At 45.4% G+C, this 144,179-nt stretch overlaps 1 non-coding gene across 1 annotated transcript; it reads right to left on the reverse strand.

The window, feature by feature from the left end:
• Positions 1-19,506: 19,506 nt before the first annotated feature.
• On the reverse strand, positions 19,507-87,351 carry LOC137414402 (uncharacterized). The gene is made up of 3 exons (XR_013622085.1): positions 87,318-87,351; positions 19,982-20,047; positions 19,507-19,599 (listed from the first exon to the last, which is right to left on the reverse strand). It is a non-coding gene; the product is annotated as an uncharacterized LOC137414402 (transcript).
• Positions 87,352-144,179: the final 56,828 nt, after the last annotated feature.

The following is a 144,179-nucleotide window of genomic DNA, read 5'->3' on the forward strand; positions in this document are numbered from 1 at the left end:
ATGCATATTTTATGTAACATTACATTCATATTGTCAATAAATACCAAACATGCATAATCCCCTTTTCCTAGACCCTTTAAGCCATCTTTTGTGTTTCTAGAGTACAGAAATTTCTTGTATAGGCTTCCATCTGTCTTGTTTCCTTAACAATGCACTGTAGCATGTCTTTAACAATGTTTACAAACATGACTCCACTACATGTCTTTAATCACAGCCCTGACCCAAATAAAAGAGTAGAGAGGCTGCATGTGTGTTGACCCACATCAACTGTGTTCTTTGTGTGTGGCTGTGTTTAAATCACCTTGTGACTCCACATAAATGAGTTAATTACATACAATCTGGGCTCAGCTAGACAACATTGTGTGGTCAGCAATGAAGACGAGAGTCTGAATTACATGTATGCAAAAGACCTTGTGAACCAGTGAAGCAAATACACGGGTAAGCATGAATTAAATCTAGGGCATGATATAATTTCCATGATGTTTACCTCTACACTCAATGGTGGAAGGAGGTAATGTTTTGATCCCAGCTTGTCTGTATGTCTATTTGTCTGTTAGTCCACAAAATTCCAGACAAAGCTTGTAGTAGTGGTAGTTGTAGTGGTAGTGGTGATAACAGAAATTGTTATATAGAACTGAACTTATATTATTATTATATGCAGAAAATAACTTCATTTCTATATGCCCTGCAGTGGACAGGTTAATTGGTTTATGCACTGAAGGGGTCACCCTGGTGTGCACTGCTGTGTTCTGCCTCACTGAGTTGTTCAGGTATGATGTACTCAGCACAAGCTTACCTGATACACATGTGTGCTGGCTAAAACCACTTGTCTGGTGGGCACGACAGAGGCAGGTTGTCTAATAGCCAACCTGGTCTTACTTTTTTGGGGTTTATCTGAAATTCTTACTATAAGGCTTTAAATTAGAAATGTTTTATATAAAGTAGTATTTTGAGTGAAGTGTGTATTCCACACTGACAGTTTTGACATGTTCTGAATTTAACACGAAGGCTGTAATTAACAGAACGGGGTATGTCTGGAAAATGTACTGTCCAACCTAATAAGAGTTTAGACTGATTTATATTTAAATCTTGGCTGTGTAAATCTTGTAAGAATTTATGAATTCAAATGTTTTGTAAATATTCAATAAATTTGGGAATATTTTTTAACTAAAGAATCTCATGTGATTTTATTTCTCTTCTTGCCTCCGGTATGGGTGAAAATTTAATTCCGGCATAATCTCACAAAACTAATTCCCTAAGTGTGCCAAGCTAAATGCTCTACGATATAGAGGAATTATCCTCCTCTCCATTAGTATGGCAGAGGAAACCCCTCTATTATATGTATAACAAAATGTTAACATTATATCATTGTATCGTTGCAGATTCAGAAGACAGTTCCACCATGTCCAAGAGCTTCAGACTAGCTGATGTTGAGCGAACTTCACCATCAACATCACAGCACCTCACCACAACTGACTGGAAGTTATGCCTTATATGTCAAGAGGACAAGACGGAGACACTGACCAAACCTGACCAATCAAAGAGAAAAGACATTGGGAGTGGGTACAGTTCACTCGCAGAGAACTTGGTCAAATTCAGTGAACCTGGAGAGCTTCCAGGATCATTTCACCTGGAAAGACTCGATGATGGTCATGGCATTGAAGCTGCGATGGTTGCACACGGTGCAAAATATCATCAGACATGCAGGCTCCAGTACAACAACACCAAACTGCAGAGAGCACAAAAGAGAGCACTCAAGAAAGAATGTGAGAGCGATGAGGAACAAGCTGCATGCAAACGCACCAGGTTACATTCACGCTCATCGAGTACAGAGAAGAAGGTCCCAGAAAATTGTTTCTTCTGTGAACAACCTGCTGGGGCTGACAGTCTTCGGAAAGCTGCAACATTCCAAATGGACAAACGGGTGCGTGCCTGTGCAACCCTTCTTGGTGATACAGAACTGCTGGGCCGTCTCAGTGGTGGGGACATGATAGCGTTGGACGCCCAGTATCACCCACGGTGCTTGATAGGACTTTACAATCGCACAAGAAAGGCCCAGTCAACAGGATCACAGGACACAAAACAAGAGCGAGCAATGTCGGCAGTTGTCTTCGCTGAACTCGTCCTCTACATTGAAGAAACCAGACAAGATGAGGAGACGGCACCAGTATTCAGATTGGCTGACCTTGTCCAGCTCTATCAGTCCAGAATGGAACAGCTAGGAGTCCAGCTCGACACGAGAGTCCACTCCACACGACTGAAACAGAGACTGTTGGCTCAGTTTCCTGACATGCGGGCACACACCAAGGGGAGAGACATCCTGATGGCATTTGAAGAAGATGTCGGTGCTGCTCTTGCCAAAGCCTGTGAGCTGGACAGTGATAGTGATGCAGTCCATCTTGCCCATGCTGCACAGATTGTTCGCCGTCACATGTTTGGAGAAGCCAAGCCCTTCACAGGATTCCCTGAAGTATGTCAAGAAGAATCTGTGCCACCGTTGCTGCTTGCCCTAGTCAGTATGATCCTAGAGGGACCCAGCATCAAGGAACAGATGGCAGACACTAACCCTGCAGCAATTGCCACAGCTCAGATACTGAAGTTCAACAGCATCAAACACAAGCGAACACGTGGCACCACATCATCCACCAGTGTCAGGCACAGTGTTGCACAGGAGACCCCACTTCCAATATACATAGGGATGATGCTGCATGCTCATACACGCAAGAAGGAATTGGTCGACAGACTGTCACACCTTGGCCTGAGCATCTCCTATGATAGAGTGCTCCAGCTCTCAGCACAGATGGGCAACAGTGTCTGCCAACAGTTTCACAGAGAACGAGTGGTCTGCCCTCCGAAGATGCGTGGCAAAGTGTTTACAACTGCCGCTGTAGACAACATAGATCACAACCCCAGTGCAACAACATCAAAGGACTCCTTCCATGGTACCGCTATCTCCCTCATACAACATCCTTCTTACACTGGTGACGGAGTGGATCGGAGTATCGTCATTGTTGGAGGATCTGGGGATGCACGGTCCAAGACAGTCGCCCCCTTGCCGCACTACTACACTGATGTACCCCCTGTCACTAGCAGCATCAAGAAGTCGCCCGTCGCAGCTGCTAAAGTGGCGTCATTGACCAGAGGAGACTTCAAACAGCAGACTGATGAAGAATACCAATGGCTAGGCAATGCAAAGCAAGTCCTGGAAGACAACACTGGTACAGTGGACAATGACAACACATCTTGGGCTGCATTTCATGCCAGCCGACAGCCACCAGATGCTCGAGTCATCTGCCCCACGTCGCTGCTTCCACTCTTCCTGGAGAGTGCCCACACAGTGGCCATGATCCGGCACTCAATGGACGTCGTGAAGAATGCTGTGGAACACCTGAATCCTGGACAGACACCAGTGGTCACCGTTGATCAGCCACTGTTTGCTTTGGCCAAGCAGATACAGTGGAAGTGGCCAGAGAGCTATGGTGAAGACCAGATAGTGGTGATGTTTGGTGGCCTCCACATAGAGATGGCGGCACTGAGGACACTGGGGGACTGGCTGAAAGGGAGTGGTTGGGTGCAAGCACTTGTGCAAGCCGAGATTGCGACAGCAGGGACAGCAGACTCATTCCTGCGAGCATCCCATGTCTTGCGCACAAGAAGAGCACATCAAGTGACTGCAGCAGCACTGTACATCCTGCAACACCGTGCCTACAACCACTACTGTCTGGGGGAAACCAGGGATGCAGAGGACCTTCCGGAGTTTGAAGACTGGTGTTGCCAGAGAGGAGAAGACATCCCCCAGTTTCACTACTGGGCAACCGTGCTGGAACTAGAACTGTTGGTTCTAGTGTATGTGCGTTCTCTCAGGCAGGGATCGTTAATGATGTACCTCGATGCTCTGACAGAGCTGGTCCCCTGGTTCCATGCACTGGATCACACCCACTATGCTAGGTGGATACCAGTGCACCTGAAGGACATGGCCGAACTCACCATCAAACACCCAGATGTAGCCAGGAAATTCAGGGAAAGCCACTTCACCGTTCAGAAACACAGAGGGTGTTCTCTTCAATCCCGATTGACCAGGCACATGAGCAGAATAATGCCTGCATCAAAGGAGACGGTGGAGCAGTTGGGCTCACTGACAACCCTAGTGCCCTACGTCGCTGGATGGTTGCGGGACCAGAAGTTGCCAGGGTGATCGAAGAATTCCAGGATGGGAACCAACACTGGAGACCGCAAACAGCAGACACACGTCATCATGATCAGACGCCAAGTGTACAGGCCTCATTTGTGAAAGATGTTCGCTCTCTCGTCGGTGTCATAGAGGAGATGGGCAACCCATTCGAGGAGGAGAGTCAGGATGTAGTCAAACTGGACACAAAGGAGATCGCAGATCCTGCTGCTGTGGAGACCGTGATGAATGCCAAGAGGATTGGCCAAGAGCAGTTCGAGGCTTTCACCAGAGAGTGTCTGTTGGACAGAACAAAGGCAGTGGACGCACCCATTCCTCGTAACAAGCTGAAGGTGTTCAGCACTTCCACTCCAAGAAGCCAGAGCAAAGGTCAGCAACAGCTCGCCTCCATCAAGAATGACCGTGAACTCTTCGCACGCCTGTACATTGGCTGCCAGACGAGGGATGGAAACCTTGAGGAGTTCTTTTGTCACGAGAATCAGGCATGTCCTCCTGCATTGTCTGATGGTGGAAGCCTCTGCACTGGTACCAAGAGTGATCTCCTCACATGCTTGGAAGAAGTCTCCGACGCAAAGACAGAGACTCCTGTCACGACCTGTATTGTGCTTGATGGAGCAGCCATCGTCCAGATGCTGAAGCCGGCTGCATCAAAGACCTTTGAAGAGTATGCACAACAGATCTTCATCCCATATATGTCCACGAAGCTGCAAACAGTGTCACGCCTGGATCTGGTCTGGGATACTTACCTTGCTGATTCACTGAAAGGTAGTACACGTGCAAAGCGGGGACAAGGTGTGCGGAGACGTGTGGTGGCTGCCGCAGCCATACCAGGAAACTGGCAGAACTTCCTACGAGTGGACAGCAACAAGACCGAGCTGTTCAGGTTCCTCTCAGCAGCTCTCATGGAATGGTTTGACCAGGAGGACAAGCAACTCGTCATTACTGATGGAGAGGCAGTGCTCAGCAAGCCACTACTGCCAGATCTGACCTCACTCGCCCCATGTAACCATGAAGAGGTTGACAGTCGGATGTTGCTGCATGCATCTCACGCAGTCCAGCATGGACACCATGCAATACTCATCCGGACTGTAGACACCGATGTTGTGGTGCTGGCAGTGTCCCTGGCACAGGAGTTGCAACCAGAAGACAAACTGTGGCTGGCATTCGGAACAGGCCAGAGTTTCCGATACCTAGCAGCACACGAAATAGCAGCTGGATTGGGACGAGAGAAGGCTCGTGCACTGCCAATGTTCCACGCTCTAACTGGATGCGACACTGTGTCTAGTTTTCATAGACATGGCAAGAACACTGCGTGGGCAGTCTGGACGGTACTGCCAGAACTCACTGAGGCGCTGCTGCTGCTGTCCTCTGCACCTCGTGACATACCAGACGATGCAATGCGCATCATCGAGAGGTTCGTGATCCTGTTGTATGATCGAACCAGCAAATGCACAGACATTGACAAGGCCAGGAGGAAACTCTTCGCAAGGAAGAACAATGTGCAGCTCATCCCTCCAACGAAGGCAGCTCTGGAGGAACATGTCAAGAGGGCAGTGTATCAAGGTGGACATGTGTGGGGTCAGATACTGCTGCCAGCACCAGAGCTCCCTCCACCAACCAACTGGGGTTGGTCAAGGACTGGAGAAGGACAGTACACACCTTACTGGACCAGGCTAACTGAGGCAGCTCACAGCTGCATTGAGCTGGTTTCTTGCAAGTGCAAGAAAGGGTGTGTGAGGCGCTGCAAGTGCAAAAAGGCTGCCCTTCAGTGCACAGCCCTCTGTGTGTGTGAAGGGGACTGCACATGACGATGAGTCAACAACATACATGTACTTGTGGCAATGCTGAACTTGTTAACATGACACTGTTTATGTACACGTATCTTCAGTACCGGTATATACCTAGCCTCAGATACCAGTACACCTAGCCTCAAATACTAGACCATGTAGCATGTCAGTATTATACCTAAGACATTTACAGAACTAAGACATTCTTTTCAAAGTATTGTGTTGAATCCAATATTTGCCTAGATAATTTCCAAATAAAATTATATAACAGACTGTGATAGATAATATTAAGTTGAAATTGGTACCATTGGATTCCTTGCCCCCAAAAACATACATTTAGATACCAGAATCAAGTCAATAGCTGCATTACGTCCAGAGATAATAGCAAATGTAGATTTCAAGTGGCGGCCATTTTGAAATCCAATATGGCGGACATAAAGAGAGAATTTCAAATGGCCCAATATCTGAAAATGTTCGCAACATATTAATGTACATTTGTGCCAAATTTGGTGCTTGTATCACAAAATGCACAACAGGTTTGCTATGCTGCTACACGACAAGTCTTTCTCGGTCTTCCCCGTCCTCTACTTCCTTCTACATTCATTTCCATCACTCTTTTCAACCAGTCACTTTCATCCTTCCTCAACACATGACCAAACCATCTCAACCTGTTTCTCTTCACAGCATCCATCACAGGCTCTATTCCCATCATCTTTCACAATTCATCATTTGTCTTCCTCTCTCTCAACGATACTCCACACATCCACCGAACCATTCGCATTTCCACCCTTTCCACCCTTTCCAGCCTTGCTGCTCTACGTTCATTACCCATGTCTCACTCCCATAAATCATAACACTTCTCACACATGCAGCATACACCTTTCTCTTCAGCTTCAATGACACTCCCCTCCTCGTCAGCACGCCACTCAGTTCCTGAAACTTCTTCCATGCACATCTCACTCGAGCAACTGTTGCCGAGTCTGATCCACCTTCTCCATTCAGCATGTCTCCAAGGTAACAAAATGTTTTCACACCTTCCAGCTTCACACCATCTCCAAGATCCAACTCAACATTTCCTCCATCTGCAGCTCCCTCTGTGCACACCTTACATTTGAATGTAGCTGCCACACTGGTTAATGACCCTCTCAGACCACTATATTTTTGATGAACCCACTCAGCGCACATTGTACACTGAATGGAGTTCACTCTGACACCCTTCCGACACACAGCACAGGGCCACTTCCCAGTTCTTACCACCTCACCACATGCTTTACCACTTGCCATCACCTTCGTTTTTCCGATATTCACCTTCAGACCTTTTGTCTCCATACATTCCTTCCACTTGTTCATCTTCTCCTTCAGTCCATCCATACTTTCTGCAATCAACACCAGATCATCTGCATACAAAAACTCCCACGGTAAACCCTCCTTTACGTTCTGAGCCAGCACCTCCATTACAGCTACAAATAGTAGTGGACTTAGTACCGACCCCTGATGCACTCCCACCTTCACCTCAAACTTACCACTGTTCCCGTCCTTCGTCCTTACAGCTGTGCGCGCTCTTTTGTACATTGCCATCACTACTCTGATCAACCATTCCTCCACTCCTAACTTCCTCAATGCCCATGTCACTACTTCACGTGGAACCCTATTGAATGCTTTCTCCAGATCAACAAACCCAAGAAACAACTTCTTCTTCTTCTCCATATACTTCTCCTGCAACTGCCTCACAATAAAAAGCGCGTCTGTCATTCCTCTTCCTGGCATAAATCCAAACTGCATTTCGTCAATCTTCACTTCCTTCCTTATCCTCCTCTCCAACACCCTTTCCAATACCTTCATTCCATGCTCCAATAACTTTATCACTCGATACGAGCCACAGTCCAGAGGGTCACCTTTCCCCTTGTATAGAGGGACGAGGGTACTCAGTTCCCAATCCACTGGAATGCTGCCTTCTTTCACCACCAGATTGCAGATCTCTGTCATTCTCTTCACACCCCAATTTCCCGCTGCCTTCAACATATCTCCCACAACTCCCGTCGGCCCTCCCGCTTTTCTACTCTTCATTGCTTTTATCGCTTCCTCAACTTCCTTCTCGGTTATCTTCTCTGCCGGTCCTAAAACTGGGTTACTCTCGATGTTGCCATCCCATTCATTCTCTGCATTCAACAGTATTTCCATATATCTCTTCCATCTTCCTTTAATTCCATCTGGGTCCACAACGATTTGTCCCACTTCATCCTTCAAGCAACTCACCCCCATCACATCACACCTCTCTTTCGCTATCTGCTTTGCAATCCTGAATACCGCTCTCTGACCCTCTTCCGAATCCAAGCGTTCTCCGAACATTTTCCTACATGCCTCCTGTGCCTTTGCTACCTCTTTCTTTGCAGCCTTCTTGGCTGCCTTATAACTTTCATGCTCTGCCTTTTCTGCCCCCATAGTCTTCGCCTTCTGCCACTCCTTGAACTTCTTCCTCTTCTCGTCAATCTTCTTTCCAACTTCATCATCCCACCACCATGTTTCCGAGTGCCTCAGTGGTCCTTTTGTCCATCCACATACCTCACCAACGGCTCCCAACAGACTATCTTTCATTGACATCCAACCACTTTCAAACTCAACCACATCATCCTCCACCATACTCAGCCTCTCTTTTAATTCCCCTCTCACTGTCACCTCTTTCAACCTCCACACCTTCATTCTCGGTTGGTTCTTCACCCGCCGAGCTCTCCTCGCACCTTTCACCCTTTTGTCGCAGACAACCAAGTGGTGCTGTGAAACAGCCTCCTCCCCCGGGATCACCTTTGTGTCCCGGAGGTGCCCCCTATCTCACCTACGCACCAGCAGGTAGTCAACGGTTGTCATCGACCCACCTGATGTGTATGTAACAAGCTTATTATCCTCTTTCTGGAACTGAGTACTAAAAATCAACAAATCAGCTCCATCAGCAAACTCCAAAATCCTTTCACCTTCTCCATTTCTCACACCATATCCGTAACCCCCATGAACTCCCTCAAAACCATCCATACTCCTTCCCACTTGTCCATTTAGGTCTCCTCCTACCACAACAACTTCCTCATCTTTCACGTTTTCCATCAGCTTCTCTATAGCACACCAGAACTTGTCCTTCTCTTCATCGCTCCGACCAACCTGCGGAGCATATCCCGAGATGATGTTCACCAAGAGCTTTCCAATCATCATTTTCACCATCATCAACCTTTCACTCACTCTAGTCACACTCACAACACTGTCTACAAACTCCATAGAAAACAGGACACCAACACCATTCACGCCCTCCGGGCACCCTTGCCATACAAACTTGTATTTCTGTCCCTGCCTACCCTTCACCATTCTCACACCACTTCCCTTCCATCTCGTCTCTTGCACACAACATATGTCCACTCTTCTTCTGACCAATACTTCCACCACTTCTCCTGATCTCCCTGTCATTGTCCCTACATTCCATGTCCCAAATCTCAGAAACCGATCTCCACGTCGGGCATCAGACGTTTCGTCGTCATAAATGGAATGATTTCCACCCTTGCTTCGATCGGGTTCCCCAAGTTGAGTTTTGACGAGAGGGAGTGGGGTCCCCCACGGGGTGCTTCGGGCTGCACCCTGCCCATATGTAGTCGTAATTGTCATGGGTCTCTTTTTGAGGCAATGTTTTTATGGCCGGATGCCCTTCCTGACGCCAAACATGCTGCATTTGTCAAGTTCCTTCAATTGAAGCTTTGAATTCGGATCTGAATATGATTATACAGAGATGGCCTTAAACAAAGGATAATCATTTTACAATCCGACAAATCCAAGATGCATCCACAAGTGGATGGTTTGTGTTAGAGTCCCTGTATAAAGAGAGTTGCGCCATGCGCTGACCCGAGATTTCTGGTCACGTGATTTCGTGGCGCCATTTTGTGTCTAACTTCACCGTGCGTGAACGTCAGCTTGGTACGGGAATGTTGTTTATTGCCAAACAAAATGACTGGTTGTTCTGCTTTTGGTTGTTCAAACCAATCTGGGAAATATAAGATGTATAGATTTCCAAGTGATAAAGTCAGAAGACAAATTTGGGAAGCGAAAGTCAGACGAAAGAGCTGGAAAGCAATCGACTCCTCGAGACTCTGCCAGGTAGGCTCATGCCACTTGATGATCGATGTTCAAAAGCAATTCTATCTGCTCGGTTTTTTTTTTGGTTGTCTGTCCGTTGAAAACCCTTTTAAAGGGAAGTGATTTGTGTTTGTTTATAATCTTCAAGGAGCTGACCAAAAATGCATTTCCGTGGGAAGAACCCTGCTCAATTTTTTTCGGGTAGTCCTAGCGGACCGCATATTGTCATTGATTGATGAAATGTCCCGGTACAGTGACATTGCCTGGTCTGCGGTTGGGTAGTCTGCGGGCAATGTCACTGTACTTTTTCAGAGGGAATTAATTTTGATTTTATAGGGGTGGGAAACCCATGGTCCGTTTTGTTTTCAGTTGTCTGTCCGTCCATTCAAAACTTATTCCGAGGCAAGTTATTTTTTTGGTTTAAAATCTTTAGCCTAATTGGCAATCATAAAAGCAATTTTAGGGGGGGGCCTGCTCAATTTTTTTGCGGGTTGTGGAGTCATCCATACGTCCAAAATTTGACGAGTTATTGTTTGCTTTGTACAGTGCTCATGCGTCTTGTGGCATATTTGCTCAAATATTTCCCACCCCGGGATTTATGGCCAAATTGTAGTGATGGAAGATTTTGCACATTGGACAATCCCTATATATTTAACCTGGTGACAGCTATCGTTCCCAAAACATACAATATGAGAGTAGTGAACAGAGTAGTGATGAGTCTCACTTGTGAGGAGTGAACGGAGTAGTGATGAGTTTCACTTGTGAGGAGTGAACGTAGTGGGATGAAGTGTTGGTCTGGTCAGAGTGTTGTATTACGGGCAGAGTTTTCTTACGGTCTGAACGTATGAATCATGTTCTGTACTGAATGTATGAACCAAGTTTTGTACTGAATGTTTACTGTGTTGGCCTCATCGTGTTCCTGGTGAAATTAAACAAGTTATGGTGAATACGACGTCTTATCTGTGCTTTTCCATATCTGTTCGACTCGACGAACCGTGCACACTGCAGGTATTTTTAAAAGTTTTTTCTCTGTTTAATTACGGCTTGGCGCAGTCGAAAATTAAGTGTTAATTAAGTCGCCAGCTATGAAACATATTAATCGATCAGGCAATATCCATCAGAGTTCTGGGCAAGGGTGTAGTAATAAATGAACGTTTCAATCTTACTAGATGCCGATGACGTTTTCCTTATGTCAGAGACAGAAGCTGACTTGCAGCTTGTTAAATCATTACAATGGAAATTGAATATAAATGTCGATAAAACTAAAGTTGTACACGATAGAAATATGGCAATACCACGTACAGAATTTTAAGTTTCGGCCTTGCTCCCCCAGCTCTCTCTGTGCTCTGTCCCCCAAATATTCCTACAGGTCGCACAAGATCTGCCAGCCACCCTCTGATGGTTAAACTGCCGAAATCTCGGCTCTCTGCTCACCTTCACTCTTTCATTCCTCTTTTCTCCCGCCTCTGGAACAAACTCCCACACTCACTTCAATCACACTCCTCCCTCCAGGTCTTCAAAACAGCTGTTCACCACCATCTCTTATCTTCCCCCATCCAAAACCTTGATCTTTTCTACCCCCACTAATTCACCCCAGATCCACCTTGTTTGAAATTCCAACTTCTTTCCTGGAAGTCTTGGCAGTGTCCATATGTTTTATACCTCTCCCACCCCCCCCCCCCCCCTTCCCATGCCTCCCACCCAAAGCCCTCTCCCTCCCACAGTTCTCTCGATGTCTCCATGTCTCTCGGTCCCTGCTCTCAAATGTTGTGTTTGTGTCCTTCCCCCTCTCTCCCCATCTTGTCTACCGCTCCCGATGTTATTTGTTTTGTGTGTCTGTTTGTCTTTCTGTGTGATTAATGTTCGCTCTTTCACGAGCCTCGATCTTGTATACAAAAAAAAAGAAAGAAAAAAAAAGTGTGTTAGACTACATGTCGGCTGGAAGTCCTACACCGGAATTGCTCTCGGCACCCTTTAAAAAATATTGGATATGCCCACACTCCTTTCTAAAAGTTATTAAAATTCAGAGAACGACAGCATTGGTTTGTCTTACTTATAATGTTAGCTCTTATATGCAGTGTTGGCTTGTAATATGCATTGCCATACCACTTTTAATATCACCACACAGCTCTTTTTCACGGCAATAGCTGAGTTTTTGACAAAACAAATATCACCTGTATGTAATAATAAGACTAAATATGTGTAGTAATTTTTTTTTTAGCAGGTTTAGAATATATCACCCCATATCGCGAATGTACATGTATATCTAATCCGACACACTTAGACACAAAATGGCGTCCAAATTTGAGTTGACACAACTCTCTATATACAGGGACTCTAGTTTGTGTAAGCAGCGTAATGAGCTAAAGTGTAAACATAATAACATTCCTCCAAAAGAGACAAAATCACAATGTTGCGGTTTCTCTCTTCAGCCAAGGCATTGTTCACAACATACCTATTAGGTTAACATGACAAAACACACTGTGAGCACTTAACATTATTTTTTTATTTTTTTATTTTTTTTGTATACAAGATCGAGGCTCGTGAAAGAGCGAACATTAATCACACAGAAAGACAAACAGACACATAAAACAAATAACATCGGGAGCGGTAGACAAGATGGGGAGAGAGGGGGAAGGACACAAACACAACATTTGAGAGCAGGGACCGAGAGACATGGAGACATCGAGAGATCTGTGGGAGGGAGAGGGCTTTGGGGTGGAGGCATGTGAAAGGGGGGGGGGGGGGTGGGAGAGGTATAAACATATGGACACTGCCAGGATTTCCAGGAAAGAAGTTGGAATTTCAAACAAGGTGGATCTGTGGGTGAATTAGTGGGGGTAGAAAAGATCAAGGTTTTGGATGGGGGAAGATAAGAGATGGTGGTGAACAGCTGTTTTAAAGACCTGGAGGGAGGAGAGGGATTGAAGGGAGTGTGGGAGTTTGTTCCAGAGGCGGGAGAAAAGAGGAATGAAAGAGCGAAGGTGAGCAGAGAGCCGAGATTTCGGCAGTTTAACCATCAGAGGGTTGCTGGCAGATCTTGTGCGACCTGTAGGAATATTTGGGGGACAGAGCACAGAGAGAGCTGGGGGAGCAAGGCCGGAGAGGAGTCGGTAGAAGACAGAAAGACCACCTACCTGCCTGCGGTGAGTGAGTGAAAGGCCCTCAGAGATAGCTTCATCGCGGGAGATTCCAATGATTTTGAAAGCTTTGGATTCAACAGCGTGAAGCCGAGCCAGGTGTGAGGCAGGAGCACCAGCCCATAGGGGAGAACAGTATTCCATTGAGCTGCGGATGAAAGCCTTGTATGTGGCGAGGAGCTCAGGTGTGCCGAGGAAGGACTTCGCACGACGGAGGATGCCCAGTCGGCGACTGGCTTTGGAGGCCAGCTTGGAAATGTGGTTTTCCCAAGAAAGATCATGGCAGATAGTGAGACCCAAAAGCTTGAGCGACAGAACTTCTTGGAGAGGATTGTTGAGAAAGTAGATGGGAGGGTTGACCAGTCGATCTTTTCGGAGAGACATAGTAAGAGTGAGATTTGTCAGGATTGAAAGACATGTTCCACTTGTTTGACCAGTCTGTGATTTTGTCCAGGTCTTCAGAGAGTGAGGAGGCTGCAGACTGCCGATCTGAGGGAAGAGGAATGGAGCGGCAGAGAGTGGAGTCATCAGCAAAGAGATAGAGAGGATTTTCCAGAGAGTCGGAGAGATCATTGATAAAGACCAGAAAAAGCACAGGGCCCAGCACACTTCCTTGGGGAACTCCAGCCTGAACAGGAAGGGGAGATGAGAGAAATCCATTCAGGGCCACACGTTGACTACGACCAGAGAGGAAGTCCGCAAGCCATGCATGGAGATTTCCATGGATACCATAGGAGGAGAGTTTGGTGAGCAGAGCTGGGTGCCAGACCGGATCAAAGGCCCGTGATATGTCAAGGGAGACAGCTCTGATTTCCTGTTTGGCATTGAGGACCTCCATCCATTGTTGAGACAGCAGAAGCAGCATGTCCAGAGTAGAGTGACCTGGTCTGAAACCAAATTGATGATCAGAGATCAAGCCATTGGAGAAGAGGAAAGATTTCATATCCGAAGCAATGATGGATTCCATGACTTTGCTGATAATTGGGAGCAGGCTGATTGGTCTGTAGTTGCAAGGATCTGTTTTTGCACCTTTTTTGTGTAAAGCGGTAATGTTAGCTGATTTCCAGGATGCTGGCAGATGACCTTGAGCAAAAGATAGGGTGAAATGAACAGAGAGAGGGTGAGATAGAGCGGCAGAGCAGGATTTTAGGACCCGTGGGCTGATGCCGTCTGGTCCAGTTGCAGAATCAGAGTCGAGGTTTGACAAAAACTCCTCCACCTTGTCAGGAGAGGACACAGAGTCCAGGAGCAGTTGGGTTCGACTGGGAAAGGTGGGAACAGAGAGAGATGGGTTTGGGACTAAGGATTTTGAGGCGAACACAGAGTTGAGGCATTCGGCTTTGTCACGTGCGATGTCAACTGTGTGGCCATTTGAGGTAAGGGAGGGGATGGAGGGGGAACAAACACAAGAAACGGATTTGACCAGACGCCACCAGGATTTGGAGGAAGGAGACAGGTTTGAGAGTTCATTCTTGAGTGAGGAGAGATAGTGCTTCCTGGCACTCCTGAGGGTAGACACACACTTGTTCCGAGCTTGGTGGAAGGAACTGAGATTGCCTTCAGTTGGATTAGCCTTCCAAGAGGCAAAGGCAAGTTGTTTCAGGGCAACTGCCTCACCACAAGATTCAGTGTACCATGGACAGGAAGGGTAAGACAACTGAAGGCGAGATGGGATAAATCTGTGCATGAGAGAGATCAGTTTGCTTTGGAAGAATTCCCACGAAGAATTGATGTCAGAGGCAGTGGAGATGGGAGACCAATCCAGACGATTGATGGCTGCTTGAAGACCGTCCCAGTCGGCCTGAGTGAAATGCCAGACTCGTCGACGCTGAGGAGGCTCTCTGAGAATGGCCAGAGAGATGTCCACTTTGACAAGCACATGATCAGAAGAACCGATTGGAGCAGAAGAAGAGCAGCAGACATTAGCAGGGAAGTTAGTCATAACCAAGTCTAGAAGAGAAGATACTCCATTGGCTGAGATCCGGGTCGGGAAATTGACAGATTGTGTCAATCCCAGTGAGTCACAGAAGTCCTTTGCTGAGGTGCCATGACTGGTGAGAGAGGAACCCACACCCAACTAGGTGACATGATGACAGTTGAAGTCACCACATATGAGGAAGAGAGAGTTGGGATGAGTGGATAGAAGTTGGTCCATGTTGTCAGACAGTGAAATGTAGATGGAGTCATCACTGTTTGGGGGACGGTACAGAACACATATGAACAAAAGGTGGGAGCGGAGAGGAAGCCGTAACCAGAGGTACTCCTGCGGGTGAGGAGGAAAGAGGGCAGTGCAAGGAGAGTGAGGAAGAGAGTTTTTGACAAAGATAGCCACCCCACCACCAGGCCGAGGCTCAGGTCTATCATACCGGAGGAGGGAGTAACCAGGAAGAGATATTAAGGAATCAGAGACATCTTGAAGGAGGAAAGTCTCTGTTAAGCAGATCAAGTCAGGATTGTCAGAAGCAACCTGTATGGAGAGATCAGTCAGGTTTGAGCGAAGGCCCCGGATGTTTGAGGTCCATACCGTCAATGAAGAGAGAGGGGGAGCATCGGGTACAGGACAGGGGAGGGGAGGAGTAGGGTAAGATGAAGGATGAGAGGGGGAGGTAGGGAGAGCAGTTGATAGTGTGTCAGATGTTGCAGAAGAGTTCCAAGAAAGGGAAGGAAGAGGAGGATGAAAGGTTTGATGGTGAAGGGATGAGGCACAGTGAGGGGTTGTTTGAGGGGGGGCAGAGGAAAGTAGAAGGTTTGGGGGGGTGGAGGTATGAGATAGAAGGGAGACGAAGTGGGGAGGAGGCAGCTTGGAGGAAGAGGGGGGAGGAGGGAGAATTGGAGAGGAATGGTATGGGGGGAGAATTGAATGGGAGGGATTGGGGGGGAGTTTTGAAGGGGAGGAGTGAGGGGGGAGTTTAGGAGGGGAGGGGCAAGGGGGGAGTTTTGGAGGGAAGGGGCAAGGGGGAAGTTTAGAAGTGGAGGGGCAAGGGGGGAGTTTAGGAGTGTAGGGGCAAGGGGGGGGGGGGATATAGAGGGGAGGGGGAAAGGGGGAGTTTAGGAGGGGAAGGGCAAGGGGGGAGATCAGGAGTGTAGGGGCAAGGGGGGGATTTGGAGGGGAGGGGCAAGGGGGGAGTTTAGGAGGGGAAGGGCAAGGGGGGAGTTCAGGAGTGGAGGGGCAAGGGGGGAGTTTAAGAGTGGAGGGGCAAGGGGGGAGTTTAGGAGTGTAGGTGCAAGGGGGGGGATTTGGATGGGAGGGGCAAGATGGGAGTTTAGAAAGTGTATGATTAATGAAAGACGAACATTGATAACAAATTGGGTTTGTTGTGATTTTCAAGTTAGCAATCCGATTCAGAACGATGGAGGAGGGATGGAATGAATGTGAATTTAGACCATGTAGTGAGGGAGACGTATAAGATATTGAATTTCTTTTTTTTGAAGTGGAATGAGTTGGAGAGGAAATTGAGAAAAGCCTTTTAAATAGGAAGAAAAACAGCGTGTTGTAATATACCACTGAATAAAACACAGAAGGGGAAAGGTTAAATATATTTAAATAATATTTAAACAGAAACGTGAACAATCTTATATGCACAAAAATACCAACGGGGGGAGAGCCGAGAGGGACCACCACGAGTCACGTGAACAGGGCAAACGGTGGATGGCAAGGAGATAATGGGGGCGGGGCGAACAGCACACCTGGACAGAAAATACAGGATGAGACAACAGTACACGTGGAGAAAAGAAAATAAATGTTTTTGTTTTTTTGTTTTTTTGGGGGGGTGGGGGGGGTGGGGATTTAGAACGTTAGACAGAGTATTATGTTCGGGGTAGAAGGGAAAAAACCAAGAGCCAAGCAAAACACGCTTAAGTTAACAAAACACCGACGGGGGTACAACTACAAGGCCACACACGAGGAGCAGAACACGATTAATTAATTACGAGTTACAGGAAATTCAAACCAAAACTAACTATAATCAAACAATATCGCATGGACGATAAAATAACGAGTTGAAATTTGACAATCTATCTGGGGAAATGGGGGAGAAACACATGGTCGAAGAACGAACGAACGAATAAGAATGAATAAACGAATGAGCACAGAGAAGGTAATGTCTTTTTTTGTTGTTTTTTTGAGTTGAGATTTACATAAGGAAGTAGGCTTTGGGGTGGAAAGACTGGGAAAACAGAGAACGAAAGTTATTGGATCACAAACGACAGGTGCTGAGAGAAAAACAAAGCCTCAAGGTTGTACAGTGTACACTGTACAAGGCCTCAAGACGACACGAATTAACACGATTTTCAATACAGGTATGAAAGATTTGCACCGAAAATCTTTGTCGGGACAATATACGTACATACACCATAAAATAAATACAGTTTTAACGAAAATACAAAATGGGAACAATTACTTAACTTCTATTTCGATGGAGAGCGTGTGGAGCTGCGAAAAAACGAACCCTCGCCAGCAAGACCGGAAACGGAAGTTGTCCCAAACGGAAGTTGTTATTTACAGTTGAAAATGTATAAATATTTTCTGATTTGAGTAGGACGGATTGTGAAACAAGTGGGATTGAGTGCAAGCTGTTTCTCTGTTTTCCTCCTTTCCTCCTTGAGTATGTTTGCAACCCACACCCCTTTGGTAGTTGGTCTACCTATTGCTCCTTTGTTGTGTACAATGTAGATGCTCTTGGAGGAGCTAAGCCACAGAACTGACTGGGACATAAAATAATGAAAAGAACAGTGGAAAGAAAAAAGGGAAAGGGGGACACACCAGCAGCATGGTTGAGGGGCAAAATAGAGGGAAACTTGGAGGAATAGCGGATGTAGGGGAAAATGAGAGTAAGGGGTGACACAGGGGGTGAACAAGATGAATAGAGCCGCAAACTCTCACAAAATCACAGAAGTAGAAGGAAAACCGGAAACCCAGAAAGAGTTGGTCTTGGGGGTTACTGGGAGTATTAAAATATTTTGTCATTTAGCTACTTCATGACCCTTGAATTAATGAGCCAGGCCATGATAGACTTAACAGTTTGTCTGTATGATTTTTTTACTTATTTTATTATAAATTCCATATAATCTGGTTCCAAAACGAACGAATATTTATCTTACTATAATTCACCAAATGTCTGTCTGTCTGTCTGTCTGTTCCCCGGTACCGCAAAAACGGCTGAACCGAACGCCACGAAATTTTGGGTGGGTAATCCTGGGACCCCCTGGAGTAAAATAGGCTATATTGTTTTTCCAAATTTTTCCAATTTTTCCAAACACGATGGAATAAAATTTACCGATATGAACAGTGATGAGGCTTTTATTGAAATTCTACAAATACTGTTTAGATTTTGATGATTTGCGTGTGATATGATTTAACAGATGTTTATATAAATCGTTTAAAATAAAAAAAGCCTTCAATTTCTGATATTTTGCCATTTCATTTGGGCCTCCCAATTGAAGCCCCGCCCGTAGGGCGGGTACCGTTGCTAGTTTGTCTAATGCAAATATACGAGTATAATTGGAATCCATTAATGTGAATCATCCCATTTGGATAAAGCTTGCATCATATATCTATAATTCCAGTAATCTCTGTCTGTCTGTCTGTACGTCTGTACGTTTGTCTGTGACCGCTGTTTCTCGACAACCACGGGTCCGATATACTTTTAACTTGCCAGGTATATTGCTGGGGACCCGAGGATGTGCCTTTTCAAGGTTTCATATTAATCGGACAATTACTTACCGAGCTATGTCCAAAAAACGATTCAACCAATCAGAGAGCAGCGAACGATCGCGTGTGCCGAACGTGGCGGGCACACTCTGCCTCGGATGGCACATTTGAGAGCGTATTCATTTATTTCACGTTTGCAAACTATGTTGGCGTTAAACTATGTTTTACAACTAATAAAAACGAATTTGCGTTTCATTCGCTTTCCTGCGCGTTTGTGCACGCGATGGCGATTTCTTTACCAAACTCCGGAAGCCGTTCGCTTTGGACCAAACCATTGCATGTAAATAGAGGGGGGGGATTGTCACCACTCGCAAGCCGTTCGCTTTGGACCAAACCATTTCATGTAAATAGAGGGGGGGGATATAATTTTAGATATAGATATAGTACGGGCATGCCCTAGTCATATTAAATTAGGCACATCATTAAAGGGCATCATATTAAATTGGTTATGCTGTTCAATAAGCGTGGTATCATATCAGTTACAACATACATCCCTGTCCAGCACACGTCCCGCCGTATACAACATCACATGCTGAGGTTCCGGGATGAGCTTCAACCAGTCTGCGCCCAGTGTTCCTGGTACACTCTCCAAATGCAGGGCAACAGTAGGGTGAGGAGGACTTGCGCTGCCTGCTATCTGTAGGTCCCATACGACAATGGTACCTGCAAGATCAGAACCAACAACAGAATGATTGCACTAAACCTGCTTTTAATTGTAGTTGTATTCAAGTAAAATGTATGGCAAGAGGCTGGGCTGAGGATAACTTAATACCTAAACTATGGTGACAGGTGAAGTTATGCTGTTTATAGAGAAAGGTATATTTTTGGTAGTCAGGATGATCTCACATGTACCTTGGAATATAAATAAGGGCAATTCAGATAAATAAGTTGTGGTTAACGTTCCATTTGGTTTAAAAAAAAAACCAGTTTAAAAAGTTTTTTTCACATTGTGTCTTCAAATCCATTTCATTGGTTATCCCTTCAAGTAATACTTATTGGTGGTTTCATCAGGTTGTTGAGCTGTGGTGATTGCTTTGGAACCAACCATTAGGACTTTCTTCATCAATGGTCACGATAGTAACAGGAGGTCCGGTACGGTTGAGGCGGCAGTCTGTGGAGAGAATCACCAAAACCTTACAACAAACATCACGTTTATTGTTGAAATAACATGTCATGTAGTTTATGGTTAATGATGTTTAAAGATGTATTACTAAAGTCTAAATAATCCGATCTTGATCAGGTGACCCAACTTGTAACATAATATTGGATGAAAACATCTAAAATATATATATTTAGAACAGCTGGACAGATTGCAAGTGGTGGTTGAGGTCTTAATGTAATCATTGTCCTAAAATGGCTGAAGGAACAATGGTTAGACAACTTATTATTTTTCAGTTCTCTTGCAGTTCAAAACACTTAGATTAGTCATATTTTGATTAATTCATAAAAAGTTGCCTTTTTAAATCTATTGTTACCTCCGCCACCGAAGGTGGATGGAGGTCATGTTTTCACCCCTGTCTGTTTGTCTGTGAACAAGATATCTCAATAAATTGTGGACAGATTCGGATGAAATTTGGCAGAGAGGTAGCACGTGTGACAAGGACGAAATTATTTGATTTTGGTGAAGATCCGGATCTGGATCTGAGAATTTTAAAAGTGATTCTTCACCATTGGGTGATCGGGCTAAAAACGATACGTAGCAGGATATCTCAAAAAGTTGTGGACGGATTTGGACAAAACCTGTTGGAGAGGTTGTGTGTCTGACAAGGACGAATCGATTCGATTTTGGTGAAGATCTGAAAATGGATTCGGATATGAGAATTATTTAATTTTTAAGTGATTCTTCACCATTGGGAGATATGGTTAAAACCAATACATAGCACGATATCTCAAAACGTTATGGACAGATTTGGACAAAACCTGGTGGACCGGTTGGGTGTTTGACAGGAACAAGCCGATTGGATTTTGGTTCAAGTTCGAATCCAGATTCGGGCTATCAGTGGCATACAAAATATAAACTGTTCAGCCTGGCGCAGGTATGCACTCTGCCAAGTGCCCTCTAATTGATTTAGTGATTTGCCTCAATTAACCTTTTTATCAACAACGACTTTCAATGGATGGCACACCGAGGCAGACGAGCCAATTATAAAATCTTATTTTGATGGATGGAATCAAAAGGCATTGATTTAGGAAGACTAACAGTAAGGAGACGTTGTGGGTGTTAACGATTCACGGGAGAAAAAGAGGAAGGTGTTAACCCCTCTCTTGGCCCTTTTGAAGGGTTAACACTATAAACATCAGCTCCTACTTCATTCCCATGGCGGTTAACACAACTCAAACAACGTTCTGTTTATTCCATCCATCGATATACCTGTCCAATGATGCAGAATGATACTATACTTCACGAGCAAGACTCGTTCTTCATTCATACATCTTATTTCACCCATTCCACAATGGATTGGTACACCTGAGGCTTTGTTTAGTCGTGTTTTAAGGAACTTTATTATCACAAAAATTACATCCAACATGACAATATTTAAAGATTTCAGAAACATATTTGAAAGAACTAGAACAGCACTCGGTAGAGCGCAAACCTCCGCTCGGCTGAATAGTTTACGTTTTGTATCCCACTGATAGGCCGGATCTGGATTCGGACCCGCAACAAAATCTAATAGACTTGTTAACTCAACTGGACTACCATCCAGTTGAGTTCATCACATACTGAACCCTCCGGCGTCCGGCGTTGTCCGTTAACTTTTCGACGTTAACACTCCAGCGTCCACAAATATCAACCGATTCTGATCAAACTTGACATGCAGCATCCTTACCCCAAGGACCAGGTTGGTATTACATTTCAGCCCGATCCGTTGAAAAATGGCTGACTTAGGCGACCATTTTGTTTTTTGGTCATGAAAACGACGTTAACACTCTAGCATCCACAAATATTAACAGATTTTGATCAAACTTAGAATGTTTAACCCTTACCACACAAGGTAGGTTGCTATTGCATTCCAACCCGATCCGTCACAAAATGGCCGCCATATTGTTTGCAGCTCCGAAACGACGTTAAGACTTTAACGTCCAAAAATATTTCTGGATTTTGATCAAACTTGGTGTGTGAGACTCTTACCACACAAGCTGGTTGCTATCTTAAGTCAAATCTAGTGCAGACAACTGACCTACTTTAAAGTTGTCCAGTCAATTCGGTTGAGTTCTGCTTCCCTGGAAGCTCTAGTTACCTAACCAACTCATCCACAAAGTTTTGTCATAAATCGTCCACAATATTTTGATATATCATGCTATATATCGCTTTTGGATCCATCTCTGAATGGTCAATAATCACTTTAAAATTATTGTAATCGGATCTGTGGCCGGATCTTCACCAAACTCTAATCAATTCGTCTTTGACACACAATCAACCAATTTTTGTCCGAATGTGTCAAAAATATTTTGAGATATAGTGCTATATATCGTTTTGGACCGATCTTTTAATGGTGATGAATCGCCTTGAAAATTAACGTATCCCGATCCAGATCTTCAACAAAATCTAATCAATTAGTCCTTGTTACGCATCCAATCTTTCCAACAAATTTTGTTGGAATCCGTCCATAACGTTTTGAGATATCTTGCTCACAGACAGACAAACAGACAGATGAAAAATCGGTCAGAGACCGAGGACTTGCCAGAATGTACTTTTTATCGGCCATTTTGAACAAATATGGCGGCCAAACCACGTGACCGATGACGTCATCATTATTTGTTTTATAAACTAATTTATTTCTAGATTATGCTCACGAAATTTCATCTTGATCGGATGAACTTTTGTACTTGTCGAATTATGATGTCATAATGGAGGCACCTATGACATCATCATTAACATATTTTATTCCCCATGGAGAGTTCTTTACAATGAGCCATGTCTCAATTTTTTATATTCAGCACTTTCGGAGATATAGAGGTGCAAATTTTTTGTTTTCAAAGATGGCGGCCGAACCACGTGACCGATGACGTCATCTTTTTTTTTTCTCCACCAGTTTATGCCAACATTGCGCTCAAGAAATTGCATCCTGATTGGATGAAGTTTTGTACTTGTCGAATTATCAAATTATGACGTCATAATGGAGGTCTTGGGCCTAGAGAGGTACAGTCTATTAAAAATTTGGCACAGTCTATTCCAGGGCAAGACAAATATGTGTGTAAAGTATGGCGATTCTATGTGCAACGATGTACACGTAGTACTGCGCACAAACAAACAGACAGACAGACAAACAGACAAATCAACCAACCAACATACTTGCCGGAATCTTTTCCGGCACGTAATAAAGGGGTGAAAACATAACCTCCATCCACCTTTGGTGGCAGAGGTTATAAAAGAGATTAAGAAGCAGAATCACCAAAACCTTACAACAAACATCACGTTTATTGTTGAAATAACACGTCATGTAGTTTATGGTTAATGATGTTTAAAGATGCATTACTAAAGTCGAAATAACCCGATCTTGATCAGGTGACCCTGGACAAATCACAAACTTTGCGATGCCAGCTGGCTTGTTCTTTTGGATGAGTGTATCATAATTTGCAAATGCCTGAATATACTTCCCAAGACCAAAAATTGTAGGAAATACCGAGTAGTTGAAATGTTTAAGTCATAATTACTTGTGACAAATCAAAGCAATGAACCATCTTTAGAGGCTATTTTTCCCCATAGAGCAGGGGTTCGCCTTTTTCGGGCACCGTGGCCCCCTTTTTGAAGCAGTTTTATGGCTGGATGTCCTTCCAACCCTGTTAGTCACCTCTTGCTACACACAGGGAATTACCAGTGAACGACAGTGAACTTGAGTGAATGATCGTTTTAAGGCCATTTTCCCCGCCAGAGCGGGGGTTAGCCTTTCTGGCCCCATGACAATCATGGTTCCCGATTTGAGGCAATGTTTTTATGGCCGGATGCCCTTCCTGACGCCAACCCTTAGTCGCCTCTTACGATGTGCAGGGATACGGTGTACCTATTCTAAATCGGGGTACACACCGGGATCATTCATCCCAGCAAGCTGGTACTCAATTTGCCGACCTCTGAAAGATGACAGGCTGAGTCAACCCCCCTGGTGTTAATTCAGCGATCGACCGGGATTCGAACCCAGGATCCTAGGATCCCAAGCCGGCACCATAACCGCTAAGCCAACACCAGGCTAAAATCAACCAGGATTCGAATCCAGGATCCTAGGATTCCAAGCCGGCACCCTAACCGCTAAGCCAACACCAGGCGAGTTCAACCGGGATTCGAACCCAGGATCCTAGGATCCCAAGCCGGCACCCTAACCGCTAAGCCAACACCAGGCTAAATCAACCAGGATTCGAATCCAGGATCCTAGGATTCCAAGCCGGCACCTTAACCGCTAAGCCAACACCAGGCTAAATCAACCAGGATTCGAACCCAGGATCCTAGGATCCCAAGCCGGCACCCTAACCGCTAAGCCAACACCAGGCTAATTCAACCGGGATTCGAACCCAGGATCCTAGGATCCCAAGCCGGCACCCTAACCGCAAAGCCAACGCCAGGCTAAATCAACCGGGATTCGAACCCAGGATCCTAGGATCACAAGCCGGCACCCTAACCGCTAAGCCAACACCAGGCGAGTTCAACCGGGATTCAAACCCAGGATCCTAGGATCCCAAGCCGGCACCCTAACCGCTAAGCCAACACCAGGCGAAATCAACCGGGATTCGAACCCAGGATCCTAGGATCCCAAGCCGGCACCCTAACCGCTAGGCCAACACCAGGCTAATTCAACCGGGATTCGAAGCCAGGATCCTAGGATCCCAAGCCGGCACCCTAACCGCTAAGCCAACACCAGGCTAATTCAACCGGGATTCGAACCCAGGATCCTAGGATCCCAAGCCGGCACCCTAACCGCGAAGCCAACACCAGGCTAAATCAACCGGGATTCGAACCCAGGATCCTAGGATCCCAAGCCGGCACCCTAACCGCTAGGCCAACACCAGGCTAATTCAACCGGGATTCGAAGCCAGGATCCTAGGATCCCAAGCCGGCACCCTAACCGCTAAGCCAACACCAGGCTAATTCAACCGGGATTCGAACCCAGGATCCTAGGATCCCAAGCCGGCACCCTAACCGCGAAGCCAACACCAGGCTAAATCAACCGGGATTCGAACCCAGGATCCTAGGATCCCAAGCCGGCACCCTAACCGCTAAGCCAACACCAGGCTAAATCAAAGCAATGCAATAGATTAAATATGCTGGATGCCTACCTTCATATTGATAGAGGCAGAATGGATAAAACCTTCCTTTGGGCGAGGTCTACTCCAAAGTCAAGTGTAAAAAAAAGAATTAAATATCAAATGAATAACTGCCCATTATACTCATGTCAGTCCTGTCAGATATGAATCTCAGTAGAATTGACTAAATGTTTCCCCCCTTCTTTTTCTTCTTCCTTTGGAGGCAATGCGAACGGTATTGTTGGGCCACTGGCGATAGTTGTATTAATTTTGGCTGGAGGCGAAGGCAAACTCCAGAGTGCTCAAGCGCAAAAGGGCTGTAACTGATCAACCAAGACGAAACCAGAGGCCCAAAGGCAGTGTTGGCGAATCCCGGGGGCCACACGGAACCTGCACTTCAATTGACCTATTTGGCTATCATGTTCGACTTCCAGGGTTCTTGGAGACATTTTGCAGGGATAAACTATGAGGGGAAAAGGGCAAGCCTTTCACTCTTCCTTGCTTTGGCTATCACCAATTTTATTTTTTATCATTCATCCTCTCAAACTATGGATCAGAGGAATTCTAGACATAAGTATATATAAAATAAAAATATTTCTTGAAAAAGTTAATTGCATAAGATGTGAAAGCAGGAACCCATATGTCAGCATTTGATGGTGGACTTGAAAGATTCCACGGCATCTTTCAAAATAACAGATCACCATGTGCTGTTTTAATCATTCAGACATCGAACTTTGTGTTCCACATATCCTTGGCTGTTCTTGTAGACAATCATTTTGGTCAAATGCAATCCATATGTTCAATACAACAACAACAACAACAACAACAACAACAACAACATGCATTTTAAGGCCATTTTCCCTGCTAGAGCGGGGGTTAGCCTTGCGGTCCCCATGACAATCTTCTCCATTTTGCCCTATTTTCTGCATCTCCCCTTGTTAACCCCCTTGCCCGCATTTCTTCTTCCACCATCTTTAGCCAAGTCTTTCTCGGTCTTCCCCGTCCTCTACTTCCGTCTACATTCATTTCCATCACTCTTCTCAACCAATCACTTTCATCCTTCCTCAACACATGACCAAACCATCTCAACCTGTTCCTCTTCACAGCATCCATCACAGGCTCTATTCCCATCATCTTTCGCAATTCATCATTTGTCTTCCTCTCTCTCAACGATACTCCGCACATCCACCGAACCATTCGCATTTCCACCCTTTCCAGCCTTCGTTGCTGCTCTACATTCATGACCCATGTCTGGCTCCCATAAATCATAACACTTCTCACACATGCAGCATACACCTTTCCCTTCAGCTTCAACGACACTCCCCTCCTCGTCAGCATGCCACTCAGTTCCCGAAACTTCTTCCATGCACATCTCACTCGAGCAACCGTTGCCGAGTCTGATCCACCTTCTCCATTCAGCATGTCTCCGAGGTAGCAAAATGTTTTCACACCTTCCAGCTTCACGCCGTCTCCAAGATCTAACTCAACATTTCCTCCATCTGCAGCTCCCTCTGTGCACACCTTACATTTGAATGTAGCTGCCACACTGGTTAATGACCCTCTCAGACCACATCCATATGTGGATGATGCAATCCATATGCATCCATATGCAATCCATATGTTCAATGATGATGCTAAAAGGGTTTGATACAATGTATACTCCTGTAGATATGCAACCTCATCCCTGATCCACCACCATCGTCATTCCAAAAATTTTTGCTCTCTAATTGCCAGTGAATGTCAAATTATTTATGCTACATAAAATTGAGAATAAATTATCTTGCATCTTTATTCTTGCTGGCATCATGGACAGATTTTTTATTTTTAACATTAACTGCAGGTGGTAGCAAATTTCTGGCACAGTTTTGCTCCCACCAATAATGCAACCACACTCACGTGCCGCATGTGAATAAATAAATCACTACCCGATTGTTGATTTTTCAAAAAATCCAGCTGGAGCATTATGGAGCTTCAGGGAGGAGATAACCTGGCTGCTCTATCCTGGTACTGATTTGGTCGAAATGGGATACCAGTTCACACATTGTCGTTATCCCTCAGGGAAATAAGGGGTGGGCACAAAAGGTCACTTGTGAAAAAAAACATCAACAAACGTGAAAAATCTGGTTCACGGACAAGTTTATTGAAAATCGATAGAGGCCTGCCCAGAATAATGGCTGTAACCCAATTGAACCGCTCAGACATCTTGAGAGCCAAACTCAACAGAGCACAATCTACAACTGAACTTGTACATGCTCGGAAAAAGTAATGGCACATAATTATTATGCATGATAGTTTTCAACATTTGGTGCAAAGTCTTTCTTTTCCTTTTAGTCGGAGCAAGGATCATGGAAGAGCAAGGGAAGACTGACAGTGGGACAAACATCAAGGGAATTAATGAACAGGAAAATGGGAGAGGGAGAGGAAACACTGAAACTCACAAGTAATCCGATTGAGTTAGGAAAAGGTTAGTGGGGATAATAAAGATTATGGGTCAAATTTGGGAATGACAAGAGATGGTGGTGCACTGCCTGCTTGAAACCCTGGAGGAAAAAGTGGGAAACCTCTGGATTAAGTGGTTCCAAAGAGACAGGAGAATCGAGGAATAAAAGAGTTGTGGTGTGCATTGAGCCTGGATTTTGGAAGTTTAAATAGGAGGGGCTTACTGGAGGATCATGGAGTAAATAGTGAGGGTCGGAGGACCATACAGGAGGGATCCACCTGGATCGGAAGGCGGAGAGCAGAATGAGCAATAGATGGTGGAAGAATAGATATTGGAGAATAGATGGTAGAAAACAGTGACCACCAACCTGCCTGCAATGTGAAAGCAACAGAACTTGTGCTTCGGCCTCATTTAATTTATTTCTTAGTGACAGTGACACTCCAGTAAGCATAAAAAGAGATGTAAATTAATAACTTCGATCTACATATTTCCTTATTGTCCCAATACTTTTTGTATTTCGGTGTATGACAGTTCGGAATAAAAGGACATTGATGTTAAGCAAGTGGTGTGTGTGTGTGTGTGTGTGTGTGTGTGTGTGTGTGTGTGTGTGTGTGTGTGTGTGTGTGTGTGTGTCTTACTACTACTTATTTAATGGCTCCAATTATTCCCAAAATACTATGGAGTTGGCCGGGGAAAGTTTTTCACCTAAATCTTTCATTAACTAGCTGGCTAGGCCTGACGTTCAACTGAAGGTGGCAGGACTCTTGAATTTGTCCAGGGTTCTGGCAGTAACTCACTGACTCTTCATCAAAATACACTGTAGGATACTTTACATCGAGCAACTAATGCTAGCAGATGAAGTGCTCAGCTTAACGTCCATCAAAGGGACGACAGACATACTTTGTGATGTATCGCTGCATGTGAGGCATCGATCTGAGTTTATCATCAGGTTGACGAAAGAACTCCGACAATACAGCTCATAAAGACCGACTGGACAACCCTCCCATCCACTTTCTGAATAATCCTCTCCAAAAAGTTCTGTCACTCAAGCTTTTGGGTCTCACTATCTGCACGATCTTTCCTGGGAAAACCACATTTCAAATCTGGCCTCCAAAGCCAGTCGCCGACTGGGCATCCTCCATCGTGCGAAGTCCTTCCTTGGCACACCTGAGCTCCTCACCACATACAAGGCTTTCATCCGCAGCTCAATGGAATACTGCTCTCCCCTCTGGGCTGGTGCTCCTTCTTCACACCTAGCTCGTCTTCACGCTGTTGAAACCAAAGCATTCAGAATCATTGGAATCTCCCACGATGAAGCTAACTCCAAGGCCCTCTCACTCACTCACCGGAGGCAGGTTGGTGGTCTTTCCGTCTTCTAACGACTCCTCTCCGGCCTTGCCCCCCCCCCCCCAGCTCTCTCTGGGCTCTGTCCCCCAAATATCCCTACAGGTCGCACAAGATCTGCCTGCAACCCTCTTATGGTTAAACTGCCAAAATCAAGACTCTCTGCTCACCTTCACTCCTTCATTCCTCTTGTCTCCCACCTCTGGAACAAACTCCCTCACTCTCTTCAATCCCACTCCTCCCTCCAGGTCTTTAAAACAGCTGTTCACCACCATCTCTTATCTTCCCCCATCCAAAACCTTGATCTTTTCTACCCCTGCTAATTTCACCCCAAATCCACTTTTTTGAAATACCAACTTCTTTCCTGGAAGTCCTTGTGTTTTATACTTCTCCCACCACCCCCCCCCCCCCTTCCCACGCCTCCTCCCCCCAAGCCCTCTCCCTCCCACACATCTCCCGATGTCCCTGCTCTCAAATGTTGTGTTTGTGTGCTTCCCCTTCTCTCCCCATCTTGTCTACCGCTCCCTCTTTTTATACATTTTGTTTGTCTGTTTGATTTGTTTGTGTGATAAATGTTAGCTCTTTCACGAGCCTCGAATCTGTATACAAAAAAATAAAATAAAATAAAATAAAATAAAAATAGGTTTCTCAGTTCTTATTACTTCTGCACCATCCTGTCAGACTCTTCCAGGAAGTCTTATTGCTAGTCATTTTTACCTGCGACATGCCACCAGTCTTCAAGAGCTTTTTGTTGTTATTGTCGTTGTTGTTCTTGTTGGGGGTCGATTTATGAAATCTTCACCCATTAGTTGAACAGCTGCCGGACCACACCCACAACAGCTGTTGCTTGACTCCACCCATCATAGCACCAAAACAAAATGATATTGCTGCCATCTAAATTTTCTGGTGGGCCTAACACATTAGGCCTGTAGGCCTCTGCTAATTATACACTGCCCGGGTTTGTTGCGTCAGATGTCCATTGGCTTTGTTTGAGCCGAGTGTTATTGACAATGAGGGAAACCGAAAAATCGAATCAAATGTTGAATAATAGTTAAGGTTTAATCAAGCCCGTCAGAACAAAAAAGGTACTTCAGAACGCACGATAATCTATTGTTACATTATGCAAATTACAAAAACCATTGGCTTTGTTTGGGTCGAGTGTTATTGACGATGATTGACCAAAAAAAATTTGACCCCAAAATTGACCAAAAAAAGTGATTGACCCCAAAAAATCGAATCATATGTCGAATAATAGTAACATTTTTTCATAACAACAATGAAGTGCTACGTTACATTACATAATTAACATTACGTTATGCAAATTACTTTTAAAAATAACGTTATGACATACTTATTAGGGTATGATAATATTGAACGGCACCATATTGACATCAAGTCTTTCTTGGGTACCATTAAGTACCTTCTTGGGTATGCTTGAGTACCATTAAGTACCTTCTTGGGTATGCCAATATTGAATGGCACCATATTGGCATTAAGTGATCCATGACAATGTGACAAATCAGCTCGTTCTGATATAACCGTGGTGGAGACTGAAATGTGTGAGAGGTGTCGAGTTATTTTTTAAATAGCACATTAAATGTGTGTTTCCCAATCGCACTGTCATCTTTTCAAAGAGCTTTAAATGTGAGTTTTCCAATTGGCCCATTACTGGATTTTGTTGCAGGTTGTGACCACAGTACGATCATTCTTGTTTTATCCCTGGATATTGTGACCTTGGCATTTGACATTTTGTCCTCAAAAACAATGGACTTCCAACTATTGACGAGCTCTACCCGGTGGGTTCAGTTGTTGTGTTTTTTGTATACAAAGTCGAGGCTCGTGTAAGAGCTAACACATTAAACACAAAAAACATAAACGGACACATAAAACATACAGTAAAGGGAGAGGGAGACAAGAGGGGGGCAGAGGGAGGAAAAAAATACAAGCACAACAGTAGAGAACAGGGACGTCGGTAGATCTGTGGAAGGAAGAGGGTTGGGGGAGGGGAGGAAGGGTACACGGAATAAAGCAAATGAACACTACTATAAATTTCAGGAAAGAAGTCAGAGATTGAAAGAGGCGGATTTTGGGTGTTTTAATGGGGGTAGAAAAGATCAAGGTTTTGGATGGGGGAAGATTAGAAATGGTGGTGAACAGGTGTTTTAAAGACCTGGAGGGAGGAGTGGGATTGAAGAGAGTGTAGGAGTTTGTTCCAGAGGTGGGACAAAAGAGGATTGAAAGAGTGAAGGTGAATAGAGAGTCTTGATTTTGGCAGTTTCACCAGAAGAGGGTTTTTGGCAGATATTGTGAGTCCTGGAGGAATATTCGGGAGACAGAGCCCAGAGAGAGATGGGGGAGCTAGGACGGAGAGGAATTGTGAAAGGTTTCGTGAAGATTGGTGTATAATTTGGACCTGTATGTGACTGACATACAGACAGAATTAGAACGGCACATGATAGAGTGCATAACTCCGCCAGGCTGAATACTTTACGTTTTGTATTACACTGATAGGCCGGATCTGGAACCAGACCTTCACCAGGATCTTATCGGCTTGTTCTTGTCATCTACCCAACTTATCCATCAAGTTTTGTCACAATCTGTCCAAAACGTTTTGAAATGCCATTTATCATTCTTGGCCCCATCTATCAATGGTGAAGAATTCTTTAAGAAATTCAAAAATTAACTTTTTTCTGCACTACCTGTATATTTTCTTTGTGTCTTTGTTCCTCAATGCATCAACAAGTAATGTTGTTTCCTTCTCTCAGTCAATGAATTATATACATAGTGGGATTTCTTATTCTCTGCATATTCAAACTACTTGTCTTACTACTTGTCCATGACATTGAATTCATTCCTGAATCCTGCTTGTTATTTCGGATGCACATAATCTAGTTTTCTCATTGCTTGTGTGTAGCTCCTTTGCTCAGTACTTTGCAGATTGCAAACAACAATATAATTGGTCTGTAATTCCCGAGGTCAGCCTTATCACCTTTCTGGTGCAGGAATATTATCAAAGCATAGTTGTAATCATCTTGTGATTTGTTTTGCTTTATACATTCTGTTAAAACTTGTGCCAAAATGTTAGCCAGTTCATCTATCCCATTCTTTCATGATCTCAATCGCTACGCCATCTTTATGACATCACTTTTCTCTCTACACTCAGTGGGGCAATTGGGGATAAATTTGCTCCGCCCATGGATGCCAAGCTATGGAGTTTTTCGGTACTCCATTCTTTTTATGCTGAACGTCAAGCAAAGAACCATCTCCAAGTTATTTGGTATGACTCGGCTAGGGTCAGAATACAAGCACCGACCCCTCGACACCAAGCGGACATGCTAGCCATTGTGCCACCATGAAATTTTGTCTTGAAGAGTATCTGGAACTTTCTCGATGACAACTTTAATGATAAGAGACCTTTTTGTCTCTATAATATGAGTTTAATCCTTTTTGTCATCATCCATCTTGCTGTTATATCTTCATACAAATTAGTGTAAAATTCCTCCACTCTATTTACAGTCAGTTCTCACAATATCATTTTGGTCCCATCTTTCTGCTTGATCGCCAAAATAAAATATTTCCCAATTATTTATTTTAGTTTGACTTTTTGTCATAGTTTGGTTGTTTTCAATTGCTTTCATTCTTGGTTTACAGTTGAATGTTCTGATGTTATGAGTGACATGCTTCCACACTGTCTTGCAAAGTTAATGTATTGAATTTTTGACTGTGGTTGGCAAACATTTTCCTTTTTCCTCTTCACTTCATCAGGTCGGGATGCCAGCGACTAGACCGACACACCTCACTGGCTTTTCTAGTAGGGAGGGTGACTATGACACCCTACAAGGACTAAAAAGAACACCTGACAAGGGGAAGATGAGCTGCCTTCGGGAGCCAATGGCCATCCAGTACGGAGATGGTGTCTCCTAAAAAACACCCAATGGGGGTAGGAAAATTTATCTTTCCACCTGGCCTAGTTACTCCCTCCTGCGCAGCGGTCATGTGAAAAGGTTTCCTTGTTTCACGACTAGGTGAAGGTTCTGCCAGTTTTTCCTCTTATTATTTTTCTCTGTAGCCCGTCACATTTAGTGGCTCTCAGCCTTCTTTAGGGAAAATTTCAACGAAACAAATCTGTTTAAAAAAAAAAATCTTTTTCAGGACTTTCTGCTCTCATTTCATCTGCTGTTTTTCATCAAAGTAGTTTGCTGCATCTTTATTATTGGGAATCACTATTTGGGTACATCTTTTATACCCCGTGCACGTGAAGTGAAAGCGGGATTGTTAAGCAATTGGTTCACTTCTGTCTGTCTGTCTGTCCACAAAACGTCATTTTGTCATCAAGAAACAACTTAATTTCAATTGAATGTTATATATTGAACACAAATCAGGACATGAATCAAAAAACAAACCTGTAGTTTAGCAGCACTTTGGCTCTCAATTTGCCCTAATCATGCATGCACAGAGTGCAGTGAGATAAAAAAAAAATTCTTGTGTCTACCTGTTTGGCAGTCAAACAAAATTGAAATCATTCTAAACAGGAAACTTACTCTTTTTAAGGACTTCAGAAAGGACACAGACACCAAGAACAAATAACTCATGTAATGTATTAAATAAGGTAGTGTAATAGATGCTCCATCAAAGGCGGTAAACTTCCGAAATAGTTTTTTCTACAACATTCAAAATCTTAATTTTATTTCATTTCAATTATATAATTGAATACTGTGGAGCACAAATTGCCTTTTTGGCTATTCCAAAATCCTTCCGTTTAGTAGTACGTACTGTACTTGAAAAATTATTAATAACACGAGGCTTGAGATTCTGCATTCTGACGAATATGGCAGCAAATGGCGCTGTTTGGTTAGTGCATATTTTCCTCAAAGTTTGTTCCAAAATCTTCATTTTTCTTTGAGTGGAGTTGGTAGTAGGTTTGTAAATTTGCAAATGCTTGAATAAACCTCAATGGTGACAAAAAAACGCATCTCAGCTGAGAATCCTGTATCCTGTGCTAATTGTTTGTGAGTCATTAGTCTATTTTGTTGTCAACTCTGTTGTGACATCTCCAGATCCATTTCCTGGTTGCTTTATTCTGGAAAAAGGAATTCAGGATAAACAGGCTCAACTTCTCTGAAAACTCAACCAGTACATTAACTCTCCAATTCCAGAAGTTGCCGACAGAGATAATTTTCTGATTCTTGCAATTTGGCCTCCTGAAACATGGCAAGATTATTTTTTTATTATTGAAGACTTCATCAGTAGCAATTCAATATCTGGAGAATTGGGGCCATATTTTATTTAAATTGATATATGTGGGAAAATTCCATGCCCAGACCAGGAATCGAACCCAGGTCCTCTGGTGAACCGTACCAGTGCTCTGCCATCTGAGATATCTGGACCATATTTTAGTTTGAGTCGTCTTTGGGGGAAGTGGTCGTGACTCACCACGCTGGCCAGATAGGTTGGTGAGTTACCTCTTCCACTTAAGTGCGTATCTTGCTGGGAATACGCTTTCTTTCAATACAGCAACTTGTTTTATTTCCTCTAAAACCAATACTGATGGTCATTACAAAAAGAAAAAAAGTTCCATAAGTTATAGCTGTGCACAAACAGCCTTATAGCTTGGCAGGCACAATGCAGAACTTTAAAATAAGCGAATAAGTAATGAAAATTGGGTTTCTGTGACAACTCATAATTTCTGTTCCCGGTTATTCAGAGGCCAATAGTTGTGCAAACTTCAAATATATATATACAACATATGAACAAATATCTCTGTACATTTGGCTTTTTAAAGGCAAGCCATTAATTGTGCTGTTTATAAAATGTAGGTGACTGTATTTACAGGGGGAAAAAAAGGAATTATTGCATCAAAATATTTACAAGCACATTCATGCTGCGACTGCAGAAAACAAAGTCATAATGAGATAGGTAGTCAAAGCAGCTTTTATATTTTCAGTTTAATGTTTCGTAGGATTATGGCAATTACTCTTTAAGGTATATGTATGTATGTATATGTATATAGATGTATATCCAAGGGCCAAATCTGAAGCCTATTGTTAAAGAGGATCAGGTTGACTAAATGTGCACAGAAATAGAAATGAGCATAAGAGAAACAGCACAGAATGTCTTTTGCTAGTCTGGTTGGGGAGGCTGATAAACTTTCATTTCGGGAGATGAGAGCGGTGTTGGCTTTTCATACATGGCATATTTCCTTGTATTGCAGTGTCAAACTTAAATTTCTGAAATATAATTTACGACTCAATGATGAAGTGTGGACTGGTAACACATATCATGTATGCAGACCAGTTTTCAATTGATTAATTATAGACAAGAAATGTTCTGTGGAAATCTGATTGGGGCCTTACATCAGGAGACGAGGGGTGGTGAAGGTAGGGAAAGGCAGTGAAAGGTACACATAGACCCATGCATTTGGTTTCCAGTTGACATGGCTGAAAGATCTTCCAATGTCTGTTCTCAGGTATCCACCCATCAAATGGTGCTTTCTGCACAATGAAGCCCAATTGAAAGGAACAATTTGCACCATGACATGAAGTGATCTATCTGTGATTCTATATACAGACTTGGCATTTAATATGGAATAATTTTTGTGGGAGTGAACTTACTTTTCAAGATGACTTAGAACCAAAAGTTCATTGGAATTATGTTGAAATTATTCTAGATTTTGTTAATGTGACCTTTAAAAGAAACAAAAACCACATTTGACATTTCGATGCAAATAAATTGATCCTTGAAAGTGATGCAAACTGATATCGAACTCAATTCACGGACAGTACTGTGTTAAACTTCTGTACGTTTTCCAGAAGTATATCTTTATTTTGCACATTAGCTAAAAAAAATTTCAACAAAAACAAAAGCTAAATTATGACTGGGATTACGGACAGTAAAATTACAGTTCAGTACTTCGTGTAACCCCCACGAGCATTCAGGAGAGCATGTACATGCCGAGGCATGCTGTCCACGAGATTTGCCAAGGTTTGGACAGGAATCGCTTGCCATGCAGTGACAATAGTCTGCTGCAATTCACGCACAGATATAGGCTGCTGGTCCAAGTTGTCGATTTGACGCGTTAATTCTGCCCACAAGTTCTCTATCGGATTCATATCCGGGGACATGGCAGGCCACTCCATATGCTCTACACCACGGTCAGCAAGAAAGTGTTGGATCATGCGAGCACGATGAGGCCGTGCATTGTCATCTTGGAAGACAAAGTTTCCTCGAAAGGCTGCACGAGCAAATGGAAGCAATGTTTCTTCCAGAATGACCCTGTACTTGAACTGGTTCAGGTTTCCATTCAGAACAACCAGGTCAGTTTTGCCCCCTGCATGAAAAGCAGCCCAAACGATCACCCCACCACCTCCAGCTTGGACTCTTGGCACTATACAATCTTCGTTGTGGGCTTCATGCACTTGTCTGCGCACTCGGACGCGGCCATCTTGATGATAGACCAGAAATCTAGACTTGTCACTGAAGGTCACGTGATTCCAGTGTCCTGGCTGCCATTGACGGTGCTCTCTGGCCCACTGCAATCGGCGCTGGCTGTGTTGTCTGGTCAGGCGTGGCTTTCTCAGGGGACGCCTGGCACGATAGCCTGCTTGAACCAGTCATTGGTTGACTAGCCTTCTGGATACAGGCACATTTGTCAGTTGCTGCCACTCAGCCCTAAGCCGATTAGCTGACTTGGTACGGCCATTGCAGACTAACCGGTGCAGCTGGCGATCATCTCTCCTTGTGGTTCTGCGTGGACGTCCTGGCCTCGGTATTGGAGTAGGGACACCCCTCTGAGCATTTCGTTTCAGGATCTTTGACACCTGACCTTGAGTGATGCCATACTGCCGAGCAATAGCACGCTGTTTCATGCCAGAATTTCGTAAAGCCACCACTCCATGACAAACAGCATTGTCGAGTTGACGGACCATCTCCAGAGGAAGCCGCAATAACTTTTGTAGATGTGCAGCAGTTGTTTTCCACTAATACAGAATGCAACAACCCTTATATACCCGATTGTGAAGCCAATCGTCAAATGTACCTGTCCTTACATTTTGTCACGCCACCTCTGATATAATCCTGTTATTGACTTCTTGCTGCGAAAGACAATCAGTGACATGCTTCTTTCAACAAAGACATCACCGAGGGGTAAAAGAAACTCACCAGATTGATATACTGAGTTCAGTAAGTAAACCCAAGTCAAGAAAAAAAAAAAAATTCCATATTAAATGCCAAGTCTGTATATATAATATATATATATATATATATATATATATATATATATATATATATATATATATATATATATATATATATATATATATATATATTGTTACGGACCGCGGATAAGATGTTAATTTGCCGAGCGGATGGTGCCGCGGCCCTAACAGTTACCCCGACTAACCCGATTCCTGAACGTTGGCCAAAATCGCACCACAGATATTCAATATGGAAAAGACAAAAGCGACACGGATGTGAAGGAGAAGAAGAAGACAAAAAGGTTTTGCAATACGAATATAATTTATTACTATGTACAGGACCAAAGAAACCAAGGAAGAAGGAAAGATAATAAAATTAAGACAGAAGGAATCAAGGAGACACAGTGCAATGCTAGCTTACCTACAGTCTTAATTAACCCAGGGACAAGACAAACAGAACAAACTCACGTACACGAATGAGGAAATTGCAGGCAGGAATGACAGGAGGTGGGTGGCTGGAGGGGGAGGAAGGCACGGAGCTGGCTGGAGCTTGATCCCGCACGGGACGTCGGGCTGGACCTCGACGGCCGCCGATGCCACCGATCCTGTCGTGTGCGTGGGGTAACGGGTCGGAGCTGCTTGGTGGAGCCAACGCTGCTGGTGGGGGGTCTGGCGTGACGGGTTCTCTCTCCCTCTCTCACAAACTCCAGGACTCTCTTCAGGCTTGTCTGTGTTCTGATCTCCTCCCTCCTCCACTCTCTCTGGGGGTGTCTTCCTCGGGTTATATAAGCCCCACCCTTGACCCTTTTGCGAACCTCCCCCAAACGTTCTTTCTCCGCCCTCTAAAGCCAACCCCTCGTTCTGGGTTGGTCGGCAAGGGCTGGTTCACTCCTCCCCTCTATGACGAGGTGGAGACACGCCCTTCTTCCCCGACCTTACCTCGTGGCCAATGGTGGTTTTGGGGCGATTCGAGCTAGCCCCAGCCAAAGGGCAGCAATGGCGAACGAAGAAAACCGCCCAAATGCAGTTGGCAATTGCAGCAAACCTGGCAAACCTGGCACTTTAAAGATGCCATGTCGGAGGGATCTACTTTATTTAATGCAGTGCAATGGAGTGTCAATTAATGGAAGACACAGCCTTACACTAATACACATAATAAGGATATAACTACTGAACAGGGATATATGGTGTCCTTCATGTATGTTTTATGGAATTAACTACGGGAACGCCCTTTGACCTTTATACACAGACTGGAGGCAGGAGGGTCCAGAATAAAGCAATAATAAAAAAAACACAATAAAAACACAATCCTCATATCCACAACAATATATATATATATATATATCTATATATATAGCAGACATCGTGTCTGTTTGCACTTCCAGGTCACTCGCCGGTTAACTCAATCCCATTCGCTCAGTTCCTGTTTGTTTGTTCACGAACTACTTTGAGACCCTTGAGCCAAACATACCCAAATGTTCGGTGTCTACTCACCCGGTTTTCATTCCCATCTCCGCACCAGCTGGTGTGAGGCGTCTTAGATTTTGTTATTTCCCTTGTAAATAATTATTAATTGTGAATCCGTGTTCCTTTCCCCCACCATACCCCACTGTCGGGTTGTGTTTCATATTCTTCCCCTGGTATTTGTGAAGGGGGATTGACCCTGGTAAAATCAGAACCAAGGATCCTGCGTACTTCTTGCTGTTTTCATGTGCGTGAAGCCGCCATTTATTGAACACAGTCCAAGGGAGTAAAAAGTCAGTTTGGTCCATTTGTCCAATGGTCAGTGTTAATAGACTGCTGGACACGACAGTTTGTATGCATGTATGTATGTATGTATGTATGTTGTCGCGATCCCGGCTGTGAAATGGTTCCCAGCACGGAATACGGACGTTAATGTCCGGGCTTCAAGTAGTCCACGGAGTGGACAGAGAGTACTCAATAAACACAATTGTGTTTTAATCGGCCTTCTAGGGGTAAGGCACGATGCTTTATTGGCTCGATCACAAAAACCATAAATGGTAACAGAATGGAATACACTGCACAAAGCCTGCAGGAACTGTCGGCCCCAGAAGCTCCAAACAGGACGCAGGCAAGATCACTCGCGGTTCCAATCGACGATCTCCGGGACTCGGAGGGTAACAGAGTGGAATACACCGCACAAGGCCTGCAGGAACGGTCGGCCAGCAGCTCCAACACGACGCAGGCAATATCTGACTCACGGTTCCAATCCACGAGATCCGGGAATCACTCGTTCTCTTCCGGAGTTACTCACTCGTAAAATACAGAACGGTAAACGATCAGCCCAACGCGGCTGTCGTGAAGATTAAGGGAAATCCCTTTATCTATTTCCCACTCGGCGCCTTCGAGTCGCGTCCGTTGCATAAGATGGCGACCGCGCTCTCTGACCCTCCACCAATCACGTGCCGAATCGCCTCCCGATCGCGTGAGGCTCCAAGGAGGCCACGTCACGCGGTGGGCGGGGCACCAAATCTGGGTGAGAACAGGTGGTTTCACCGGTGGTTTCTCACAGTCCTCCCCCCCTAAGTAAAAACCCCGTCGAATAGACGGCGTTTTTAAAACCAGTATTTGTAGTAGGTGCAAATCACATGGCAAGATGATGGCGGTAATCGCTAACAGGCAATTAACGCAATTAACAATTATTAACACTTATTAACAACAATAACGCAACAACGCAACAATACAACGCAACGCAATAGCGCAACAATAATGCAATTATTAACGCACAGGCAATTAACAGGCATTAACAGGTTAACAATGAACCAGTTTGGTTTTTTTTTTTTCACACACAAATTTTAACACCATACACCACATTAATATCTACCCTACAAGAGTTACACTTCACACAAAGCACAATAGAGAGGCAAGGGGGCCAAACTCAAGTTGGGGGAAGCGTTGACAGGAAGGAAACGGGCCGAGACCTAGAGCGGCGGGTACTCCTCCGGTGTCGAGAACAACAGTCATATGCGTAATGACCCCTTTCACCGTACTGGTAACATCGATCGTTCGGGTCGAAAGGCCTGCGGACCAAAGGGCGTCTGAAACGAGGCCGCCGCGACATGCCATTCGACATCTCGACGCACACACGCGATCCGCAAATTAACCTTCCATCAAGGGCTCTGACCGAATCTTCAGCATCTCGTGGCTCTTCAAACTCAACAACTGCAAATCCAGGTGGGTTTCGAGCAACCCATACGTTGCGGAGTGGTCCGTAATGTTCGAAGACCCTCCCTAGCTCGGCTTTCGCTGCTCCATTGCCCAGGTTTCCCACATATACCTTAGCATTAGCGTTCCTGCTGAATCGCGACATGGCGGGAGCGGTCCCTGAGGAGCACGGCACCTGAGGGTGGCTTGACGGGAGGCTCGGGTGGACTTCAGCTGACGCAACGTCACCGTCGGGAACTGGAGTCGAGGCGCTAGGCTCCTCGGGCCAGAGTGAAGATATGTCTGACTCCGCCACTCTCTCCGCCTGTTTACTCTGGGATCTAGTGACCCCCCCACAGGTCAGAGTCAATGACTCCTCCCTGGCCATGGCATCATTGCCAATCAGCAAGGAGACCCCGGGTATCGGGTAGTAGGGTACCACCACACAGGTCACTGGACCCTTAAAAATGTCACTCCGGACCTCGAGGAGGGCAAGGGGATACCGGCCAAGAACCCGGTCAATGCCCCGAAGGAGGGTATACTCGCCGGTATAACGCATCTGAGAGGCCGGAACTACCCCCGCCCGGAGAACACACCGTGTCGCCCCAGTATCCCGAAGGTATTGGGCCTCAAACTTCAGCATCGAATCAGGGCCACCCACTAAGGCTGTCCCTGAATAATCCTGGTACAGTGGATGAATGGAATTAGCCTCGGTGGCAGTGACCTCGGTCACCGATGCCACCGTCGTGTGCGAGGGCCCGGCGGATGAGCTCCACTGATCTCCCTCCGACTTAACAGGAGGGTTGCCTCGGTAGGCCGGACTAGCGGGATTAGAGAAGCAGCGGTTTTCACCGTGCCCCACGCGTTTGCAGAAATCGCACCAGGGCCCTGCCCTGGTCTGCGGCTCGCGACCGCCACCAGTGGAGGGCATCGGAGAACCCCTCCCCTCGATCCAGCCGCCGGGCAGACGGGGGGCGGTCTTGATCGCAGACTCCTCCGTCTTACGACGCGACTGCGTGACTTGCAGCATTTTGCACGCCAAAACATGTTTATCAATAAGGTTGACGCAGTCTGCCAAGGAAACAGTGTCTTTGTCGACAAGAAACAATGCTAAGTCAGGCGGAAGCTGTTGATCGATACGGTAACGCACCAGGAGTTCCGCAACCGCTTGAGGTAACTCAACCTTGCTCCCCTTGAACCATCTCTGCAGCTGTTCCAACAAGGCCCGCGAATGTTCCTCATAGGTTTGACTGGACTCACGAGTCCAGCTGAAAAAATTTCTCCTATAAATACATGCGGACACCGCATAGGCGTTCAAAATCTCGGCCTTCAATGCCCTGTATTTGTTTGCGTCCTCGGTTGCCATCCTCGCATATACCTCCCTCGCCCTCTCAGATAGATGGCTCACAAGATGGCCGACCCACAAGCTCTCATCAATGCCACCGGCAGCCAACAACTTCTCCGCCATCTCCAGATACGCTTCTGGCTTCGTGTCTCCCGTCCAGTCCGGCAAACGAACATGAACAGTTTCCGGGACTCTTGCAGCAGACCCCTCTGCCCGCGGTCGTTCAGTCAACATTCGCAACTCATGCTCTCTGACGCGTTCAGCTTCTGCTGCTGCCGCACGCTCTCTCTCTCTCTCACGCTCTCTCTCTGCTGCTGTCTCTGCTGCCGCATGCGCTCTCTCTGCTGCTGCACGCTCTCCCTCTGCTGCTGCAGCACGCTCTGCCTCTGCCCTGTCATTCTCCCTGTTATACATGTCAAGTTGTTGAACCGGAGTCAGCCCGGTCCAGAAGGGCGAACGCATGCATTTAGTCATGATGGAATCGCTTCCTAACATCTCGGGTTGAGTGACCGGGTCAAGGCTGCTTGCGTCGCTCACATCGCCACCCACGTGACTGTCAACATGATCAGGTTGAACTCTCACTTCTCTGGTCGACATAGCTTGGCTACGAGTTATCATAAGACAAGGCACAAAACACAACGCTCAAACACAACGCTCTGTTGGGGAAATACGACACGAACTACACAATATCACCCGCACATCAAATTGCCAATGAGAAAAATACCACGTACAAATACTCACGTTTTTTTTTTTTTTTTGTCGGTTGTTTGGAGGGATCCGAGGCTCACTTATTCTGCAGTGAAGCACCACCCAAGACAGCGTCCTACGGCGAGAAAGTTCCTCCAAGACGGCGTCCGCTGGTGAGAAGATGCAGAGAAGATGCAGATGCCGAATTCCCGTCTCAATTCGAATGTCTCTCACTTGAAAGATCCTAGGACGAGCAACCCATTTGTCGCGATCCCGGCTGTGAAATGGTTCCCAGCACGGAATACGGACGTTAATGTCCGGGCTTCAAGTAGTCCACGGAGTGGACAGAGAGAACTCAATAAACACAATTGTGTTTTAATCGGCCTTCTAGGGGTAAGGCACGATGCTTTATTGGCTCGATCACAAAAACCATAAATGGTAACAGAATGGAATACACTGCACAAAGCCTGCAGGAACTGTCGGCCCCAGAAGCTCCAAACAGGACGCAGGCAAGATCACTCGCGGTTCCAATCGACGATCTCCGGGACTCGGAGGGTAACAGAGTGGAATACACCGCACAAGGCCTGCAGGAACGGTCGGCCAGCAGCTCCAACACGACGCAGGCAATATCTGACTCACGGTTCCAATCCACGAGATCCGGGAATCACTCGTTCTCTTCCGGAGTTACTCACTCGTAAAATACAGAACGGTAAACGATCAGCCCAACGCGGCTGTCGTGAAGATTAAGGGAAATCCCTTTATCTATTTCCCACTCGGCGCCTTCGAGTCGCGTCCGTTGCATAAGATGGCGACCGCGCTCTCTGACCCTCCACCAATCACGTGCCGAATCGCCTCCCGATCGCGTGAGGCTCCAAGGAGGCCACGTCACGCGGTGGGCGGGGCACCAAATCTGGGTGAGAACAGGTGGTTTCACCGGTGGTTTCTCACAATGTATGTATGTATGTATGGTTGTGGTTTTAGAACCCTCACTTGTAAATAATTACTTGTAAATATCCCATTATTAAAACGTTAAAGGTTGCACCCCTAGTTAGACCACAAGCAACACGTAGGCCAGGACTTTAGTTATTTCATTATTATGTGTTTTAGATAAGGCCGTGTTTCCAATAGTTGAATCTGCGTTGCGTCAATCAAATAAGTTTAGGCCCATTCCATCCATTTTGCGACCTCCCTCTCCAAGCGACGCCATTACGCGCCCCTACAGTCGGTGCCTTAGCGTTCGCTCAAGCGCCGCCATAAACCATGCGGTCAGGCCCGAGGAAAAAGGGGGCGGAACGCCAAGAAGAAGGTGTGGCCTGTCAACCAGCCGTCAAAGGCGTGGCCGGTAAGCCCTCACCAGCCAACTAGGGCTGATGTAACCACCGACAGGCGTGGCCTTGAGGCCCACGTAGTGATCGCGTGGCGCATTATATAGGCGTGAACGCAAAGCCCTTTCACGGACTTGGTCGGGAGAGTGCATTGCAAAGGGACTACTTGTCGGGAGCGCTGGTTGCTTGAAGAGAGAGATACGGCAGCACTCGAGTGGAAGGTTGGCGGTAAAAAGGACTCGGGTTGGAGACGCGCTTATACGAGTTTGGTTGGAGACGTGCTTATTAACGAACTTGTCCAGGAGCGCACACGTACGGGACACCAGCCTCCCAACCCTGCCCCCCCCCTCCCCCGCTATATGTAAGGTCCGGTCGCGTTTCCAAGATACGCGGAGCTGCCTGCCGGGTTTTCGCCCGCTGAACCGGAGCCTGGACTGGAGCCTCACCTGGAGCCTGGACCCCATCAACGGACCCTCTACCTGACCACCTACCAGCTACAATCCCCATGTGTGTGTATGTTTGTCTGGGGTATAGAATAAGACTGCTTTAAGACTGTCCTATGTCCTGCTTCTTCTTCTTCTTCTTCCTTTCTTGTACATTCTTTCCTTTCCTCTTTTTGTTTGTAATAAATTCACCTGTTCTTTCTGGTTTCGTCTTAATCCCTTCGCTTTCGTCTTTTCTCAATTGAGTACCTGTGGCACGATTAGGAACCGCTCAGAATCGGGTTTAGTCTCATTGTTAACAGCTCGGATCACGGATTGCTAACCGCTCGGCATTTTCCATTTTATCCGTGGTTCGAGCGGGAGTTATTCCCTAGTTTCCGGCCGGCGTTGGTACTTAGGTAGTAGTGAACCCCTAGGCCTAACAAACCCTATCTAACGACGCACCGGGAAGGACGTTATAACCCCCAGGACTCGGGACGGCCAGCTAAAAAGACAAGGGGATTAACCCCCCCTTGATAAGGGGAGCACCGACCCCCGAGATCCGTAACAGTATTATCATCTACTCCTCCGAGAGGATTTGAAATAGGAAGCTGAAACTTTCAGGGGTTATAATGAGGTCACCCTGAAGTTGTACATTTGCTGCAAATTTCATTTTATTCCATCAACGTTTGAAAATAATTGTTTTTTCGCCCATCTTGGCAATTTCCTTCCTTTGGGTGGATGGTGGGTGCAATTTGAATTATCCGAGCTATACCAGCACGATGTATTATATATACACATAAGCAGTGCACGTTTTCACTTCATATACCTCATCCGGGTTAATTTTATTTACAGGAGTGATCGAGGCAGCAGTCTGTAGCCTATACACCGCCCAAAATAATGGGATGCGTCAGAAGAACGTGCTGCATGCTTGGAACAACATCGCCCGTAGCGTGGGTACTCTGTATGGTATTAATCGTAAAGATAATAATATGAACCTCTGTAGGCTACTGTGACAACCAGGGGAGTCCAGGGCTCCTGGTAGTGGTAGTGTCTACAGACTACACCACTCCCCCCATATGGGGTAGGAGACCCTAAATAAGTAATTTGAAGGCAATTCCCCAAAGGTAAGTGTTCAATTAACTGAACAAACAGAGATTTCAAATTAATAGAATTGATTTGAAAGTTTGGTAGGAGAGCACAATACAACACTTTATTAAACTTGCGAATATCCCAAACGACGAATAGCAGCCAACTAATAAAACCTATCAAAAGAACAGCAACTGACAGCATTGAACAAATATCCTTTTCACAAGCGATCAGGGGTTACCCAAAACACGGTGGAAACACTCCACTGTACCTCTTCGTCTGCCGGTTACATGCACACGCCCACTGGACAGCCAGGAATTCACTGGAGAGTACCAAAACTCGGAAATACACTTCTTGAGCCGATGCAACCAAGCACAGCACCCTAGCTGCGGCACCCAGGAAGTACTATCGCAGAGGAGTGAGGACTGAGGACCCAAACAATAGTAGTCTCCCGATATGCCTGCACAGGTAGCTTATAAAGCCAAAAGGGGCGGAACCAATATAATTATCTCTGACGGCAACTAATGATTGGTCCCACAGACTACACTACCATTGTACCATAGGCAGAAGGTGCTTCCAGTACACATAATAGCACAGCACAGTACAGTGTTGGTTGACCTCGGATGAGGTGTTGTGAGTGGTGAGATGACAAAGCCCTAATGAGTACTGATAGTCTTAAACATATTAATCTATATGAAATGCAAGTGAGAAGATGACAATTCTTACACTCATATTGTAATCAATATTTACATGCATGATTGATTTGCAGAGTGACAGGAACCATTGCTGCATTCACACCTGTTTTCCTTACAACCAGAATGATCATAGTTAAGCAGGTGATCTTGTCGTGGATCAATGGTCATCCACTGAATGCCTAGTTCATTTGCAACCATTATCAACCCGTGACTAAATGGATTGGGTGCATCGATCTGTTGTTGGAGATCACGGTGATGGATCCTTGCCTGGAAATTTGACCTCCTGGAATGGAGCAACAGAGTCAGGTGTTGGGGGAAGACTTTGTCTGATTGATGTACATGGACAGAATATCTTGTAGAACGCTATGTACACCATCGGCCTATTTCCAACACGTTTCGGCATTTGCTGCCTTATAGGTTAACTCTCAATTGCAAAAGCATACAAGTTATTTCAACTAAGGCCTAAGGACACACACACACACACACACACACAAGGAATTTCCTTCACCACCTTTGACCGTGGGTGCAGTCATCGTGATTGACTCGGATTTTGCAGTTTCTCCATGTAGCTGTAGAAAAACACTCCATATGGCTATGCCCACCGATTCAGGCAGTTTGAATGGTCGAGCTGCATCACATGGCGTCAAAATTCAAGTCACCACAGACAAAATAGTTTGAGGTTCGACAGGAATTGAAAAAGAACTTCTTGCATCGTATTGCAAATGCAGGAAATGGTTAAATTGCTCTGAAATGGTATACAAGAAACTGATTTATGTGACGACCATGCACGTCCCTCGTTGGGTGCCACAAAACCGAATGATAATCGGACACGGCTCGTAATCTATGGCTGATAAATGTGTAGTTAGTGACTAGCAGGGAAAAAATTGCATTGGAATCTTCAACCTTCATTCGTCAAGCTGATTTTATTTCTTATCATCCGTAAAAGGCAACCTCGGAACAAATACTCCACGAATAATAAGCATGAAAAATGCGACACCGGCTCAGCTTGGTTTGTGACATCAATGTTGAACCTCCCATGAAGCATGGAGCGCAGAACCAAGGACGTCGTCATCACAACATTTGAGAGAATCTTGCCTGGAATGCTTAGGAGTTAGAAATATGTTGTACAGTCCATTGAGACACCGATAATCTTCCTCCTTAAAGGTCAAAGTGCATCGGTCTTCTCATACATCACCCCCGTCCTTTACAAGCTTCACTGGCTCCCCATCTCCCAGAGAATCCAGTACAAAATCCTCCTCTTGACCTACAAAGCCCTCCATAACCTGGCCCCATCCTACCTGGCTGACCTCCTCTCCAGACACACTCCCACCCGCAACCTCCGCTCTGCTGGTACCAACCTCCTGACCCCCCCCATCCGGACCAAATTTAGATCCTGGGGGGACAGGGCCTTCTCCATCGCTGCTCCCACCCTCTGGAACTCGCTACCTCACACCATCAGAGACTCCTCCTCACTCACCACATTCAAAACATCACTCAAGACCCACCTGTTCAACACTGCATTCAACATTTAACCCACAGCATCTAACCCCTGACTATCTCCTCTCCTTCGCCCTCCTTTGTGCTTTGAATATTTCCCTATTGATTCTTCTTTTTTTGCAATTGTTTTTATGTTTTGCTATGCATTATGTTTTGCACTCTGTCAGAGCGTCTTTGGGCTTCCTGAAAAGCGCTATATAAAATAAATGCATTATTATTATTATTATTATACGAGCAGAATGCTTTGCAAGTACGAGTCAGTTGTCAGTTCCCTCGGGGGCAGTATGGTTTGGTTAACACCAAATCACCATTGGCTTCAGGTGTTAAAGTCTTGGATCATCTTGGCACAGCAGGCAATTTATGGCAATCCTCTGGTTCACCACCTTCAGCAATTTTAACACAGACTCAATAAATGCCATCACCATCATAATTTGTCTAAGCATTATATCAGACACGTTGCAATTAAGATTTAAGTGCGGCCAAATCATGTCTTTGTTAAAAATGAAAAAAAACCAACCAAAGGGGAAAAAAACACAGTTCAGACATCGTACGACTCAAAAACATACGTTTTGAAAAAGATTTCCGAGAAGATGTTGAGACTTCAGCAAGAAAAGCCTTTTTAAAGCAGGCATCTTCAACTCTGGCTTAGCACTTAAGTAATGATAATCATTAATACTGCTGTATTGTCCAGCCTGGCATATATATTATCATCAAGATTAACATTGAAGTCCCTCGATTCATTCCTAAGATGATGTATCGCCAGGTGTCAGAAGGTGACATCATGACTCCATGGAGCCAACAAGATCTTAAATTACACCTGGCTATCTGTAAATGTGTCCGTTCTGTATGGATGGCAGTTTAGCAGATAAAGTCCGAATATGAATTACAGTGAAGAAGCAAAGAATGCATTTCGTCCACGCACACACAGTTCAACAATAGTCGCACATCAAAAGGTTGGAGCAAGCAGCACTGTTTACATTGACAATAGTTACTTCTGCCACCGAAGGTGGGCTATGTTTTCACCCCTGTCTGTTTGTTTGTCTGTGAACAGGATATCTCAAAACGTTGTGGACGGATTTGGACGAAATTGGTTGGACAGGTTGGGTTTGTGACAAGGATGAATTGTTTCCGTTTTGGTGAAGATACGGATCCGGACACTTATAGTTTTTAAGTGATTCATAATATCATTGAGAGGGCCACAAACGGTATATAGCACAATATTAAAAAATGTGTTGGACGCATTTGGACAAAACTTAGCGGACAGATTGCTTTTTATTTTATTTTTTGTATACAAGATCGAGTCTCGTGTAAGAGCTAAAAGCTTGTGTGACAAAGAACAATTGGTTCAATTTTGGTCAAGATCCGAATCCGGATCAGATAATTTTCAAGTGATTCTTCACCATTGATAGATCGGGCTAAAACCTATACGGAGCACGATATCTGAATAAGTTGTGAACGGATTATGACAAAGCTTTGTTGACGAGTTGGTTAGGCGACAAGAACAAGTCGAATAGATATTGGTTCATGTCCGAATCCAGATCTGACCTATCAGTGGGATACAAAACATAAACTGTTCAGCCTGGTGGAAATAAAGCGCTCTTCCAAGTACCATCTAGTTTTGTCATTTACATACAATACACATAACAGGATGTTTTAAATAATACCGAATTATCATTTGCCCTGTTTTATTAATTTTTAACGAGTTATAATATGAATTCTCTTGCAAGGAATTTTGAAGCAGGAGGCTGCCATGAGACCCATTAAAGCCGATGCTATCATTACCAACCTCTGGCTGTTTGCCCATGGTCTATCCTTTTAAATGTTGAGCATCAGGCAAGGTTTTTATTTTTTTATAAATAAATAAATGTATAAAAAAATAAATAAGTATTTAATTTTTTTTTTATTAAAAAAAATTTTTTTTTTATAAAAAAAATGTAAAAAATGTAAATTAAATTTGATTAAACTTTTTTATTTTTTTAATTAAATTTTAAATTTTTTAAATTAAAAAAATTACATTTGTTATAATTTTTTTTATAAATAAACATTTAATTTTTTTATAAATGTTGAGCACATACTATTTTGAAAGTCTTGAGTATGACTTAACCATGGTTTGAACAGCCGACCTCCTAGACTCAGTGCGGGCGCTCTAATCATTACATCACCGAGCCTGGGTTTGATTAGGGATTTGGCACAATTTCTATGAAATACAAGGATTGCAAAACACAGTCGTGGTATAAATATATTAGAATGAGGAATTAATCTTGCCCGTGAAGTCTATGGTGTCTATCTGCATTGACGGACAGTGAGAAGAATATTTTGAATCTACAGGATGTTGATCAATATATGCTAAAAGCCATGGTAAGCAAAAGCTGATGTTACGGGTGTTAACCCTTCACGAACCAGTGAAGGAAGGCTTAATGACATCATCGGAGCATCCAACGAAGGGTTAACACTCAAAATTTCAGCTGCCACTTGCTCCCAAACGTGCTTATCATTCATCGATCAACGTCCTGTTGATTCCATCTATTGTATAAATATATTAAACTTCAATATGGTTTAGGCTTTTTAATCTGTAAATGTTTTTCTTGCACTGGTAAAGGCGGATTCAAGCAAATTAAAGTCCATGCATTCATGAATAATATAAAAAGTTTGAAATCTCGAAATGAATGCTCCGAAAAGGTCTCTGGGATGGAAAGCACCTCGACAAAAGATGAGATTTATCATCAACAAACGAAAGCAGTCGGTCAATGCAGAGAAAAAACATTCCATGGCAGATTGAGATTCAACACACAGAACATTTCCCAACATTACCCACAGCAGCACAGTATTTTTCCAGCTGCTCTCCAGTCTCTATGGAAGAAAGTCAGCCTGGCAGCTGGCCTGTTGTCTTTAATAGATCCTTCCAAACATTGCCAGAGAGTCTAAACCAGGAAGCAGCCTTGATGTGACAACCATAACAATGCCCATCATTCATGTTGCTTCATCCATCGTTAAAACCAATGCAAAAAGCCTCATAGAATCAACAGCTTACCAAATAGGATAAAGCGATGCCCTCAGAGGATTTATGTACGAGTACACGTTTGAAACTTTATTAGCGCAGGAGACGGAATTTTGTAATTGTGTGTGTGTGTGTGTGTGTGTGTGTGTGTGTGTGTGTGTGTGTGTGTGTGTGTGTGTGTGTGTGGTGCCCAGCTGATGATCCATGCAGTCGGGAAACTAGTCAGTTGCTTACGGGTGAAGGTTCTTGCTTTAGGTGGAGGAACTATGTTTGAGGTTTAAAATTTAAATAAAGTTGAATATGGGATGTTGTAAAATTAACATCATTTACAACAATCCTTTAAATTATTTAACTTAAGGAACAACCGATACTGTACAATTAATTAAGAGAGTGTGTGTGTGTGTATGTGTGTGTGTGTGTGTGTGTGTGTGTGTGTGTGTGTGTGTGTGTGTGTGTGTGTGTGTGTGTGTGTCAGTGGATGAAAGAGAGGGATAGAATTGTGAGGAACAGAAATGAAAAAACGAGATGTGTGTGTGTGTGTGTGTGTGTGTGTGTGTGTGTTATGTGTGTTGTGTGTCCGGCCGTAACTTTTTACCATTTGAGTTTTGTCATCAAATTTCACCAAATCTTTATTATGATAATACGGAGAAGGCAAATTAATAATTTTGTCAAAAGGTCAAAGGTCAGCGTAACAAAAAACGATTTTCATCCAATTGACCTGAAATTTCAATTTACCATTTGAGTTTTGTCATAAATTTTCAACAAAGGTTTATTTTGAGAATATAGAGAAGGCAAATTAATAATTTGGTCAAAAGGCTTACATATTGGGTCATTGAATTGGTTCACCAATTGTTACATATTTGTCACTTCCGCCTTTGTTGTTATTAATTATTATGTACTTGTTGGATTTTTAGTTTCAGGTAATATTGTTGTTAAGATTTTTGTGTGAAATAGAGATGACTTTAGTAAAAGGTAAAAATAAATGTTTGTGAAGGAAAACGTGGCAAAGAAACCAGAAGAAGAGAGATGGATATGGGCAGAGAGAGGAGGAGAGAGCTGTGAGTCACGTTGAGGCTGCGAGCGGACTTGTTTTTATATATTGGTCACGAATGAGTTGAGGTTTCCCGTGAAAGGGATTGTCCGCGACATCGTCATATATTGCGAATGCAATTTAACCTGCGTCTCAGGTTTTATCACCAGGTGTGTCATCGTTGGAGAAATCAAGCGCCTCCATTACGGGCCGATACGCCATTTTGTCCTCGAAGAAGAAGAGGCTGTCCGCTTGGTACACATCTTGTTTTGCCGTTGGGATTTCCGTATCGACCTCATCGTGTTGATTGCCGTTGGTTTACCTATCGGCTCAATTCCCATATCGACCTCTCACCTCGTAACTCCTCATCCACAGTCGCGCCAATACCTGCCTGTTGATTTGCCGTTCTGCACGACCTCGATCTTCAACCAGAGTGGAGATCCGTGCACGGACTTTGGGGAATGTTTTATCAAAACATTTTTTTAATCAAAAGACCAAAGGTCAAGGTTGCGTAAAATCACCAATTTTCACCCAATTGTCCTGAAATTTAAAGAATTTGCATATTGCGCCACAAAGTTGGTTCACTAATCAAAAGCTTAGAAGCTGTTTTTTTTTTTTTAGATCTAAAGTTCAAAGGTCAAGGGTTTTTTTTGTTTTTTTTGGTATACTGAATCGAGGCTCGTGAAAGAGCTAACATTTACTTCACAAACAAATCAACCAGACAAACAAAATATATAAAAAGAGGGAGCGGAAAACAAGATGGGGAGAGAAGGGGAAGCACACAAACACAACATTTGAGAGCATGGAGATGTGTGGAAGGGAGAGGGCTTGGGGGGAGGAGGCGTGGGAAGGGGGGGGGGGGGAGGGAGAAGTATAAAACACAAGGACACCAAGGACTTCCAGGACAGAAGTTGGTATTTCAAAAAAGTGGAATTGGGGTGAAATTAGCGGGGGTAGAAAAGATCAAGGTTTTGGATGGGGGAAGATAAGAGATGGTGGAGAACAGCTGTTTTAAAGACCTGGAGGGTGGAGTGGGATTGAAGAGAGTGAGGGAGTTTGTTCCAGAGGCGGGAGAAAAGAGGAATGAAGGAGTGAAGGTGAGCAGAGAGTCTTGATTTTGGCAGTTTGACCATAAGAGGGTTGCAGGCAGATCTTGTGCGACCTGTAGGAATATTTGCGGGACAGAGCCCAGGGAGAGTTGGGGGGGCAAGGCCAGAGAGGAGCCGGTAGAAGACGGAAAGACCACCAACCTGCCTGCGGTGAGTGAGTGAGAGGCCCTTGGAGTTAGCTTCATTGCGGGAGATTCCAATGATTCTGAATGCTTTGGTTTCAACAGCGTGAAGACGAGCTAGGTGTGAGGCAGGAGCACCAGCCCAGAGGGGAGAGCAGTATTCCATTGAGCTGCGGCTGAAAGCCTTGTATGTGGTGAGGAGCTCAGGTGTGCCAAGGACGGACTTCGCACGACGGAGGATGCCCAGTCGGCGACAGGCTTTGGAGGCCAGATTTGAAATGTGGTTTTCCCAGGAAAGATCATGGCAGATAGTGAGACCCAAAAGCTTGAGTGACAGAACTTCTTGGAGAGGATTATTCAGAAAGTAGATGGGAGGGTTGTCCAGTCGGTCTTTTCGGAGAGACATCGTAAGAGTGTGAGATTTGTCAGGATTGAAAGACATGTTCCACTTGTTTGCCCAGTCTGTGATTTTGTCCAGGTCTGCAGAGAGTGAGGAGGCTGCAGACTGCCGATCTGAGGGATGAAGAATGGAGCGACAGAGAGTAGAGTCATCAGCAAAGAGATACAGAGAATTTTCAAGAGAGTCAGAGAGATCATTGATGAAGACCAGAAAAAGCACAGGGCCCAGAACACTGCCTTGTGGAACTCCAGCCTGAACAGGAAGAGGAGATGAGAGAAACCCATTCAGGGCCACACGTTGACTACGACTAGAGAGAAACGTGCATAAAATCATCAATTTTCATTTACTAATTTATTTTTAACTGTTTTTGTTATTTGAACATGCGGAAGAATATGTCTGAATACAAACTGAGGCGTACGGGCTTTGCATTTTCAGATGCTTTCTAGTTATGCCTCTGCCCCTGAAGGTGGCCGGAGGCATTATGTTTTCGGCATGTCAGTCCGTCCGTACAGGCTAAACCCCGTTTTTCTAAGCAACCACATGTCCGATTGAGACAAAACTTTCAGGGTATGAGTGAGACCCATGCAGAATGTTTTCATGATAATTGTGATGTCATAGGTCACGTGGTATGGCAGTCATCTTGGATAAAATGCAAATAATTTTAAAAAAATTCTCAGAAACCGCTGAATGGAAATTTTTTCCACCTGGCACATTGTCAAGCACTCCCAATGGGGAACAAAAGCATGATAGTGATGACATCATAGGTGAAGTGGTATACTAGCCAAAAATGTTTTCATCAATACCTTATCGTAAAAATCTGAAATTGCATGCACATGATCTATTGGCAGCCATATTGGATTTAATCTAAAAACCTTAAAAAAAAAAAATCTTCTCCCAAACCACCAAATCGATTGACTCGAAACTTTACATGTGCCATTGACTAGGCATGGCGATTAAAAGATGACCACGAAAACGTCTTTGGTCACATGGTGTGGTGGCCATATTGGATTGAAGGAATATATTAAATAATTATATCTCTGAAACCGCCTACCCTATCAATGCGAAATTTTACAAATATCTAACACCATTGTTGCATATACACTACCGGTCAAAAGTTTTAGAACACCTCGATTTTTCCAGTTTTTATTGAAATTTACGCAGTTTAATGTCTCAATGTACTCTGAAATTAAGCATAGAACAAATAAACAATTGGAGATAAAAAAGAAATCATAGAATCATTTTGTTTAACCAAATTTTATTTAAAATTTTGACTCAGCAAAGTCGCCACCTTTTGCAGATAAAACCACCGAACACACTCGTGGCATTCTTTCTACAATGGAAATCAAATATTGTTCGGGAAGTTCTTCCCAACACTGTTGCATAAGTTCCCACAAATGTGTTGCACACTTGCTTTGCTTTCACCCTTCTGTCCAGTTCATCCTAAACCAGCTCGATGGGGTTTAAGTCTGGAGACTGCTGGCCATTCCATGATTTGAAGCCTACAGTCTTGTTCTTTTCCTCGAAGGTAGTTTTGACATAGCCTGGAGGTGTGTTTAGGGTCATTATCTTGCTGTAGGATGAACCCCTGACCAACTATGCGTATACCAGAGGGTATTGCATGGCGCTGCAAAATACTGTAGTAGCCCTTTTGGTTCAGGGTGCCAGTCAGTCTGTGCAAGTTGCCGACTCTGGATCCAGCAAAAGAGCCCCAGACCATCACACTTCCTCCTCCATGTTTGACAGTTGGTGTCACACACTGAGGAACCATCCTTTCGCCGACTCGACGGCGTACAAAAACCCTGCGTGATGAACCAAAGATTTCAAATTTTGATTAATCGGTCCATAAGACCTTCTTCCAGTCTTCACAAGTCCACTGGCGGTGCTTCATGGCCCAGGCAAGCCTCTTTTTCTTATTTTGCCATCTTAGCAATGGCTTTCTTACTGCCACTCGACCTGTCAAACCTGCAGCTCGAAGTCTTCTCTTCACAGTTGAAACTGAGACTTCCTTACTTCGACCAGTGTTAAGCTGTGCTTGAAGCTGTTGTCCTGTGAGCCACCTATCACGCAAACTGTTGACTCTCAGAAACTTGTCTTCTGATTCTGTTGTGGCTTTGGGTCTGCCAGACCTCTTCCTGTCAGAGTTTCCTCCAGTTTCCAATATACTACTTCCTGCAGTGCAATATTGTCCAAATGATGCTTCAGAGGGTGTAATAGCAGTCTGTTCCAATACTACTTTTATACAGACAGGGGGTTTGTAATCAAGTAATCTGCAGAGGTTGGGACACCTGTAGGAATTGTTTGCATCAACTTTCAAGGCTTAATTTACTTACATTGCTGCAGAACAGCTGTAAGTTGTTAACCCATTACTTGTTCCCTGAAGAAGGCCTTTTTTTTTTACAATATAACTGTGCAATTTACATTATTTTCCCGTTTTTGCTAACCTAAACTTTTTTTAACCTCGAGCAGTTTGCTGCTTACCTTTGTACCATTTCAGGTTATTCACTGGACATTAAACTGCATAAATTTCAATAAACACTGAAAAGATTGAGGTGTTCTAAAACTTTTGACCAGTAGTGTAGTTCGAAAATGATGATGTAGTAGGTCACGTGGTTTGGCAGGCATCTTGGATAGAAAAATTAACCTATCCGATCAACACAAAACTTCATACATGTGATCCCCTACCCATACATATGCAGAGTATACATTTTAAAGGTCATATGTCATGTGGTGTGGCAACCATATTAGCTTCAACGCCGATATTTAAAAAAATCCCTTCTCTGAAACCGCTTCACCGATCGATGTGAAACCTGTTATGGATGGTGAAAATGTGATACCTGAAAACAGCTGAAGGGATTTAAATCAAACTTGTTTATTTTTAGGACAGTGAAGGAGGGCATCTACCCGTTGTGGGACTATACAGAGACATATTGGCGACACAGTCGCATTGGTCTAGTTTGATTGAGTTTGAATTTAATGCATTGCATTATAAGTTACAGCTTTATCGTGACTTCCAGAATGTTTTAAAAGATCCTTTTTACCGTTAGGTTGAGGAAAAAAAATTATATGAATGTGTGAAAAAGCCTCCAAACTTATTTTGGAAGTAACACAATTTGTGAGACAAGGTGGTGTAATGTTTGGAGCGACTTCTGTGAGTCTGAGAGGTCAGTGGTTAAAACCCGACCCCATACCAAAGACGGGATGTAAGCAGACAGCACAGTGCCAGCAGCTAGAGGTATTTATGTTATATTCCCAAAAGGGATAAAATATAAATCAAATAAGGTATGGTAACCAGACTCGGTGGAATAATGGTTAGAGTATCCGCTCTAAGTGTGCGAGGTTACAATCCCAGACACGTCATACCAAAGACTTTAAAAATGATGTGTGCAGCTTCTTTGCTTGATGCTCAGCATTTAAAAAGGAATAGAGCATGGACAAACGACCGTTGTGCAGGTTTGATGGGACTAATGGTCTCCTCTTGCATTGAAGTTTCTTGTAAGGGTTATATATACACACACACATACACACAAAGTGGCCTGCATAATTATTCACTCCCTACCAATAATGCCACATTTAGATGAATTATACCGATTATGTAGAAACAATTTTTCCAAATACACTTTTTTATTTATAACTACAGAGATCAATCTAAGCACTGTTATAGTTGAAGGAGGTTACATGTCAGGAATACAGGAAATCTCCAATATAAGTCGTGCCAAACAATGTCGATTTGATATGGAGTCGCCAACTAATTAGGGAACATAATTCAATAGAAGTCTTTCCAGACTGATAGTACATCATCAGAAGAGTACACTAAGTACACAAAACTTGCTTTCATAACTTTTATCATATAAGAAGAGTGTGATTGCAAATACCACAGAGCATAATCTGAATTAATTTCTCAAACGCAAAAAAAGAAAATGTACCAATTGAGTAAATTGTAGACTTGAAGGAGCTGCGCTCCAACGCGAGTCGAAAGAATTGACGCGACCAAAGACGGAATTCGTCCGAGTTGCTTTATTGAAACCAAACAGCTCAGGTATTCTGACAAGCCCGTTTTTCGGGCAACAATATATATACACATTTATGTCGGGAAGTTTGCCCGGCAAAAGCTATACCGGGCATGCCCGGGTATCAAGGGCGAGCCTTGGAAAGGCGAGTCTGGACCTGCCCGGGCGTGTTTGGCTGCGGCCTGGCAAGTCGAGGCTGGGCGTGCCCGGGCGCTCTGGGCGAGCACTGGAAAGGCGATAGCGGGCATGCCCGGACGCTCTGGGCGAGCCCTGGAAAGGCGATAGCGGGCATGCCCGGACGCTCTGGGCGAGCCCTGGAAAGGCGATAGCGGGCATGCCCGGACGCTCTGGGCGAGCCCTGGAAAGGCGATAGTGGGCATGCCCGGACGCTCTGGGCGAGCCCTGGAAAGGCGAGAGCGGGCATGCCCGGGAAAGACGAGACCGGGCGTGCCCGGGAGGTTCGGGCGTGCCCGGGAACAGTGAGTCCGGGCATGCCCGGGAGAGGCGCGTCTGGCCGTGTTCTGGCCGGTGCAAGGCGATTATGTACATCCAGCGGTAACCGCTACACACGCACCGGCAGGGTCAATTTAAGGGGGGTCCAGATGACCCGGCTGAAGCGACCCCTGGAAGGTCGTGGGGAGGGGTCTGACGTGGTGGTGGGTGGTCGAGCGGGGGGAACTGTGGACGGGGGGCGGCCTCGCCACGGAGGAAGGGCCAACCGTGGTGGTTGGTCGACGTCCATGTGCGCCGGTTTGAGGCGGTCCACAGAAATCCGGTCCGGCCGGCCGCCGAAGTCGACGATGAAAGACTTGTCGCCCCGTCGCAGGACCCAGAAGGGCCCGTCGTACGGCGGCCGGAGTGGCCCCCGGTGCGCGTCATGACGCACAAAGACGTACTCCGCTGTGCGAAGCGCCGGGGGGACGTAGGACTGGGGGCCACCGTGGCGGGACGTCGGCACGGGGGCAAATCGTCGGGCGGCCTCCTGGAGGTCCGAGCGCTGGCGAGCGGCGGACCAGGGACTGGTAGCCTCAGGCACGAATTCGCCCGGGATGCGGAGTGGCTGGCCGTAGACGAGCTCGGCGGCGGACGCCTGGAGGTCTTCCTTGGGGGCCGTGCGAAGGCCCAAAAGGACCCACGGCAGCCGGTCGGCCCAACCGTCGTCCTGAAGGCCGGCCATGAGTGCGGCCTTCATGGAGCGGTGAAACCGCTCGCACAACCCATTGGCTTGGGGGTGGTAGGCCGTGGTGCGGTGCAGCGTGACCACCAACGAACGGGCGACCGTGCCCCAAAGCTCAGACGTGAACTGTGGGCCGCGGTCGGACGAGATGTCCGCTGGTGCGCCGAAGCGCGCGACCCAGGTGGCAATGAACGCCTGCGCCACGTCGGCGGTGGTGGTGGAGGTGAGGGGCACGGCCTCCGGCCACCTGGTGGTCCTGTCCACCATGGTGAGCAGGTGGGTGAACCCCCGCGAGGGGGGCAGGGGACCCACCAGGTCCACGTGGACGTGGTCGAAACGCCGTTCAGGCACGGCGAAAGGTGCCAGCGGGGCCTGGGTGTGGCGGTGGACCTTGGCTCGCTGGCAGGCCGTGCAGGCGTTGGCCCAGTCGCGGATGTTTCGTCGAAGGCCGTGCCAGACGAAACGCGCCGACACCAGCTTCTGAGAAGCTTTCCGGCCCGGGTGAGAAAGGCCATGGATGGAGGCGAAGATGCGGCGCTGCCAGGAAACTGGCACGATGGGGCGAGGCTGGCCCTCGGAGACGTCGCAGAGCAGGACGGTGCCCGCGAAGGGGATGTCGGCCAGGCGGAGGCCCGTGTCCGCCACGCGGAGTGCCTGCACCGAGGCGTCGGTGGTCTGGTCGGCCGCCATGAGCATGAAGTCCACGCCGAGGTGGACCGCGTTCGCGCTGGCCCGCGAAAGGCAGTCGGCCACGGCGTTGTCTTTGCCGGCGACGTGCTGGATGTCTGTGGTGAACTCCGACACGGTGGAGAGGTGGCGCTGCTGGCGGGCCGACCACGGCTCCGTGACCTTAGCCATTGCATAGACCAACGGCTTGTGGTCGACGAAAGCCGTGAACGGGCGGCCCTCCAGGAGGTGTCGGAAATGGCGAACGGCCAGGAATAGCCCGAGCAGCTCGCGGTCGAACGTGCTGTAGTTTAACTCGTTCGGCCGGAGTTGCCGGCTGAAAAAAGCGAGTGGCTGCCAAACCCCGTCCACCCATTGCTCATGGACGGCGCCCACCGCGTAGTTGGAGGCGTCCGTAGTGAGGGTGATGGGCGCGTTGAGCACCGGGTGAGCCAGCAGCGTTGCGTCTGCGAGGGCCCGTTTGGCACTGGCGAAGGCCGCGTCCATGGCCGCGGACCAAACAATGTCATGCTTGGCCGGCTTGCCCCGGAGGGCCTCGTAAAGGGGCCGCATGAGCTGAGCAGCGCGGGGCACGAATCGGTGATAAAAATTCACCATGCCGAGGAACTCTTGGAGGGCCTTGATGGAACGGGGACGCGGGAACGTGGTGATGGCCTCGACCTTGGTCGGCAGCGGCACGGCCCCGGTCTTGGTGATGCGGTGGCCCAAAAAGTCAACGGTCGTCGCGCCGAAGTGGCATTTGACCGGGTTGACAATTAAGCCGTGCTCGCTGAGGCGACCGAACAGTGTTCGGAGGTGGAGGAGGTGCTCGGCGCGGGACGTGCTGGCGACGAGGATGTCGTCCAGATAGACGAAAAGAAACGGCAGGTCGCGCAGCACGCCGTCCATCAAGCGCTGGAACGCCTGGGCCGCGTTCTTGAGGCCAAACGGCATCCGCAAAAATTCGAACAGGCCGAACGGCGTGATGACGGCCATCTTCGGGACGTCGGCCGCCCAGACAGGTACCTGGTGGTAGCCCCGTATCAGGTCAATTTTCGAAAAGATGACCCGTCCCGCCAAACGGGCTGAAAAGTCCTGAATATGCGGGATCGGGTACCTGTCGGGGGTGGTAGCGTCATTGAGACGGCGGTAGTCGCCACACGGGCGCCATCCACCCCCCGGCTTTGGCACGATGTGCAGTGGCGAGGCCCACGCGCTATCGGAGCGCCGCACGATGCCGAGGTGCTCCAACGCGTCGAATTCGGCCTTTGCCACGGCGAGCTTGGCTGGGTCGAGGCGGCGGGCCCTGGCGTAGACCGGCGGGCCCGTAGTGGGTATGTGGTGCTCGATCCCGTGCCGCACCGCGACGGCCGAAAACGTCGGCCGCGTGAGGGCCGGGAATTCCACGAGCAGGCGAGCGAACTCGTTCGTTGCCGGGAGGGCGCACGCCAGTTCGGTCGGCGCGGAGCTGCTCATTGTGCACGCCAGGGAGCTGAAGGTCTCGGCGTGGACAAGGCGACGTCGTTTGACGTCGACCAGCAGCCCGTGCGCGCAGAGGAAGTCGGCGCCCAGCAAAGCCACGGGGACGCTGGCGGTAACAAAAGTCCATTGAAAGCGCTGGCTGCCGAAGCAGAGGGTGACGACGCGTGGGCCGAAAGTGAGTATGGCCGAGCCATTAGCAGCGAACAAAGAGGGGCCGCAAACTGCGTCCAGCCTGTCCTGCTCGGAGGCAGGTATGACGCTCAGTTGGGCGCCGGTGTCGCACAGGAAACGCCATCCAGGCGCTTTGTCCCGAATAAACAGCAAGTTGCCCGAGTGGCCGGCGCTCATGGCTGGGAATGAACGCCGGCCCCGCCGTTTCCCGACCTGCCGAAAGTGCACGGGGGCCGGCACGTCCGAGCCTTGTGTCCGAACCTGGCGTGGTAATAACACCACGCCCGGTCAGGTGGAGGCCCCGGCCGTCGTGTCGGAAGCGGGCAGTGCGGCGTGGCGGCCGCCAGTTGCACCGGCAGTTCGGCCTCCAACCGCGCAGGGCGCTCGGGCGTCGTGGGCGTCGCCTCGGACGGCGGCGGGCTCCAGGTAACCGCGCCGATGTGCTGGCCCGCCGAGGAGATCTTATCGGCTTCCCTGGCGAGGGCGCGGGAATCCGTGATCAACGTGCCAGCCAGGGCGAGGCGTACCGGGTTAGGCAGCTGACGGAGGAACAGCTCCCGGAACAGGAATGCCGGAGAGTGCTCGCCGAGCAACGAGAGCATATAGTCCATGCGCTCGGACGGGCGCGTGTCGCCGAGCTCGGGCAGGTCAAGCAGGTGCCGTGCGCGTGCTGCCGGTGAGAGGGCGAAAGCGCCGAGGAGGAGCGTCTTCAGCACGTCGTATTTGTCAGCAGCCGGCGGGTGCTGGAGGAGGCTCAAGGCGCGGGCCGCGGTGGCGGAACCGAGCGCCGCCACAACATGGTGGAAGCGGGTGTCGTCCGCGGTGATGCCTCGCAGGGCGAACTGGGAGTCCGCCTGGGCGAACCAAACAGCCGCGTGAGCCTCCCAGAAGGTAGGCAGTTTAAGCGTCACTGCCGTATCCATGTCGGTAGGTCACCAATGAAGGAGCTGCGCTCCAACGCGAGTCGAAAGAATTGACGCGACCAAAGACGGAATTCGTCCGAGTTGCTTTATTGAAACCAAACAGCTCAGGTATTCTGACAAGCCCGTTTTTCGGGCAACAATATATATACACATTTATGTCGGGAAGTTTGCCCGGCAAAAGCTATACCGGGCATGCCCGGGTATCAAGGGCGAGCCTTGGAAAGGCGAGTCTGGACCTGCCCGGGCGTGTTTGGCTGCGGCCTGGCAAGTCGAGGCTGGGCGTGCCCGGGCGCTCTGGGCGAGCACTGGAAAGGCGATAGCGGGCATGCCCGGACGCTCTGGGCGAGCCCTGGAAAGGCGATAGCGGGCATGCCCGGACGCTCTGGGCGAGCCCTGGAAAGGCGATAGCGGGCATGCCCGGACGCTCTGGGCGAGCCCTGGAAAGGCGATAGCGGGCATGCCCGGACGCTCTGGGCGAGCCCTGGAAAGGCGAGAGCGGGCATGCCCGGGAAAGACGAGACCGGGCGTGCCCGGGAGGTTCGGGCGTGCCCGGGAACAGTGAGTCCGGGCATGCCCGGGAGAGGCGCGTCTGGCCGTGTTCTGGCCGGTGCAAGGCGATTATGTACATCCAGCGGTAACCGCTACAGACTTATATACACCTTAAAAAATGTGCATGGATGCAGTTGAAAACAACAATAAATGTGATCAAGTAACATAACACAATAATCAGTCATATCATGCAGTGTTTATGACATGTCAGTGTCATGCCAGTAATCTTCCTCTCCATCCACAAAACAAGCCTTCACTTGTTTCATGATACGGCTCAGTGGCATTATGTAATGGTGTAAACACTTGATTGAAATTTGGGGGAACGCAAGAATGGACAAACAAACAAAAAAAGGTTGTCCTATTTTTAGAAACATCTGCATGTTCTGAACAACAATATGACACACACACACGCACACAATGCGGCAGCATCGTCAGCACGCCTTTGAACTGGTCTCAGTCACACACACGTCGACATCTCGTGCTCTTTCGTGGGCTCTTTTTGTGCCCAACTTTAAATACATAATCTTTCAAGAAGCACTTCACCATGAGTGCAAAACGTGCTGCAAATACTCCAAGCAAGACGTCACGAGGCTACAAGGAAATGTACGAAAATAAGAAATTGCAAGCACAACAGACTTGCATTGACAGCGTCATTAAGCCTCATATGATAGCAACTACATCAGCAGAACCCCGTCCATCAACCTCAGCAGAAGCCAGTGCGTCAACATTCTACACCTTCTTCAGGGCCAAAGTGGAAGCCCCAACAAAATTCCAAGCACTATCTAAAACCCAGGATGTTAACTCCAACATAAAGTATCGACTCTCTGCCACCAATGCTCTACTCTGAAGAGACATCCTCAGATGATAAGGCACACAGGCCTGCCTCTCACTCCCTGTTCCTCATCCACTCTCCACCCGCACCCTCCCGTCCTGCACAAGCAATCTCGGCCCGACATTTTGGTCAATACCCCTGTAACTGTTCATTTAATTGTCTATTTGCATTTTATTTGTGTTCTGTATCGATTTGTTTCATATTTGTCTCTAATATGTAGTTAAATGAGGTTTAAGTTAGGTTAGGATGACAGAAAATTTGCGCTGGACACGCACCCCCCCATTATAACACAAGAGTCCATGGGAATATCATGTCTGTGTAGCGGCTACCGCTGGGTTTACACAATCGTCTTGCACCTACCAAGGACGCGGAGCGATCACCATGCCGGGCTCGTCCAGGACGCCCGGGCAGGCCCGCGCTCAACTTTCCAGGCCTCGGCCAGGACGCCCGGGCATGCCCGGGCACGCCCGGCCACGCCCGCTCTCGACTTGCCAGGCCGCGCCCGGGACGCCCGGGCATGCCCGGGCATGCCCGCCCTCGACTTGCCAGGCCAGGACACCCGGCCACGCCCCCTCTCGCCTTTCCCGGGCAAACGCTCCGGGATAATGTGTGTATATATATTGCTGCCCGATAAACGGGCTTTTGAGAGTACCCGAGTTGTTTTGTGACAATAAAGAAACTCGGACGAATTCCAGCTTTTTGTCGCGTCCATTCTTCCGACTACGTGGGAGCACAGCTCCTTCATTGGTGACCTACCGACATGGACACGGCAGTTGCCCTTAAACTGCCTACCTTCTGGGAGGCTCACGCGGCGGTTTGGTTCGCCCAGGCGGACTCCCTGTTCGCAATGCGAGGCATCACGGCCGACGACACCCGCTTGCACCATGTGGTAGCAGCGCTCAGTTCAGCCACCGCGGCCCGCGCCCTGAGCCTCCTCGAGAGCCCGCCAGCAACTGACAAATACGGCGCGATTAAAAAGCTCCTCCTCGACACTTTCGCCCTCCCATCGGCGGAACGCGCACGGCGCCTGCTCGACCTGCCCGAGCTCGGCGACACGTGCCCGTCCGAGCGAATGGACTACATGCTTTCGCTGCTCGGCGAGCACTCTCCGGCATTCCTGTTCCGGGAGCTGTTCCTCCATCAGCTGCCTAGCCCGGTACGCCTCGCCCTGGCGAGCACAACGATCACGGATCCCCGCGCCCTCACCAGGGAAGCCGACAAGATCTCCGCGGCAGGCCAACGCATTGCAGCAGCGACCTGGGGCCCACCGCCGTCGGACGCAACGCCCATGGCGCCTGAGCACCCGGCACGGTCGACGACCGAACTGCCGACGCAATTGGCGGCCGCAACGCCGAGCCGACCACCTCCAGCACGACGACCGGGGCCTCCACCTGACCAAGCGTGGTGTTACTATCATGCCAGGTTCAGACAGAAGGCCCGGACATGCCGACCCCCGTGCACCTTCGGCAGGCCGGGAAACGGCCGGGCCGGCGTTCATTACCAGCCATGAGCGCCGGCCACATGGGCAACTTACTTTTCATCACGGACAAAGCATCCGGACGGCGCTTCCTGTGCGACACCGGCGCCCAACTGAGCGTCATACCCGCCTCCGATCAGGACAGGCAGTCCGCGGTTTGCGGCCCCTCCTTGGTTGCGGCCAACGGATCGGCCATCCGCACCTTCGGCCCGCGCAACGTCACCCTCTGCTTCGGCGGCCAACGCTTTACTTGGACTTTTGTAACCGCCAGCGTGCCCATGGCTCTGCTAGGCGCCGACTTCCTCTGCGCACACGGACTGCTGGTGGACGTCCAACGGCGTCGCCTCATCAACGCCGAGACCTTCAGCTCCCTGGTATGCACATTGAGCAGCTCCGCTCCGACCGACCTGGAATGCGCCCTCCCGGCGGCGAACGAGTTTGCTCGCCTGCTCACGGAGTTCCCGGCCCTCACGCGGCCGACGTTTTCGGCCGTCGCAGTACGACATGGGATCGAGCACCACATACCAACCACGGGCCCGCCGGTCTATGCCAGAGCCCGCCGCCTCGACCCAGCCAAGCTCGCCATGGCCAAAGCCGAGTTCGACGCTTTGGAACACCTTGGCATCGTGCGACGCTCCGATAGCGCGTGGGCTTCGCCACTACACATCGTCCCAAAACCAGGGGGCGGTTGGCGCCCATGTGGCGACTACCGCCGCCTTAACGACGCTACCACCCCCGACAGGTATCCGATCCCGGACATCCAAGACTTCTCTGCCCGTCTGGCAGGACGGGTCATTTTTTCAAAAATCGATCTCATATGGGGATATCACCAGGTACCTGTCAGGGCGGCCGACGTCCCTAAAACGGCCTTCATCACACGGTTCGGCTTATTCGAATTCCTACGGATGCCGTTTGGCCTCAAGAACGCGGCTCAGGCGTTCCAGCGCTTGCTGGACGGCGTGCTGCGTGACCTGCCGTTCCTCTCCGTTTACCTGGATGACATCCTCGTCGCCAGCATGTCCTGGGCCGAGCACCTCCTCCACCTCTGAACACTGTTCGGGCGCCTCAGCAAGCACGGCCTCATCGTCAACCCGGCCAAATGCGACTTCGGCACGACGGCCGTTGATTTTTTGGGCCACCACATCACCAAGAACGGGGCTGTGCCGCTGCCAACCAAGGTCGAGGCCATCACCACGTTTCCTCGTCCCCGCTCCATAAAGGCCCTGCAGGAATTCCTGGGAATGGTGAATTTCTATCACCGCTTCGTGCCCCGCGCTGCTCAACTCATGCGGCCCCTCTACGAAGCCCTCCGGGGCAAGCCGGCCAAGCACGACATCGTCTGGTCCGCAGCAATGGACGCGGCCTTCCAAAGCTCAAAGCGGGCCCTCGCCGACGCAACACTGCTCGCTCACCCGGTGCCCAACGCTCCCATCGCCCTCACCACGGATGCCTCCGACTACGCGGTGGGCGCCGTACATGAGCAATGGGTGAACGGGGTTTGGCAGCCACTCGCTTTTTTCAGCCGGCAGCTCCGGCCGAACGAGCTCAAATATAGCACGTTTGACCGTGAGCTCCTCGGTCTACACCTGGCCGTTCGCCATTTCCACCACCTCCTGGAGGGCCGACCCTTCACGGCGTTCGTCGACCACAAGCCGTTGGTTTACGCAATGGCCAAGGTCACGGAGCCGTGGTCGGCCCGCCAACAGCGCCACCTCTCCGCCGTGTCGGAGTTTACCACGGACATCCGGCACGTCGCCGGCAAAAACAACGCCGTGGCCGACTGTCTTTCTCGGGCCAGCGCGAACGCGGTCCACCTCGGCGTGGACTTCGCGCTTATGGCGGCGGACCAAACCACCGACACCACGGTGCAGGCCCTCCGGGCGGCGGACACGGGCCTCCGCCTGGCCGACATCCCCTTCGCGGACACTGTCCTGCTCTGCGACGTCTCCGAAGGCCAGCCTCGCCCCATCGTGCCCGTTACCTGGCAACGCCGCATCTTCGCCTCCCTCCACGGCCTTTCCCACCCGGGCCGGAAAGCTTCCCAGAAGCTGGTGTCGGCGCGATTCGTCTGGCACGGCCTTCGACGGGACGTCCGCGATTGGACCAGCACCTGCACAGCCTGTCAACAGGCCAAGGTCCACCGACACACCCAGGCCCCGCTGGCACCTTTCACCATGCCCGAACGACGTTTTGACCATGTCAACGTGGATCTGGTGGGCCCCCTCCCCCCATCACGGGGGTTCACACACCTGCTCACCATGGTGGACAGGACCACCAGGTGGCCGGAGGCCGTTCCCCTCGTCTCCACCACCACCGCCGACGTGGCGCAGGCTTTCATCGCCACCTGGGTCGCCCGCTTCGGCGCACCGGCGGACATCTCGTCGGACCGCGGACCGCAGTTCACCTCCGAGCTGTGGGGCGCGGTCGCCCGCAACCTGGGGGTCAAGCTCCACCGTACTACGGCCTACCACCCCCAAGCCAACGGGTTGTGCGAGCGATTCCACCGCTCCATGAAGGCCGCGCTCATGGCCGGCCTTCAAGACGGCGGTTGGGCCGACCGGCTGCCATGGGTCCTTTTGGGCCTCTGCACGGCCCCCAAGGAGGACCTCCGGGCATCCACCGCCGAGCTTGTCTACGGCCAGGCGCTACACGTCCCCGGCGAATTCGTGCCTGATGCTACCAGTCCCTGGTCCGCAGCTCACCAGCGCTCGGACCTCCAGGAGGCCGCCCGACGGTTTGCCCCCGTGCCAACATCCCACCACGGTGACCCCCAGTCCTACGTCCCCCCAGCACTTCGCACAGCGGAGTACGTTTTTGTGCGTCATGACGCACATCGGGGGCCACTCCGGCCGCCATACGACGGGCCCTTCCGGGTCCTGCGACGGGACGACAAGTCGTTCGTCATCGACATCGGCGGCAGGTTGGACCGGATTGCGGTGGACCGCCTCAAGCCGGCACACGTGGACATCGACCAACCGCCACGGTTGGCCCTTCTGCCGCGGCGAGGCCACCCCCCGTCCACGGTGCCCCCCACTCGACCGCCCACCACCACACCAGACCCCCCCCCCCCCACGACCCGCCAGGGGTCGCTTCGGCCGGGTCATCAGGACCCCCCTTAAATTGACCCTGCCGGTGCAAGTCGATTCTGGGGGGACATGTGTAGCGGCTACTGCTGGATTTACACAATCGCCTTGCACCTACCAAGGACGCGGAGCGATCACCATGCCGGGCTCGTCCAGGACGCCCGGGCATGCCCGCCCTCGACTTGCCAGGCCAGGACACCCGGCCACGCCCCCTCTCGCCTTTCCCGGGCAAACGCTCCGGGATAATGTGTGTATATATATTGCTGCCCGATAAACGGGCTTTTGAGAGTACCCGAGTTGTTTTGTGACAATAAAGAAACTCGGACGAATTCCAGCTTTTTGTCGCGTCCATTCTTCCGACTACGTGGGAGCACAGCTCCTTCATCTGAATGAATGAATGAATGAATGAACGAATGATCGTTTTAAGGCCATTTTCCCCGCTGTAGCGGGGGTTAGCCTTGCGGGCCATATGACAATCATCATGGTTCCCTGTTTGAGGAAATGTTTTTATGGCCGGATGCCCTTCCTGACGCCAACCCTTAGTCGCCTCTTATGATGCGCAGGGATACGGTGTACCTATTCTAAACCGGGGTACACACCGGGATCATTCATCCCAGCAAGCTGGTACTCAATTTGCCGACCTCGGAAGGATGACAGGCTGAGTCAACCCCCTGGTGTTAATTTAGCGATCGACCGGGATTCGAACCCAGGATCCTCGGATCCCAAGCCTGCACCCTAACCGCTAAGCCAACACCAGGCTTGGAATATCATGTCTGAACAACATAATTTTGAATAAAGTCGCATTTTCTAGGAACGCATCCATGATGTATATTAGAAACTTGCTGTGCCTGCAAAAAAACATGTACAAATCAAAATTCACTGGATGCAAAAGTATTCAGCCCCTTCGGTCAGTACTCGGTGGAAGCACGTTTTGCAGTAATGACTGCTATGAGTCTTTGTGGGTAGGTCTCTAACATCATTGCACAGTGAGATGGTGAAAAATTCTCCAGTTCTGCCAAGTTTGATGGGGATCGTCGATGGACTGCAATCTTCAAGTCTCATCATAAATGTTCAATTGAGTTTAAGTCAGGATGTTGACTGGGCCACTCAAGAACATTAATTTTATTATTATTCAGAATCTCCATTGTGGCTTCAGCTTCGTGCTTTGGATCGTTATCCTGCTGAAATGTGAATTTTCTACCCAGTTTCAGATTCATGATTGACTCAAGTAGGTTTTAATCAAGGATTCTCCTGTACTTTGCACCATCCATTGTCCCTTCTATCCTGACAAGCTTGCCAATCCCTGCTGATGAAAATCAGCCCTGTAACATGATGCTGCCACCACCATCTTTGATAGTAGGGATGGTGTTGACTGGGTGATGTGTAGTATTAGGCTTGTGCCAGAAGTAACGCTTTGGATTTAGACCAAAAAGTTCAATTCAATTCTCATCTGACTCTGACCACAAACCTTTTTCCCACATTCTTGCAATATCATTAAGATGCTTTTTAGCAAACTCCATATGAGCTTTTAGATGCATATTTTTCAATAATGGCTTCTTTTCTTGCCACTTGTCCATAGAGGGCAGCTTTGTGAAGCATATGACATATTGTTGATTGATGAACACTGGCCCCCATCTCGGACATAGTGCCTTGCAGACCTTTCAAAGTCATTGTTGGATTTACAGTGACATCCCGAACCAGTTTCCTGCTTGTCCGGCTGCTGAGTTTGGATGGCAGATCTGATCTGGGGAGAGTTTCAGTGGTATGATACGTCTTCCACCTCTTAATTATGGATTTCACCGTACTCAAAAGGATAATGAGTGACTTTGAAATCTTCTTATAACCCTCTCCTGAACGGTGCTTCTCCACCACTTTATGTCTGACGTCTTTGGAAAGCTCCTTGCTCTTCATGTTTGCCTTGTTGGTTGACCAAGTGAGTTACACCTTAAAACTCCTTAGATAAGTGGGAGAGCTTAATTTTTAAGTTAAACCACTGATTACATACAGGTAAAACCTATTACACTTATTTTGTAACCGTTCAAACAAATAATTTGCTCCTGAAGTGATTTGATGTCAATTAGGGATAGGGTTTGAATACTTATGCAATTGAGAATTAGCTGATTTTCTCTGTTAATCGAACTTATTCACATTTTATCTGCATTTTTTTAGCTTGATCACTTTGGAGTCGTTTGTGAAGACTATATATTAAGTTTGATTAGATTGATAACTACACAGCGATGTATGATTTATTTTGCTATGTTACAGTTGTGTCTGTACCGCCATGCAGTTTATCTTCGTGTATTTTAAGAACTGGCGTGTTACTTAGAACGTGCTAATAGTACAATACCCCAAGTGGCAGTTGCGGGATAACATTGAGATATTTTAAACCCCCCTCACACCGGCCTTACGGGGTCGTTACGACGTTTACGGCGGCGTTGCGGCGACAAACTCGTGCACAACCGGGAGCATTCCTTGTGGCACCTGGGACATTCTCAACGCTTCCTGGAGCATTCGTATGGATCCTTAAGCGTCCGGGAGGAGTCGTAATTTCTTACTAGAGTTTTGGTCCAGACCAAAACTCTCGTAAGACTATTACGGCAGTGCTATGGAAATCTAGACCGCAACGCTTCCTCAACGCCTCCTCAACGCTTCCGCAACTGCCGTAACACCACCGTAAGACTCCATAAGGCCATCTTAACCATCCGCAAGGATTCTCCCTCTCCTTGGACTCTCTGGGCAGCGGGTGCTCCGTCCATGGCTCTCCTGGATAGGTCTTGCCCTTGGAAGTCAGCAGCAGAATGAGGGGAGAGCCCCCGTTTTTATATTCTGGGCCGGGAACCATAAGGAACCGCAAGCAAACGTATAGGCACCGTATCTCCGCCGTGTATATCTGCAACGAAGCCGTAGCAGTCCGTACTAAACCGTAATAAACCGCTGTGAATCAGTCACGGTCAAGCAAAATCCTCTCCCGGGTGTTCACGATCTTGCTCAAAAAATCGCAACGCTGCCGTAGAAAGAACATCTGTGGACGTCCGTAAAAACCATTTTTTGGTGTGAGGTACCCTTTACATTAAGGTGTTTTAGGATCAAATAAGTTCATGCTACGCCACAAATCGATATTTTCTGTTGTTCTTTAATTTTACTGATTATTATTATTACATTCCATTGATTGCTCATTTAATTCAATATTGTCCTTTTTTCATCGATTTTATTCGTAGTTTAAATGAAACAGGAGGTTAGAAATGGTTATTCCCCCTGATTGTCAATGATACTTGATTGAAAGGTGATTATACTGTAAAAGTGGTGACTGTTTAACATGGTTTCACTGTAAAAGTGGTGACACTGTTAAACATGGTTTCACTGTAAAAGTGACTGTGGTTAAGTTCATTCTGGCATGCCAAATGTGGCTACATTGTATAAGTCGGAGAGGCACTGCCATGTTGAGATTGGTCACTGATGTAACAAAGCTTTATGTTGTATCTCGCAGGTTTTTCTTGTCCTGTGTATATCCTCACCACGACTCAACGGGTATTCAACAAACATTCAGACTCTGAGTCTACATTCTCCCGGCTTTTATTTAGAGTGCTCTCCATGCCATTACATATGCATTGGAAAATAATTATTTAAGTTTGATAGCAACGCTACAGTTGTAAAACAAGCTTAACTTCGTGGTTATTAACTCCCGAGTCAGACATTAGGATGTGCAACACACACCTCCCAGGGCGTTCATTATCCATCTTCATTTCTATCAAGTGGAGAAGACAAAGGCATGACATGTTTCTCATTTTGTTTTGGTGTTTGATTCGATCAGTTTCGTTCTGAGCACTCACTTGAAGCAAGACTGTTAATGCCTGTAGGCAGGAAGCTTTGGCAACAAAAGAGCTTTGCCATTCCTTCTGAAAAAAGTTTAAATTGCGAGAACCGCATTCAATGATTATGTAATCACTTGCGGCACAGAAGTCATTGAGAAATTCCTGCTAAATGTGACTGAGTTTCTCAGCTCTTCCACAAGCCTCGATTTTTGAAAAAATAATTATATGACAAATTGATACGGTTCGGCTGACTTTGTAAGACGAGACACATAGTGTATCATTGTAACGCCTTTGTAGCCCAATTCATCAATTGCCTCGAGAAATATCACACAAGCAGTGTATTGAAGCCTCATTGCCCCTCTGGCTACTTTCATGAACCTCTTTATTGGCATTTTTCTGGGCTGTCTACTTTGTTACTTTCTTGCTTTTTCGTTTTGTTGGAGGTATTTTGGGTTCTTTATTTTAAATTGCTTGCAAACTTGGAGGAACACTTTCTCTACCATTTCCTTTCGGTTCTGTGACTCCAACTTGTATTTTTCCTGGAAAGTTTAGGGAAGTTGAGTTATGAATCCTAGGTCAGCATCACTGAAATCAATGAATCAATCGTATGCGGAGGATCAGAGGCCTGCATCACTGTTAATGACGCATGGCGATACAAATACTGTGCAGTCTGCCATCGCCAATCCATCAGAGTTGTATTTGAACATGAAATCCCCAGATTACAATACAAAAGCTCAGCCAGTTGAGCCAAGCCAGAAGCCCAACTTCACCCTGATCGTGATGCAATAGTGATGATTCACACAACTTTTGAGCTTTGTAGTTCTGTTTCCAATTAGGTGGTGATTGATTTGTACAATCGATCAAGTTTGAGAAACCGCTTCCAATATATTGTCTCATTGTGTGAAATCTCACGATGCGCCAGTTTTTTATGAGACATATAGTGAATCATTGAGAACTTCCCTTGTTTTAGTGTCTGGGTTGCTGATTAATTTGTGGCCAATTGATTATTCCCCAGCTGCATTGAAAAATCTTGTAAAGGATGTTAATTTATAAACCTCATTATGGATTTTGTTTTTAGTTAAGAAATTACACCAGAATCAGGCATATTTAAAAATGGAATAAACTGTTTTGTTTTGTAAATTTTATTGTTTTGTAAATTTTATTGTTTTGTAAATTTTGTTGCGACTAATTCAGCAACCCACTTTTAACTCAGGATATTTGTCCAATTTTTAATTCTCGAGTTCTATAATCGTTAAGTCGATGTTAATATATTCATTGTTGCTACTTTTCTTGCCACAATAGTACCCTGGGGCCAATGCGTCAAATTAAACATTTCATTTGGCTGGAAAAACAGTCTTAGAGTTTTAATTGTTGTTTTCTTCTTTTCTTATTTGAGATTATATAGCATTACTGTGTATTATTTTGAGTTTTAGTGTTTATTACAAAGTATAATTGTTTGATGTTATACAACATGTGAGAAAGTATTATCAGCCCGTCCCCCGCACAGAGGGAAATGGGTTTTGCAGTCACTTTGGTGTGTCTGTCCGGGCCATGACGTTTTTACCATTTGAGCTTTGTCATCAAATTTTCAACAAAGCGTTATTATGAGAATATGGAGAAGATAAATTCGTAACTTTGTCAAAATGTCAAAGGTCAGCATCATATAAAATCATCAATTTTCATCCAATTGAACTGAAATTTTAATTTACCATTTGAGATTTTTCATCAAATTTTCAACAAAGCATTATGAGATTATGGAGAAGACAAATTAATAATTTAGTCAAAAGCTCAAAGATCAGCATCACAAAATCATCAATTTTCACTGGTTGACCTGAAATTTTGAGAATTTGCATATTGGGTCACTGAATTGGTTCACAAATCAAAAGCTTCGAAGCTGATTTTTTTTTTTAATCTAAAGCTCAAAGGTCTGCATTAAAATTGCCATTTTTATCCAATTGATTTGAAATTTGAGCAGGGTTTGCATATTGGGTCACTGAAGCCTATTTATTTTGAGGTCAAAAGGTCAAGGTCACCTAAAACCGTCATTTTTTAAAACTGTTTTCATCATGTTTCGCATACAGAAGAAGTCTGTATTCAAAGAGGACGCAGACAGGCTTTGCATTTTCACATGTTTTTTAGTTTGTTTTCTTTATTTTTTATTATACCAGTTTTCTTTCTTGCTGAGTTATTCTATCACCAGGCAAATAACATTTGGAAGAAATACACATTGTATTTTGAGCTCTCAAATTTTGATTGTGCCTTCTGCATAATGTAGGGACATTGTGATGGTCATTTTGTATGGTTATTGATCATTTCAGATCATTGCATCTTCGCTGCAATCTTCGATCATTTCATTCATTTCAGATCTCCCCACAAAGAGAGCATCTAACTGTATTATCCTCTTTTACAAAATGTATTTTTGGTTGATGTTTTTAGAATTTACATGCAGTGGTCCATAAGTATGAGTGGGCCACAGTCAAATATTTTATTAAAGTATAATTTTTGTTTCCAGTTTATTACCAAATAGGTTAAAGAAGACATATTTTAAAAGTATTATATAAACTATTTGTCTAGCCGATGGAGGCATTAAAGTAAAACGGCACTTCTCAGGACTGGTGTCAATATAAACTTCTCAAACATCATGTGACTACTAAATCATGATGGTCCATGATAATGCTCCGTGAAGATCTCTCCTCCTTTTCCTCATCCTCCCTCCACCACCACAAATTCATCACCTCCCCATCCTTTTGTTCATGTAAATCTCTGAGGCCAATGGTTTAAGGTTGATGTAAGTGAAGAAAGTTTATCAGGTTTTTCTACCTGTAGTATTGGAAAAGGAATTGGAAAAGCATGCTCTAGAGAGCATACATCTTTTTGCAAAAGAAGCAATCACAAATATCATTGATTTATTTTGGGAAACCCCATGTGTGGAATTGTCATATAAATCATGGAAATATTCAATTGTGGTAAAGAACACAACACAAGAATGAGGGAAGACAAGAGGTGGTCAAACACACTATTAAGGGCATTCTCTAGTTATTTCAATAGTGTTTGCACATGTTAAAAATAATTCGAAAGCCATTAAATGAATGAGGTTTACACATTAATAAAGTCAATACAGAAGCTGTGCATGGTCAATTTAAAGGAGCCTGGTGTAACAAGTGAATGGAACAAGTGTCAGAATCTAGTGTGAGAAAATTAAACAAATATATGACTAAAATGTGGCAATTTAGTGGATACTGCATTCAGATATTTACATAAAATCGTGGCCAAAAATATTGGCACCCTTGCACCTTTTTCAAATTACTCATAATTTTTTCTAATTCTCAATTCTAATCAATCTCTAATCTAAAACTCATAATTTGAAATTGACAAAAGTATTTGGTCTCCACAATTCTTTATTTCACTGTTAATATTACAGAACCTTTGTTTTTGATTCAGAACGTAGAAAATAAAAAGAAATGGCATTGACAAAATGATTGACACCCTCGACTTAATATTTGGTAGCACAGTCTTTGGACAAAATAACTGCAGTCAAGTGCTTCCTATAGCCATGAATGAGCTACCAACACCTCTCTACTGGCAGTTTAGCCCACTCTGCTTGTACAAACTGCTCCAGTTCTCCCAGATTGGAAGGATGTCTTCTCCCAACTGCTGTTTTCAGATCTCCCCACAGGTGTTCATTGGGTTTAGATCTGGACTCATTGCTGGCCACTTCAGAACAGTCCAGCGTTTTGTCTTGAACCATTCCTGGGTGATTTTTGAAGTGTGTTTGGGGTCATTGCCTTGCTGCAAGACCCATGACCTTCGACTGAGACCCAGCTTTCTGACCCTGGGTTGAGCATTGCACTCAAAAATGCCTTGGTAATCTCCTGATTTCATGATGCCATGCACACATTCAAGGCACCCAGTGCTAGAGGAAGCGCAGCAACTCCAAACCATCACTGAACCTCCTCCATGTTTGACTGTAGGGAAGGTGTTCTTTTCTTTGAAGGCTTCATTTTGTTTTCTGTAAACATAGAGATTATGAGATTTTCCAAAAAGCTCCAATTTGGTCTCATCTGTCCACAGGACATTCTTCCAGGAGGATTTGGCTTGTTCAGGTGTGTTTTGGCAAACTCCAGTCGGTCTTTCTCATGTCTCTCTCAGTAGTGGGGTCCTCCTGGGTATCCCACCATAGACCCCCTTTCATTGAGTTGGCGATGGATGGTGCGAGTTGAAACTGTCGTGCCTTGTGTCTGAAGGTCAGCTTGAATTTGTTTGGCAGTTGGTCAAGGTGCTTTCTCCACCATTCAAACAATCCTTCGCTGCAAACTTCGCTCAAGTTTTCTCTTGAGGCCACATCCATGGAGGTTGGCTACAGTAGCATGGGCCTTAAACTTCCTGATAACATTGCGTGCCGTGGACACAGGAACATCAATGTCTCTGGAGATGGACTTGTAGCCTTAAGATTGTCCATGCTTGGCTACAATCTTGTGTCTGACCTCCTCAGACAATTTTCTGGTTTTCTTTCCTTTCTCCATGCTCATTGCGGTACACACAGTGACGAAAAACAGCAGAATGACTCCATTTCTCTATTCAAATTGGTTGAATGAGTGATTTTTATATTGCAGGAACCTGCACCTCACCACAGGTGAGTTCAATTCCAAAGTAAAGGAGAATCACCTGCTTGAAATCTAATTATTTCTAACAACTTCTAAAAGATGCCAATATTGTCCAGGCCATTTTAGGATCTCTGTGTGGAATATGCTAAGATTTAGTAATTTTTCCAGGTTTTTTTTGTTTTGTTCCACTGCAAACCAAAGAAATACATACGTCGATACTAAAATATTTTTTATTTTCAAGAATTTTCTGGAAGAAATGGTGCATTATTTGAAAAAGGTGCAAGGGTGCCAATATTTTTGGCCACGACTGTATCCTAAGAGATGAGTCAGCATGCTAATATTATGTGTAGCAAGTGTTTATTGACGGCCAAGTGAGTGTGTAATGATACCAGCATATGACACTCTGTAAAGTCCAGAATTCCCCAAAACATTTCAACCCCAATGAGGCAGTATATTGTGTTGGTGGTATTGGAAGAAATAGAGCAGAGAAGACATTTATACCCAGCATGCGAGTTCAACTGTGTCACAATTTGAATCAGACCATTGTGGTTGTCATTTTCAATGGATGGTCACTAAATGGGGCACAGGACAACTCAGAAGGCATTCTTGAAAGATACATACTCCAATAGACTGTGTGGTCCAATAGCCAGATTCACAAAGTGCCTCTAACATTGATTCATACAGTCACGAGATGACAATACCTTATCAAAACATAACATGAATGTCATTCAGTGGGAATCAGTCAAATATCCTACACTGGTTTTATCCGTGACAGAAATATATGATGTCGCAGGGACTTGCAGAACATCCTTGCAATGTAAAATGTGACTTCAAATGATGAATTCCCACCCCCTCAGAATTCCCACCCCATATCCCCCTCCCAACCTGAAGGCTTCAATCCCATCCCCACTCCAAGCTTTCAAACCTCCCCTCCATCTCTCCACCCCCACTCAATTCCCCTCCCCCACAAAAAGTCCTCACTCCCCTAAAGCCTCAACCTCCCCCTCCCAACTCTGTCCCATCTTTCCCCTCTTCGCCCTCCTCCTGTCATAAAAGAAAACAGGCATTTTCACATCAAAACAGTAGAATATTTAATGCTTTCCCCTCCTCTATCACTGACAAGCTATCACCGATAGCCTGTCCAATCTCACAGTCGCCTGACAATTATAATCCAATGAGATATTTGAAAATTCTGGTGCATTGCAACTCTCAAGTGACCATGAGAAGGCAAATTGTGCTAATAAATGACCAAAAACCAATTGTCTTCTTCCCGTATACACATTGCTTAAAGTAAATAATGACAGATGTTTCCTTTCACAATGTCGAGAGATTCCCAGAAGTCCTTGGACAAAGACTTTTTTTTTGATACATCTTTTTTTTCCTATTTTTGGCATGAGTTTTAGGGGTCCCTGGCAAAGTCGTTTAAAATAAACAGTCAGAAATAATAGCAAGGAACTGCATAACCTCCGCAGTTACGAAAAAAAAATGGAACTACCCAGACTCTTCCTAGAGCTGGTTATGTCATCCCCCATCAGCATCAGATAGCTGATGGGGATGACCAAACTGAGCAAACGGGCAAGAAGGACCTTGGTCAGAGAGGTGACCAAGAATCCACCGACCACCGACAGAACTAGAGAGTTCCTTGGCTGAAATGCGAGAACCTGCCAGAAGACCAACAGTCTCTGCATCACTTCAAAATCTACGTTTTATGTGAGAGTGGCCAAAGCAAGCCACTCCTTGCAAAAGGCACATGCAGCACACCTGGAGTTTGAAAAAAGACTGAGAGCATGAGGGAAAATATTCTGTGATCTGATGAGATGAAAATGTAATGCTTTGGCCTGAATGCAAAGTGCTACCTCTGGTACAAACTGAGCACAGCTTATCACCCATCCAACACTATCCCTACCATGAAGCATGGTAGTGGCAGCATCATGCCATGGCTATGCTTTTCAGCGGCAGGAACTGGGAAACTTGTAAGGATAAAAGGAACAATTAATGGAGCAAAATGCAGACAAATCCGAGAGGAGAACCTGCTTCAGAGTGCAAAAGACTTTAGATTACGGTGAAGATTTACGTTCCCACAGGACAATGACCCCAAACATACAGCCAAAGCAACACGAGAATGTTTCAGAACAAGAATGTAAAAAGTCCTTGAGAGGCCCAGCCAAAGCCCATATTTGAATCCCATTGAGAATCTGTGGAAAGACTTGAAGATTTCTGTTCACTGACACTCCCCATCCAACTTGACAGAGATTGAAAAAATTTGCAAGAAAGAATGGGATAAACTCCCCAAATCCAGATGTGCAAAGGTGATAGACTTACCCAAGAAGACACGGAGCTGTAATCTCTGCCAAAGGCTCTTCTTCAACGTATTGACTCAGCGGGTTGAATACTTATGTAAATTAGATATTTCTGTATTACAATTTTAATTGCTTTGCAAAGATTATAAATAAAAAAATCCACTTTGACATTATGGTGTATTATGTGTAGATCAATAACTAAAACATCTCATTATAATTCATTTTAAATTGAGGTTGTAACACAGAAAAATGTGAAAAAGTCAAGTTTTGTGAATACTTTCTGAAAGCACTGTGTGTATATATATATATGTATGTATATATATATATATATACTGTATATGTATATATATATATATATATACTGTACATAAATATACTGTATATATATATATATATATATATATATATCTATATCTATATATATATATATATATATATACTGTACATAAATATACTGTATATATATATATATATATATATATATATATATATATATATATATATACTGTACATAAATATACTGTATATATATATATATATATATATATATATATATATATATATATATATATATATATATATATATATATATATATATATATATATATATATAGAGGGTGAATCAAAAGTAGCGCCCACGCCCGATTTCTGTTTTTTCGGCTGTCAGATTCTTTCTGGGATGTCATGTTGTTAATAATTGTCTTGCAGATTATTAATTTTCTTAGTTTATTTATTTTTGTTTTGCAGGTTATTGCTGAGAGTTTGGAAAGTTTCTGAATTTGCACCAAATTGAACCATGAATTACCTTTCAATGAATCAACGCATTGCGGCCGAGAAACATTACTACAAATGTAATGAACAACCAACGATGGCGGCACGCCGTTTGGCACAGGAATTCGATATTAACCCACCCCAGGGAAGAAACATATGATTGATTGTCGAGAAATTTGAAGCAACAGGGTCGGTAGCCACTGCAAAGAAGTCCGGTTGTCCGAAAACGGCAACGAATGTAGCTAAGGATGAAGAAGCCATCAGGAGACTGGAACAAAGTCTGCAAAAGTCAACTCGCCGTTTATCTGCAGAGTTGGAAGTGAGCCAATCAAGTGTTATCTGTGTCCTTCACCAGAAAAAATGGAAACCTTACATTCCACGCTTACTGCATGCCCTTCATGATGGAGACAACCCCAGACCTCCCCAGACCTTACACCTCCAGATTTCTTTCTTTGGGGGCTCATGAAAGACCTTGTTTATCGTGAAAAGCCTCGTACCATTCAGGAATTGAAGGCTCAAATTACTGCAAAGTTTGAGGAAATTGATATCGAACTCTGCAAGCGTGTGTGCCACTCTGTGCCTGCTTGGCTGCAATTGTGCATCGATCACGAGGGAGGGCACTTTGAAAATTGCAAGTAAAACAGCTTGGTGCAGTTCTGTAATAATTTTCCCCCGAATAAATGGTTAGATAAACATGTCATTCATTTATTTCTACCTTCTTGTACACTGTAATACAAATGGCAAACAAACAATCAACTGACAGAAATATATATATATATATATATGAATTTTTTTTTTTTTTTTGTATACAAGATCGAGGCTCGTGAAAGAGCGAACATTAATCACACAGCACAGAAAGACAAACGGACACACAAAACAAATAACATCGGGAGCGCAAGATGGGGAGAGAGGGGGAAGGACACAAACATAACATTTGAGAGCAGGGACCGAGAGACATGGAGACATCGAGAGAACTGTGGGAGGGAGAGGGCTTTGGGGGGGAGGCATGGGAAGGGGGGGGGGGTGGGAGAGGTATAAAACATATGGACACTGCCAAGACTTCTAGTGGGGCGGCTTAGCCCAAATATTCAAAAGAATTGTGCATTTTGTGATACAAGCACCAAATTTGGCACAAATGTACATTAATATGTTGCGAACATTTTCAGATATTGGGCCACTTGAAATTCCGTAATTTTTTTTTTCAAATTTCGTAATTTCAAATTTTTCGGGTGACACCGTCACAATTTCGGTCTTCGAGGCCGGCCGATAGGCAAAGTGTGACCGGAAGGGACGAGGTTCTCCTGACCACGTGGCCCTCGATCTGGGAAGCGAGAGGCGTTCCATTAGTGGACGCGCCCCTCACGCCCGACTTTTGGGCGGCCCCGGCAGGCCGTTTGTTTTGACGTTCCGTGACAGGCCCCGCACCCCCACCTCCGGGCCGACCGGAAGCTTGTGCTGAGTACATCATACCTGAACAACTCAGTGAGGCAGAACACAGCAGTGCACACCAGGGTGACCCCTTCAGTGCATAAACCAATTAACCTGTCCACTGCAGGGCATATAGAAATGAAGTTATTTTCTGCATATAATAATAATATAAGTTCAGTTCTATATAACAATTTCTGTTATCACCACTACCACTACAACTACCACTACTACAAGCTTTGTCTGGAATTTTGTGGACTAACAGACAAACAGACATACAGACAAGCTGGGATCAAAACATTACCTCCTTCCACCATTGAGTGTAGAGGTAAACATCATGGAAATTATATCATGCCCTAGATTTAATTCATGCTTACCCGTGTATTTGCTTCACTGGTTCACAAGGTCTTTTGCATACATGTAATTCAGACTCTCGTCTTCATTGCTGACCACACAATGTTCTCAACATATTAATGTACATTTGTGCCAAATTTGGTGCTTGTATCACAAAATGCACAATTCTTTTGAATATTTGGGCTAAGCCGCCCCACTATATCGGCCGGCCTCGAAGACCGAAATTGTGACGGTGTCACCCGAAAAATTTGAAATTACGAAATTAGAAAAAATTTGAAAAAAAAAATTACGGAATTTCAAGTGGCCCAATATCTGAAAATGTTCGCAACATATTAATGTACATTTGTGCCAAATTTGGTGCTTGTATCACAAAATGCACAACAGGTTTGCTATGCTGCTACACTATTCCAGGAAAGAAGTTGGAATTTCAAACAAGGTGGATCTGGGGTGAATTAGTGGGGGTAGAAAAGATCAAGGTTTTGGATGGGGGAAGATAAGAGATGGTGGTGAACAGCTGTTTTGAAGACCTGGAGGGAGGAGTGTGATTGAAGTGAGTGTGGGAGTTTGTTCCAGAGGCGGGAGAAAAGAGGAATGAAAGAGTGAAGGTGAGCAGAGAGACGAGATTTCGGCAGTTTAACCATCAGAGGGTGGCTGGCAGATCTTGTGCGACCTGTAGGAATATTTGGGGGACAGAGCACAGAGAGAGCTGGGGGAGCAAGGCCGGAGAGGAGTCGGTAGAAGACAGAAAGACCACCTACCTGCCTGCGGTGAGTGAGTGAAAGGCCCTCAGAGATAGCTTCATCGCGGGAGATTCCAATGATTCTGAAAGCTTTGGATTCAACAGCGTGAAGCCGAGCCAGGTGTGAGGCAGGAGCACCAGCCCATAGGGGAGAACAGTATTCCATTGAGCTGCGGATGAAAGCCTTGTATGTGGTGAGGAGCTCAGGTTTGCCGAGGAAGGACTTCGCACGACGCAGGATGCCCAGTCGGCGACTGGCTTTGGAGGCCAGCTTGGAAATGTGGTTTTCCCAAGAAAGATCATGGCAGATGGTGAGACCCAAAAGCTTGAGCGACAGAACTTCTTGGAGAGGATTGTTGAGAAAGTAGATGGGAGGGTTGTCCAGTCGATCTTTTCGGAGAGACATAGTAAGAGTGTGAGATTTGTCAGGATTGAAAGACATGTTCCACATGTTTGACCAGTCTGTGATTTTGTCCAGGTCTTCAGAGAGTGAGGAGGCTGCAGACTGCCGATCTGAGGGAAGAGGAATGGAGCGGCAGAGAGTGGAGTCATCAGCAAAGAGATACAGAGGATTTTCCAGAGAGTCGGAGAGATCATTGATAAAGACCAGAAAAAGCACAGGGCCCAGCACACTGCCTTGGGGAACTCCAGCCTGAACGGGAAGGGGAGATGAGAGAAATCCATTCAGGGCCACACGTTGACTACGACCAGAGAGGAAGTCCGCAAGCCATGCATGGAGATTTCCATGGATACCATAGGAGGAGAGTTTGGTGAGCAGAGCTGGGTGCCAGACCGTATCGAAGGCACGTGATATGTCAAGGGAGACAGCTCTGATTTCCTGTTTGGCATTGAGGACCTCCATCCATTGTTGAGACAGCAGAAGCAGCATGTCCAGAGTAGAGTGACCTGGTCTGAAACCAAATTGATGATCAGAGATCAAGCCATTGGAGAAGAGGAAAGATTTCATATCCGAAGCAATGATGGATTCCATGACTTTGCTGATAATTGGGAGCAGACTGATTGGTCTGTAGTTGCAAGGATCTGTTTTTGCACCTTTTTTGTGTAAAGCGGTAATGTTTGCTGATTTCCAGGATGCTGGCAGATGACCTTGAGCAAAAGATAGGGTGAAAAGAACAGAGAGAGGGTGAGATAGAGCGGCAGAGCAGGATTTTAGGACCCGTGGGCTGATGCCATCTGGTCCAGTTGCAGAATCAGAGTCGAGGTTTGACAAAAACTCCTCCACCTTGTCAGGAGAGAAGGTCACAGAGTCCAGGAGCAGTTTGGTTCGACTGGGAAAGGTGGGAACAGAGAGAGATGGGTTTGGGACTAAGGATTTTGAGGCAAACACAGAGTTGAGGCATTCGGCTTTGTCACGTGCGATGTCAACTGTGTGGCCATTTGAGGTAAGGGAGGGGATGGAGGGGGAACAAACACCAGAAACGGATTTGACCAGATGCCACCAGGATTTGGAGGAAGGAGACAGGTTTGAGAGTTCATTCTTGAGTGAGGAGAGATAGTGCTTCCTGGCACTCCTGAGGGTAGACACACACTTGTTCCGAGCTTGGTGGAAGGAACTGAGATTTCCTTCAGTTGGATTAGCCTTCCAAGAGGCAAAGGCAAGTTGTTTCAGGGCAACTGCCTCACCACAAGATTCAGTGTACCATGGACGGGAGGAAGGGTAAGACAACTGAAGGCGAGATGGGATAAATCTGTGCATGAGAGAGATCAGTTTGCTTTGGAAGAATTCCCAGGAAGAATTGATGTCAGAGGCAGTGGAGATGGGAGACCAATCCAGACGATTGATGGCTGCTTGAAGACCGTCCCAGTCGGCCTGAGTGAAATGCCAGACTCGTCGACGCTGAGGAGGCTCTCTGAGAATGGCCAGAGAGATGTCCACTTTGACAAGCACATGATCAGAAGAACCGATTGGAGCAGAAGAAGAGCAGCAGACATTAGCAGGGAAGTTAGTCATAACCAAGTCGAGAAGAGAAGATACTCCATTGGCTGAGATCCGGGTCGGGAAATTGACAGATTGTGTCAATCCCAGTGAGTCACAGAAGTCCTTTGCTGAGGTGCCATGACTGGTGAGAGAGGAACCCACACCCAACCAGGTGGCATGATGACAATTGAAGTCACCACATATGAGGAAGAGAGAGTTGGGATGAGTGGATAGAAGTTGGTCCATGTTGTCAGACAGTGAAATGTAGATGGAGTCATCACTGTTTGGGGGACGGTACAGAACACATATGAACAAAAGGTGGGAGCGGAGAGGAAGCCGTAGCCAGAGGTACTCCTGGGGGTGAGGAGGAGAGAGGGCAGTGCAAGGAGAGTGAGGAAGAGAGTTTTTGATAAAGATAGCCACCCCACCACCAGGCCGAGGCTCAGGTCTATCATACCGGAGGAGGGAGTAACCAGGAAGAGATATTAAGGAATCAGAGACATCTTGAAGGAGGAAAGTCTCTGTTAAGCAGATCAAGTCTGGATTGTCAGAAGCAACCTGTATGGAGAGATCAGTCAGGTTTGAGCGAAGGCCCCGGATGTTTGAGGTCCATACCGTTAATGAAGAGAGAGGGGGAGCATCGGGTACAGGACAGGGGAGGGGAGGAGTAGGGCAAGATGAAGGATGAGAGCGGGAGGTAGGGAGAGCAGTTGTTAGTGTGTCAGCGATTGCAGAAGAGTTCCAAGAAAGGGAAGGATGAGGAGGATGAAAGGTTTGAAGGTGAAGGGATGAGGCACAGTGAGGGGTTGTTTGAGGGGGGACAGAGGAAAGAAGAAGGTTGGGGGGGGGGTGGAGGTATGAGATAGAAGGGAGACGAAGTGGGGAGGAGGCAGCTTTGAGGAGGAGGGGGGAGGAGGGAGAATTGGAGAGGAATGGTATGGGGGGAGATTTGAATGGGAGGGGTTGGGGGGGAGTTTTGAAGGGGAGGAGTGAGGGGGGAGTTTGGGAGGGGAAGGGCAAGGGGGGAGTTCAGGAGTGGAAGGGCAAGGGGGGAGTTCAGGAGTGGAGGGGCAGGGGGGGAGTTTAAGAGTGGCGGGGCAAGGGGGGAGTTTAGGAGTGTAGGTGCAAGGGGAGGGATTTGGATGGGAGGGGCAAGAGGGGAGTTTAGAAAGTGGATGATTAATGAAAGACGAACATTGAAAACAAATTGGGTTTGTTGTGATTTTCAAGTTAGCAATCCGGTTCAGAATGATGGAGGAGGGATGGAATGAATGTGAATTTAGACCATGTAGTGAGGGAGACGTATAAGATATTGAATTTCTTTTTTTTGAGGTGGAATGAGTTGGAGAGGAAATTGAGAAAAGCCTTTTAAATAGGAAGAAAAACAGCGTGTTGTAAAATACCACTGAGTAAAACACTGAAGGGGAAAGGTTATACATATTTAAATAACTAGGGCATGCCCGTACTATATCTATATCTAAAATTATATCCCCCCCCCTCTATTTACATGAAATGGTTTGGTCCAAAGCGAACGGCTTGCGAGTGGTGACAATCCCCCCCCCTCTATTTACATGCAATGGTTTGGTCCAAAGCGAACGGCTTCCGGAGTTTGGTAAAGAAATCGCCATCGCGTGCACAAACGCGCAGGAAAGCGAATGAATCGCAAATTCGTTTTTATTAGTTGTAAAACATAGTTTAACGCCAACATAGTTTGCAAACGTGAAATAAATGAATACGCTCTCAAATGTGCCATCCGAGGCAGAGTGTGCCCGCCACGTTCGGCACACGCGATCGTTCGCTGCTCTCTGATTGGTTGAATCGTTTTTTGGACATAGCTCGGTAAGTAATTGTCCGATTAATATGAAACCTTGAAAAGGCACATCCTCGGGTCCCCAGCAATATACCTGGCAAGTTAAAAGTATATCGGACCCGTGGTTGTCGAGAAACAGCGGTCACAGACAAACGTACAGACGTACAGACAGACAGACAGAGATTACTGGAATTATAGATAGATATTTAAACAGAACCGTGAACAATCTTATGTGCACAAAAATACCAACGGGGGGGAGAGCCGAGAGGGACCACCACGAGTCACGTGAAGGGCAAACGGTGGATGGCAAGGAGTTAATGGGGGCGGGGCGAACAGCACACCTGGACAGAAAATACAGGATGAGTCAACAGTACACGTGGAGAAAGGAAAATAAATGTTTTTTTTTGTTTGTTTGTTTGTTTGTTTGGTTTTTGGGGGTGGGGGGGGGGGGGGAGGTGGGGATTTAGAACGTTAGACAGAGTATTATGTTCGGGGTAGAAGGGAAAAAAACTAAGAGCCAAGCAAAACACGATTAAGATAACAAACACCGACGGGGGTACAACTACAAGGCCGCACACGAGGAGCAGAACACGATTAAATAATTACAAGTTACAGGAAATTCAAACCAAAAGTAACTATAATCAAAACAACAATGCATGGACGATAAAATAACGAGTTGAAATTTGACAATCTATCTGGGGAAATGGGGGAGAAACACGTGGTCGAAGAACGAACGAACGAACGAATAAGAATGAATAAACGAATGAGAACAGAGAAGGAAATGTTTTTTTTTTGGATTTTTTTGAGTTGTGATTTACACAAGGAAGAGGGCTATGGGGTGAAAAGATTGGGAAAACAGAGAACGAAAGTTATTGGATCACAAAAACACGGACCGCTGAGAGAAAAACAAAGCCTCAAGGTTGTACAGTGTTCACTGTACAACTACAAGGCCTCAAAACACGACCCGAATTAACACGATTTTCAATACAGGTATGAAAGATTTGCACCGAAAATCTTCGTCGGGAGACAATATATACACCATAAAATAAATAGTTATAACGAAAATACAAATGGGAACAATTACTTAACTTCGATTTCGATGGATAGCATGGAGAGCTGAGAATAAACGAACCCTCGCCAGCAAGACCGGAAACGGAAGTCCCTCGAATAAACATACCCCGAAAAAATACCCCGAATAAACAGAAATTGGGCGCTACTTTTGACTCACCCTGTATATATGTATATGTGTGTGTGTGTGTGTGTGTGTGTGTATATATATATATATATATATATATATATATATATATATATATATATATATATATATATATATATATATATATATATATATATATATATATATATATATATATATATATATATATATATACACACACACACACATACTGTCTATGAACCTGGTGCCTGGTGTTGGCTTAGCGGTGAGGGTGCCGGCTTGGGATCCTAGGATCCTGGGTTCGAATCCCGGTCGATTGCTGAATTAACGCCAGGGGGGTTGACTCAGCCTGTCATCCTTCCGAGGTCGGCAAATTGAGTACCAGCTTGCTGGGATGAATGATCACGGTGTGTACCCCGATTTAGAATAGGTACACCGTATCCCTGCGCATTCTAAGAGCGTGACCAAAGGTTGGCGTCAGGAAGGGCATCCGGCCATAAAAACATTGCCTCAAACAGGGAACCATGATTGTCATGGGGCCAGCAAGGCTAACCCCTGATCTAGCAGGGAAAATGGCCTTAAAACGATCATTCATTCATTCATATATGAAATGCATTTCATGATACTTTTCTGTGAACTTTCACCTTATAGACCCAAGAGAAGTCAGTTTTTTTTTGATGACAGATTAAGGTTAGGGTTGGAAAATGTGTGAAACCATGAAATTGCTTCAGTTCAGTAAAAGGTCTGACATTAATATTTACCTCACTTGCAGTTTAAAAATTGATTGTTAAACAGTTCATCAAGTTTAGACTTCATCAGAATTACATTATAAATATGATAAGAAAGAACAGTTGAGTGCAATATTGCTCCATAACAAAACATTTTGAAAACCTTTTTGAAATCAATTTTCCAAAGCCCCATTTCTTAACAATTATCCCAAAATGCTTTATATCACGATTCAGAATGTGTAAGAACTTATGCAATCCTACCTTCCAATTTCTGCCCTGTTGTGCTTGTAACAATTGCTATGAAGATCAAGATACCCTTCATCGTTCCCTGTGAATAGAGAAAACATTATGTTATCGGAAACAACATCTGAAAAGACAAAAATACTCGGCAAGGACAATGGAATCAAAACCACAAATATTTTATTATATTATGCTGAAGTTTGGTTTATATAATGTAATGAATAACGACACCATAACACAGTGGACAAATCATTACAACACATTGGATTAAAGTCAAGAGCGAGCTCTTGAAATATCTCAAACACTTAGGCAACACAGACTCACAACAACTCAGCAAGATATTGCGGTGAGCTTACTCCGATGGACAATTGGAGGGGTCTGCACAACGCAGGGTAAGATGAAATTAGTGGTTGTCGAGAGAATAGATTTTGAAAATTTGAAGAAAATTCTGAATTCACATAATGGCCCAATATGTGTTATTCTTTGGTGAATGAATGACATCTTGTGCTGTTTGGTGAATTTTCATGCCAGATCGAGGCTCATGGAAGAGTGAGGTGACAAAGATTGAAAAGGGCAAGGAACTGAGAATGAAGCAGTGGGGCAAACGTTTGACAACAATAAAGGTGGTGAGTGAACAACCAGGAAAAGAGGAAAAAGAGGAGAGAGGAGACAGTCACCTGCAAGTGAGATGGTTCAGTTGATTTGGTTTAATTGGGATGAAAAAGATAGCTGATGGGGATAAGGGATGGCATGAGATGGGGGTGCACCACCTGCTTGAAGCGCTGGTGGCAGGAGTGGGATTGAACCATCTTTGGTAAGTATGTGCATAAATGGGAGAAAAGCGGAACAAAAAAGTAAAGGTGAGTGAAAAGCTTCGATTTTGAGTAGTTAACCAGAGGTCGGTGGCTGGAGGAGCACGTGTGTCCTGGAAGATCTGGGGGAGAGGGGTATGCTCAGTACGCTGAGAGCTCGACCGCATTATGGTTGATAAAAAACAGAGACCACCATCCTGTCTATGAAGAGTGAGCCTTATGCCTCGGCCATTATTGCAGAGAGATGAAAATAATGTTGAGAATTAAGTACTCTTTCACATTTTCAAGCCTCATCATATCAACATTCACTGATTGTGGTTTAGCACGTATTATGGTGACCGATTCAGTTCCACAGCTCAAATGAACAAATTGTCCTTGGAAATAGACATAACTGCTACTCGACACATTATCGGGTCATTTTGGGCCAGAGTGGCTGACTGGACTGATTGGACAGGGCAGAGACAATCATCATTGCTCTAGAAGTGGAGAAATGACCTTTCATAACCTACTAAGCCTATTGTGCATGTGGAGAAATAAATTCACACAGCCTACTCTACTTAAGTTACTTTTCTGGAGTCAAACCTCAGCCCCGTTGTCAATCGATAACCTAATTTGCATTTCAATGTCATCAGGTATAAATATGTGAGTGCAATGGTTGTACAGGTAATTAAATGCATACAAGGCTTTGAAAAAAGTATTCCATTCATTGTGTGCTGATACCTTGGCCAATTTTTTAATTGCTACCTACCCTAGTTGAGACCTAGCCTGGTGTTGGCTTAGCGGTTAGGGTGCCAGCTTGGGGTCCTAGGATCCTGGGTTCGAATCCCGGTCAATCGCTGAATTAACGCAAGAGGGGTTTGACTCAGCCTGTCATCCTTCCGAGGTCGGCAAATTGAGTACCAGTTCACTGATAATTCCCTGTGTGTGGCAAGAGGCGACTAACAGGGTTGGCAGCAGGAAGGGCATCCGGACATAAAACATTGTTTCAAAAAGGGGACCACGGTGCCCAAAGAAGGCCAACCCCCACTCTGCGGGGGGAAATGGCCTCTAAAGGCGGCTCCTAGTTGAGACTTGTTTCAGGCTCCTCGTTGAGACCTGTTTCAGCAGCATCTGAGGATGGAGCAGCAGGAACCTGTCTAAGGGTCTTTTTATGAAGTACATCAGAAGTTGTGCTCATTGTTAATGCCCTGAAGGGTGTATGAGATGATTCACTGATATGCTGCTGATGAAGTTAAAGAATTGCAATTAGTCGACTCTTCTGTGCTTTAGGGGCCGCCATGTGAGAGCATACTCAGATTACTACTTTCCTAAGCATAAAGTTTTTGGTTGAAGCGACGTAAACATAGGCCAAAGCTCATCAACTTCGGTTCGATTTTTAAAAAATCTTCAATTTTCATCCGATTGACTGGAAATTTAAAGAGGATTTTCATATCAAGTCGTTGAATTTAACCTCTCTATCTCTTTGCTGATGACTCCACTCTCTGCCGCTCCATTCCTCTTCCCTCAGATCGGCAGTCTGCAGCCTCCTCACTCTCTGAAGACCTGGACAAAATCACAGACTGGTCAAACAAGTGGAACATGTCTTTCAATCCTGACAAATCTCACTCTCTTACTATGTCTCTCCGAAAAGATCGACTGGACAACCCTCCCATCTACTTTCTCAACAATCCTCTCCAAGAAGTTCTGTCGCTCAAGCTTTTGGGTCTCACTATCTGCCATGATCTTTCTTGGGAAAACCACATTTCCAAGCTGGCCTCCAAAGCCAGTCGCCGACTGGGCATCCTCCGTCGTGCGAAGTCCTTCCTCGGCACACCTGAGCTCCTCACCACATACAAGGCTTTCATCCGCAGCTCAATGGAATACTGTTCTCCCCTATGGGCTGGTGCTCCTGCCTCACACCTGGCCCGGCTTCACGCTGTTGAATCCAAAGCTTTCAAAATCATTGGAATCTCCCGCGATGAAGCTACCTCTGAGGGCCTTTCACTCACTCACCGCAGGCAGGTAGGTGGTCTTTCTGTCTTCTACCGACTCCTCTCCAGCCTTGCTCCCCCAGCTCTCTCTGTGCTCTGTCCCCCAAATATTCCTACAGGTCGCACAAGATCTGCCAGCAACCCTCTGATGGTTAAACTGCCGAAATCTCGGCTTTCTGCTCACCTTCACTCTTTCATTCCTCTTTTCTCCCGCCTCTGGAACAAACTCCCACACTCCCTTAAATCCCACTCCTCCCTCCAGGTCTTTAAAACAGCTGTTCACCACCATCTCTTATCTTCCCCCATCCAAAACCTTGATCTTTTCTACCCCCACTAATTCACCCCAGATCCACCTTGTTTGAAATTCCAACTTCTTTCCTGGAAGTCCTGGCAGTGTCCATATGTTTATACCTCTCCCACCCACCCGCCCCCCTTCACATGCCTCCCCCCCAAAGCCCTCTCCCTCCCACAGATCTCTCGATGTCTCCTTGAAATTTTAACAGGATTTGCATATCATGTCACTGATTTTCAACCACCAATTATTTTTATGGTCAAATTGTTTAGGGATTTCACAAGTATCGCGCTCTGGACTACATAGTTCTTGTTACTTGGCCCCAAAAAAATTTTGGACAAGTATTTTGATCACTCCGGTTTGTGTGTGTTTGTGTGTTTGTTTGTCTGTCCGCTCACTTATACTTGCCTATAGGTCACAATTTTAAACCGATCTTCATGAAACTTCACCAAACGGTAAAGTTGGTGGTCCGACAGAAACCTATTTATTTTTTCGGTCAAAAGGTCAACAACCTTTTCGAATTTCTAAATTCTCAATTTTCATCCGGTTGACTTCAAATTTGAATCGGGTTTTCATATCAGGAAACTGAATTCAACCACCAACTATTTTTGAGATCAACATCCTCTTGGTAAGTGTGACGTAACGCGCACGTCATAATTCTGCTTCCGGGTCCAAACACAAAACCACTGGAGCCAAACACCAGCTGGACTCAGTGAGAAAAGTGGTCGGTCATGCCGCAGTGTTGCGTTCCTGAGTGTGTAATAGATCAGAAACCAACCAAGAACTGTCTTTCTACCGATTTCCTGCGAATGAAAAACAAAGGCTGAAGTGGCAACATACTACTACTACATACAACATACAACATACTACTACTACTACTACTACAACATACAACTACTGCAACATGCTACATACTACTACAACTACAACATACTACTACAACATACTACTACTACATACAACATACTACTACAACATACTACCACTGCAACATACTACATACTACTACAACATACTACTACTACTACATACAACATACAACATACTACTACAACATACTATTACTACTACATACAACATACTACTACTACTACTACATACTACTACTGCAACATACTACTACAACTACAACATACTACTACAACATACTACTACTGCAACATAATACATGCTACTACAACTACAACATACTACTACAACATACTACATACTACTACTACTACAACATACTACTACTACAATAACATACTACTACCACAACTACTACTACTACTACTACTACATACTACTATGACAACTTGGCATGACAACTACTACTACTACTACTACTACTACTACTACTACTACTACTACTACTACTACTACTACTACTACTACTACATACTACTATGACAACTTGGCATGACAACTACTACTACTACTACCACTACATACTACTACCACAACATACTACTACTACCTACATACATACTACCAATGTACATACTACCTACATACAACATACATACATACTACCTACATACATAATACCTACATACATACTACCTACATACTACTACTACCACTACATGCATACTACCTACATACATACTACCTCCAAACTACTACTACCACTACATACATACTACCTACATACATACTACCTCCATACTACGACTACCACCACGACATACATACTACCTACATACATACTACCGACATACATACTACCTACATATGTACTACCGACATACGTAGTACCGACATACATACTACCTACATACTACTACTACCACTACATGCATACTACCTACATACATACTACCTCCATACTACGACTACCACCACGACATACATACTACCTACATACATACTACCTACATACATACTACCTACATATGTACTACCGACATACGTAGTACCGACATACGTAGTACCGACATACATACTACCAAGATACATATTAGCTGCATACAACTACTACAACTACATACTTACTACTAACATACTACCACTACATATTTACTATCAACATACTTACTATCTACATACTTACTACCTTCATACTACAATACTACATACTGCCTTCATACTACATACTGCCTTCATACTATTATACATATTATACATATTAGAAAATAAGTTGGTCAGAGTGAAAAGTGTCACAGGCTCCATTTTCGTCTTTGGACCCGGAAACAGAATTATGACGCGGCGCGTTACGTCACGGCTTACCAAGAGGATAGGCAAAAAGGATATGTTGCGGATATGAGGACTGTATTTTTTTTTGATTGTGTGCTTTATTATTATTATTATTGTTATTCTGCGCCTCCTGCCTCCGGAGCTGTGTAAAGGTCAAAGGGCATCCCATAATTAGTCCATAAAGCACCCACACCACAGCTAATCATAGAATACCCCTGTTCAACAGTTATATCTTATTATGTGTTTTAGGGTAAGGCTATGTCTCCCATTAATTGAAATACTCCATTGCACCAGTGAAAGAGATAGATTCCCTTCATTCCCATTCCCAAAAGCCTCCATTCCCCCTTTCGTCGATTTGAAACTACCTCCGCTCCAACAATTGCCGCCATTGACCACGAGGCAGGGTTGGGGAAGAAAGGCGGGTCCCCACCTCGTCATAGAGGGGAGGAGTGAGTCAGCCCCACTCAACCAACCACGAACAAGGGGTTGGACTTGGAGAGGGTGTGGAAAGAAACATCGAGGAGGTTCGCGAAGGTTGAGGGGTGGGGCCTATATAACCCACGGCAGGGCGTTTCCAAAAGGAGATGATGAGCTTTTACCGAAACTGTGAGAGAAGTCCAGAGTTGAGCTGCAGATCGAGCCACCGAAACTGCGAGAGAAGTCCAGAGTGGTGTTGCAGATCGAGCCACCGCAACTGCATTTTACTGCAGCTGGAGCCACCGCAACTGCAGCCACAGCAGCGTGAGGCCTGGACGGCAGTTTGGAGCAGGGCCGCGAAGGGGCGGCGGCTGCCCAACGAGTCGATCGGTTGCAGGACCAGTTGGACCTCCCTATCCCGCAAGCCATCCATCTCCCGCCAGTCCTATCATCATTCCCCGTGTAAGTGTGCTCGTAGTCTGTCTTTTGTCTTGTCCCTGGGTAGTAACAATAAGTCTGTATAAGCTAGTATTTTCACTGTGTCACCTGCGTCTCATGTGCTTGTAAATAAACGTGACTGCTGTCTTTTTGCTTATGTGTGTAAATAGTAAATAAATTTAGTAGTATTTCCAAACCTTTCTTTGCCTTCGTTTTCCTCTTTGCATTCGGTCGCTTTAGAGTTTTCCATATTGGGCAGCCGCGGTGCGATACGGCCAACGTTTGGGTGGAATCGGGTTCTAGTCGGGGAATAACTGTTCGGTCGCAGCAACACCACCGCTCGGTAAAATAACATCTTTAACCGCGTCCGTAACAATATTATACATATTAGAAAATAAGTTGGTCAGAGTGAAAAGTGTCACAGGCTCCATTTTCGTCTTTGGACCCGGAAACAGAATTATGACGCGGCGCGTTACGTCACGGTTTACCAAGAGGATAGGCAAAAAGGTCAACATAGGCCTATGGTCAGCCACTTTTCCCAGATTTTTTAAATCCTTAATTTCCATCTGATTGATTTGAAATTTGAATATGATTTACATATCAGATAACTGAATTTAACAAACAACTATTTTTGAGGTCAGCATAGGCCAAAATGTCAACATAGGACAAAGATCAACAACCTTTTCAAATGATTAAAATCCTCAATTTTCATCCAATTGACTTGAAATTTGAATAGGGTTTTCATATCAGCTAACTGAATTCAACCACCAACTGTTTTTTAGATCAACATAGGCCAAAAGGTCAACATAGGCCAAAGGTCAATAACCTTTTCAAATTCCAAAATCCTCAATTTTCATCCAATTGACTTGGAATTTGAATAGGGTTTTCATATCAGCTAACTCAATTCAACCAACTATTTTTGAGGTCAACATAGGCCAAAAGGTCCACATAGGCTAAATTTCTAAAATTGGCAATTTTCACCGATTAACTTAAAATTTGAAGACGATTTGCATATCAGCTCACATAATTCAACCACCAATTATTTGTGAGGTCAAAAGGATGCTCTACCGAGTGCCATTCTACTTTGTCTCTCTTGCTAAGTGTCGCTCTACAAGTGATTTTTCATTTGTTTGTCTGCCTGTCCGCCCACATATAATTGCCTACAGGTCACAATTTTAAACCAATCTTCACGAAACTTCACAAAATGATAGAGTTGACCATAAGGAAGAATCATTGTTTCTTTTGAGGTCAAAATGTAAACATAGGCCAGGGGTCAACAACTTTGTCGAATTTCTAAAATCCTTAATTTTCATCCGATTGACTTGAAATTTGAAGATGATTTGCAAATTTGGTCTTTGAATTCAACAACCAATTATTTTTAAGGTTAATTTAGTTTTAGGATTTTTCAAGTATCATGCTCTGCATGACGTTTTTCTTGTTTGTGTGTCTGTCTGCTCCCCGACAGCCCAAACCGCTAAGCCAATCGTTCTGAAACTTTTGCAGATTGTAGGCACTGTCCCTGCGACGGTCCGCCACAGTTTCTAAAAATCGGTCGACACGTTATGACGTGACGTTGCAAAAATGGAAAGCATGTTTTGAGCGATAACTCCGCAACCGGAAGGCATATCGACTTCCGGTTGATGGCACAATGGTCTCCGTTCAATTTACAACAGCTTTCTAATTTGAACTCATGACGTAAATCCAACAGATTGCACATTTGGTCAATATCTTGAAAACATAGGGTTCTGGAGCAGAAATAATATTTTCAACTTTTGGGGTTAGTTTGGAACACATCAGGCAAACAAATTAATTTGTTTACCATAGCCTGGGGAATGAAGACCCATTTTTCATCGAATTTTGTTCAACAGGAAATCCACAGATATCCTGAGTCCCTCTTTGCCTTGTATTTCGCAGTCCTGAGAGTGGAGGATTTGCCACAACAGTGTTTGATTCGTTCTGTTTTGCCAAGTGTCGCTCTGTAAGTGATTTCTAGTATATACATGTACACATACGAGGGTGGATGCTTTGAGACATGGGAGAGTTCCGTAACGCTTTGTGAAGCCGTGTGTGCGCGTGATGTCCGACGACACACACACACACACACACACACACACACACACACACACACACACACACACACACACACACACAGTAACACACACACACAGTAACACACACAGTAACACACACAGTAACACACACAGTAACACACACACACACACACACACAGTAACACACACACACACACACACACACACACACACACAGAGTAACATACACACACACAGTAACACACACACAGTAACACACACACACACACACACACAGTAACACACACACACACACACACACAGTAACACACACACACACAGTAACACACACACAGTAACACACACACACACACACACACACACAGTAACACACACACACACACACACACACAGTAACACACACACACACACACACAGTAACACACACACAGTAACACACACACACACACACACACACACACACACACACACAGTAACACACACACAGTAACACACACACACACACACACACACAGTAACACACACACAGTAACACACACACACACACACACACACACACACCTCGTTATACATTATCGGCGTATCTTGGAGTCTAGTGATGATCTGTCAAAATGGCAAAGAAGTAGCAATTACGTCTTTGAGCTGTTTAGTCTGGGTTCGATTTCCGACGTAACTATAAACCGTCTTATTGGTACATCACTGGCAGGACATTACATTACAAAGTGTGTCGTCCCTCGGATGGACATTAAGCTGGATATTCTGTCTAATAGCATTAGCTGGCGGACATTAGAGACTCAACAGCGTCTTAAAACAACGAGTAGGCAATTTATTGCCAGCACCCTAAACAAAATTCCTGCCATGGCTATAGCAGGGAAGGCAAAGGCAATCAATCCATCCATTGTAATCCTAATCCTTGCCATGACACTGCATCTTACTATAATTCACCAAATGTCCGTCCGTCTGTCTGTCTGTTTGTCCGTCCGTCTGTCAGTCAGTCCGTTCGAAGGTACTGCAAAAACGGCTGAACCGATCGCAACGATATTTTGGGTGGGTAATCCTGGGATCTCCTGGAGTAAAATAGGGTATATTGTTTTTCCAATTTCAGCTTTGGCCTCCAGCATTTTCAGGTTTGGACTCCCGCATAACGTTATTTTCCCGGGTGCCGCAAAAACGGCTGAACCGATCGGACTCAGTGACCTCGGACAAAGACCTTTTACAAGGACATGGGTGGAATCCATGCTTGAGAGAATGCCAACCCCCTCCCTGCTATCACGGTCGTCTCTCTAACTCACAATCCCACGAGATATGTGGAAAGGACGACCCAAAACCAATTATCTTCTTTTTGATTTGTATATAAACATCATTAAAAGTAAATAATGACCTCGGCCAAAGTTCAAATGATGTGGGTTTAATCTCTACATGAGAGAATTCCACATAGCTATTTGGGCCGTGTATATGCTAACAGATCGCTGTCTCCATCGATCTTGCCAAGGCCGTAACCTCAAAATCCTTTTAACTGTTGACTTGGTAGTTTTTACAATGAAGGAAACATTAACAATGTTGTTAAAAGTTTATTTTGTGATTAATTTGTGATTGGAGTTATGTTGTTTGGAATGAAAAGAGATATCGAGTTCAAGTAAATGACGACATGCCATGATGGTTTCTGCTTTCTAAACGTCAACTTCATGGATCGCCATATGCAGATTCGCCACGGACCCACGATCGATGTTTCTATATGAGAACGTACCCGTTTGTTTGCGAACGGGTACGTTTTTCATGGAAGTCCTTCACTAACTTGCTGTCCATGTCTGACGTGCGACTGAGGGTGCTACAGGAATGTGGAATTTATTGGTTTCATGCTTTACCATTCGCAGTATCTGCATTGCCTGTTTGCTTCTGGCCTCCCACCCGTGCTTAGCACGGGTATATCACTAGTTGGAATAATTTAGCTAGATAGATAGAGAGTTCTAAAACGAGAACTATTGTGAGTACCTCCTTCGCTTGACATGTTTTAACACTCGACTTAAGTTCACGGCCTGAATTATTATTATTATTATTATTTTTGTATACAAGATCGAGGCTCGTGTAAGAGCTAACATTAATGACAAAAGAACAAACAAAAAAAAACAAACGGACACATAAGACTAAATAAAGGGAGCGGGACACAAGATGGGGAGAGAGGGGCAAGCACACAAGTACAACATTTCAGAGCAAGGACATCGGGAGATCTGTGGGAGGGAGGGGCTTGGGGGGAGGAGGCGTGGGAAGGGGGGTGGGGGGTGGGAGAGGTAAAAAAAATACATGGACACTGCAAGGACTTCCAGGAAAGAAGCTGGTATCTCATAAAAGTGGATCTGGGGTGAATTAACAGGGGTAGAAAATATGAAGGATTTGGATGGGGGAAGATAAGAGATGGTGGTTATATTGTCAAAGTTATATTGTTACATTGATTATTTTGATTGTTATATTGATTGTCAAAGTTATATTGCAGTCAAAGATTTATATTAATGAAAGCATGTTATTTTTATGTGCAGCCCTTCCACAACAATCACTCTCCATTTTATACTTCTCTGCTATATAATAGATACAAAGATTCAATTATTCCTGCAATTAACCAACGTAGATAGGATCCTCGAACATGTTAGAAGCAAAATAGACCCAAGAAAGTTGCACTCTTGTGCCTGGCAGAAATAGGTCCACATAATATGAGTACGCACATTTTTGAAAAAAAATCGATCAAAAATGAAAAACACACGAACAATATTCGTTTCACCGATTGTGCAGTTGATGTGATTGGGTGCAAGGTTGAATCGAACTTTGTGGCAAATCGTCGCGTAACCGTCGGGAAAAGCTGCAATCATTATATGAATCATTGGTTCGTTATTAGTACGCAGCAGGAGTTGTGAATCGCAAGCAAAACGGCAATACTTGAACGTCGTCAGATCGATGACACAAGTTACAACCTTCAGGAAAGTCACACGAGGGTCGAGCGACGACCCCGGCGCACGCGCCCGACGTTCCCATGTGGGTTCGTCTGGTTTTCATGGGATCAAGGGGAGACGTTGAGAACGCAGCGTCAGGTGCTTGCGACTAGCGATACAAATCGGACAAGTCAATATGTGACGGGACACAGCGGGTTTATCGAGGGGACGAAGACGAGCTCAGTTTGGTCTCTTCGGGCGAATTCACAAACTGATACATGATTCGTAACAGCGATGAGCGCTGAGCCAGCAGCACCAATGTAGATATTATATATACTCTATACTGTGTGTATATATATATATATATATATCGGTATATGCATATATCTCGGTAGAACAACGCACAATCTCACCTTTCGTGTTTTAGAACAGGTTTCATCGCGACATGCAATCTTTCCATTCATTACAGCGATCATTACTTACACCTCAGACACAGCAACAACCTCCCCTCGATGTAAAGCTCCCCCACCATCCTACTCACCCTCTCCTTCCCCACTCACCCCAAGCGCTTTATTTCGAGATGATTACACTTTAAATTGATTAGGCAAAACAATAATAACATTTAATATTTTCAATACCTCCTCTGCAACTCGTTTCGTGTCCGGTCAAGGTATATCCATCCACCCTCCCTCCTTCCCGGCTTTCTGCCCTCTTCCTCCCCGTTTTTCCTCCGTCTCCACCTCTCTCTCTCTCTCTCTCTCCCCTCCTTTTCCCGCGATGCACACCAGCGCAGGACGGGCAATGCGTCGTTACGTCATCGCGGTTCTTGGCTTGAGAGCAAGCGTCGTGACGCACGGGCGATCGGTCAGTTCTTCGAGGGCCGCAATCATGAGGGGTGCTCTTGCGTCAAGCTTGAGTGAACTCCAAACGCAGCCCATGTATTTATCCTAATAGCGAGTAATAGCCTACATGGATAAAGCCCTCATAATGAGATTCTTGGAACATACCCGTGTTTGGGTTCATTCGTTGCGCTGCACACTCGATCAAGAATATCAACAACATCTACCTCCAATACTCAATAGGAATATCAACATCTACCTCCAATAGGAATATCAACATCCACATCGACATACAATATCCAATAGGAATATCAACATCTATCTATCTACCTCAAAGAGGAAAACCAACAAGTACCTCCAAGAGGAATATCAACATCTACCTCCAATAGGAAAATCAACATCTACCTCCAATAGGAATATCAACATCTACCTCCAATAGGAATATCAACATCTACCTCCAATAGGAATATCAACATCTATATATCTACCTCAAAGAGGAATATCAACATCTATCTATCTACCTCAAAGAGGAATACCAACATCTACCTATCTACCTCAAAGTGGAATACCAACATCTACCTATCTACCTCAAAGTGGAATATAAACATCTACCTCCAAGAGCAATATCAACATCTATCTGTCTACCTCAAAGAGGAATATCAACATCTACCTATCTACCTCAAAGAGGAAAACCAACATCTACCTCCAATAAGAATATCAACATCTACCTCCAATAGGAATATCAACATCTACCTCCAATAGGAATGTCAACATCTACCTCCAAAAGGAAGGTCAACATCTACCTCCAAAAGGAATATCAACATCTACCTCAAAGAGGAATATCAATATCTACCTCCAAGAGCAATATCAACATTTACATATCTACCTCCAAGAGCAATATCAACATCTACCTCCAAGGGGAATATCAATATCTATCTATCTACCTCAAACAGGAATATCAACATCTACCTATCTACCTCAAAGAGAAATATCAACATCTACCTCCAAGAGCAATATCAATATCGACCTCCAAGGGGAATATCAACATCTATCTATCTACCTCAAAGACGAATATCAACATCTACCTATCTACCTCAAAGAGAAATATCAACATCTACCTCCAAGAGCAATATCAACATCTACCCCCAATAGGAATATCAACATCTACCTGCAAGAAGAATATCAACATCTATCTATCTACCTCAAAGAGGAATATAAACATCTACCTCCAAGAGCAATATGAACATCTACCTCCAAGAGGAATACGAACATCTACCTCCAAGAGGAATATCAGCATCTACCTCCAAGAGGAATATCAACATCTACCTGCAAGAAGAATATCAACATCTACCTCCAAGAGGAATATCAGCATCTACCTCCAAGAGGAATATCAGCATCTACCTCCAAGAGGAATATCAGCATCTACCTCCAAGAGGAATATCAGCATCTACCTCCAAGAGGAATATCAACATCTACCTGCAAGAAGAATATCAACATCTATCTATCTACCTCAAAGAGGAATATAAACATCTACCTCCAAGAGCAATATGAACATCTACCTCCAAGAGGAATATCAACATCTACCTCCAAGAGGAATATCAACATCTACCTCCAAGAGGAATATCAACATCTACCTCCAAATGGAATATCAACATGTACATATCTACCTCCAAGAGGAATACAACATGTACATATCTACCTCCAAGAGGAATACAACATGTGCATATCTACCTCCAAGAGGAATATCAACATGTACATATTTACCTCCAAGAGGAATATCAACATGTACATATCTACCTCCAAGAGGAATATCAACACATACATATCTACCTCCAAGAGGAATACAACATGTGCATATCTACCTCCAGAGGAATATCAACATGTACATATCTACCTCCAAGAGGAATACAACATGTGCATATCTACCTCCAAGAGGAATACAACATGCACATATCTACCTCCAAGAGGATTATCAACATTTACATATCTACCTCCAAGAGGAATATCAACATCGACCTTGCTTATACTATAACTATTTCGATACGATCTGGAACACGTAAATGAGAGGGTACAACCCTAACTGTATGGAGATAGGCAGCTTGAGATCGGCACCAGATGGGCTTAAACAGGTGTTTATTACATAACAAGAATGACTGCACTGTGGTCAAAACCTGCGATTATGAGCCGTACCTATAGAACCATAAAACATCTTAATGTCTCAAATTTCCTCATTCATTTATTAGCCCGTCCCCTGCACAACAGGAGGCGTGTGTGTGTGTGTGTGTGTGTAACTTTTTTTTTTACCGTTTGAGCTATTATCATCAAATTTTCACCAAAGCTTTATTATGATAATATAGAGATCAATTCATACCTTTGTCAAAAGGTCAAAGGTCAGCGTCACCGAACATCATCAATTTTCATCCAATTGACCTGAAATTTCAATTTACCATTTGAGATTTGTCATGAAATTTTCAACAAATGATTTGTATGAGATTAGGGAGAAGACAAATTAAATATTTGGTCAAAAGGTCAGCATCACAAAATCATCAATTTTCATCCAATTGACCTGAAGTTTTAATAATTTGCATATTGGATCACCAATCAAAAGCTACAACCCGATTGTTTGGTTTTTTTGGATCAAAAGGTCACCATTGAGAGATGGGGCCAAAACCGATATATAACACGATATCTCAAAAAGTTGTGGACGACTTATAAAAACATAGGGGCAATACCCCTGGCGCTCACCTGGGAGAATAAACAGTATACTGCACTGAATAAACGTATTTTAAACCAATTTTAATGGTTGCTAGAAGACAGGGCAGCATGTAGAATCCTACTAACATAATCATAAGACTTTAAACAAATAAACAAACAAAAAAAAAAACTATTTTGGGGGTCAACCCCTACTTCACCCTTCCTCCTCCCATCTGGTATAACACCTCAGACCCCAAATTTTCTAATGCCTTGAACAAACATTGGTACATCACGGATGATGAAGGTTGTGGTGAAATTTCATTGAAATAGCGTATGTAGTTTCAGAGAAAAGAGCACATACCTACTTTGGGGGGCAAGCCCCAGTAGACCCCTCACGGCCCGATTTTTTTTTAATGCTGTGAACAAACTTTGGTACAACACGGGTGATGAAGGTTGTGATGAAGTTTCATCAGAAGTGTGTGTGTGTGTATTCTGAGAAAAAGGCAAATTCCTATTTTGGGGGTCAAACCTCGATCCACTTTGACCCCTTGTAGATCCCTTAGATCCAGATTTTTTTTAATTCCGTGAACGAACTTTAGTCACAACACAACAAATATCATTTGTGTAAAATTTGGTCGCAATCCCATAAGCGGTTTTGGAGAAGAAGTTTCAAGTGTTTACGGACTGACGGACGGACGACGCGCCAGCGCAGACACTCCCCTGAACTTCGTTCCAGGTGACATAAAAACTAGATGGATGAGTTGGTTCGGTGACAGAAACAAGCTGATTCGATTTTGGTTCAGGTCTAAATCCAGATCTGACCTATCAGTGGTCAGACTCATGTTTACTCATGTTTGTGTTATCCGTCCTTTCCCCCATGTGTATACAACAAACAACAACATGCATTTTAAGGCCATTTTCCCTGCTAGAGCGGCGGTTAGTCTTGTCCCCCCCCCAAATTTTTGTCCCTTCCCTTCCCTTTTGTCCCTTGTCCCTTTCCCCCATGTGTATATCCCCCCCCCAAATCCCCACTCCCCCTCCACCCCACCCGAACCTTTGGTAGTCTATAAACCTGATGCCCTTTCTCACTTACCTCTTCCATGAACCTAGTCCCTTGTATAAAAAGTGTAAAAAAGCAACTATGTAGGCAATTCCAACTACAAATAAATGCAAAATGTATATCACATTGCCAAAAGTAAAAGCACAATTATGACAAAGCAAACAATGGAAAACCAAAAAAATAGGAAAAAAAATAACCGAAACTCATGGATCTTATGGTACAAAATAATACAAATGTTGACTTTATGGAATATGTGGTGAATCAATGAAGTAAAACAGTGATACCTTCACGAGTAGGGTCTCAGCATGATCCCAGACACCCAACTGGTGATCCTGAAGGAATGATTTGCCTTGGCTACAATGGCTCAGAAGACCAACGCACTGTGATCCAATCACAAGAATTATCCAAATGATAAGCTCTTGCAATTGAGATTGAAAAGTCACTGTACATAAGCTCATCCACATACACTACATGGCCACAAGTATGCGGACACCACTTCCAATTAGTGGATTCGGCTGCTTCAGCCACACCCATTGCTGACATGTATTTATTATAATCAAGCACACAGCCATGCAATCTCCATAGACAAACATTGGCAGACGAATGGGACATACTAAAGAGCTCCGTGACTTTCAACATCGCACCGTCATGGGATACCACCTTTCCAACAAGTCAGTTCGTCAAATTTCTGCCCTGCTAGAGCTGCCCCGGTCAACTGTCAGTGCTGTTATTATGAAGGGGAAACATCTTGGAGCAGCAACAGCTCAGCCTCAAAGTGGTGGGCCACACAAGCTCACAGTACAGAAACGCCGAGGGCTGAAGCACGGAGCACGAATAAATCGTCTGTCCTCGGTTGCAACACTCACTACCGAGTTCCAAACTGCCTCTGGAAGCAACGTCAGCACAACATCTGTTCGTCGGAGCTTCATGAAATGGGTTTCCATGGCCGAGCAGCTGCACACAAGCCTAAGATCACCATGCACAATGACAAGCGTCGGTTGGAGTGGTGTAAAGCTCACCGCCATTGGACTCTGGAGCAGTGGAAACACATTATCTGGAGTGATGAATCACGCTTCACCATCTGGCATGGACGAATCTGGGTTTGGCAGATGCCATGAGAACGCTACCTGCCCGAATGCATAGCGCCAACTGTAAAGATTGGTGGGAGAGGAATAATGGTCTGGGGCTGTTTTTCATGTTTCGGGGTAGGCCCCTTAGTTCCAGTGAAGGGAAATCTTAATGCTACAGCATACAATGACATTCTAGATGATTGTGTGCTTCCAACTTTGTGGCAACATTTTGGGGAAGACCCTTTCCTGTTTCAATATGTCAATGCCCCAGTGCACAAAGCGAAGTCCATACAGAAATGGTTTGTCGAGATCGGTGTGGAAGAACTTGACTGGCCTGCACAGAGCCCTGACCTCAACCCCATTGGACACCTTTGGGATGAATTGGAACGCTGACTGCGAGCCACGCCTAATTGCCCAACATCAATGCCCAACCTCACTAATGCTCTTGCGGCTGAATGGAAGCAAATCCCCACAGCAATGTTCCAACATCTAGTGGAAAGCCTTCCCAGAATAGTGAAGGCTGTTACAGCAGCAAAGGGGGGACCAACTCCATATGACATTACAATGTTATTTGTAATGATTTTGGAATAAGTTGTGTGATGGATTTGTGTGATGTTCGGGTGTCCACATATTTTTGGTCATGTAGTGTATCATGGGTGTATGCAGAAAAGAGGTAGGCCCAAGGGGGGAAGTGGAGGAAACAGCAATGTATTGCAAACAAGTCAAACACCATCAAATTGTCTGAAATAAAATAGTTTTTTTTAATGTGAGCAATTATTGTTTGTGTTGTCTCTTTACCACCATAAAATATTACCTAGTTGAAGCCCAATAGAAGACACCGCGATGGAGTAATGCACAAAACGTCAGCTTGGAATTGCTTAATCAATATACTAACTATTTATCCCACTTGGCCCAAATTCTGTCTTCACCGCTGCTGGATTCTCTCGACTTCTTGAGAGAATTGTTTTGTACACCGCTCCTTTCCTATTCCATCTCCAGGCCTGCATGACGGCATCGCCGGGCACCTAAGGGGGCCCGGCGATGAAGCGTGCTGAACGGGATTACTCAGTTTTCACTCCAGTTTCTTTCTTTCTTTCTTGTTACTTGGCAAAAAAAAATTTTTGGGACAAGTATGTTGATCACTGCGGTTTGTGTGTGTGTTTGTCTGTCCGCTCACTTATACTTGCCTTGACTACAGGTTACAATTTTGGCTTAGCAGTTAGGGTGCCAGCTTGGGATCCTAGGATTCTGGGTTTGAATCCCAGTTAATCGCTGAATTAACACCAGGGGGGTTGACTCAACCTGTCATCCTTCTGAGGTCGGCAAATTGAGGACCAGTTCACTGGTAATTCCCTGTGTGTCGCAAGAGGCGAATAACAGGGTTGGTGGCAGGAAGGGCATCGGGCCATAAAACATTGCTTCAAAAAGGGGACCCCGGTGCCCAAAAAAGGCCAACCCCCACTCTGCAGGGAAAAATGGCCTCTAAAGGCAGTTCCTACAGGTTACAATTTTAAACCGATCTTTATGAAACTTCACCAAATGGTAGAGTTGGTGGTCTGGCAAAATCCTAAATATGTTTGAGGTTAAAAGGTCAAAATACCAACATAGGACAAGGTCAACTACTTTTTTTCCAAATTTCTAAAATCCTCAATTTTCATCCGATTAACTTGAAATTTGAATAAGATTTACATTGCCAACTTAATTCAACCACCAACTATTTTTGAGATCAACAAAGGCCAAAAGGTCAACAACATTTTCAAATTTCTAAAATCCTCAATTTTCATCAGATTGACTTGAAATTTGAATAGGATTTTCATATCAGCTAAATAAATTCAACCACCAACTATTTTTGAGGTCATCATAGGTCACAAAGTGAACATAGGCTGAAGGTCAACCACTTTTTTTCAAATTTCTAAAATCCTCAATTTTCATCCGATTGACTTGAAATTTGAATAGAATTTGCATATCAGCTTACTGAAATCAACCACTAACTATTTTGAGGTCAACATAGGCCAAAAGGTCAACATAGACCAAATTTCTAAAATTGTCAATTTTCATCCGATTAACTTAAAATTTGAAGACGATTTGCATATCAGGTTACTGAATTCAACCAATTATTTTTGGGGTGAAAAGAATGCTCCACTGAGAGCCATTCTACTTTTTCTCTTTTGCCAAGTGTCACTCGATGAGTGATTTTTCATTTGTTTGTTTGTCCAGGCAATATCTCAACCCTCCTTTGAGCTAGGAAGCTGAAATTTTGGCACAATATTGAGCACGTGCTTTAGCAAAAAACTGTATTTTTTATTTTTTGATTAATCAATTAATTGATTAGTTACTTAATTATTATCGATTAATTAGGTACTTATTTATTTCCTTTCTCTTCTGCGCAATATCTCAGGCACCTTTTGAGCTAGGACGCTGATATTTGGACATGACAATGACCAAGTGATTTGGTTGTAAGGGGTATTATTATTTATTTTTCAAATAATCGCTATATTATTTAATTATTCGATTAATGACTTGTTAAATAAAAAAAATTTAAGTTAAGGATTCGAATGAAACAATGGTGCTTTAGGCATTCTATTAGCCAATTGATTAATAATTTAATCATTTTACCATTATTATTTATATATTTTCATTACTAATCACATTTCTTTTCTTTCTCATCTGGGCAATATCTCAGGCACCTTTTGAGATGGGAAGCTAATATTTGGACATGACAGTGACCAATTGATATAGCTATAAAGGATATTTTGATTTTTTGATTAATCAATTTATCGATTATTCATTTATTAATTAATCAAGTAATCAATAAAAAAAATTCAATTAATAATTATTTAATTATGTTTCAAAACCTTTAAGCTTCAGATGAAACACAGGTGGTTTAGGTATGCTATTAGCCAATTGATTAAGAAATTAATTATTTCACGATTATTATTTATTCATTTCAATTACACAATTCATCAATCAATTATTGTACACCTCTCCCTCCCAATACCATCTCTATGTGCTGCACGGCGGTATCGCCGGTGGCATTGCCATACCCCACTGGAGGATATGTTATTTATTTATTTGGCTTGGGGGCGGTGAACTTTGAATGTATCTGTACTTGTTTTTGTTCTTTTTTGAAAAATACCTAACCTGGAATTCCAGCAAGGCTTGAACTCTCCAGATCATTTTGTCACCCTTTTCTCACCCACTACTCTGTCATCATATAAACATTCAGTTGGAGACACTCGCCAGCAACACGACTGTGCTCTTGAAGAGGCAATTTAAATGTGGTTAATCCATCATTGAACAACTATTTACCCAGCTGGGTCCAAAAATAATAGTTGCTGCCTCAAGAGTTGAGCTGAATAATCGTTGTTGTGTAGCACATCACACAAAGTCAACTCATCATGATGCTCTTGCATTAATAAGTGGAAATTCATCTCATGTTCCAGAGTTAATTATCTATCAGCTTCTGCACAGTAAGATCCACAGACAATACAGACAACATACAAGTATGCCATAATATCATACAGGGAACACACAAAGTAAAATCTATGTGTCAATATACAATACTTGCTGTGCAGCATGATGAGCCATGAACGGCCACTATTATTCCCACATCGTGGGGTCGGCTGGGGGAAGTGTTTGGCTCAAGTCTTTCACGAACCGGCTGGCCGGGCCTAAGTAGGTTTGATCAGGAATTTATAAATATTGTTGTGGATATGAGAATGTTTTTTTTATTTTATTGTTGTGGTAAAATGTTGTTGTAAAAGGTTGTTGTAAAATATCACCCCTCCTCCCTCCGTTTGTGGTTGTATAAAGGTCAAAGGGCGTTCCCGTAGTTAGTCCATAAAACATACATGCAGGACACGATATATCTTTTTTGACAGTTATATCCTTATTATGTGTATTAGTGTAAGGCTGTGTCTTCCATTAATTGAAATACTCCATTGCACCAGTGAAAGAGAATAGATCCCCTTTCCTTCCCATCCCCAAAATCTCCCTTTCCTTCCCATCCCCAAAACCTCCATTTCCATATTACATCCCCTCTCGTCATTGCTGAGCCCTCGATTCCCAATCACCTCCCCTCCAATAACCGCCATTGACCATGTGCTTGAGTCGGAGAAGAAAGGCGTGTCTCCACCTCGTCATAGGGGGGAGGAGGGCGTGCCCGCCCGTCGTCATCCAGGGCGGAGCCCGAGGGTCGCGCGACCAACCAGGGCCGAGGTGAGCACCCCGATGGGCGTGTCCAAAACGCCGGCGGCGTAATCGCTGGAGGCGCTATAAAAGGCGCAAAACGGAAGTGAGTAGTGAGTTGGTCACAAGGAGTTGGTCACAAGGAGTTGGTCTGAGTTGGTCTGAGTCGGTTGCCAGAGGAGGGTCAGTGGTTGCATTGGTTGCGTTGGTTGCGGTGGTAAGGAGTCGGTGGTCAGTTGGTTGCGGTGAGGAGTCGGTGGTGAGGAGTGAGTGAACCAAGAAAGAGTTGAGGGTTTGGACCAGACGAGTGGGACAAGGCCTGGCAAAGCACGCGACGTACACAGCAGCCAAAACAGCAGCGTGGGGCCTGGCCTGAACGGCGGCTGCTAAACGCGCCGGTTGTGCTGCGGGACCCCCTTTGGACCTCCCTCTCCCTCCAGCCATCCACCTCCTGCTTTTCCACCCTTCTTGTGGACGTGAGTTTGTTCTGTTTGTTCTGTCCTGGGAATAAGTTAAGTCTGTAGATAAGCTAGTATTTGCACTGTGTCACCTGCGTCTTATGTGTTGTAAATAAAACTTGATTGCTCCTTTTTGCTTGTGTGTGTAAATAATAAACCCCATTACTCGTCTGTACGTCTTCTCGTTTTATTCCTTTTTCCTCTTGCATTGCGTCGTTTTTGTCTTTTCCCTCATTGAGCAGCTGTGGTGCGATACGGCCAAGGTTCTGGGTGAATCGGGTGAGTCAGGGATCCTGTAACGGTCGCGGCAATACCAAACCGCTCGGTAACTAACATCTTAATCCGCGATCTGTAACAATTGGGGTCTGGGAGTGGAATTCGAGGCCCGAACCAAATTTTTAAAACGAATAGAGGAAAAAAAAAAAAAAATTTGGTCAAAATTACGAGCGGCCGAAATTTGTTTTGTTTTATAAAACCCGAATTTTGAAATCGCGCCATGGCTGGTCAAGGCGATCGAATGCCGGTGGGTGAGCTAGAGGAGGGGCTAGGAGTAACCCAGGATCAAATGGAGGGGAGCAATGAGGAGGCGGTTGAGGGAGTATCAGACGCACAAGATGGCGTCCTCGCGCATGTGGGTGTAGCGGCACCAAATTTTGCCGCACCCGCGACCGTAGCAGCGCCAGTGGTGGATTGGAATCTCTTTATGATCCAAATGAAGGCCCTTATGGACAAGAATAGTGAGCAATTGGAAGCCAGATTGGGTGAGCGATTGGAGGGCCAAATGGGGGTAATGAGGGACGAAGCGAGGGGTACCGGTGAGGGGTTAGACAACGGGATAAAAGAGGTGAAAAATGGGTTAATGGGGTTAGAAAATAGGATGGAGGACAAATTGCGGGAGATAGGGGAACAATCTGCCAGGGAAATCAAACGAATGGGAAACCAGATAGAGGAGGTGCAAATCGGGTTAGAAAGTAAACTGGATGCTCAGAGGGATGAATTGGGACAGATGAGGGTGGCATCTACAAAAGAGATGGGGGAGATGAAGGAGGAGATACGACGAGGTGTGAGTGAGGAGGTTTCAGGGCTACGCGAGGAGGTAAAGCGAGGTGAGAAGCGTATGGAGAAAGAAGTGAGAAATAATACGGCAAAGTTACAAGGGGGAATAGAAGATCTGACGGAGGAGGTGGAACAGCTGACAGAGGGACAAACGAAGTTAGTGGAGCAGGTTCAAAGGAACACTGCAGTACTCGGAGGGTTAAAGGCGACACAAAAAGAAATTAAAAATGACTTGATAGCGACACAGAGGCAATGTCAGATGGTACGTGAGGAACTGACAATGAGGGTAGACGAGGTGACAGAGATAATGGAGACGAAGGACCGAGAAGTGAGGATGCACATAGAGACGGTCACGGTAGCCTTAGAGGACGAACTTGAGGAGACGCACCGAGAAATAAAAGAGGTTAAACAAAAATTAGAGGAAGTGGAAGAAGAGGTGAGTGAAATTAAGAAGAGACAGAGGGAGATAAAGGAGGAAGTCATGGAATATGTACAAGGTCTGTGTTCAAATCATGATGAGGTGCTCACTAACCAAATAAAAAGTTTGCAGGTGGCAAAGGAGGTGCGGAGACGATGTACGGAGGTGAGTGGCAATGTATATGATGTGAGGAAAGCTTCAGTCGGCTTGGGGATTGGTTTGGATCCGGGTGTTCGTGAGAGGCCGTTGGTGAAGTGTGCGACAGGTCAGGTGTGCGAAAAAAGAGGTGTGCGAGAATGTCCGACCATGGGGTGTGTGAGGAAAAAGTGCACGCCGAGGAGTGAGTGTGCCGTCAAGAGTGAGTCGGTCGAAGCGCGTGTGCGAGGGAGCACAGGGAAGCGCGGTGTGGTGAGTGTTACGGAGGAAGTAACGAAAAAGTGTGCGCAAGAGGATGCGCGAGAAAGGTGTGTAACGGACGGGTGCATGGGGAAAGCGCATGCTGTCAAGAGTAAGGGAGAATGCATGCCTGTGGTGAGTGTTACAGAGGGTGTAACGGGAAAATGTGCGGAAGAGTGTGCGCGAGAAAGGTGTGTAACGGACAGGTGCATGAGGAAAGAGTGCGCTGTCGAGAGTAAGGGTGAGTGCGCGACCGAGAGTGGAGGTGAGAGTAGTGAGAGTGACACGGAGCGTGAGTTGGTTGTGACAGGTGAGCGAGGATGTACACCTGGAATGGAAGGATGCACACCTGGAATGGTAGAGCGTGAGTGGGAATGCACACTTGAATTGGTCGTGAGGCACGTGGTTGGGTGTGTGAGTAAGAGCACACCTGTGATGGTCACAGAGGAGGTGACCGAGGAGGGGGCGCGAAGAGGTGTGTTGGTGAGGTGTGCGAGCGACGAATGTGTGCCAAGGTGTTCGGTGGTCAGGTGTGTGACCAAGTCGGTGAGCAGAATGAGGGTACCTGGGTGTGTAAGGAAAGGTATGTGCAAGAAAGGGGTAGCGTATGCATGTAAGCATCCAGGTGAAGCATCGACGGTAACCGGTTTAGCGGTTAGAGCGACTTATAGCCGAATCGGGCCCTCGGTGCGTGCCGGGCTTCGCGTGCCGCGAGAACCAGCGGGGATCCGAGCCACGGCGGGTTCGAAAGGACCGCCGTGCGCGATCCACGCTGGGCCTCGCGTGGAACGGCCGCGTCCGGGCTCCACTAGGCGGAGCGGGCAGCCCGATAGGACGGGTCGTCATGGCGACCACTTTCTATTGAGACGTGCCGGCAGGTCGAGATCGGGACATTGGATGGCTCCACGCCGAGGTGGTGCGTGGGATCTCGGCCCGGGTAAGCCCCCGCCCCTGCCCCGAATGCGGGACGCATCCAGCCGCCGGCACAAAAGAATCCGCGTTCATTGCTCGGCTGTACGAAGCCGGGCTGTAGACGTGAATTGGCGCACCGAGAGGATGTAATAAGTAGACGGGTGATGGTGATAGTGATAGTGATTTAATACGAAATTTAGAACAGTGAGTAGAATTGGCAGTAAATGGAAAATTTTTGAATTGGTTGGAATCTGGACGAACAAAATTGATAGTGAGACACCCCCGATGTGGTGGGATGGCAAATCCACCATCCCTCACAGTGGGGCAAATGCGCTATAGTTTATGGGGTGTATGGCAGTGAAAACTAGCCCGGGTGGGTTAGGATATTGATAGGGATCTAGCGAAGATGACATTAGGTAACGTTAAGTTTAGTTAGTGACTGATACCTGTAGTGGGGACGCAGGTAGATTAGTATGGATGATAATGACGAGCGAGCGCAATAGTTTAAAGGGACGACTGGGAAGCGCAAGTTTCAGAGGGGAGTAGTTAGATGAGATGATGCCGTGTGTGTGAGGATTGAACAGGTGTGATTGCACAGGTGTGCAACTGAACAGGTGTGTGGAGCAGTGTATGAGGGAGTAGTGGTGATGTGTGTTGTGTTGACCAACTGGTCCAGGAAGAGGAGGAGGGTGCAGGTGGCACCAGGTGTGATTGCACAGGTGTGCAACAACAGGTGAATGGAGAATGGTTGTGTGGAATAAATGGTTGTATGGAATAAATGGTATGGAGTATGGGAATTGATGGTCGTGGAGTGAGTATGGTGGAAATTGTGGAGTGGAGTGGATGGTGTGAAGGTGTGAATGGGGGAAGAGTGGACCCCCATCACGGATACCCGGGGCGGGTAGTGTAAGTGTTAGGTAGAGGGTATAGGTAAATTGTGGTTGGATATTGGCATCTGTGGTGCGGGTGAAAGAATGGTCTTTGGATGGGTGCATTAGTGTCGTGGAAATGGCGGGGCGTGTAGCCTGTTAGTGTGTGTAGTTGGTTGGGCGCTCCACCACTGTAAGGATGTCGGCCAGGTGAGGCCGCAGGTGGGCTCTGGGAGCCGGTAGTAGTAGTTGTGGATGGGGCCCGAGGATCCGGAGGACGGACCCGGGTAGCCCAGTGCCAGAGGGCACCAGGGGGTGACAGAGCCAGGAGAGGGCCTGCCCCAGTTAGTTAGGTTAGGGTGAGGAGCTAGGTAAGCTCGGGTGGCAACTGCAGTGGTGGAGGTGTGCAGGTGGGTAGACCTGCTGGGAGAGCTACACGTCGCAGCCCAGAAATTGTGCGAGGCACCGGGAGATGAATCGGGGGAGTGAGACCCCAAATTGAGAAGCACCACAGTTTGGTCAATGGGAATTGGTTTTTTAGAACCCATAGTGTAAGTTGGCCAATGGATTGGCAGGGGAAGACCCCGGGTAGTGTAAAGTGTGTTAAAATCATTTAGAGGATAGTTAGGATGAAGGATCTCCTCACACCATCTGCATCCACTCACCTGAGGTGACAGGTACTCCGCACCATGCCATGTTTAATTATTTTTTACTGTGCAAATGTTTGGATTGTGAGACGCATCATGACGTGGGTGTGACATTGTGCTTTGATGTTCCATCTCTGCCTCCTTATGAGGATTGATGATGAATTTGGTGATGGCAAATTTTGAAGTAGAGGGATTGTGGAGACGAATTTGGTATAGGGGAAATATGGGGAAGACGTGACAGTAGTGACGAATTTGTAAATGTGTAGATTTTTGTACATATGGGGTAATGGCAAGGGTAGGGTAGGTGACAGGGGGGTGACGTACGGTAGGGACGAGCTTTCTCACTTCGCCCTCCGTACGCATTTCGCCTTGCATTGCCTTATTGATGTGTACCCTTGTGACCTTACCCCTCGCTCAATTGTCTTTCCCCTTTTGTCTCCCACATGACCTGTGCGCCAATGGGTGCCGAGGGGAGCGTGCGTGGGTCGGCCATTGTGCGCCCGAAATTCCCAGAACCAGCTGTCTGCATCGATGCACCACATTATGGACCACATGCCTGTGGCCGAGCACCACTTATGGACCCCATGGGTTGGGGCATGGCCCCTCTGCTGGAACCGGCCATGAGGGCCTGAAATCTTGCTGGCGGACCTTGGCCACAGGGCACCGATGCCCCAGAGGTGAACCACACATAGTCGGCCCTGTGGGCCATAAATAAAGCAAATAAAAAGGACACATTGGGCACACTTTATTGAAAATAGGCCGCCAGCAAGGGAAGATGACAACACCAGGAAAATAATAATAACCAGCAGAGGGAGCCGAAGAGCAAGAGATCACCTGCAGGGTTAGGGGTTGTTGATTTTATTTTTATGGAACACTGATGAACTATGGTGACTGCACCGATTGGTGCTTGGGTGTGTATTGGTGCGTTTTTGGGTGCTTTAATGGTGTGTCGATGCAGAGCAGACTGTCTCCCCCCAGAAAGAACAATCACAGGTCCTGGGTTAGTTTTGTAAATAAAAATAGCGTCATTGTAAATAATGCTTCCCACCGTCAGTGTATAGTTTGAAGACCATTCCGCAATTCGGTTAACTGTGGGCGTAAGTCTGTTAGGCAGGGTGCAATGGAGCAGCGGGACACATTTATTTATGTTTTAAAACTGTCGCACTCAGGGTCAGGTTAAAAGTAGAGGGAACTACACCTACGTGCCACACTAAGGTAAAAGTTATAGGCCCGGGACGTGCCTAAGGGGAGGAGGGTGCAGTGTTGTGGATATGAGAATGTTTTTTTAATTTTATTGTTGTGGTAAAATGTTGTTGTAAAAGGTTGTTGTAAAATATCACCCCTCCTCCCTCCGTTTGTGGTTGTATAAAGGTCAAAGGGCATTCCCGTAGTTAGTCCATAAAACATACATGCAGGACACGATATATCTTTTTTGACAGTTATATCCTTATTATGTGTATTAGTGTAAGGCTGTGTCTTCCATTAATTGAAATACTCCATTGCACCAGTGAAAGAGAATCGATCCCCTTTCCTTCCCATCCCCAAAATCTCCCTTTCCTTCCCATCCCCAAAACCTCCATTTCCATATTACATCCCCTCTCGTCATTGCTGAGCCCTCGATTCCCAATCACCTCCCCTCCAATAACCGCCCTTGACCATGTGCTTGAGTCGGAGAAGAAAGGCGTGTCTCCACCTCGTCATAGGGGGGAGGAGGGGCGTGCCCGCCCGTCATCATCCAGGGCGGAGCCCGAGGGTCGCGCGACCAACCAGGGCCGAGGTGAGCACCCCGATGGGCGTGTCCAAAACGCCGGCGGCGTAATCGCTGGAGGCGCTATAAAAGGCACAAAACGGAAGTGAGTAGTGAGTTGGTCACAAGGAGTTGGTCACAAGGAGTTGGTCTGAGTCAGTTGCCAGAGGAGGGTCAGTGGTTGCGTTGGTTGCGTTGGTTGCGGTGGTAAGGAGTCGGTGGTCAGTTGGTTGCGGTGAGGAGTCGGTGGTGAGGAGTGAGTGAACCAAGAAAGAGTTGAGGGTTTGGACCAGACGAGTGGGACAAGGCCTGGCAAAGCACGCGACGTACACAGCAGCCAAAACAGCAGCGTGGGGCCTGGCCTGAACGGCGGCTGCTAAACGCGCCGGTTGTGCTGCGGGACCCCCTTTGGACCTCCCTCTCCCTCCAGCCATCCACCTCCTGCTTTTCCACCCTTCTTGTGGACGTGAGTTTGTTCTGTTTGTTCTGTCCTGGGAATAAGTTAAGTCTGTAGATAAGCTAGTATTTGCACTGTGTCACCTGCGTCTTATGTGTTGTAAATAAAACTTGATTGCTCCTTTTTGCTTGTGTGTGTAAATAATAAACCCCATTACTCGTCTGTACGTCTTCTCGTTTTATTCCTTTTTCCTCTTGCATTGCGTCGTTTTTGTCTTTTCCCTCATTGAGCAGCTGTGGTGCGATACGGCCAAGGTTCTGGGTGAATCGGGTGAGTCAGGGATCCTGTAACGGTCGCGGCAATACCAAACCGCTCGGTAACTAACATCTTAATCCGCGATCTGTAACAATATAATTCATGCTGCCGGCGATGATTCGCCTACTATTCGCAAAGGAAACTGTAGGATCTTAACGTCATTCAAGGGATGCCTCGGACTACCTATAAAACACCAGGACAAATGGGCCAAATGTGAAATGATAGCAGATTAGCAATTAGACAATGTAAAAACAACAAAAACAAAACCGATAATCTAACAATGGCGTAACCGTTATTGGATCTGCTGAGTGGAGGCTGTGCCGTCTCCCTGTCACGTGACCAGATCCTCAGCTCTGATTGGTGGAGGTTTCTGCGGGACACACATATACCTACACCAGACGGACAGCAAAATGCTGTTCCAGACGGCATTGCCCTATGGGCTACGCCATAAAAATATGGCTGCCGAACCACGTGAGCGATGATGTCATCAAATTTTTTTCTCGACCAATTTATCCCTAGATCACGCTCAGAATTTCATACTGATCGAATCTAGCATGTTACTTGTCGATTTGTGACTTCATAATTAAGGCAACTATGCCATCATCATTAGCATGTTATTCCACATGGGGAATACTTTAAAATGAGGTACCTTTCAATGGCTTCCATGGAGCGGTTTCTGACATATGGAGGTGCAAAGTTTTTCGGTTTTTCCAAGATGGCGCCAGTACCACGTGACCTATGACGTCGGAATTATCATTAAACAAGGCCAAAAGTTTAACAGCAGCGTAGCCGGGCATGTAAAATATTATAAACCACAAACACATATTATTAGCTTTTCAAACAGTCGCTAATTCTGTTTATAACGTTAAACAAAGAAAGTTGGAGGAATCTCGACGGTGAGGTAAGTTTTACTTACAGAACCGAGTGAAGATCTACTCTAATCTATATACCCCACAAGGTTTGGAGGTATGCTTATTCCCCAAGCAGCTAGCTAGCACTTGCCAAGCCAGCTGTTCTTTAACGGTTTTGAATGGAGTGCTTGCTCGAATGTTTAAACCACTTGGCGATCTCTCCACAAGAAACGTGGTAAATTAACACACACCCAATGGTCTTGAGACCCGACCATATAATCGCCTGTAATCTATATACCCCAAAGAGGAATGACCTTTCCTGCCGCTCTCGAAGTGAGCGGGTGTTTACGCCGTAATGACATCATATACATAATGCCGTAGCATGACGGCCGGACACAAAACTGCCGTTACTTTAATATACATATTGTTACGGTCCGCGGTTAAGGATGTTGGTTTGCCGAGTGGAGGCACCGCGACCTAACAGTTTCCCCGATTCACCCGATTCACCCAGACGTTGCCGGCCGTATCGCGCCAGAGCTATTCAATATGGAAAAGACTAAGACGACACGGATGTGAAGAAGAAGCAGACAAAAAGAAAGGTTTGAAATACGATTACTATTTATTACTATTTACAGGCTCAAAGTAACCAAGGAGAAGGAAAGATAATAAAATAATATACAGAAGATTTTAGACAGTGCAACCTAGCTTATACAAACTTAACTTATTCCCAGGGACAAGACAAAAGACAGACTACGAACACACTTACACGGGGGATGATGATAGGAATGGCAGGTGGATGGCTGGCGGGATAGGGAGGTCCAACTTGTCCTGCAGCATGATCGGCTCGTTGGGCAGCCGCCGTCCCTTCGCGGCCCTGCTCAAAACCGCCGTCCAGGCCCCAAACGGCTGTCGAGTGTTGTTGCTGCTGTGGACGCTGCTGCTGCTGCTGCTGTGGACGCTGCTGCTGGCGAGCAAGGCGACGAATAGCAGGCTTTGTGCTTCCCTGGATGATCTCCTTTCTCTCTCTTGGACCTCACAACCCAGCTCTCTCTTTTGCACCTCACCACGCAGCTCAGCCTTGGACCTCACAACTCAGCTCTTGTCATAGCTCATCTCTTTAAAAGCTCATCTCCTTGGGGAACGTCCCGCGGCGGGTTATATAGGCCCCGCCCCTCAACCTTCACGAACCTCCTTGATGTTTCTCTCCACACCCTCTCCAAGTCCAACCCCTTGTTCGTGGTTGGTTGAGTGGGGCTGACTCACTCCTCCCCTCTATGACGAGGTGGGGACCCGCCTTTCTTCCCCAACCCTGCCTCGTGGTCAATGGCGGCAATTGTTGGTTGGCAATGCGAATGGCAATTGACGAAAGGGGAAATGGAGGTTTTTGGGAATGGGAATGAAGGGAATCTATCTTTTCCACTTGGTGCAATGGAGTGTCATGTTAATGGACGACAAAGCCTTAATCTAAAACACATAATAAAGATATAAGCTACTGAACAAGGGTTTTATCGTGTCCTTCAATGTGTGCTTTATGGAATTAACTACCGGGACGCCCTTTTAACCTTTACACAACACTGGAGGCAGGAGGGGCCAGAATCAAACAATTTACTATACAATACAAAAAAACATAATCCTCATATCCGCAACAATATATATACACACACATACATATATATATATATATATATATATATATATATATATATATATATATATATAAATATATGTATATGTTGTTGCGGATCTCCCGAAGCCCATTCCCGTTACAAAGGGGAGTTAAACCCCTTTTTTCCCCCTGGGTCTTCGGGTCCGCGAGGCCGAATCGCCACTTCCGGGCAAACATGAAAAAGGGTATCGGGACAAATTCGCATGTACCTTTAACCCATGCTGCCACGAAAGCGGGGATCGAACCTCGCACAAGCCATGCTTAATCGAGTACGCCCAAGTAGTATGCATATCACGTGACTCGTGCTGTTACTTTTATGGAACCCGATAGTCTATTCGTACCATGTGAAGCCAATTGATGGAAGCGACAGGAACGGTCAAATCAGAGGAAGAACATGATTTATTTACACTGTGCAATGATTCAGAATGCAGGAAAGGGGACACAGAGCAGATGCTTAACAATGTTAACTTATTCCCCAGACAAAGGGCCCACTCACTCACACGGGGAAAATAAGAGAAGAATGTTCGCGCGCCAAGCGCGCTTTGCCGTCGGTCACTCCGGGGCAGCTCGCCCGGCCCAGCGCTCCGATGTTCATGGCATGTATGCAGGCGAAGGCAGGCAGGAGGAAATCGCGCGTTTGTGGCCCGGCATGGGTCGTCCTCTCGAGCGCGCGATTAATACAGCGCAGAGTGCAGGGCACGGGGAATGTTCGTGTACAATAGGCAATTCAATTCGCTCGTTCTGCAGCTCCACTCGCGTTCTCAAGCTCAACCCAACTCACTCTCACGGGGAACTGTAACTCGTCTCACAGGGAACTGTAACTCAGCCCTTGAACTCACCCAACTCAACTGCCAACTCAACTGACTTGCACACGACTCTGACCGACCTCAACTGCCGTCTCAACTCAACTCACCGGGAACTCTACTGTGGTGGGGGGGCTCAGAGCAGGGTTTTATGGCTCCGCCCCGGCCCGACTCAAATGTTCCAAACCCCGCCTCTGGTCGTCGTGGTTAGCCACTCCCCTCGAGCCCTGATTGGCGGCTCGTGCTTACCGACCACTCCTCCTGCCGTGCCTCCCTTCGGCCTCGGTAGACTTGTTCAGGCCTGCCGCATGGCATTTCAGTGCCAAAAGAACACCTAATCTCAGTGGCCTACTCAACGCAAAACTAAACACAGGAAAGGACTACGCTTACATTCACGAAGAAATAACTGAACTATCGCGAGGCTTCATGTTGTGGTGCGTCTACCTACGAGGGGGAATTAACCTTTATTCCAAAACCACAACACGACACCCCTCTCTCGTCAGACTCGTCCCGAGTCGAAACCACCAATGGAACGACTGGTAGAGCCTGACATGCAAAATTAACCTTACTTTTAAATGTGACACATCGGTGTGGTTCCCCCTACCATTTACTCTGACCTGTGTGTGAGGCAGTTTTAGCACGAGATATGTCCCTCCTATTGCGTTGAGCAGCTACCTAACAGTTTTATGCCCACAACTACCCGAGTATTTCCGGAATTTTCAAACTAAACACATAGCCGGTGGGCAGCATTCTTATATTTACAAGCACGTATATTTACAATTCTATGACCCAGGACCTGTTCTTTTTGGAAGAGAAGATTGGAGGGGAGAGAAAACACACAAAAACACACTCATAAATGGCACTTGCTGCTTGCTTCTTGCATTTTGCTTCTTGCTTCTTCCGTGTGCATCTATCAAACCGGCTGGCCCCCTGACCGGCATACAGGCCATTTGAATCATCGGGGCCAACTAAACTTGCAGAACTTCTCGTCCCTAGCACACCATCATAAACAAAAATCCTTTTATTTGGCCAGCAGGGCCATTCTCGCGTGGTCCAACTGCGTGGCATCAACGCCACTCAAACAAGTGGTCTGAAGTGCAAGATGACTTTGCAGCAAAATGCTGCACAGCAGAGGTGCAAGGCCACAAGGTTTGTGGTCCATAGTGTGTAAGGTGCAGCAAAGTGGTTTGGCAGCAAAGTGCTGAACAGGTCGGCTGCACATGCGCAACAAGGGTGCAGCAAAAGGATATGGCAGCAAGGTGCTGCATAGTTCGAACAAATGTGCAGCAAAAGGGTGTTTGGCAGCAAAGTGCTGCACAGGTGGAACGGTGCAGAATGGACGCTGCTCAGGTCGGCCTCAAAATGGTCCTGGGGTGGGGGAAGATAAGGCACAACAAGCAAAGCGGAAAGCACACAGTGGCACATAGAAAACAAGGTGGTGCAGCGCGAGGTACGCGGAAGAGCGAGCAGAGCAGGCTCGTCCCTGACCGTCCGTACCCCCCACCGTCGGCTCACACTACCCTAGCCCTTCCTTGTATTTACAAATTTGGCTCTACGTCTTGTCTCCCATATCCCCCTCTATACCAAATTCGTCTCCCAATCCCTCCCAGGAAGGAAGGGATGGAACACACGCAATGTCACATCATGTCATGATGCGTCTCACTACTCAAACAGCTTACAGAGTCTTGGTGTGGAGCTCCGTCCTCCTTGGTGACTGGCTGTGGATGGTGCGAAGGGATTTCTCTTCCTAACTACTCCAACAACATAACTCTTTTAAACTGCCCGGGGCCGTACCCTGCCAATCGACCTCTTTAAACTATGTGGTTCTAAGAACCCGAATTCCCATTGCCCACTCTGTGGTGCCATCTGAATTTGGGTCTCACCCCCACAAACTTTCACTCTGTGCCCTCGCACAATTTCGGGGCTGGGTCGTGTGGCTCCACGAGCAGGTCCAACTACCTGCGCACCTCCGCCACTGAAGCCGCCACCCGAGCTTACCTGCTCCCGCGACTACCTACAGTCACGTGAAAAAGTAAGAACACCCCATGTAAAGTTTTGACTTTTTCAACATATTTCAACATTCAGCTATTTGATCTTCATTTCAACAATATTGAAAGATAAAGGTGATATCATATAACAAATATCATGAAACACTTACATTTTGTAGTCCATTGTATAATTTAAATAAACATAAATGCAAATATCGCATGTGGAAAAAGTAAGTACACCCTTGGCTCTAATGGATGGTATTGCCCCCTTTGGCAAAAACAACCTCAAGTAGGCGTTTCTTATAACTGTCTACCAGTCTCTAACATCGACTGGGAGAAATTTTTTCCCACTCCTTCATGCAGAATTCTTTCAGCTGTGCGATATTTGAGGGGTTTCTTGCATGCACAGCTCGTTTCAAATCCCCCCACAATATCTCGATGGGATTTAGATCCGGGCTTTGACTTGGCCATTCCAGAACCCTCCATTTCTTTCTTTTCAGCCATTCCTTGGTGGATTTACTGGTATGTTTGGGGTCATTGTCATGTTGCAAGGTCCACCTTCGGTTGAACTTCAACTTTTCGACAGATGGCCTCACATTATCCTCATCACCCTCTGGTACAATGAAGAATTCATAGTGGATTCTATGATGGTGAGCTGCCCAGGCCCTGATGCAGCAAAGCGGCCCCAAACCATAATATTTCCACCAGCATGCTTTACAGTTGGTATTGGGATCTTGTGGTCAAATGCTATCTTTGGTTTACGCCAAACATGTCTTCTGGTACTGTGGCCAAATAGCCCTACCTTTGACTCATCAGTCCAGAGCACATTGTTCCAGAAGTGCTGGTCTTTGCCTGGGTGTTCATTTGCAAACTTTAGTCTTGCCCTGATGTTCTTTCTGGACGGCAAAGGTTTCCCCCTGGCACACCTCCCATGTAGATCAAATTTGTGCAGCCTCTTTCTCATGGTAGACTCGTGTACTTTGACATCAACAGTGGCAAGAGCTACCTGTAGGTTCAGTGATGACATTCTGGGGTTCTTAGAGACTTCTTTCAGCATATTGCGGTCTGCTCTCGGGCTGAACTTCCTGGGGCGGCCTGGCCTGAACAAGTTGGCAGTTGTTTGGAATCTTCTCCACTTGTAGATGATCTTCCGAACAGTCGAATGATTGATTTCAAATTGTTTGGAGATCTTTTTAAGTCCCTTCCCAGACTTGTAGGCATCTATAACCTTCTTTCTGAAGGCCTCAGAGAGCTCTTTTGATCTAGGGATGGTGACGCCGCACACTTCAACAACAAAGAGCAAACCAAACTAAATGTCTGAGGTTTAAATAAGACAGGTTCCTCCAAGATCCTCTCTAACGATGTTCTAATCATTAGCACCTCAGCTGGTGCACCTGATTCTGATTTTAGGTATTTGAAGTATTGATAAATGTAGGGGTGTACTTACTTTTTCCACACGCAAAATTTGCATTTATGTTTATTTAAATTATACAATGGACTACAAAATGTAAATGTTTCATGATATTTGTTATATTATATCACCTTTATCTATCAATATTGTTGAAATGAAGATCAAATAGCTGTATGTTGAAATATGTTGAAAAAGTCAAAATTTTACATGGGGTGTACTTACTTTTTCACGTGACTGTAACTGGGGAAGGCCCTCCTTGGTGCTTACCCCCTGATGCCCACCTTGGCATTGGGCAACCCGGGTCCTTCCCTTGGATCCTCGGGCCCCACTCAACTCTAACATCACCGGCTCCCAGAGCCTACCTACGGCCTCACCTGGCCGAAAAACTACTAGTGGTGGAGTGCCCCAATAACCATACGCACCAATTAAGCCACACGCCCAGCCATGTCACTGATTCATGCACCCAACAAAACACTTCTTTCCACTACCTGCACCACAGGTGTCAATATCCATACAATTTACCTATGCCCTCTACCTTGCTTTACACTACCCATCCCACGCTTTCGCGAATGGGTTCCACTCTCCCCATTCACTCCTTCGCACCATGCATGCCACACCTTTTACTTCCACACCAAGCATTCCACACCAAATATCTTGCACACCACTTTTCTCACACACCTTTTGTTCTTGCACACCATGCAATTCCTCAAACATTACTACAGAACTCCTTTTATTTTCCACACACAATTCCTCACGCACACAGCATCATCTATCTATCTACTTCCCCTACAACTCGTGCTTCCCCCGTCGTCCCTTTACACTAAGCACACCCTTTTCTTTATCAACCATCAAAGCTACCTACGTCCCCTCTACAGTACAGGTGTCCTACTTAAATCTTGTCCCTACAGTCTGCTAGATCCCTAACATTATCCTAGCCCTCCCTCAGCTAGCTTCGGTGCCCCATGGAGGCAACCATTGCTGGCACCCCCATGTGCCTATCACTGCCATCCCCCTAAAATAATGCTCATGGGGAATTGAGGTTTGATTCCCCTTTGATTTGATTCCCCAAATTCCCCTTTGTTTGAAGAATATTGACACTACCATTCGCCCACATGAGAGACATTACTCTCTAGAGTCCGCTACACTCTGAGCCTCTCCAAGTGGATGTACATCGTCACAGCTCGGCCTCGAAGGGCCGAGCGATCCATTCGGGTGGTTGGTCTCCTGTATGGGGTGTCCGCCCGGCATTTTCGATCCAAGGGGGTAGGTATGGATGGGCCGATGTGCAGGGCTCGATCCCTGCGCGGGGCCTCGCAGTCCCACGCACGGTGGCCCAATCGGCCATGGTCGGAGCACCGCACCCAACAGGGTGCGCGGCTCCAAAAACTCCTACCTCCCCTTGAACCTCGCCGATCGTCTTTGCCGCCATACGGCACCAACCAAACAGTGCGGGGGCCGGAACGAATCGTGCACGCCGGTCCTTGTGAGACCGACGCGGCACGGATTCCCTTCGGTCCCTGCAGCACACAACTCACCGGGGGCTCGCGTCTGCTACTCGTCCCACTAGGCGCTACCCCCCCCCCCCGGTCGGTGTCGATGCTTGAGCAGCGTCCTCACCACTCCCGACCCACTCTGCACTTGCGCCTCCCATACACTCCATTACTGCACACTCTCCTTCCACATTCTCTGGTGTGCATTCTCCCTCACACTCCGTACTTGTACCTGCATACCTCGGCACACTCACGCCTTTCACACACTTCAGTACACACTTTTCTTCTACGCACTCGGCCCTCACACACTCTTTTTCCACCCCCCCCCCCCCCAGGTGCGCACTCCCGCTCATACTCTGGTGTGCATTATTCTCTTACACACTCAGTAACACACTCTTTTCCTGCACACTCCGGCACACACTTTTCTGTTACACACTCCGTAACACACTCGTGCTCCACGCACTCGGGTACGGACTCTCTCTCTCACACTCCTTACCAGTCGCCCTCGTACACCGCACAATGGGCCCTTCACAAATTGTGCCACCCTCACTCGTACACCGCACAATGGGCCAATGGCGAACGCCCGGGTCTCGCCTTTCTCCCAAGCATGCCGAAAACCCTTTCGCGCCAAACACATTCGCGCCATTATTTCTCACCTCAGGGTCCTCCTTCCCCGGCTCCTTCGCCAGCACCTGTAAACTTTTATTGGGGTCAGCAAGCACGGCATCACGGTGCAAATATAGACATTGTTCATGCTCCATAACCTCCCGTGATGTATTCACTTTCTCTCCCGTCGCTTCAGCCCCAATTGTTTCTTTTTCCTCGACGATCGCCGGCGCCCATAAAATTTCTTTTTCCAACTCAGCCTTCGCTGTCTTGGCTGAGGCTGAGCCCCCGAAATTTTATTTCCCAATTCGACGATCGTCGGCTCCACTACACCTCGTGTCGCGACTCCCATAGCCCCGGTCAACTTGGCTGTGCTCCGCTTTACCTCACTCTCCATGCATTCCCCACACCGTGTCACCTCGTCGCGTACTACCTTCCCGCTCAACCTATGCCCAATGTCCTCCCCCGCCTTTTTCATGTCCCTCTTTGACTCTGCCATCATTTTTTTCATTTCACCACCCATTTTGTTTTCCAACCCTTCCATGTTACACCTTGCTTCGTCCCTCATTTCTTTCAATTCCCGGGTGGATTTGTCCCCCTGGGTATCCATTTTGTTTTCCAACCCATTCTTGTTACACCTTGCTTCTTCCCTCAGTCCTTTCATGTTTTCACCCGTCTGGACCATAAAGGCCCTCATTTGTGCCATAAATAGCCCCCAGTCCACTGGCACCGCGGGCTCGGCTCTCGCCGCCACGTGCAAGATGCCGCCATTTTCTTCGCCAGCTGCCGCACCCTCATCAATTTTCCCTTCGTCTACCAACTCCTCCCGTGGGTCCTGGGTCATTAATTCTTCTTCTACTTCATCTTCCATTACCCCCACTGGCATTTGACCGCATTGGCCAGCCATGGTACGAATATAAATTTGGTTTTACAACTAAATTTCGGGCGCTCGTAATTTCGAGTGTGTGAAGCACACTCTAAGTCCAATTATCTCACACTCCCAAACACCAATTTGCTGCGGCCAAATTGTCAAAAAAATCTTTCCAGGGTTCAAATCCCACTCCTGACTATCAAATTTGTTGCGGATCTCCCGAAGCCCGTTCCGGTTACAAAGGGGGATTAAACCCCTTTTTCCCCCTGGGTCTCCGGGTCCGTGAGGCCGAATCGCCACTTCCGGGCAAACGTGAAAAAGGGTATCGGGACAAATTTGCACGTACCTTTAACCCACGCTGCCACGAAAGCGGGGATCGAACCTTGCACAAGCCACGCTTAATCGAGTACGCCCGAGCGGAATGCATATCACGTGACTCGTGCTGTTACTTTTATGGAACCCCATTCGAGCGGTTCTTTCGTATCAGACGAAGCCAATTGATGGAAGGGACAGGAACGGTCAAATCAGAGGAAGAACGCGATTTATTTACACTGTGCAATGATTCAGAATGCAGGAAAGGGGACACAGAGCAGATGCTTAACAATGTTAACTTGGGTCCCAGACAAAGGGCCCACTCACTCACATGGGGAAAAGAAGAGAAGAATGTTCGCGCGCCAAGCGCGCTTCGCCATCGGACACTCCGGGGCAGCTCGCCCGGCCCGACTCTCCGATGTTCACGGCACGTATGCAGGCGAAGGCAGGCAGGAGGAAATCGCGCGTCTGTGGCCCGGCACGGGTCGTCCTCTCGAGTGCGCGATTAATACAGCACAGAGCGCAGGGCACGGGGAAAGTTCATGTACAATGGGCAATTCAATTCGCTCGTTCTGCAGCCCCACGCGCGTTCTCAAGCTCAACCCAACTCTCTCATGGGGAACTGTAACTCGTCTCACAGGGAACTGTAACTCAGCCCTTGAACTCACCCAACTCAACTGCCAACTCAACTGACTTGCACACGACTGTGACCGACCTCAACTGCTGTCTCAACTCAACTCACCGGGAACTCTACTGTGGTGGGGGGGGGGGGGGGGGGCTCGGAGCAGGGTTTTTTTGCACTGCCCCCGGCCCAACTCGAATGCTCCAAACCCCGCCTCTGGCCGTCGTGGTTAGCCACTCCCCTCGAGCCCTGATTGGCGGCTCGTGCTTACCGACCACTCCTTCTGCCGCGCCTCCCTTCGGCCTCGGTAGACTTGTTCAGGCCTGCCGCATGGCATTTCAGCGCCAAAAGAACACCTAAGCTCAATGGCCGACTCAACGCAAAACTAAACACAGGAAAGGACGACGCTTACATTCACTAAGAAATAACTGAACTATCGCGAGGCTTCATGTTGTGGTGCGTCTACCTACGAGGGGGAATTAACCTTTATTCCAAAACCACAATATATACAAAAGATATATATTTAACCTCCAGTAACGTTGGTCACTACAAAGGGATTAGTGTTGATTAGATTTACAATAATAATAATGTTACGTTATTAGTACAAAAATTATATATATATATTTTTAAACCGAGGTGAATTCCTTACTTCCGCGGTTTTACCCCTTAAATCCAAAAACTTTCCATTCACGACATTGGGATTAAAGTGTTATGGTTATATTTACTATAATATTATTATTATTACGAAAACGATACCACTGAAACGATATCACGTCTGTATTAAGAAAGAAACCTGGGTTTAATTTGTCCGAAGCGGAAGGTGAGGCATAACACCTAAGGCCTATAGCTATACGTACCGTTTTGTTGGAAGAGACATAACGCCGATGCTTTCGATATTTGATGATTATTTTAACAATCGGTTTATTTGTGTTTCACACAGAATGAAAAACGTAAATGTGGAGCATGGCGATTGTGATATATGACAGGTTCGACCATATGTTCGGCTTCAATGACATATAAATCAAAATGGTGGTGCGTGGAAAGTCAGCCGCAGCACCGCCGTAAAGACATCAGATGTAATCACATCACCCTGTCATGTGACCATAATCTCAGCTCTGATTGGTATACGTTTGAGGGGACATATATACATACATACATACATACATACATACATACAGACGGACAAACACTGTTCTAGATGGCTCTGCCCGATGGGCTACATCGTAAAAATATACAGGAGGAAGTGCTCCTATAGTGAACATTTAGTGTAAATCAGACTAACGGTTGCAAAGAAAATATATTTTAAAGGGGGTAAACACACAAAATGTCAGCGGAAGGGACATGCATACATACTTAAATACATACATATATACATACATACATAATACACACATACACACATACATAATGCACACATAAATAAATATACACGTGCATAATACACACGTACATAATACACAAATACATACATACATACATACACACATACATACATACATACATACATACATACATAATACACACATCCATATGTACATACATAATACACACATACATACATACATACATACATACATAATACACACATCCATATGTACATACATAATACACACACACATACATAAATACATACATCATACATACATACATAAATACATACATGCATATATGCATACATAATACACACACACATAAATACATACACACATAATGCACACGCACAATCGCACATACATACATAATACACACATACACACATACACACATAAATACATACATAATACATACATACATACATACATACACATACATACATACATACATAAATATATACATGTATGTATGTACATAGATACACTGGACGGACCGACAAACAATGTTCCAGATGGCAATGTCCGACGGGCTACGCCCGTAATCACCTATCAAAATAAATTCAATAACAAAACTAGATGGTTTTCATAGAATACTTACCCTGCACAGTCAACTTGTTGCGAGCCAACTCTTCTGTTTTTGAACATTTTTTTCTTTGATGCAATATGGCTGCCAGACTACGTGAGCGATGACATCAAAAATTTATAATCTCTAATAAAATTGTTGCATAGATCATGCTCAATACATCTCAAACTGATCAGACTAAGCGTTGTCTCTGTGGAATTATGAGGTCATAATTATGGCACCAATGACGTCATCGTTAACAACACCTATTCCCCATATGAAGTTCTTTACAATGAGCCATGTTTCAATTTTTTCCATGCAGCGGTTTTGGAGATATAGAGGTGCAACGTTTTTCGGTTTTTGCAAGATGAACCCTGTACCACATGACCTATGACATCATGATTATCATTAAAATATTCTAAAGGAAATGGTGAAAATTTCGTGTCCATCAGACCAACAGTTGCTGAAATTTTTAAAATAATGATCGGATGGATAAGTGTTGTATTTGTCGAATTATGACGTCATAACGAAGGCACCGAAGGCATCATCATTAACATATCTTATTCCCCATGGGGAGGAGTTGACAATGAGCCAGGTCTCAATTTTTTTTCCATGGAGTAGTTTCAGAGATATAGAGGTGCGAAGTTTTTCCAAGATGGCGCCTGTGCCACGTGATCTATGACGTCATAATGATCATTGAAATAGTCTACAGGAGAAGGCGCTCCTATGGTGAAAGTTTCATGTCAATCGGACAAACGGTTGCCGAGAAAATGAATTTTTAAAATGCAGACACGTACGGCACACGTACGTACTCAACTGAATGCTTAACCCTGTTTTCGCTTCGTGAGCGCAGGGTAATAACTCAAAAAGGAAACATCATATAAACACCACCGAGTAGAAGATGACCCACCAAATTTTACAGAAAGAAATGCGCACAGCCATTGGGAAAAGGATATCTGCGCTGCGCGGAATCCTTAAAGCATACGTCAACCCAAGAAACAAAATCAAAGCGATAAACCAGTTCGCAGTGCAAATGTTCCAGTACAGCTGTGGCAGAGTAAAACTGGCAAAGATTTCAACGAACTGGACGAGAGAACACAAGGAAACTGCTAACTATGCAAAAAATATTCTACAAAAAACATTTCATTCAAAGTCTATAGATTATAATAACCAGCTGATAGAGTACAAAGGTGCATTGAACAACAGGTGGTCATAATGTTTTATAAATGACAGAAACTCAATCGCACATGTTGCACCAGATAAAAAAATATATGGAGGTGTAGATGTTAAAAACACATTTATTTATTATCTTAATATTTACCTCCGCCACCGAAGGAGGATGGAGTTGTGTTTCACCCCTGTCTGTCTGTGAAGAAGATATCTCATAAATTTGTGGACGGATTCGGACGAAACTTTGTGCAATCTTGGTTGGTTGGGGTTTGGGTGTGTGATTTTGGGTGTTTGTGCAATCTTGGTTGGGTGTGTGACAAGGAAGAACTGATTCGAATTTGGTGAAGATCCGAATCCGGATCCAGATCAGATAATTTATTTATTTTTAAGTGGTTCTTCACCATTGAGTGATAGGGACAAAAACGATATATAACATGATATTTTGAAAACGTTTGGACGGATTATGACAAAACTTGGTGGATGAGTTTGTTTGGTGACAAGAACAAGCAGATTCGATTTTGGTTCAGGTCAGAATCCAGATCCGGCCTATCAGTGGGGTACAAAACCTAAACTGTTCAGCTCAGCCTGGTGGAGGTATGCGTTCGAGTGCCATTCTAGTTGTAATCATGTATTCCAAAATAAAAACGTTCTTCCTCCAGCCACACATTTGATTCATTCATGTTGGCGCAAGTTCATCTGTGCATATTTTAACGTCTGGAACGTTGGGTGGGCCTTATTGCGCACAACTTACCCATTCGGGTAATTGATGTTCTCATGGAGCAATGATGAATTTACAAAGGAAACATATCTCATAAAGAACTTCGTAAAAGGCACTTCTAATGTTGTGTTAAATTTCCATTAATCTCTATATAAAGGCATGGTAAGACCCATCGGGGATGGCAGGATAGCCTGGAGCTAGAGGTATGCACACTCACCTCTAGGCTGTCCATCCTGGGTTCGAACCTCGACCAAGAACATGAACTGTCATATACAGAACAATCACAGCCAGCACCCTTTCATTTCAGTACATTCAGCTACTTCGCTCAGCATTTGTACATTCAGCTACTTCGTGGCTCATGCTGAATTACTCAATCATCTAGCGACATCTGTCTTCAAACTTGTGAATTAGTATGAGTATTCCCAACTAAGAATTCATACTCGGCCTGCTATCCGCAGATACCTTTTGTCAAAAACTCACAAATGACAAGTATGAGGTAACAGCAGGAAAATTCAAAAATCCATTTTACAGATCGAAAATGTATTTTTAAAAACTTCCCCTGAAGTGGTTAAGAAGAGGGTTGCTGAATTGAGATGGAGACAAACTCCTAATGAATGCACAATATCAAAATCTACTGGCATATCTGCAAAAAGGTCAATATCCCAATCCCACAGAAATAGTGAAGAACAACCCAGAACAACCCCACTGATAGGTCGGATTTGGATTCGGACCTTAACCCAAATCGAATCGGCTTGTTCTTCTCACTTACCCAACTCATCCACCAGGTTTCGTCCAAATCCGTCCACAACTTTTTGAAATATGCTATATATCAGTTTTTTCCCGATCTATTAATGGTGAAGAATCACTTAAAATTCTCAGATTCAGATCCGGATCTTCACCAAAATCTAACCATTTCAGCTTTGTGACATACCCAACCTCTCTACCAATATTTGTCTGAATCAGTCCACAACTTTTTGACACGTCCTGTTGACAAACAGACAGACAAACAAGAAAGGATGTCAAGCGGTAGCCTGACATGTGCAGTATGACGAAAATTGAGAGAATCAATAATTAATTGATTGATGATGATGATGATGAAGACCACTCCTTTTGTATCGTGACAATGCATAGGGCTGCTGAACTAGTACTTAATAGTCGATAATAATTAAATAATTAATCAATTAATTAATTAATCCAAAAAAAAAAGTTTTTGCCAAAGCGCATGATCACTATTGTGCGCAAATTTCAGTTTCCGAGCTTAAAGGATGGCTGATATATTGCCCGGACAAACTAGCGAACCTTGACCTTTGACCTATATAGTCAAACAACATTGGCAGCCTCACTTTTGACCTTCGGATTCCTCTGGTAAAGTTTGACGAAGATAACTGAAAGTGTTCATGAGTTATCGCGCTCACAAACAAACGGGACAAACGGGACAAAACGGGACCACTTTCAGTGATGGAGGTAACAATCGATAATGCTGACAACATCCACATATGACATCTGTCAATGACATTTTTGCGTGAACATTAATAACAAATAAATGTGATACAGATCGTATATAAAATAAGAAGTAACGACAATGGATGGAGGTCCTCAATGCAAAACAGGAAATTAGAGGTGTCTCCCTTGACATATCACGTGCCTTCGATACGGTCTGCTCACCAAACTCTCCTCCTATGGTATCCATGGAAATCTCCACGCATGGCTTGTGGATATCATCTATGGTCGTAGTCAACATGTGGCCCTGAATGGGTTTCTCTCATCTCCTCTTCCTGTTCAGGCTGGAGTTCCCCAAGGCAGTGTTCTGGGCCCTGTGCTTTTTCTGGTCTACAATGATCTCTCTGACTCTCTTGAAAATCCTCTCTATCTCTTTGCTGTTGACTCTACTCTCTGCCGCTCCATACCACATCCCTCAGATCGGCAGTCTGCAGCCTCCTCACTCTCTGCAGTCCTGCACAAAATCACAGACTGGTCAAACAAGTGGAACATGTCTTTCAATCCTGACAAATCTCACACTCTTACTATGTCTCTCCGAAAAGACCGACTGGACAACCCTCCCATCCACTTTCTGAACAATCCTCTCCAAGAAGTTCTGTCACTCAAGCTTTTGGGTCTCACTATCTGCAATGATCTTTCCTGGGAAAACCACATTTCAAATCTGGCCTCCAAAGCCAGTCGCCGACTGGGCATCCTCCATCGTGCGAAGTCCTTCCTTGGCACACCTGAGCTCCTCACCAGATACAAGGCTTTCATCCACAGCTCAATGGAGTACTGTTCTCCCCTCTGGGCCGGTGCTCCTGCCTCACACCGAGCTCGGCTTCACGCTGTTGAAACCAAAGCTTTCAGAATCATTGGAATCTCCCGCGATGAAGGTAACGCCGAGGGCCTTTCACTTACTCAATGCAGGCAGGTTGGTGGTCTTTCTGTCTTCTACCCACTCCTCTCCGGCCTTACTCCCACAGCTCTCTCTGGGCTCTGTCCCCCAAATATTCCTACAGGTCGCACAAGATCTGCCTGCATCCCTCTTATGGTTAAACTGCCAAAATCAAGACTCTGCTCACCTTCACTCCTTCACCTCTTTTCTCCCGCCTCTGGAACAATCTCCCTCACTTTCTTCAATCCCACTCCTCCCTCCAGGTCTTTAAAACAGCTGTTCACCACCATCTCTTATCTTCCCCCATCCAAAACCTTGATCTTTTCTACCCCTGCTAATTTCACCCCAGATTCACTTTTTTGAAATACCAACTTCCTTCCTGGAAGTCCTTGCAGTGTCCTTGTGTTTTATACTTCTCCCACCCCTCCCCCCCTTCCCACGCCTCCTCCCCCCAAGCCCTCCCACAGATCTCCCGATGTCCCTGCTCTCAAATGTTGTGTTTGTGTGCTTCCCCTTCTCACCCCATCTTGTCTTCCTCTACGCTTGTTATATGTTTTGTGTGTCTGTTTGATTTTTTTGTGTGATAAATGTTAGCTCTTTCACGAGCCTCGATCCTGTATGCCAAAAAAAAAAAAAAATGCTCATTGATGTGTCAGTTCCAGGTAACTCGGTCGCAAAGTATCCAGAAGAACTCAAGCAACCAATACATGAAATTCATAGATGTTGATACGTTGTAGATCTTGTAGAATGTAGATCTTGTAGTCTTGATCTTGTAGAATGATCTTGTAGAATGTAGATCTTGTAGAAATGTAGAATTTGGTAGCACTGATAAATAAATAAAAACATCCACCTCATACCTGTAAAAGTTGTCACCACTGCGTTGAAAAAAAAACACTCAGTGGAGTGATTGAAACAGACAAGAATAAATATCACAACAAAGAAACTGCAGCTACAGGCTGCAAGGGGGGATTCTTTTGGATACTTTGATTTTGATAATCTTTAACGCTTTGAATCTTCTTTCTTTTGCAGTACAAGGTTGTGGGGTCGCATCATTCATCGCCTCAGCATCATTGGCTGAGGGGTGCAGCTGTGCCCTCTGTAGGTTAGGTGAGGAATTTGGATACTTTGATAGGGTAGGTTAGGGTAGGAATTTGGATACTTTGATAGGGTAGGTTAGGGTAGGAATTTGGATACTTTGAGAGGAAAGGTTAACTTAGGAATGTGGATACTTTGATAGGGTAGGTTAGGGTAGGAATTTGGATACTTTGAGAGGAAAGGTTAGCTTAGGAATGTGGATACTTTGATGGGGTAGGTTAGGGTAGGAATTTGGATACTTTGATAGGGTAGGTTAGGGTAGGAATTTGGATACTTTGAGAGGGTAGGTTAGTGTAGGAATTTGGATACTTTGATAGGGTAGGTTAGGGTAGGAATTTGGATACTTTGAGAGGGAAGGTTAGGGTAGGAATTTGGATACTTTGATAGGGTAGGTTAGGGTAGGAATTTGGATACTTTGATAGGGTAGGTTAAGGTAGGAATTTGGATACTTTGATAGGGGAGGTTAGGGTAGGAATTTGGATACTTTGATAGGGTAGGTTAAGGTAGGAATTTGGATACTTTGAGAGGGAAGGTTAGGGTAGGAATTTGGATACTTTGATAGGGTAGGTTAGGGTAGGAATTTGGATACTTTGATAGGGTAGGTTAAGGTAGGAATTTGGATACTTTGAGAGGGAAGGTTAGGGTAGGAATTTGGATACTTTGATAGGGTAGGTTAAGGTAGGAATTTGGATACTTTGAGAGGGAAGGTTAGGGTAGGAATTTGGATACTTTGATAGGGTAGGTTAAGGTAGGAATTTGGATATTTTGATAGGGTAGGTTAGGGTAGGAATTTGGATACTTTGAGAGGGAAGGTTAGGGTAGGAATTTGGATACTTTGATAGGGTAGGTTAAGGTAGGAATTTGGATATTTTGATAGGGTAGGTTAAGGTAGGAATTTGGATACTTTGAGAGGGAAGGTTAGGGTAGGAATTTGGATACTTTGATAGGGTAGGTGAAGGTAGGAATTTGGATACTTTGATAGGGTAGGTTAGTGTAGGAATTTGGATACTTTGATAGGGTAGGTTAGGTTAGGGTAGGAATTTGGATACTTTGAGAGGGAAGGTTCAGGTAGGAATTTGGATATTTTGATAGGGAAGTTTAGGGTAGGAATTTGGATACTTTGATTGGGTAAGTTTGGGCAGGAATTTGGATATTTTGAGAGGGAAGGTTAGGGTAGGAATTTGGATAATTTGATTGGGTAAGTTAGGGCAGGAATTTGGATACTTTGAGAGAGAAAGTTATGGTAGGAGTTTGGATACTTTGATTGGGTAAGTTAGGACAGGAATTTCATACTTTGAGAGGGAAGGTTAGGGTAGGAATTTGGATACTTTGATTGGGTAAGTTAGGACAGGAATTTGGATACTTTGAGAGAGAAGGTAAGGGCAGGAATTTGGATACTTTGATTGGGTAAGTTAGGGCAGGAATTTGGTTACTTTTAGAGAAGGTTAGGGCAGGAATTTGGATGCTTTGATTGGGTAAGTTCGGACAGGAATTTGGATACTTTGAGAGAGAAGGTTAGGGCAGGATTTTGGATACTTTGATTGGGTAAGTTAGGGCAGGATTTTGGATACTTTGAGAGAGAAGGTTAAGATTGGAATTTGGATGCTTTGATTGGGTAAGTTCGGACAGGAATTTGGATACTTTGAGAGAGAAGGTTAGGGCAGGATTTTGGATACTTTGATTGGGTAAGTTGGGGCAGGATTTTGGATACTTTGAGAGAGAAGGTTAGGGTTGGATTTTGGATACTTTGATTGGGTAAGTTAGGGCAGGAATTTGGATATTTTGAGAGGGAAGGTTGGGGTAGGAATTTGGATACTTTGGGTAAGTTAGGGCAGGAATTTGATACTTTGAGAGAGAAGGTTAGGGTAGGAATTTGGATACTTTGATTGGGTAAGTTAGGGCAGGAATTTGGATACTTTGAGAGAGAGAAGGTTAGGGCAGGAATTTGGATACTATGATTGGGTAAGTTAAGGCAGGAATTTGGATACTTTGATTGGGTAAGTTAGGGCAGGAATTTAGATATTTTTAGAAAGAAGGTTAGGGCAGGAATTTGGATACTTTCATTGGGTAGGTTAGGGTAGGAATTTGGATACTTTCATTGGGTAGGTTAGGGTAAGAATTTGGATACTTTCATTGAGTAAGTTAGGACAGGAATTTGGATACTTTGAGAGAGAAGGTAAGGGCAGGAATTTGGATACTTTGAGAGAAGGTTAGGGCAGGAATTTGGATACTTTCATTGGGTAGGTTAGGGTAGGAATTTGGATACTTTCATTGGGTAAGGTAGGGCAGGAATTTGGATATTTTTATTGGGTAAGTTAGGACAGGAATTTAGATACTTTGAGAGAGAAGGTAATGGCAGGAATTTGGATACTTTGAGAGAGAAGTTTAGGGCAGGAATTTGGATACTTTCATTGGGTCAGTTCGGGTAGGAATTTGGATACTTTCATTGGGTAAGTTAGGGCAGGAATTTGGATACTTTGAGAGGGAAGGTTAGGACAGGAATTTGGATACTTTGATTGGGTAAGTTAGGACAGGAATTTGGATACTTTGATTGGGTAAGTTAGGACAGGAATTTGGATACTTTGAGAGAGAAGGTTAGGGTAGGAATTTGGATACTTTGATTGGGTAAGTTAGGAGAGGAATTTCGATACTTTGAGAGAGACGGTTAGGACAGGAATTTGGATACTTTGATTGGGTAAGTTAGGACAGGAATTTGGATACTTTGATTGGGTAAGTTAGGACAGGAATTTGGATACTTTGATTGGGTAAGTTAGGACAGGAATTTGGATACTTTGAGAGAGAAGGTTAGGGTAGGAATTTGGATACTTTGATTGGGTAAGTTAGGAGAGGAATTTCGATACTTTGAGAGAGACGGTTAGGACAGGAATTTGGATACTTTGAGAGAGAAGGTTAGGGTAGGAATTTGGATACTTTGATTGGGTAAGTTAGGACAGGAATTTCGATACTTTGAGAGAGACTGTTAGAGTAGGAATTTCGATACTTTGAGAGAGAAGGTTAGGGCAGGAATTTGGATACTTTGAGAGAGAAGGTTAGGGCAGGAATTTGGATACTTTGAGAGGGAAGGTTAGGACAGGAATTTGGATACTTTGATTGGGTAAGTTAGGACAGGAATTTGGATACTTTGATTGGGTAAGTTAGGACAGGAATTTGGATACTTTGAGAGAGAAGGTTAGGGTAGGAATTTGGATACTTTGATTGGGTAAGTTAGGACAGGAATTTGGATACTTTGATTGGGTAAGTTAGGACAGGAATTTGGATACTTTGATTGGGTAAGTTAGGACAGGAATTTGGATACTTTGAGAGAGAAGGTTAGGGTAGGAATTTGGATACTTTGATTGGGTAAGTTAGGACAGGAATTTCGATACTTTGAGAGAGACTGTTAGAGTAGGAATTTCGATACTTTGAGAGAGAAGGTTAGGGCAGGAATTTGGATACTTTGAGAGAGAAGGTTAGGGCAGGAATTTGGATAATTTGAGAGGGAAGGTTAGGACAGGAATTTGGATACTTTGAGAGAGAAGGTTAGGGTAGGAATTTGGATACTTTGATTGGGTAAGTTAGGAGAGGAATTTCGATACTTTGAGAGAGACGGTTAGGACAGGAATTTGGATACTTTGAGAGAGAAGGTTAGGGTAGGAATTTGGATACTTTGATTGGGTAAGTTAGGACAGGAATTTCGATACTTTGAGAGAGACTGTTAGAGTAGGAATTTCGATACTTTGAGAGAGAAGGTTAGGGCAGGAATTTGGATACTTTGAGAGAGAAGGTTAGGGCAGGAATTTGGATAATTTGAGAGGGAAGGTTAGGACAGGAATTTGGATACTTTGAGAGAGAAGGTTAGGGTAGGAATTTGGATACTTTGATTGGGTAAGTTAGGACAGGAATTTGGATACTTTGAGAGAGAAGGTTAGGGCAGTAATTTGGATACTTTGAGAGAGAAGGTAAGGACAGGAATTTGGATACTTTGAGAGAGAAGGTTAGGGCAGGAATTTGGATACTTTGAGAGAGAATGTTAAGGTAGGAATTTGGATACTTTGAGAGGGAAGGTTAGGGCAGGAATTTGGATATCTCACACTGCTTGTGAAGCACCATGATGACAGTTTATGGGCAGGTCTGGATTCAAACCCAGGCTAGGTGGCTGAGAGGTGAGTGTGCATACCTTCAGAGTCTAGGCTACACTGCCAGGCAGCTCCTTCAGAGTAAATAATCTGTGATGTGCAACACCTGAAAATACATTCCTTTCCTCAAGCTTGAAAACATCAGAAGTTCAGCACATTGCCCATGAAATACATTTTGGCTCCCAGGATATTATCGGTCTGCCTTCTTGTGTCCATCGAAAGAAATTACAAATGTGAAATGTATTCAATACAAATGGCAGGCTCTATACCTTCCAACTACTCATGCATTAGTTTGAAACAGCCTGGTAGCGTAATGGTTAAGGTCGCTGGCTTGAGAGCTTAGGGTCTCGAGTCCAAGCCCCTGCTCACACCGTTGAATTAACACCATGTGGGTTGACTGAGCCTGTCATCCTTCGAAGGTCAGCAAAATGAGTACCAGCTTACTAGTAATGGGGGAGGGGCGAAGGGAGTATCACGCGGAGGGGGAGGGTGGCATGGGGGAGGCACGGCATCAGTGGCACAGCCACTGAGCCATGCCCCCAGAAAATGATGCAGCCAATCAGCCACAGGCATCACACGAAACCATCACCAGCTTGAACCATTCATTCACGTCGCAGTCTCTGCATGTAAAACTATAGCTATTTGCGAACCCTTAATTCAAACAATTCTTCCCAATGTAACACAGATATTAAAGCAATGACTACAGAAAAAGAATATCGTTCTTGTTAAATCGTTAAATGAGCCAGTATGTGGCGGATGGAACAGAATCTTTATTAATAGAGCACACCCACTTTAAAACGAATCGTCTTGATTGAGTAGGCAATGGCACACCTTCATGAATAATGTATCAGACTCAATGAATAAACCATAAACTACAGCAGGTTGCAAATGATAAACACTCATTGTTGCATTCTTATAGTTTCCTCTTCCACGTTTTTTGTCTTCGGTAAACATTTCGAGGCGTATTCAATCCATATATGTATAATATGATATATACTTACAAGCAATGGAGGAAAATTTCCGTTCAGTATTTACCTTTGTCACTGAAGGTAGACAAGAAGTATGTGATGAGTTCTTCACCCCTGTTTGATTGTTTACTTGTCTGTGAGATGGATATCTCGAAAAGTTGTGGATGGCTTCGGACGAAACTTTGTGGACAGGTTGCTTGTGTGACAAGGAAGAATCGATTCGATTTTCGTGAAGATTCGAATCCGGATCCTGATCAGAGATTTGTTTTTACATTCCCAAGTGATTCTTCACCATTGAGAGATCGGGCCAAAAACTATATAAAACTTTTTTTTTTTTTTTTTTTTTTTTTTTTTTGTATACAAGATCGAGGCTCGTGAAAGAGCGAACAATAATCACACAGAAAGACAAACAGACACACAAAACAAATAACATCGGGAGCGGTAGACAAGATGGGGAGAGAGGGGGAAGGACACAAACACAACATTTGAGAGCAGGGACCGAGAGACATGGAGACATCGAGAGAACTGTGGGAGGGAGAGGGCTTTGGGGGGGAGGCATGAGAAGGGGGGGGGGGGGGGGTGGGAGAGGTATAAAACATATGGACACTGCCAAGACTTCCAGGAAAGAAGTTGGAATTTCAAACAAGGTGGATCTGGGGTGAATTAGTGGGGGTAGAAAAGATCAAGGTTTTGGATGGGGGAAGATAAGAGATGGTGGTGAACAGCTGTTTTGAAGACCTGGAGGGAGGAGTGTGATTGAAGTGAGTGTGGGAGTTTGTTCCAGAGGCGGGAGAAAAGAGGATGAAAGAGTGAAGGTGAGCAGAGAGCCGAGATTTCGGCAGTTTAACCATCAGAGGGTGGCTGGCAGATCTTGTGCGACCTGTAGGAATATTTGGGGGACAGAGCACAGAGAGAGCTGGGGGAGCAAGGCCGGAGAGGAGTCGGTAGAAGACAGAAAGACCACCTACCTGCCTGCGGTGAGTGAGTGAAAGGCCCTCAGAGATAGCTTCATCGCGGGAGATTCCAATGATTCTGAAAGCTTTGGATTCAACAGCGTGAAGCCGAGCCAGGTGTGAAGCAGGAGCACCAGCCCATAGGGGAGAACAGTATTCCATTGAGCTGCGGATGAAAGCCTTGTATGTGGTGAGGAGCTCAGGTGTGCCTAGGAAGGACTTCGCACGACGGAGGATGCCCAGTCGGCGACTGGCTTTGGAGGCCAGCTTGGAAATGTGGTTTTCCCAAGAAAGATCATGGCAGATGGTGAGACCCAAAAGCTTGAGCGACAGAAATTCTTGGAGAGGATTGTTGAGAAAGTAGATGGGAGGGTTGTCCAGTCGATCTTTTCGGAGAGACATAGTAAGAGTGTGAGATTTGTCAGGATTGAAAGACATGTTCCACATGTTTGACCAGTCTGTGATTTTGTCCAGGTCTTCAGAGAGTGAGGAGGCTGCAGACTGCCGATCTGAGGGAAGAGGAATGGAGCGGCAGAGAGTGGAGTCATCAGCAAAGAGATACAGAGGATTTTCCAGAGAGTCGGAGAGATCATTGATAAAGACCAGAAAAAGCACAGGGCCCAGCACACTGCCTTGGGGAACTCCAGCCTGAACGGGAAGGGGAGATGAGAGAAATCCATTCAGGGCCACACGTTGACTACGACCAGAGAGGAAGTCCGCAAGCCATGCATGGAGATTTCCATGGATACCATAGGAGGAGAGTTTGGTGAGCAGAGCTGGGTGCCAGACCGTATCGAAGGCACGTGATATGTCAAGGGAGACAGCCCTGATTTCCTGTTTGGCATTGAGGACCTCCATCCATTGTTGAGACAGCAGAAGCAGCATGTCCAGAGCAGAGTGACCTGGTCTGAAACCAAATTGATGATCAGAGATCAAGCCATTGGAGAAGAGGAAAGATTTCATATCCGAAGCAATGATGGATTCCATGACTTTGCTGATAATTGGGAGCAGGCTGATTGGTCTGTAGTTGCAAGGATCTGTTTTTGCACCTTTTTTGTGTAAAGCGGTAATGTTTGCTGATTTCCAGGATGCTGGCAGATGACCTTGAGCAAAGGATAGGGTGAAAAGAACAGAGAGAGGGTGAGATAGAGCGGCAGAGCAGGATTTTAGGACCCGTGGGCTGAAGCCATCTGGTCCAGTTGCAGAATCAGAGTCGAGGTTTGACAAAAACTCCTCCACCTTGTCAGGAGAGAAGGTCACAGAGTCCAGGAGCAGTTTATCGTTACAGTATATCGTTTGTGGCCCTATCACGAACACGATATCTCAATATCACTAACATGTCATCTCAATATCACTAACACGACATGTCAATATCACTAACACGACATCTCAATATCACTAACACAATATCTCAATATCATGAACACGACATCTCAATATCACGAACACGATATCTCAATATCACTAACACGATATCTCAATATCACTAACACGATATCTCAATATCACTAACACGATATCTCAATATAACTAACACGACATGTCAATATCACGAACACGACATCTCAATATCATGAACACGACATCTCAATATCACGAACACGATATCTCAATATCACTAACACGATATCTCAATATCACTAACACGATATCTCAATATCACTAACACGATATCTCAATATCACTAACACGATATCTCAACATCACTAACGTGATATCTCAATATCACTAACACGATATCTCAATATCACTAACGTGATATCTCAAGATCACTAACATGATATCTCAATATCACTAACATGATATCTCAATATCACTAACACGATATCTCAATATCACAAACACAATATCTCAATATCACAAACATGATATCTCAATATCACTAACATGACATCTCAATATCACTAACACGATATCTCAATATCACTAACATGATATCTCAATATCACTAACACGATATCTCAATATCACAAACACAATATCTCAATATCACTAACATGATATCTCAATATCACTAACATGACATCTCAATATCACCAACACGATATCTCAATATCACTAACACGATATCTCAATATCACTAACACGATATCTCAATATCACTAACACGATATCTCAATATCATGAACACGATATCTCAACATCACTAACACGACATCTCAATATCACTAACATGATATCTCAATATCACTAACATGATATCTCACTATCACTAACACGATATCTCAATATCACTAACACGACATCTCAATATCACGAACACGATATCTCAAAATCACGAACAGAATATCTCACAATCACGAACACAATATCTCAATATCACTAACACGACATCTCAATATCACTAACACAACATCTCAATATCACTAACACGACATCTCAATATCACTAACACGATATCTCAATATCGCTAACACGATATCTCAATATCACTAACACGATATCTCAATATCACTAACACGACATCTCAATATCACTAACACGATATCTCAATATCACTAACACAATATCTCAATATCACTAACACGATATCTCAACATCGCTAACACGATATCAGGGATTCTCGAAGCTCCACATGGTCTCCACGTTTTCAAAGTTAAGTCTGTTCACAATTGTATTTTGTCGAAACTGTATTTATCTTTCGGTGTGTGAAGTTATAGTGTGCACCTTGGAAGTTTCTCGGTGTTTATCTTTCATAAATTAATCGTCTGTTTGCCGCGTCGCGAGCAAGGCCTTTGCCGCGTCGCGAGCGATTTGAAATCGAAGTTAAGTAATTGTTCCCAGTATTTTCGTTATAACTGTATTTATTTTATGGTGTGTGTACGTATATTGTGTCCTGAGGAAGATTTTCGGTGCAAATCTTTCATACCTGTATTGAAAATCGTGTTAATTCGTGTCGTGTCTTGAGGCCTTGTACAGTGTACAACCTTGAGGCTTTGTTTTTCTCTCAGCGGTCCGTCGTTTGTGATCCAATAACTTTCGTTCTCTGTTTTCCCAGTCTTTTCACCCCATAGCCTACTTCCTTGTGTAAATCTCAACTAAAAAAAAAAAAAAAAACAAAAAAAAAATTTCCTTCTCTGTTCTTATTCTTTGTTCTCATTCATTTATTCATTCTTATTCGTTCGTTCGTTCTTCGACCAAGTGTTTCTCCCCCATTTCCCCAGATAGTTTTCACTGTGATTAACCTTCAAAGTTTACACTTTCCCCTCAAGTTCTGTATTCCATCATATATTATAACACAATTTTTCTTCTTCTTTAAAAGGCTGCTTTCGACATGCTCACCAAATCTATTCATCCCAAAAAAAAATTCCATCTCCTATAGTGCCTTTTTTCTACATTCCCTAAACTCTCCTGCACTCCATCCTCCATCCAGCGTCCTTAAACATATTTTTAACTCGAAGGTCACAAGAAACTCATTTTGCAATAAATGTTCGTTTCCCATTAATCGTACACTTTCTAAAATCCAATCTCACCCCTCCCTTCCAAATCTTCCCCATCACCCCTCCCCTCCAAATCTTCCCCATCACCCATCCCTTTCAAATCTTCCCCCTTTCCCCTCCCCTCCTAATGCTCCCCATCACCCATCCCTTTCAAATCTCCCCCCTTGCCCCCTCCCTCCTAAACTACCCCTCACCCCTCCCCTCCAAGACTCCCTCTCGCCCCTCTCCTCCTAGACTCCTCCCTCACCCCTCCCCTCCAAATCTCCCCCATATCCCATCCCTTTCAAATCCCTCCCCTTGTCCCTTCCCTCCCAAACTCCCCCCTCACCCCTCCCCTTCAAATCTCCCCACCCTCATTTCTTCTCAATTTCCCCCCTCTCACTCCCCCTCCTCAAAGCATCCTCCCTGCTTATTCCCCCTTCCAACTCTCACCTCCATCTCCCCCAACCTTCTGCCTCGCTCTTCCCCCTCCTCAAATAACACCTCATTGTGCCTCACCCAATCACCATCAAACCTTTTGTCCGCCCCATCCTTCCCTTTCTCCGAGCTATTCTGAAATCTCTGACACACCTTCAACAGCTCTCCCAACCTCTTCCACCTCTTCCACATCTTACCGTACCCCTCCTCCCCCCTGTTCTGTATCCGATGCTCCCCCTTCCTCTTCATTAACGGAATGGACCTCAAACATCCGGGGCCTTCATTCAAACTTAACTGATCTCTCCATACAGGTTGCTTCTGTCAAACCAGACGTGATCTGCTTAACAGAAACTTTCCTCCTTCATGATGTCTCTGATTCCTTAGTATCTCTCCCGGGTTACTCCCTCCTCCGGTATGATAGACCTGAGCCTCGTCCTGGAGGTGGGGTTGCTATCTTTATCAAAAACTCTCTTCCTCACTCGCCCTGCACTGCACTCTCTCCACCTCACCCCCAGGAATACCTCTGGCTACGGCTTCCCCTTCGCTCCGACCTCTTGTTCATATGTGTGTTGTACCGTCCACCAAACAGTGATGACTCCATCTACATCCCGCTGTCTGATAATATGGACCAACTTCTATCTACTCATCCCAACTCTCTCTTCCTCATATGTGGTGATTTCAATTGTCACCATGCCAGTTGGCTGGGTGTGGGTACCTCTCTCACCAGCCATGGCTCCTCGGCAAAGGACTTCTGCCACTCACTGGGACTGACACAATCTGTCAATTTCCCGACCTGGATCTCAGTCAACGGAGCATCTTCTCTTCTGGACTTGGTTATGACTAACTTCCCTGAAAATGTCTGCTGCTCTTCTTCTGCTCCAATTGGATCATCTGATCATGTCCTTGTTA

The sequence above is a fragment of the Myxine glutinosa genome, chromosome 1, assembly GCF_964187855.1.
Source record: "Myxine glutinosa chromosome 1, kmMyxGlut1.1, whole genome shotgun sequence".
In the NCBI taxonomy this organism is placed as follows: Eukaryota; Metazoa; Chordata; class Myxini; order Myxiniformes; family Myxinidae; genus Myxine; species Myxine glutinosa.